Genomic DNA, 141345 nt, shown 5'->3' on the forward strand with positions numbered 1-141345 from the left:
TAGGGGTTTATATAATTTGAAAGCGTGTGTAAGTTCTGAGCATAATGTCTTGCTTGATTCTATTTTCACAAGAATAGAAGTAGAGCAAGCTTTAAAGATGATGGATCCTTATAAGTCACTTGGGCCTGATGGGTTTGGGCCTTGTTTCTTTCAAGAAAATTGGACAGTGGTGGGTGAGAGGATTTCTGGGGCAATGCTTGATTTTTTGAATGGTGGAGTGTTTATGGAGGAGATAATAAGACCAATATAGTGTTGATTTCCAAGGTTGAAAGGCTAGCAATTGTTAGTGATTATAGACCTATAAGCCTATGCAATGTAGTGTGTAAGATTATTGCTAAAGTTTTAGCGAATAGATTAAAACTGGTACTACCTGATGTTATTTCCTTAAACTAGAGTGTCTTTATCCTAGGGAGGTTGATTTTTGACAATATAATTATTGCTTATGAAGCTTTACATACTATGAGGTATCGACTAAAGGGTAAAATGGGTGATATGGCTATGAAATTAGATATGTCAAAGGCTTATGATAGGGTCGAATGGAATTATTTATGCAAAGTTATGGAAAAGATGGGGTTCAGTTTAAAGTGGATAAGTTTGATTGTGAAGTGTGTTCAGTCAGTGCGTTACTCTGTTCTGGTTAATGGCAAGTATAGTGATACCTCTGTTCCTTCTAGAGGGTTGAGACAGGGGGATCCCTTATCCTCGTATCTTTTCTTGTTGTGCGCAGAGGGCCTTTCTTCTATGTTACAGGGTGTTGAAAGTGAAGGGCTTTTAAAGGGGGTGGAGGTTAGTAAGAGGGGTACTTGCATAAGTCATTTGATGTTTGCTGATGATTGTCTTATTTTTTGTAAAGCTGAGCTGAATCAATGGAGGTCGTTGAGAGATATTCTGAATGTATATGAGCTAGTTTTTGGGCAGCAGCTTAATATGGGTAAGACTTCCCTTTTTTTCAGTACTAATCCTCCCAAGCTATTAAGGCTGAGTTGTTAAGAGAAGTGGGGGCGAGGGAATGTGGGAATGCGGAGAGGTATTTGGGATTGCCTGCTATGGTGGGTAGGGGAAAATATTTAGTTTTCAAATCCCTATAAGATGGACTTTCTAAAAGAATTAATTGTTGGAGTAATAAGTTTCTTAATTAGGACTGGTAAGGAAACTCTTATTAAGTCTATTTTACAGGCTATTCCTACATATACTATGTCGGTTTTTATGTTGCCGAAGAGACTTTGTCATGGGCTTTCCTAGTTAATGGCAGGGTTTTGGTAGGGTTTTGGTGGGGTTATTTAGACAATATGAGAAGAGTTCATTGGAGGAAGTGGAGTTCAGTAGGGTTTCCAAAGGAAATGGGAGGGATGGGGTTTCGAAATATGTGGAGTTTTAATCAAGCTGTTGAATCTAAGGTTTCAAGTTTTGTGTAATTATATATCTACACATAGATTTTGATGATAACAAATGAATTCAAAGAATAAAGGAGTCTCAAGTTCAAGTTGTCTACACAATGGAATCAAGCACATCAAGAAAACAAGCATAAGCAAGAAGGAAACAAGTTCATATTAATGTCATAAAGTAATGTTGTATATCTCTTAAAAATTCAAAATTAGGATTAAGGTTCAAAATTAATATTTTATCATAAAGCATTAAAATACATTTTTTAGTGCATGAATATTTTGAAAATTAAATTTGACAATTTTGAAAGATGATTGATTGTCATCTTTCACATGCGCATACCTTGATTAAAGGTTTGAACTTTGAAAATATTCAAAGTAATTGATACTTTTTTGACTTATGCAAAAGGTAGATGTTTTTATTTGAAAAATTTGAAAAGTAAAATGTGCGTCTTTTGTCATATGCAAAAAGTAATTTGAATTTTTTGAAAAGTAGAGCGTGCTCATTTTGTCATATGCTTGAATTTTTTGAAAAGTAAAGTGTGCTTATTTTGTCATATGACAAAAGTAAAATATTAGGTTTGAAATATTTAAAAAATGAATGATGTTGTCTCTTGACAATTGAAAAAGAAGAACCTTTTATTTGAATTTTTTGAAAAAGTGAATGATGTTGTCTTTGACATGTGAATATTTTTAAATTTGAATATGAAGTCTTATATGCCTATAAATAGATCATTTGAGAGTTTCACATTTACAACATCTAGAGCATACAACATTCATTCAAAACTTTCATTCTCTCTTCTCTAAACATTGAGCCTTAATCCTTGTTCATTTTGAGAGAAATATAGTTTACGCTGTATTGTTCTTATTTCACTCATTGATGAGTATTTTCTGATAACCTACCCACTATCAGCTCTTGTATTCGTAAAAGGGTGTGTATAATCTGTGTGTGTAGAAAGTGTTCTACACAGGAAATAGTTGAATCACCACGTGTAAGGTGATTGCAAGTATAAATGGTGTTCTATACGGATCCTTTGTAGCGGTATTGTTCAAAAGTGTAATAGGTTTCTATCTCCACCTGAAAGATGTTGAATAGTGAATTTGGGGATCCTCAATGGGTAGCTTGAGGCGAGGATGTAGGCAGTGAGGTCAAACCTCGTTAACATACTGAGTTTGCTTCTCTCTTACCCTTACTCTTTATATTTATTGTTGTTTCGTATTTTGTTTATATTTTATATTGTATATTTGATTTATAATTTTTTTTAAATACAATTCAATTCACCCCTCCTCTTGTGTTAGTCATCTGGGTAACAATTGGTATCAGAGTTAAGAGCTCTTTATAAAATTAACTATCTTTTGAGTTAAGATCTTATGGTTAACATTGCAGTTTCATTTGGTGAAGGTCAATCTAGCAGTCGGCCTTCACTCTTTTATGGAGACAATTACTCATTCTGGAAAGTTAGAATGAGAATATTCCTTCAAACTTAAGGTCGAGAAATCTGGAAATGTATTGTAAATAGGTCTTATATTCCAACAAAAGTGGTTGATGGAGTAAAGGTCAAAAAGGAAGAAGAAGAGTTTGATCGTGAAGATGATAGACTTTATACTTTGAATTTAACTGCTATGAATTTATTATTTAATGCTCTCAATGGAAATGAGTTTAATAGAATAATGACTTGCGTTACGGCAAAAGAAATTTGGGATAACTTAGAAGTTACTTATGAAGAAATTTCGCAAGTCAAGGAATCAAAAATTTATATTCTTACTCATGAATATGAAATGTTTAAAATGAATGATGATGAATCTATTTCTAGTATGCACACTCGTTTTACTAACATCATAAACAGCTTGACAGCTCTTGGCAAAATTTATTCAAAGGTGGAGATAGTAAGAAAAATTATCAACTCTCTATCAAAACATTGAGAATCAAAAGTGACAGTGACTCTTGAAACTAGAGACCTGAAGAAGATCGAAGTGAATGAATTCATCGGGTCACTTATCACCCATGAGTACACATTGAAAAGAGGAGAAGAAGAAGAAAAGCCAAAGAAGAGCTTGGCACTTAAAGTTGTTCCTCATGAAAGTGAAAGTGATGAAGATGAGGAAAATGATGACAAAGATGAAAAAGTTTGGATGATAACAAGAAAAATTCAGATGTTCTTAAAGAAAAATAAAACTCCTCCGAGGAAATCTTTCAAAAAGTTTTCCAAGAAAGATTCAGGTCAAAATGACACTTTAATTTGTTATAAATGCAATAAACCTAGTCATATCAAATCAGATTGTCCTCTGCTAAAAAAATCGAAATAAGGGCAAAAAAGCAATGAAAGCTACATGAGATGATGATTCAAGTAGTTCAGATAGTGAAACAAGCAATAGAGAATCAGAAAATTTTTGTCTTATGGTTAAAGATGACATTGAGGTAACAAATTTTAATAATATTGAAGATCTTTCAAATGAAAAATTGTAAAATATTTTAGAAGAGATATATGAGGAACTTAAAAAATTGGGTATCAAGTATACTGCTTTGAAAAAGAAAAATTCTTCTTTAACAAATGAAATTGATATTTTAAGAAAAAAAAAAACATCATTTTGAAAGATGAAAATTTTGAGTTGAAGAAGAAGAAAATTGATTTAGAAAATATTGTTGAAAACTTTACCAATGGAAAAAGAAATTTTGAAAAGTTTCTTGGTAATCAAAGATGTGTTTTTGATAAGGCAGGCTTGGGATATATGTCAAACCAAAAATACAGACCTTATAAAAACTTTTTTGAGAAGTCTAATATTCAAAATTTTTTTTCATAAAAATAATTTTGTCAAAAAAAGATACTATTATAATCATTCAAGTTTTTCATATATGTCACATGCTATTTACAATTTTTGTAATAGAAATAGTCATAATTATCATGGTTGTCCTATTAGAAGAAAACATACAATAACTATTAGGGTCATATGGGTACTTAAAAATCTTGTTTGTTCTAATGCTAATAAATAAAGGATCTAAACAACTTAGGTACAAAAAAAAAATCATTTTAATTGTTTTTATATGTATGCATGAAGTCCTCCACAAGCAAAAACAAATGGTTTTTAGATAGTGGATGTTCAAGACACATGACGGGAGACAAAATTAAGTTCTTTGATCTTAAATCTAAAGAAGAATGACAAGTGACATTTGGAGACAACTCTAAAGGGAAGATCGTGAGAATAGGTAAAATTGGTAATGAATCTTCTCTCATAATTGCAGATGTTCTACTTGTTGAAAGTCTAAAATATAATCTTTTGAGTATAAGTTAATTATGTGATAAAAGATTTACAGTTACTTTCAAAATAGATAAGTGCATTATTTTAAATGATCATGATTGTAATATTTGTTTTAATACTTTTAGAAGTAACAATGTTTATACAATCGATTTTGAAGAAATTACCTCACAAAATGCTATTTATTTTTCAGATCAAAATGAAACTAATTGGTTATAGCATAGAAGACTAGGTCATGCCAACATGAAACTTATTTCCAAACTTTTAAAAAATGATTTTGTGAGAGGTTTACCAAAAATAAATTTTCTTAAAGACAAAATTTGTGATGTATGCCAATTTAGTAAACAAACAAAAACTTCTTTTAAAATCAAGAAACATATTTCTACTACTAGACCATTGCAACTGATATACATGGATCTTTTTGAACCAACTAAAGTTGCAAGTTTAGGAGGAAAATATTATGCATTTGTTATTGTTGATGATTTCTCTGGATGTACTTGGGTCATATTTCTTACTCATAAAGATGAGGCACATAATGCCTTTACCAAATTATGCAAGAGAATTCAAAATGAAAAGGACTATACTATTTCAAGTATCTAAAGTGATAGGGGAAAAGAGTTTGTTAATAAAAATATTGAAACATTTTATGATGAAAATGGTTTTGAACATAATTTTTCTGCTCCTCGAACTCCTCAACAAAATGGGGTAGTAAAGAGGAAAAATAAATATCTTCAAGAGATGGCAAGAACAATACTCAATGAAAACAACTTGCCTAGTTATTTTTAGGCCGAAGCGGTAAGTATTGCATGTTATGTTATAAATAGAGTTATGCTAAGGTCTAAGTTAGATAAAACCCCTTATGAGCTTTGGAATGAGAAAAAGTCCAACATTGGTTACTTTCATGTATTTGGATGCAAATGTTTTATTTTGATTGACAGAGATAATTTAAGCAAGTTTGATGCAAAATCTGATGAATGTATCTTTTTCGGGTATTCTACTAATAGTAAAGCTTATAGAGTATTCAATAAGAAGACTTTAACTGTACAAGAATCTATGCATGTAGTATTTGATGAATCTAATTCTCCACTCTCCAATAAATCTATTGATGAAGAAACAGGAGGTATAAATAACACAAAAAGTCTCAATCTTAACAAAGAGAACACAATAGAGGAAGTTCAACATAGAACTATCATGAAAGATCATCAAAATTTAATACAAGATGCAACCAAATAGTGAAAATTTGTGAAAAATCATCCAGTGGAACAAATTTTGGGAGAACATTCACGAGGTGTAAGTACTCGATCATTTCTTAGAAATATTTGTAATCATACTGCTTTTCTATCTCAAATTGAATCCAAAAATATTGATGAACTATTTCTTGATGAATCTTGGATTCTAACTATGCAATAAGAGTTGAATCAATTTAAAAGAAATGATGTTTGGACACTTATTCCTAGACTAAAAAATCATACTATTATTGGAACAAAATGGGTTTTTAGAAATAAGAAAGATGAGTCCGAAATCATTACTAGAAATAAGACTCGACTTGTAACCCAAGGTTTTAATCAAGAAGAATGAATCGATTATGATGAGACATATGCACCAGTCGCAAGATTAAAAGTTATTCGAATGCTACTTGCATATGCTTGTTATAAAGATTTCGAACTTTTTCAAATGAATGTTAAAAGTACTTTCTTAAATGATTTTATAAATGAAGAGATATATGTTGAGCAACTTCCAGATTTTGAAAATCATATTTCCCCAAATCATGTTTTCAAACTCACAAAAGCACTATATGGACTCAAACAAGCTCCTAGAGCTTGGTACGAGAGATTCAATGGTTTCTTGATTGAAAAAGGTTTTTCAAGAGGAAAAATCAACAAAACTTTTTTTATTAAATATGAAAATGATGATATTTTTTTGATTCAGATATATGTTGATGATATAATATTCGGTGCTACTAATGAAAATGTGTGTCAAGTTTTTGCTAAGACTATACAAGAAGAATTTGAGATGAGCATGATGGAAGAACTTACATTCTTTCTCGGACTGCAAATTAAGCAGCAAAAAGTGAGACATTCATCTATCAATCAAAATATATTAAAGAATTACTGAAAAAGTTTGGGATGGAAGGTGTTAAAGAAATTGGAACACCAATGAACCCATCAACTAAACTTGATAAAAATGAATTCGGTAAAGCAGTTGACTCGAAGATATATCGAGGTATGATTGGTAACTTATTACATTTAACAGCCAGTAGACCAGATATTGTGTTTAGTGTGTGCTTATATGCACGCTTTCAATCATCTCCAAAAGAGTCACATTTAATTACATTTAAACGCATTCTTAAATATTTTAGTGGTACAATTAACCTAGGGTTATGGTACCCTAAGCACACATCTTTCGATCTAATCAACTACACAGATGCAGATTATGCTGACTGTAAAATAGATCAAAAAAGCACTAGTGAAGCATGCCATTTCTTAAGTCATGCACTAGTTTCCTAGTTTAGTAAAAAATAAAATTCAGTTGCACTGTCTACTGTTGAGGCAAAATATGTTACTGCGGGTAGTTGTTGTGCTCAAGTTCTCAACATGAAGCAACAACTTGAAAATTTTAAACTCATGTATAATCACGTTCTAATCAAATGTGATAATACAAGTGTTATAAATCTTTCAAAGAACCCAATACAACATTCTAAAACTAAGCATATTGAAATAAGATATCATTTTCTTCGAGATCATGTGCAGAAAGACGATATAGTACTAGAGTTCACAAACACACACAATCAGTTAGCAGATATTTTCACAAAACTTTTACCAGAAGATAGATTATGTATGATCAAAAGAGAAATAGGTATGATGCATGTTATGAATATCTCTTAAAAGATAGACCAGAGTTAATAAAAATACAGAGAGTTTTTTTAAATACTTTTACATAAACTTGAGATTCTTAGCCTCATGTTTGAGACGCTCATTCTCTTCATACAATATCATGTCATTCCTATCCATGGGACCTGGCAAGCGAAATGAAGAATCTAATAGAGATTTCAACTGTTTATTCTTCTGCCGAATGATTCATTCCATTATGTGAGACTCTTGAACAATTCGTTGAAGTACAACAATTTGTTCTTTAAGCTTTTCAACCTCATGGTTTCTGACTTGTAGCCGTTGGAAAAATGTAACAATAGAGGAGGAGTAGCGAGTCTCAAGATTCACCAAATCGTAGATAGCATCGGAATCTGACTTATTAGCCAAATTATTATATTCCTACTGCAACATGGCACCAATGGCAGCTGCAGAAAGGACATGAGGTTGAGGTGCAGAATGCCTCATGGATGGATCTAGAGAAATGTTAGAAGAATGAGCCATTGAGAAAAGAATTGAAGGCTTAAAGCGAGAATGTTGAAGGAATGTAGATGAGTTATAGAGAAGAGAAGAAAACTTGATGCGGATTGAATGAACTTTAAGACTGATTTTATAGAAATAGCATAAAAAACAAGACGAGCTATCATCCAAGTTAAAGAGTAATGTATTTTTTTTACTGATTGGTAAAAGTTATATTTTTTTTAGAAACTCGGAACCCTTAATCTCGTTTGTCAACAACATCAAGCGATTTTTTCAAATCTCCAACTACACTTGTAGGGTCACGGACGGATCTATTTTTTCAACTATCTACAGTTTCTTCTAACACACCGTTTTCTTCAATCCATTTATTTGCTGCGGATCCTTTTTAATGATGCCAAAAAGGGAAGAAGTGTTAGATTAGAACATTAACATTGTTTGAATTGCTAAACTTGTTATATATACTTGGAATTATATTTATACTTTTGCTTGAAAAACTAATGCACATTCTCAGATGAAGCTTAAGTATTAATACAGGTTTCAGGTTCTATCAAGTATTTGTCATCATCAAAAATGGGGAGATTGTTAAACCTAAAGTTTCAAAGTTTGTGTAATTATATATCTACACATGGATTTTAATGATAACAAATAAATTCAAAGAATAAAGGAGTCTCAACTTCAAGTTGTCTACACAATGGAATCAAGCACATCAAGAAAACAAGTATGAGAAAGAAGAGAACAAGTTCACATTAAAGTTATAGAGTAATGTTATAAATCTCTTAAAAATTTGAAATTAAGATTAAGGCTCAAAATTAATATTTTATTATAAAACATTAGAATACATTTTCCACATGCCATAAATATTTTGAAAATTAAATTTGAAAATTTTGAAAGATGATTTATTGTCATCTTTCACACGTGCATGCCTTGATTAAAGGTTTGAATTTTGAAAATATTAAAAATGATTGATTGTCATCTTTCACATGTGCATGTTTTATTTGAATATTTTCAAAAATGATTGATACTTTTTTTGACTTATGCAAAAGGTAGATATTTTTGTTTGAAAATTTTGAAAAGTAAAGTGTGCTCCTTTTGTCATATGGCAAAAGTAATTTGAATTTTTTGAAGTATTTGAAAAATGAATGATGTTATCTCCTGACAATTGAAAAAGAAGAATTTTTTATTTGAATTTTTTGAAAAAGTGAATGATATTGTTTTTGACATGTGAATCTTTTTAAATTTGAATATGAAGTCTTATATGCCTATAAATAGATCATTTGAGAGCTTCACATTTACAACATCCAGAGCATACAACATTCATTCAAAGCTTTCATTCTCTCTTCTCTAAGCATTGAGCCTTAATCCTTGTTCATTTTGAGAGAAATATAGTTTGCGCTGTATTATTCTTATTTCACTCATTGAGGAGTGTTTTTTGATAACCTACGCACTATCAGCTCTTGTATTCGTAAAAGAGTGTGTATAATCCTTGTGTGTGTAGAAAGTGTTCTACACAGGAAATAGTTAAATCACTACGTGTAAGGTGATTGCAAGTGTAGAGGGTGTTCTACACGGATCCTTTGTAGTGGTGTTGTTCAAAGGTGTAATAGGTTTCTATCTCCACTTGAAGGAGGTTGAATAGTGAATTTGGGGATCCTCAAGGGGTAGCTTGAGGCGGGGACGTAGGCAATGAGGCTGAATCCCGTTAACATACTGAGTTTGCTTCTCTCTTACTCTTACTCTTTATATTTATTGTTGTTTCGTATTTTGTTTATATTTAATATTATATATTTGATTTATAATTGTTATTTTTTTAAATACAATTCAATTCACCTCCCTTATATTAGTCATCTGGGCAACACAGGCCATGCTAGCAAAATAGTTTTGGAGACTTGTTATTAATCCTAAAAGCCTTGTTTTTAGGGTGTTGAGTGAGAAGTATTTCAAAGATGGTGATATTTTTAAAGCTAGTAAGGGATTTTCTTCTTCTTTTATTTGGAAGAGTGTATGGGAGGCTAGTAAGTTGGTTAAAGAAGGGGTGAGATGGTGGGTAGGTAATGGTGAGAAGGTTAATATATGGGGAGATGGATGGGTTCCAATCTCAATTACAATGCAGATTCAGTCTCATGTGCGAGTTTTGCCTATAGATGCAAAGGTTAGTGAATTATTACTAGATAATGGTTAGTGGAATCAACGGCTTATTGATTCTATTTTCAGTTTAAAAGAGGCCGAGGTTATCAAGGAGATTCCTATGAGCAGATTTTGATATGAGGATGAATTGATTTGGAGTCAATCTAGGGATGGGAAATTTTCTGTTAAATCTGCATACCATTTTCATTCTCAGTTACATGAGACGATGAGAAGTGGGGGGTCTAATTGCGATATTTGGAAGAAGATTTGGCAGTTAAAATTTCTTAATACTGTTGAAGTATTTATGTGGAAGGCTGTTAGTGAGGTTCTCCCTACAAAAAGGAATCTTTTCAAGAGGCACCTGATTCAAGATGATCGTTGTCCTATTTGTTTGAAAGATGCAAAAACAAACTCTCATGTGTTGTGGGGTTGTGTGGTTGCTCAGGATATATGGGCAGACATGGGCAGTCCTTTATAGAAGTTCAAGTGTATGGAGTTGGATTTTTGCTCCATTTGGGAAGAATTGATCGTGCATTGTGACCGTTCAGTTCTGAATATTATCTCCTGTGTGTTTTGAAGTTTGTGGCTCAGGAGAAATAAGCAGATCTTTAAAGGAGTGTGTGATAGTCCAACTCAATTGTGGCTCGGGGCAAAGAATGAACTTGAGAGTTTTCAGCAAGCTCAAGTTGGAAGTATTAATCCTGTCTTTGGGTCACGGGTGTCTAATGGGGTGGTGAGGTGGGTAAAACCTAAGGTAGGGTGGTACAAACTAAATTGGGATGTAGCTTTTGATGAGAAGCGCAAGAAAATGGGAGGTGGAGTAGTTATACGAAATTGGGAAGGGGATGTTATTGCATCGGTAGGGTGGTTAAGGACCCAAGTTCAGAACTGTCTTCTTGCAAAAATTTTAGCTCTTGAAATGACAATTGTTTTTAGTGGGAAGATTGGATTACAACAGGTTGTTTTTTAGGGTGATGTACTCCAAGTGGTTAGAGACATTCAGAGTCTTGAAGAAATCTAGTCATGGTGTGGGCAAAAAATTGAAGATTTGAAGCTGTCTTTTTCTCTGGGATACAACTCATGTAGTAAATTGCAGTTTATTCCTACAGATGGGAATGGTGCAGTGCATCTTATGGCCAAGCTAGCTTTAGATTTTGATGATAAATATGTATGGTTGGAGGAGGGTCCTTCTTAGATAATGAGTTGTATCGCTAAGGAACACTAAGATGATTTATAAATGCAATAGAAGGATGTTCAATTCAAAAAAAAGAAAAATTACTAAGAGAAGATTGATGGAGGAGGGAGATTAGTTGAACAAATCTAAAGAATCGGTTTGGCAAGTGGGACAAGACATAAAATTCTCATTTTATTTTATCGTTACAATTTTTTTAAATTTTTACATAAAATATAATAAATAATTCAACTTTTTTAAATATCAAAATAATAATAATATTAAAAAATAATATTTTAAACTTTTATTTAAAATTAAAAATTCTCGTCCAACTGTCCAAAAGTTCAGAAGATTAAAATGTCCCGATTGAAACCTAAAGAATCATTCCGTCTAAAAGGCAAATTACTAGAGAATGAAAAGCAGGATAAGAATGAAGATAGAAGTTGGAAAAAGATTTGGCCTTTTTTTTCCCTCAAAGTGAATAAAGGCAAGAAAAGACGATATTCGACGTTATCCTAACCCTTTTTTTTTTGTTTTTGGTTCCCTTCCACAAATATCGGACAAGTGTGGTGGCTAGCTAGTGTTAACCTAATTAGGTCTCTGGAGATAGAGTACAAGATAAGATAAGGCCTTTTTTTTTTTTTTTTTTTAACCACGAAATTAATAGATCAAAAAATCAAATAAATGGAGTACTTTATTACTAGTCAACCTTTATTTAGCTGGGAGGCGTGCCGTATATCAGGATGCGCTATAAGAAAAGTAGGTAATTACGATTAATTTATAATAATAAAAATATTATTAATAATTAAAATTAATTATTAATAATATTTTTATTGTTATAAATTAATTGTAATTATCTATTTTTTTAATAATAACGTAATTATCTATTTTTTTATAATGACGTACGTTATATATATGAGACATAAGACTACGTAAGTTGATGATCCTTTTCGGAGAACTCAACAAATTTTCAAAGGTATGTTCCTAATTAGTATCGTGAACTATAAAAACTGATTTTCGAAGATAGCTAGCTTAAATTTAAATAATTTTTTTATAAGGCATTTAAAATTTTTTCATGAATTAGAAATTTTAACATATGACTTTTCACACGGTGCATGATTTATTTGGAGAATGGACACTGGACAGTACTATAGATTATATATAGAGGAGCTAAATAGAAAAGTAACACACATAGCTTTGTAGTTCAGAACTCATCTATTTTATCTTCAAAATAGTATTTTATTGCATTTGAGAGTAGAGAAAAAAAGATAGAAAGAAAAACATTATGAGACAGGTCGATCGTGAGAGTACATATATAATATTGTCATTAGCTGATTTAAACCTAATTTAATCCCAGTGCGTGTATGGGAGTGTATTGGTTTCCCTAGTCTTTGCATCTCATGAGAAGTCTCTGTTCTCTTGGGTTTCCTCCCTTTTTCTTTCTCCTTCTTGTCGATCTATTCCTTTTTGGGGTTTTGCTTTGAAGCTCTCTCTTTTATCTTTTCTGCTTTGAAGCTCTCTTTCAATTTGCATTGTCATGCCCACTTGGGAATCAAAGGAGAGGGCATCCCATGCATGTTGCCCTAGAAAACCTATGCATGCCGAGCTAATAAGGATCGACTATGCAATGAGAGGGATTAGTATCCAGTACTAAACGAGCCTAGCTAGCTAGCAAACCAAAGCAGCCTCTCAAGAAGTACTTCTGGGTGCTTAACCATCATCAGTGATTCAGTACATGACTTCACGAAACATAAACGAAATCAATGGTTGATATCGATCCATAGATCATGGCATGGTTTGCATCATGTACGTCATTAACTTCACTTCGAATATTGGGAGATATAACGTCCCAAGTTATTAGAGGGTAGCCTTTTAGGTTATTGACTGCATGTCTTTCTCAATTGGGGAGTCCACTGTGCTGCAATATATGCTTATCATTTCTGTCCTCTTTTGGTTGGCGGCCATTTTCATAATACTTTTCTTGAAAGCAATAAAGCCGTGCTTTCTTTTCTGGAATTCATATTTGTTGAATAACAATGCTAGTTATACTATCTCTAAATAGATATATAATTTTTATATATTCATTTTGTAAAAAAAAAAATAAGTTTTACTAAAACTAAAAATATTTTTTATGCTTTTTATGATGGGATTCATTTTTTCGCAAAGGAACTGCGCTAAATTTGTTGTACAAATCATTATTCTTTATTGCAAACTCCTTCCACGTATGCATATATATATATATATAGAAAATATTTTAGACATAAATAAATTATATAAAAGTAAATTTATAAATTGACGTAGCTTGATACAGTACGTTAGATTATAAAATTACTTTTATTATAAAATAAACCTAACATATTTTTTAAAATCAGATTTATTTTTGTATAATATACCTGTCTGTGTATATAGCAATATATATATATATATATATCTAAATCTTGATTAGGGAAGATGGAATAGAGAATTAAAGAATCTCAATATTCATGACTTGTAAAAAGGAAAGAGGAGCCTAGCCATGATCATTCATGTTGGCCAAAGAAGATTTGCCAAAGACATCGAAATGATAACCAAACCTGACAGCTTGTATGGTATCCAACGTGCTAAAAAGCAATTAAGCAGATAATATAGTTAAATTGACTACCTTTTTATGTACCATTATAATTAATTAAATAAATAAAAAGATGTATTATGAAATAGATAGTACAATTTTAAATGTTCAAATTTTGCGTATTTTATTTAAAAAATATATAATTAATTGATGATTTATATATATAAAAAATACACTTTTATAGATGAATCCATTTTTTCTCAAAATAAATATGTGAAATTTGCATCATCTAGAACTCTATATAGAGAAAACGAGAGATAGGAGGGAGGGAGTGAGAAATTGAGAATGCATCCACACGCTCAGTCGGTGTCTGCGCTTTCATCAAATACGCACTTATGATTTATATGATTGGAGCACGTGAAGCGCGTGGAACTTTAATAATTTGTTCGAAAATCAAGTAGATCCAGACTGTAGCAAGCCAAGACAGAATGATCCTGGCCGTCCATGCACTTTACAGATCAGTCCTGATTATTTGCCCTAATTCTTTTGTCTTTTGAACATATCATAATACGCTCTTTTAAGAAAAAAAAAAATTGAAAATTAGTTATTTGATGAGAAAACAACTACTCTCTCATGCTTCCATCTTTTTATTATTTTGGTATTTTTTCGATTAATATCTAATTTTTATAAAAAAAAAAAAGAATTAATTTAAAGATCAATATTGTGTAATACTATATAAATACAGTATAAATAATTGAATAAAACTATAATATATAAGATAATAAAAAAAGTAAGATTATGTAAGAGAAGAATATAGCATATATTAATAAAGGTGATATAATGATCATGTACCTCATTCAACTTTGTATTAATTAATAAAAATCAATATAAAGTAATCCCAGTTGTAGCTTTTTCTTGCGGAAATTTGGGATTAGTGGAACAGTACCTACCATGCCGAAATTCTAAATATTGTATTAATGTTCTTTATATTTTATTTTGTCATTACTAGTCAGACTATGTTTTGTGATATTGTATTATAAGTAATTTTCTATGTCAAGTACTTAAATAAATATTCATGACTTAAATAACAACCATTTAAAATGTGTTATTCGCCACGAGCCTAATCGCCTGATGGCATATAACTCGATTTTCTAAATGAAAAATCTAGACTCGAAACCCCTCACTCTGTATCAAAAAAAAAAAAAAAAAAACGTGTTATTCAGCAATATGAGTAGCCGGGAATCATAAAATCGAACATGAAGAATAGCATCGTACATATTCATGTGAACTAATATAGCTATAAAGTAGAAAAATAATAGTTGATCTTTAAACCTCAAGAAGGATATAATCGTAAGGCCATTTCTATTCAAACTGTTCAAAAGTTAAAAAGAATATATATATATATATATATATATATATATAGCTGTTTTTAACTTGGTTGTGGTAATGAAGCATATCTAGCTAAGTTCATAAGAACCTTTAGTACTTATATTAGATTTTATAGGCACATTTAAATGGAAAGACACTACATATTCACATTGTCGACCAAATTACTTCCCAAATATATATGGCTATGAAATGGAGAAAGTTTCGTAAAAGATGAGATTATTTTCACCATATCTATAACTTTCCCGAAACAAGTAACATGAGAAATTCTGTCCATTTCGAGGCTCGCAATTAATTATGCTGAAGAATTGGGGAAGATCACCATAAAATATATGTTTTTTTTTTCGCAGAATAATATATATATATATATATATATATATATATATATATATATGCTTCTTATCTACAAAGTTTACTCTCCATCATCTCTTTCTCGATAAATGTTAGCATCATATTAACAATAGAGGAAAAAAAAAAAAAAAAAATAGCCCTTGCGCCCGCCAACAACATGCACTCACTACCTCATCCAGTTTTGCTAAGGATTTGCATAGATAATGGAAAACAAAAGAAGATCGAAGAGAAAATGGGAAAGAAATGAAAGGTTAGTGGATTAGGGAGGAAAGGGGGATGACCGAGAAGGATAAAGGATCCCATGTCACTGGCGAGAAGGGACATTCTCATGATCATGAAGAGGTAGGTGGATGAATTGGTTGTAAATGATCATCGAAGGAAGTAGAAAGCACATGAGAGTTGGTGATGCAAAAGCCGAGAAAATGAATATAAAAAACCAAGGAAACAGCCAGTGGGCGGCCCCTAAGGAGGAAGATCAGGACATCCTTTTCCCTGTCCGAGGCCAACAAATATAACACCCCATGTAATCTCATATATATTAGCTACATATAATATATATATATATATATAGTATATATGTACGTGAAATTGGGTTTTGTAAATGATTTCAAGAACATTTCAAAGTGAGTAATTATTTTTAAGATTAATTATAAGACTACATATATGAGCAGTACTACTGCTTTTCTAAAAAATTTATGACAGAAAATTGAAATATAGACGAGTAGAATTGGAGCTTTCGAAGGGGGCAGGTGGCAGTCGCAAGAAAGAAATCATGTTTTGTGATGTATTAAACGGGTAAAGGAAAAACGTGAACAAGGTACAAGTATTGAGTACAAAACCATCCGAATTGACTGTTCAGATCAAAACAAAAGTCACCCTCAGTGTCTTTGGCTTTAACCTCAAGCTGGTCGTAACCGCTTTCACTTCATAGATTTTATCTTTCGACATAAACAATCCGACAAAAATATGTATCATGATTTTCTGTTGAAAATGATGACTGCACTAAACAAAATTATAATATTCCTGAAAGCCGAAAATCAGGGAGATATCCAGTGATGTACGGCTCTGCTTGAAAGAAAGCAGCTAGAAATATATTCTTATATGCACGTAATACCATCATTATCACATGCATTTTGTTGTGGTTTCCACGTATCAGAAGGGAACATTGCTATGGGAAAAAAGAAAAAAGAAAAAACCGAAAGAAAGAAAGAAAAGTAGCAGGTTATAAAACCCACCTGACATGCCCGTTTGGATCTGTCTTTACAACCACAGAAAGAAAGGTGGTGGTGAGTAAACTCTTGGGGTATGTCTAGTCTCTTTCGTGTGTCAAAGGATATTTGTACTCCATTGGAGCTCTCCCTATCTCTCATACATAAAGGGCCTTAAGTTACTTACTGCTGCTTTGCTGCATTTCTTTCATTGTCCTTTCTGCTCCGTCTGTTTTCATTTCTTTAAGAACCACAGGCGCCGAGGTTTAGTTATCTGGCAACTAATGCTCCTCTTCATCTCACAGAGATTGAAAAAGAACTTGAAAATATTATTGCTCATGTTTCTCGGTGTGTTTTGAAAGCAACGAGAATGAAAGAAGATGCTTTCCTGAAAAAAAAAATAAAAAGAAACAAGAATGGTCAAACATGCTATATTAACCCAAAAAGATCAGAATTTTACCCTTTGGCTGTTTTCCATTCTTCCTGTTTTCTTTTTCATTTTCTCACACAAACAAAGCAAATAACAATACTGAACACGAACGAATTAATATCCTCCTATACAATCTCACTCTGCCTGTTCCTTTTTGTCCGTTTGGACCAAATTAGCTAACAAATTACATCTCGCACTCCACATCAATCTAGACAAATCCAAAACCAGTACAAAAAATTTATAAGAAGAAACTTAAAACTCAAAGAACGCTAGAATGAGAACTAGGAGCCACTCTCCTCAGACGATGATTGATTGAATTTTGAAGAACTCGACTCATCGCAATTTAAGCTTCCAACTCTGCAAAACAAAGCCAACAATCTCTAGCTCCTGACCCCATCGCACGGAAGAAAAAGGAAACAAATCAAGCTGTTCTATACACAATATATATATTATTAGAGCAACTGATCAAGTCGTATATTGTGACTGTCACTGAGAACTATTAGGGCCTTCATCTCCACTATCAGTAGCTTGAGGCTGGTGTTGATGATGCTCTAATGGGTGATTTTGATGGCCAGAATTCATATTCAAACTACCCCTAGAATAAGCATTAAGAGCGGCCAACATCCCCAGATTGGACTCTGACACGCCTAGCCCAAGATGCTGAGAGGGCGGCTGCTGCTGCTGCATTAACATGGAACCCAGCTGTAGAGGATTGGCTCTACTTCCTTGGAATTCAAGACTGCCCGGAAGATTGAACCTCGGCAATAAATGCAGTGGTGCTTGCAATGTGTTCCCGCTCGCGGTTGGCGCCGGGGGAAAAGTCCACATATGCGATTCTGAAGGACCAGCCCCAGAAGCGGCGGTAGTGGTGATGGATGGGCCACCGGCACCAGCGGTCACGGGCAGCATCCAGAATGTGCTGCCTGCACCGCTGCTGGGTGCTGGTGCCACTGCCCACATGGCAGTTCCAGGCAGGATATTGGAAGGCCTAAGCAGCCCAGAAGATCCTGCCTGATCCTGTACTTGCGATTTCGGTAATTGTAAGCTACTCTTGAAATGCTTATTCCCTGAAGGTGAATTGCCGTCTCCACCACCTCCACTTTCGCTACCTTGCGGTTGATTATGAACATCTTCCTTGAATAGATCTTCTCTGAAGCGCTTTCTCATATAATTCTCTGTGGAATCTCCGCCACCTCCGCTCTCGACACCACCGCCACTACCGCCGCCTCCGCCACTAGGAAGCGCTTCTGCTATTTGATCTGCTGTCATAAGATGTTGCTGCTGCTGCTGATGAAAACCTAAAAAAGCAGGATGACCGAATCCTTCTTCAAGGTAAGGATGGTGAGCTAGAGCCAAAGCGCTGTGAAAGGAATGAGAAGCAGATTTTGAAGGCGGGGCCGAGAGCGTGGAACCACTGCTGCGAAGCGAGACGTTGAGAGTGGAAAAATTGGCTGGGATGGTACCAGTCCCGGTGGCATCGATGATTGCTGGTTCGGCCTGCTGTAGTAGCCACTCGATGGTCTCGCCGTCGGACTTGTGGCCCAATTCTCTCGTCAGTTGGAAGACCCTGGCAGCGCACGTGGCCGGCATTCGGATGCGGCGGCCTCGGCCATCGACTTTGGTGTGCCGGTCCTTGGTGGATCGCTTTACTGGGGTGGTCGTTGTGGTAGCTGTTGTTGTCGTTGTAGTGGGTACGATTGATAGCTGTTGATTCTGTTGGCTTGGGCTCTTCTTTATGGAGTCAAGGAGGGGTGCGGATCGGGTGGAGGGTTGGGATTCGGATCTGGTAGCGATGGCTAGCGAGGCGTCGACGAGGTGAGGAGGGGCAGTGGAGGAGGAGGGAGAGGAAGAGGTGGAGGCGGAGGACAAAGAAGAGGAAGAAGAGGAAGTGGATGAACCACCGTGGGTGGAGAGGCCAGCTTGGATGGAGATGGAGCCCATGAAGGGTCCTCCCGATCTGCCATCAAAAGGGGCCACAAGGTGGGAATTAGAGGACTGGTTTTGTTGTGGGTGATGATGATGATGGTGTTGGTGTTGCTGATGGTGGCGAGTGGTGGTAGTGTTGCTTTGCTTGTTGCTTTGCAAATCTGTTAGTTCCATTTGGTGGGGGTGGGGTGGGGGTGGGGTTTGAGGGGTCTTCTTTTACTACTGGGTTCAAAGGTGATTGATCAGCCCCATGTCTTGGCTTCTCTGACTCATCCCACTTATGTTATAGAGAGAGAGAGAGAGGGTCTTCAGTTTTGCAGGGTTTGGGCCTTGCTAAGACACAGTTTGTGGGGGTTTCTTTCTTGGTTCGTAATTGACTCTTGTTTTTCCCTGAGCTGCGAGAGAGAGAGAGAGAGAAGGGCAGAGAGGTTTAGCTTTAGATGGATGGACGAGTAGATGGGGGACCTTGGAGAGGAAAAGGTAGCAGAAGACAGAAGCCCACTCGTGGGGTCTCGTAAAAGGAACGTTAAAATTCGCCATTTTGTAACTTTTAAACAAAGGAAAATACTCCACACCCTCGGTAAAAACACAGTAGTAGTTTTGGCTCCGAAAACCCAAGATTGTCCTTCACTATCTTTGACCAAATGGGTCTAAATTCTAAAATGGGGGTCAATGTCGTATTTCAGTGGAATATGATAAGTAGAATAGTTTACCACTCAACCCTCTGATCCCCTCCCCTTCATCCCCCGATCTCACCCTCTTTCATGCAGTGGAGCAACAGTTTTTTCGATTCGGAAATCAATACAGAAGATGGGACTTTCTTCTTCTTTGTTCATCATGATCTGCTGTTGCCATGAAAACCCTAATCCATACGCATGGTGACTCACCTAGAACACTCACCAATGACAATGCTGTCAATGCTAGTTTTTCTTCAGATTGTGGTCATTAGTATTACTGTAGGCTAGATCAACGAAAGAAAAGTAAAAGAAAAAACAGAAAGAAACTAGGTCGAGATAAGGACGTGATTAGGTAGAGAAAGGATTGGTGGTGTCTGCGTTTTGGAGAGCAGTGGGTAAATAGATGAGTCCAGGGCAGCAAGCAGCGAGACAGCGCAGGTATGCATGTATCAGATAATAAAGCATCTAATGCAGTAGGACAGCTCATCCCAACCCAACCCCACACTGTTTTTGTTGTTTCTCTTTTGATTTTCTGATTTTCTTTTCCCTTTCTTTTTCTTTTTCATGTTAAATGTTCTTTTCTTTTTTGGCTGTAGTCAACTTGGGCAAACCCCTGCTTTTCTAACTAGTGAAGACGATGGATTTTGAGATGACCCTATTGACCTTGCTTGGAGATCATTTTAGCAAACTTGGCAATTGAGACGAAATTGTCATGAGATTTACACATGAACTATATATTAAAGAAAAATAATTGATCTACAAATTCTATATTAAATCAAGCATAAATCTATAAAATATAGATTCATTTTTAATAAAACAACATGCTTATATCGATTCGTGCTTATACATGAAATAAATTGTAATAAAAGTTATAAAAGAGTCGTAAATATATCATTATTCATGATTTTAAATCTAACAATACTAATAAAATATAGAAATCTTTCTTGATAATCTATAAAACTTAATCCGCAAAAATAAATTCTTCATTTTATTATAAGTATTCCCGATGTATGTATATATAAGAGTTAGCATATGTTATTATTGGTCAATTTCAATTCAATTATTATTTTTTTACGTACTTTATATAATGTCATGTTAACCCACAAACACCGATACATTAGTCAAACAATCATTAATATCAACCTACTTCACCACACTATCTATGAAATAGTAGTGCATGTCACATATATATCCATCCACTTGGACTATATATACAAAATGTTTATCAAAATCTATAAATTCCGAGCCCTAAAAGTCTACATGATTTAGAGCCTTTTCTTTGAAAAAAAAAAAAATGGAAAGACATGTGGGTTTGAAATTGCCACGTCGATCGATGCCCTTATCAGTGCGGGTATAAAAAAACTTAGATAGTGTCTTAGTCAATTGAATTTATGCTAAATAATATTCTTAGCATAATGACTTGTGGATGCCTTTAACTGTTGAATTGGAAAAAAATTAGATTTTAGTCCAATTATAATTATTTGTCCCCAAAAGAGACTTAGTCCTATCATCATTAGGGTGGCCAATTTGTAAACTTTCGGAAAGCTTGTCCATATATATCATCAATTCCACTTTTCTTTTAATTCAATCCAAGAAAAATATAATCAAAACACTAATCAGCCATGAAGTTCCACATGATGGACCCACTTTCTTATATATTTTCCTAGAAAATTATTTGATTTGAGCAGATAATCATCTCATATAATTAATTATAAAAACTCTAAAATTCACATCTTTATCTATTAGATATTTGAAAATACGTTAATTCAATAATATAACCTTTCACAATAATTAAGAGAATTATATATTTTCAAGTCGACGTATAAAATATATTATTTAAATAATATATTTAATTTAAAACTTTAAAATTTATTTTTTAAAATTAAATTATAACACTTAAAATAACATTTAATAGGAATAAGAAATCAGCAAGGCCAAGCCAAAGCTCCAAACTACTCAATTTAAGAGAGGGGCATAAATGTAGTTGGAGATACAGTTGATGGGTGAATATGTCATTTAGGGCATAATTGCTATATTAATTTCACTGTAGTGCCTGCAGGGCTTTAGCAGTGGTCACAGTGGGAATTGCTGTTCATACATCACAGCCTCTTTGTTTGGTTCTCCACATATAAAGGGATCATTGATGGTGACCTCTCCCATCCCCATTTTTGAGTTTTATTTATTTATTTATTCCTATAAATTTTCCTTCCATCTCTCTCTTTCTATCTTAAATCTTCTTCCACCTAACAAAGTTTATTAAAATTTCGTCACATTCCAAGACGATGGTGTCACTGTCTGTCTGAAACATCCGACCCCACTTTGGCCTACGTCTAAAATAGACCACTTGAATCAAATTATCAAAGATCAAGATTATCTTCAAATAAGCTTGTATTAAGATATTGAAAAATAATCTAAATTTAACTCATTTTATTATTATGAATTTTTTAAATTTTCATATAAATAAAATATATAATTTAATTTTTTAATAATAATAATATTTTATCTAACTTTTATCTAAAATTATTTCATTTTATTTTATTATTTAAATAATTTCTTAATATGTGAATTTTTATATTAAATATTATAGAATTTATAAAAATTAATATATATATTTTTAAGTTATTGAGAATACCTGTAAAATTAAAATTTACCACACGAGGCCATATTTCAGTACGGCTAATCCTCGGTCTTTTAGAACCAAAAAAATAATTAATAAAAGCTGCAGTAAAATGAACAGTTGCGTCGGGATAAGAAAAGCTGCAACTATTTTAGACTTTTCAGTTCTCAAATTCAGTCCCACTAATGATGCTGACGGTAAAAAGTAAGAATTTGATCACTTGTGAGTTAGGGTATTAACCCTAATATTAATGTTATATATATGATCGTAAAATATAAATATTTAAAAATATTTTTTAAAAAATATTTAATTTTATAATATAAATTTTTTTTATATAAATTTTATATTGACTTAATTTTTTTTAAAAAATTAAACAATATTTACACATTACTAAATTAAAGATATCATTTCTGTTAATTATAAATACGATTTCGGCATGGGACTTTCATGCGTCCCAATCGTGCATTGATAATCTCCTCTGCACAACAGCCAAACAGCTGGTATATGTACGGTCCAAATTCAGGGAACTTTATTTTTACTCTCCATCACACGCCATCGTTACGTAAATCTTTGTAAAAAGTTAAACTCCTTAAGAATAAAATGATTTAAATTTTGCTTATCATCATTTATATATATTATATATTATATTTATTTTAATTTTATTTGATTTTATTTTTTTAATTAATTTAATTCTTCTATTCGTTATTTATATACTACATATTTTTTAAAAAAAATTAAAAAATTATATGTGAAACGTATGGTATGAAAATAATACTTAAAAATTTTCTATTAATAATGAGCCAAAGTAAAGTTTATATATTTAAAATTTGTAAAAATTCTTACCCATGGCTAAATACGTAATTAATTAAATATCAAATGCGTAATTAATCTACCTTATTTAATTGAATTGAATTGAGATTGAATAATTTACCTTGTTGAAGTGTACATATCCGTTTTGAAAAAATTTATACAATCTTACTTTCACATATCACACTTTTTTTAATTTTTATTATTATTTTTTATCAAATATTTAATATAAATATAATGAAGAGAAGAATTTAATTAATTTTAAAAAATAAACTCAAAAAAAATTAAAAAAATATAATATATAGAGATTAGAGAAGTTGAGTAGCATGGCTCGGTTGTTTTACTCTTCAATTTTTTTAAAGAAGAGAGATAGCAAAAATTATATTTAAATTAAGGGAAACTTAGAGCACTAGAATGAAAAGTAAAATAAATGAGATTGTCGTGTCATGAAGAGAAGAGGAGATCAAAAGTATTTATTGGATTATAAAATAAAGACAATAATACTATCCTCATGGTTCATGCCATTTCAATATAAAAACAGAATATATCTTATAAAGTAAATAAAAAAGGGATTGACATGACATTGAATTAGACATGTTTACAATCTGTCAAAGACTATAACACAACTGAAAATAAAAGAGTTGTGTTTTCAGTAGTGTACAGTTGCGTTGATTTCTACTTCACTTGGTTGTTAAATCTTAGTCGCATCTGTCCTTTTCAATTCCAATTTTAAATCAGTCGTAATAATCTTCAAGACTCTAATATTCTGATATCATATAACTCAATTTTCTAAATAAAAAATTTTAATTGGAAAGTCTCATCCTCTCTATATAAATAAAATAAAATAAAATCAATCATAATAATTATGCAATCCCGTCCTCTCTATTTATTATTATTATTATTATTATTATTATTATTATTATTAGGTATAAATTTAAAAAAGAAAAACGATAAAACAAACACTATTTTACAAATTTTTAAAATAATTTGTATTAGACTAATGTTTTTTAAAATACCTGTTTTAATTTTGATTTTTACTTGATGTATTTACATTTTTAGAATATAATATTTTATTAATAAGTTTTTATGATAGATTTCGTATTTTTATAAAAACTTTTTAAAAAAATAACTTTTTATAGAATTTATAAAAATTTATACTTTAAGTTCAACTTTAAAAAATATTTAAAAATTCTTCAAAACAATTATATTATCAAACGTATACTGTTTTTGGTTCTCATATTTATTGACCGATCTTGTTTTAAGTTACGTTTAAGTATTGAGATAATATTAGATATTATGTAAATAATAAATAAAATGTAATAAAAAATAATGATAAAATATTAAATAGTAATATAAAATAATAAAAATTAATAATAAAATAATAAATAATAATAAAATTTTTTAAAAATACTTCAACACTCAAAATGGCCCTTAACTTCGTGACAGCAGGTATCGTGTACGCGCGCGCGTTCATTGCCTCCTTTTTCTTGATTCCAGTGGTTGAACCTTATGGCTTATAGCCCAATTGTGGCCCAAAACCGAAGAAGGTGTACGAAGCCTAACCTCTTTATGGGCTTGTACTAAGGTGTGAGCCACTTCAACTGGATCTCGATGAATTATCATGTAAAAGAAGTTTTGTTTTTTGTTTTTCACCGTAATATTTAATTTTAATCCGGTGTGGAAATGAATTTAGCATATCAGAATCCCTAATAAAATCAAATCTTTGCATAGAGAGCTTGTTGGGAAGACCCACCTCTTAGAGAAAATTTGAGAAAGAGAAACATGGAGAATAACTTGCATTTTTGGTCAACATGAGTTAGGAGATCTGTCACATTCTCTCATTTATTGCCCTTCAATTAGAGAGGTGTAGAATAAGCATATTTCTGGTATGAGAAATATAGAGGAAGGAATGTCAATTAAGAACATAGCTATACCACTACTGAGCAAGACATAAATAGGTTTTTACCACTTTCTTCTTAATAGCATGGGTTTTGTGGCAGAGGAGAATTAAAATGATAGCTAAGCAGTATCACCTAGAACCATAACAAGTCATCGAGCATGCTTTTTCTTTATAGCAAGTTCATCAGAGTTTAACTACAGTACCCCCTACAAGAGTGGAGAATATATGCTATTGGAAACCCTACCCTTAGGTTTTCTTAAACTAAATGTGGATGATGCGATGTTTTTTAATCTACATAAAGCAAGTGTTTGGAAAATTTTAAGAGATGAGTATGGAAATGTGGTGATGGTTGTCAATAAAATTGAAAATGAAATCTTTGATCATGAATCTATCGAGCTACTTGCAATGTTTAGAGGTTTACAACTATGTGCTCACTTGGAATTTTCTAACTAATTCTTGAAAGTGATAACTTATTAATGTTGTAGGCTTTACAAGAAAATGAAGTTTCATTTGCATGCCTCGGGAATCTAATGTTTGAAGTGCAAGACCTGTCATATCTCTTTATTGAATACAAGGTTTAACATGTATAAATAAAAGGAAATGAGGTTGTACATTGCCTAACAATATATGTGTGGAGAGTTGAAGATATTGCAATGTGGTGAAATGTTGTCACTGTGTTGCTTCGGCTACGTGGTGGCTGGACAAAGCTTATTTGTAATGGTTTACTATTGATTATGCTAATTGATGATATTATTTTATCAAAAAAAATAAAAAATAAAAAATAATAATGATGATCTAGTGTAGACCCACTTTAAATATTTTAAACTAAAAAAAGACATCTCGTATGTAGCTGGCCGTGGCCCTAGCGAGATGTCGAACCTATCAATTCTCTAGAGTTTGTTTTGTTTTTTTAATTCTTATTATTAAGAATACTTTAGTAAATGTGTATTTTTTAATAAAAAAGTAATGTTATATATAATTTTTTAACGTGTAAGTCTTACATATTTATTTTAAACAAAATAAAAATTACCATTAAAAAGAATTGATTATTGTCTGTATTCTTTTTTTAAATATTATTATTAAGAATAATTTAGTAAATGTGTATTTTTTTAATAAAAGAGTAATACTATATATTATTTTATAGTGAGAAAATTTCACACACTTCTTAAAAAAAATTACCATTAAAAAGAATTAATTATTGTCTGTATTTCAAATTTGACTACTTTTTAAAAAAATAATAATAATAGAATATACAAAACTTTTACCCTTAAAACTGTACCAATAATTTTGTATTGATAAAATTATAGAGATTGATGCTAAATTGAGATATGCGGACTGTGGAGCTAGTTTTAACTGTAGTTTCCAGGTAATTTTTAGGACTGTTCATACGAGTTGGATTTTATCCGGCCTGTGATGGAACCCGAGATAACCGGATTCGGGTTATGGGTTTCGGCCCGGATTTCAAAATCCGGATAAATCCGGTCCGGGTTTCGGATTTAAACCCAAAACGCGGCTACTAAACTCGGTACCCGGGTTTCTTAACTCCTCCAGTGCTTCACTACCCTTGTAATTGCCCTAGCCGCCCCCGAAATCACTCTCATCTCTCTCTCTCTCTCTCTCTCTCTCTCTCTCTCTCTCTCTCTCTCTCTCTCTCTCTCTCTCTCTCTCTCTCTCTCTCTCTGTGTGCTTTACAATGGTTCTGATCGTTGGATGTCATTGAGAAATAGGAAGAAGTGTTATCAAACGATTTCCTGCAATTCTTCCCGGTATGGAATGGGTAAAAAATCAAGCTACAAGTCTCGATCTATACAAAACGCATTGAGTTTTTGTGTTTCTTTTGGTTTCATTGATAGCAGAAAGATCTGCTTTGCTGTCTGCGATGCCGAACAGTAGAAGTGCCGGTGACTAGCAGAGACTTCCGTATGTTTTCTTTATTCTCTCTGTTGGGTTTGTTCTTTCTTAGCCGAAGCCTAAAACTATAAGGTATTTTTTGGGTTAGGTCTGTTTAGTTTGAACAAAGGAAACATATTATCTTACCGTGTTCTGTTTCTGCATTGTTGGTTATAAAAAAATGTCTGTTTGCTCATAAGGGGTCATTGAACTACATGAACTCCCAAGTAAACTCTCTCTCTCTCTCTCTCTGTCTCTCTCTCTCTCTCTCTCTCTCTCTCTCTCTCTCTCTCTCTCTCTCTCTCTCTCTCTCTCTCTCTCTCTCTGTGTAGATTTGTGCCCCCTTCCCAACTTATATATGTGATAATTTCGTTGGAAAATGGGAGGATAATATTTATGGATTACGCATTGGAACTATAGGATTTATTATATGTCCAGGAATGTATGATTGCATATTTTCTGCTCAGATTATGTTTATTTTAAAGACAAATAATCTCAGTTTCATATCAAACTTTCTTTGCTTTTCTTTTCCATATTCATGATTGTGAATTTGCTAAGCATGATCAGAGAAGATGAAGTAGTTTACATTCCAACGTGACCATTTACATCTAGAAAAAAGGTGATTTTTTAGGACTCTATTTGCCAAAAACTTGAATTTTCAGTTTTGTTCGTTTTGATATAATTTATTAATGATGTATATAGAGGGTTCAGTTATTTAGTGTTCTTGATTACATCTTGCTAATTGTTTATGGGCATTTAGTTTATCCATAAATAGATTTCCTAACTCTTCTTAATCTGGAAAATTTACTATGATTCACAATTGATAGCTTGCATGTTTGTCTTCTATTCAGTTTGCTGATGCTGAAGGTTAGAATCATATCTAGATCTTCCCTGCCAGACTCCTGCCAAGGCAGGAGTAATATTGGGTAATGGACCCTCCTGCGTACTTGGGCTAAGCCTTTTGTGCTCTTCATTAGAATCTTTATTACTTATCAAAAACAAAATATTAGGTTATGAACACTTGATTTCAAATTAGTAATTGTTAGTTATTTATCTTGGATTCTACCGTTCATAAACAAAATACCTTAGATTCTTTGTCTTTAAGCTTTATCCATTTTTCATTTAATAGTTTAGAAGACCATTGGTGGCTTTAGTTGATCAATGGCAGATAATGATGTGACTACCAGGCTCATTTATAAATTATAACTTATTTACTCAGATTTCTCATTACATAATTTTACACTCACATGAATATGACTAACTAAATTATTTCTATACTCTTAATGTTATATGTTTTGGATGTGTTTGGATTGCAAAACTCAAGCCTATATGTGATTGTTTGTTAATAGAAATATCAGACTGTTGCACCATATATGACTTGTCAACCAAGATTGGTTATGTATAGAGAACGTGGTATTTTTGGAGCATACTCTCGTAGTATCCACTTCTAGAGACTAGTTTCTTAACATGCTTGTGTAATATGAGCTAATCTGGTAGAAACCCAAACATGTCTTTTTTGTGCAATTATGGTAGATGTAAGCATATAAGCTCCGATTATATCTCAATGGCATCATTTTTATAGACTTCATATCTCATAAAAATGACAATATTCCATTTTTATGTAAGGCTTTGTTTAGAAATAGTGAATTTCTACGATGACATCATTTCCTCTCTCTTTTTTTTTTTTTTTTTTCTATGTAGAAACCAAAACTGATTTTTTTTTTTTTTAGTTTTTAGTTGGATTGCAATAATTCAAGTTTTCTGGGATATTGCATGTACATGGATGACATATGGTTGTTCATTTTGTGTAAGGAAACGGGTAGGAAGTTCTAGCTTTTTGTTAACTGTTTTTGTGGATTATACGACGGGTTAAATTATATGGCTTCAGCACCATTTATTAGCATTGATTGTGAAATGATTTCCTTATCACCAACAGATAAATGTGCTTAGAATTTGGATAGAGAAATTTTAGATTTTCATATTCAAAACTCAAGATCATCATCATAATGAAAGGGGCAAAAAAAGGTATAGGAATTTCAGAGATAATGCTCTTGGTGTTCCTTTCCATGGTTTGTGTTTTTCTATGTTGAAATACATTCTAACTCTTCAGTTTGGGTGGCTGCAGAGAATATACTAGGAATTCAATGTAGCGGTTATCTTCTGTTTGGGTGGCTATAACAAATATACTTGAAGTTTTATTTGGTGTGATTAAATCACATGAAAGACTATGTTATTGATATGTAACTCATATATTGTAATTTTATATTTTGTAATGTAATGTAATATGTAGTGGATTGCATGCATTTTAATTTTTAATTTTTAATTTTTATATATTTTATTATTCTGGACAATGTTATGCTTTTTAATATTACCTCCTAGAAAAATTTTCACAAAATATAGGCTTTAAAAAAAAAAAAGTTTGATTTTCAACACTTTTTTAAAAATTTCTATAATAAATATAGGCTTTTACATAAAGAGAACTATGCTTTTCAACATTATTTTTTCTTAAAAAATCTTTAATATAATATAGGTGTTTATTTAAAAAAAATTATGTTTTTTAAAGCCAGAAAAAAAAACCTGGGTTCAATCCGGAACCCGGAATCTGAGTTTTACAAAACTCAGGTTTATTTGGGTTCCGGCCCGGATCTGACCCTGGTTAATCCGATCCGGGTTCCGGCCCGGATTTCAAATCCGGGTTCTGATTTGGGTATACCCAAGTTCCCGAGTCGGAACCCAGATGAACAACCCTAATAGCTTTTAAGAGCGTTCTTATTAGTTGGCTAAAATTTGAATTATTTGTGTAAAAAAGATTTATATTGAATTGGGCAAATCTAAAACATTTTACATTTTTGCTATAGTTATTAGCTAAATATGGAAGACCACTTTTATTCACCAAAAATTAAAATATTACTTTCTCACTCCTACACTTTCATTTCGCTAATTAAAATATTATTCACTTTTATTTCAAAGGATAAAATAATATTTGAAAATGAAAAATGCTGAATGCAATCGCCTAACGCAAACGGTTGTGCTGATGTGTCAAAAATTGCTATGCAACGTTTTAACTTTAACACTTTTGTCATTTCGTTTTCAAACCACGAAGCTTAGAACCATTTCCCTCTGATTCCCTCTCTCTCTGCTCCTCTCTTGAGTCTGAAAAACAGTAAAGGAAGATTCGTGTAAACAACGCTTCTCTCCTCTCCTTCAATGGCTCTTCTCACCACTACAGTACCCCCCGCAATTTTCACTATGTTTGTAACTCCTTACCACGAAGATGACCCACACGCCCACGAAGATAACCCATACGAAGATGAATCAGTAGAAAATACCCACAAAAATACTCACATGAAGAAGAAGACCAGCTCAGCGGCTGCTTATGACCTCTTGCAAGATGACCCACATGGACTTCATGACCCACGAAAATACCTGCAGAGATCCACTAGAAGATCTCAGTGCCGAAGTAAAAATTGAGAAGAAGACCAAACCATGAAGCTTCTGTGAGAACGAAGACCATGAGTTAGAGAAGTAGACGACGCCACAAAGCTTGATCTGTGAGCATGAAGACCAGTAGAAATTTTTCACACCGACAAGAAGCGGAGGACGAGCTTTGTAAATAGCTTGATTAGCGGGTTTTCTTGTGATGGAAGGGTAAGGGGAGTTCTTTATATTTGGAGATGGCAAATCTAAATTAGAATTATAGAGAACAACAATCTCTACGCCTGCTCTTTTTCAACTAGGTGCTATCTTGATGGTGAGACCACTAGAAATCATGATTTGTTGAGGTAGTTATGCAGAATTTGATGTTGCTTCTTCCATTGCCGCGGATGAATCCCTAAGGCTGAACCTTGACATGTGCATTTGTGTTGTTGTGGTGGACGAGGATCTCGCTTTGGGAGCTAGGAAATTTTAAACTTCTTAGTCAAAAACAAGAGAGATGAAAGTGTAAAAGAAATGAAACTAAGAGAAAAACCAATCGAATAGATGATAGATGAAATTTGTAAAAGAAACTACCCGAAGAGATGATGGACGAAATTGTAAAAGAAATGAAGTTTCTCTTTGACAAGCATGATCTGTTTTGGTTTCTTTTTCCTTATTTCGAGCATTTTGCTTTTTTTTTTTTGTTTTTTGACATGGTGTCAGCCAACTCCTTGCCGCTTGTAGCACTCGACTGTATATAGAAAGATTATTTGAAACTATGTTTTTTTAATATTAATTTAATTCTAATATAATTATTAATATTATTAAATTGATAGAATTATAAACTGTGATAAAAATATTTTTTTAAATATTAATTTAATAATATTTTATTATTATATTGAGAATGGATAGCTAATTTAATGTGGGATTGAATTTAGATAGAATATGAAAATATAAAGAAATGTTGATATTGGCTAAATTTGAAGATAAATTTAGCCAAATCAATGAGAATACTCTAAATAACGAACTGCTAAAGATATGTGATCTTATTGGTATAACTTTCAAATTTCCAAAATAAGGATATTAGATTTGAAAACCCCCTCCTTAAAAAAAAAAAAAAAAAAAAAAAAAAAAAACCTTCATGAACCACTAATAGTTAGACAGCCCGGTCGGGCCGTCTGAATAACGTGATTCGGTCGAGTACGGTTCGACTTCGACCATCCAGTCCATAAAAGCACCAAACAGAGATTAACGGGCATGGATGAATCACCTCAAGCATTTTCCCTCGCGCGCGCTCTCTCTCTCTCTCTCTTCCTCACTACTCGAGGCTGAAACCCTAACCCTAACTATAACTCCGAGAGGCTTCGGTGATTCGCGAAGCTCGTGTTGAATGCATAAACAAAACAAGGGGACAAAGTGATGGACACGCAGTTCACCCACAATCTATATGAACGGCGCTCCATTGTCAAGTCCAAGACCCCTGCCGTTAAGTGGTTCAAGGAGTGGTATGCTTCTTCTTCTTCTTATTTTTGTTTTTGTTTTTTTTATTTTTGAAAGAACTTGTTTAGTTTTAGCTTTTATGTTAATCTTGGTTCTACTTAACTAAAAAAAGAAACTTGGTTATATTGTATCTATAGGGATTAATAACTATTATTATTTTTGTTCCCGTAAAAATGAGTGGAAAAAAAAAAATGAAAATTTTAGATAATTTGACCATGTGCGGTTTTTGGTTTTGATGCTAATGGAAAACTGGCATCGCTTGAGCGTGAATGGATTTTATTATTTGTGATAGGCTGTGATTTTTGTTATTGGGGCGGGGGTTTAAATAACTAGAATGATCCGTTTCTTGGATCAATTATGTTGCTATCTGTTTTCATGAAAATTGAGGACAATATAAATGGGGTTTTAATTTCTGAGATGCTATTCAATGTATTATATGTTTGGTCTCTGAGAATTGGTACAAAGGAAGAACATTTCAGGTGTTATGAAGGAAGGAAACTAATTGGGAATTGACTTGAATTTAGGCTTAAAACTGACTGGAGGTTTTTCTTTTTTCTTGTCCCATGAATACGAAATATTAGTTCATCGGATTTTTATTTCTAAGAGTTTCAATTAACTGCAGTTAAGTCATTCGATTGCATATTGTTTTCTTTTTAAATATTTAACACTTCAAATCTTATGTATCTTTTTTTATTTTATTTTATTTTTTATATAATTAATGAGAATTTTATTACCATGAATAGGCATAGCTCAAGTACACAGGAAGTATACAAGAGGAAATACCTACATAAAGTGACTAAAAAGATTGAAAAAACTAGAATAACTCTAGCACATCATCACCATTCATTACATTAGCCTTAGCGCATAGACATAGAGTTTTAAAGAAAAATTCCCTAATTTTTTCTGTCGATCGTTCTTTGTCTTCAAAACATCTCTCATTCCTTTCTAGCCATAGACACCACATCAAGCATGAAAGAATCATTTTCCAAAATTACCTTATGTATCTTTTGTTTTGGTTTCCAAATTATATGAGCTCTACTTAAGATATACGTGTATATATAAGTTCTGTTTAGACCCAAACTTTGTGAGGTTTTGCAACAATGCTTTCAAATTTTTACGCAAGGTAGAGGTATGTGAGAACCAAAGGGTGATTTGAAGTTTCTTCTTTCTCAATATTTGGGATAACCAACGAGATACTTAAGAATAGATTAGTTTTTGAGATATTTGTGCTCTAGCTGATTGGTTTATGCTATCTACTCCTTCCTTGTGTGGTGTGTGCCAATAATAGACTGGTTTTCTTACAGGGTTCCTCAGGATGTTGTAGTAACTGGTGGGAAGTGCTCTCTCTTGAAATGGGTAACAGGTTTGTCTTACTTGGTTTTTACCTGTCTGACTTTTTTTTTTTTTTAAAGTTATTTTGCAATTATCTTCCAGTAGGAGAATTTTTCAAACACTTATAGTCCATGTTCTTTGAAGGTTTCTGTTTCTTTTCTATGTCTTAAAACTAAACAAGTTTGCACCAGAAGAGTGTGAATCAGCACCCCGATTTGGAATTTCACCTTCAACTTCTGGTGTTGGTGCTTTCTGAAGGGGATGATATTTTTTCCACATTTTTTGTTGAGAATTTATTAGAAGGGGAAACAAGGACAAAGTTATGATATCAGTATATGAAATCAAATTATATAGATCAACACAACAATAAGCTTCCAAGAATTCAGTTCACCTGAAAGTTATTCACCTGATCTGAGCTGGAAGTTGAAGACCGTGCCTACTTGTTTTTGATGTAAGATTTGAGAAGTGAGTAAAATTTGTTGTAGAGATGAGGAAACTTTAGTTGGAATAAAGGATTTAGTCCAAGAAAGGATGTTGGGCATGATCTCAGCTTGTTAGAAGTCTTAATGCTTCACAATTCAAAAGTGATAGATGAAGTATATTTTCTTTCTCTGCTTTTTTTTTTATTTGACGAGGATGTTTTCTAATACGAGTCTTTCACCATTAGGACACTTTCTGTTTACCTCAATAATGCCCTTGTTCATTTTCTTTGATCATCATTAAAAAAATCATTAACAAGATTGTTTGAGTTTGTCTTAATGGTTCTCTTTTTGGTGCATTGCTTAGAGGAAACATGGAAGGCCTTGAAAGAGAAGGCAAAAGAGCCAGAGGCACTGGAGCCAGAACCAGAACCAACAACTGAAGTACTTTTCCTTTGCAGCTATGAAGGTTGTGGCAAGACCTTCATTGATGCTGGTGCTTTGAGGAAGCATTCTCATATACATGGAGAGAGACAATATGTTTGTCACTATGAAGGGTGTGGAAAGGTATAGTGCCCAACGGTTTTCCTATGTTCTGTTTTTTGTTTTTGTATTTTTTAAATTTCTTTTTTTTTTTTTTCTTGATAACAGTTTCGTACTAATTCAACAAAAAATATGGGAAGTGTACATCAGTTCACTGTTTTAAATCTCAACGATATGAGTACTAAAGTTAGATTATGTGTAAACTATGATAAGTTGTGTGATATCTGACCATGTTGGTTTGTGAGGTAAAAGAGAATAAAAATAGTATTTAGGGAATTTCGAGGGTTGTTGCAACTTCAGCTTTTGTGATTTCCATATAGGTCGTGTTTGATGAATAGGAAACCTTTGCAAACTTTAACTCAATTGGGTTTCTGCTTGGGCCAGAGCAGTGCTTTTTCAAAGGTGCTTGAACCCAATATGCCCATTTATTTCTTGTGATGCAATTCTGTGTACTCCCACCATTTTGAAAAAGTAGATAGACACTCCCTATGAGGTAAGTTCTACAAAGAAAAGTTTAAGCTCATGGGAAAGAGAGAGGCATCAATAATGCAATGAGAATTGGGTAATATTTTGAGGTGTAAAAATATGAGAACTTCATGAGACTTTGCTTTCTGGTTTAACCCTGTAGTCAGAAATTGCTATACCACAAGTATATATGGTTGGGTTGTCCAGCAGTGATTTGAGTCTAATTGACATTGCATTTGTCATATATATATATATATATAAACACACACACATATACACATTTTGCTTAGGACAACTTGTGTTCTGATCTCATATTGTCTGACTATTCACCCTCATGCATGACCTTTTTTTTTTTTTTGATAATCAAACGACTGTATTAATAAGAATAGGCATAGCCCAAGTATACAAGATGGTATACAAGAGGTAACACCTATCTAGGAGGGGGAAATGGAAATAAGAAAATCATGAAGATCAAGGCCATTAAAATTAGGGGTGAGCATCGGCCGGTCCGGACCGGCAAAACCGACCGGACCGGACCGAATTGGATCCGGTCCGGTCCGGTCCCATTTTTAAGGGACCGAAAAGATTCGATCCGGTCCCGGTCCGGGCGTTTTTCACCCCGGACCGGACCGAATAGAAATAAAAAAAAATAAATATTATTTATATATATTATTTATATAATAGTTGTATATAATTAAATTATTAATTATATAATTATATATGGTATAAAAAAATATTAATAGTCTAATATAGACTATAGTTATACTAATATAGTTATACTAAATCACTATAACTAATACTTCAACAATAACTATAGTGACCTATACTAATAGTCTACTATTAATACTAATATACTATTATATAATTTATATAGTTATACTAATCACTATAATTAATACTATGTATAGCTATATAGTATATTTATCACTTTAATTAACATAATTTAAATATCACTATACTTATATTTAATGAATATATAAAAATCATTATAGTTAATACTTATATAGTTATACTAAAGCACTGATTTACCATAACTAATATTACTAATATATAGCTATATTAATAGTCTAATACTATTATAATTTATATAGTTATACTAATCATAATAAGTTAATAACTAAATCACTATAAATATAACTATATATATTTAGTATGAATGTATTATTATATTATTTAATATATAACTATAATATATAGTACTAGTATATATTAATATATTATAAGAGTTATAGTATAAATATAATATATAAATTATAATATACTAAATCACCATAATAGTAACTAATACTAATATATAGTTATACTAATAGTCTACTATTATATAATTATACTAATCACTATAATTAAAACTAATATATAGCTATACAATATACTTATATAGTTGTACTAATACTATTAGTCTATTATATACTCTAAAACTCAATTCTAATATAGGCTATATAGTTATAACTAATACTAATATTTATATTAATACTAATGATGTAGAATATAGTTATACTAACTAATTGATTCAACATAACTAATATTACTAATATAATATAGTCAAATTGAATTATTAATAGTCTAATACTAATACAATTATATAGTTATACTAATCATAAATTCATAATGACTAAATCATTATAAGTCTATAACTATATATATTTAGTATCAATGTATTACTATATTCTTTAATGTATAACTATTAACTATAATATATAGTACTAGTATAACCGATCAAAAATATATATATATATATATATAATACTAGTATATATATTAATGTATTAACATATTATAAAAGTTATAGAATAAATTATAATATATCATATATTTGTAAATTTATAATAGTATTAGTATAGTTAGCTTAATATATAATATGTTAGTATTAAATCACTATAACTACATAGAGTATTAGTAATAAGAGTATTACTATTATTTAATATAGTATTACATATAGTATTACTATCATTACATATAGTTATTAGTTATAGTATTAGTACTAGTATAGTTATTAATACTAGTATAGTTATTAGTACTAATAGACTAATAGTATTAGTTATTAGTATTACATATAGTTACATATATAGTTATCACTATTACTATTATTACATATAGTTATTAGTTATAGTATAGTTATTATTACATATATTTATTAGTTATAGTATTATTACTAATAGACTAATAGTATTAGCATATTACTAATATATATATAATACTATATGTATATATATTAAATATATTACAATATAATTACATAAATATTAAAAAAAATGTCATTAGATAAAAAAAAAAAAAAAGGTCAACCTTGGACCGACCGGACCGGTCCTGATGGAGTTCGGTCTGGTCCGGTCCAGGGTGGGAAAACCCTGGACTGAATAGGTCCAGTCCGGTCCACAAAACCTCCCCGGACCGGACCGAACTCACCCCTAATTAAAATCAACAACTTTTTTTTTTGAGAAAAGTAAGAATATATATTCAAAAGAATAGGCAAAATGCCACGTTCAGTACAAAGAACGTCCTACACTACGTAGGATCAAAAGAAGTAAGAAACTCATGTAAATTCTGGCCATTAAAACTAACAGCAATAGCCCAAGTACAGAGAGTTCTAAAAAAGAAGACTTTCAGCTCCTCCCTTGATCTCTCTTTGTCCTCGAATGTCCGCTCATTGCGTTCTTGCCACAGACACCACATAATGCATATCGGGATCATCTTCCAAATTGCCTTAATCTGGGTGTTGCCCCTCAAACCTGTCCAGCTAGCAAGAACCGCCACAACTGATTCCGGCATAACCCAACCCAAGTCTAATCTACAGAAAACCTCGTTCCATAGCCCTCGAGCTACCTCACAGTGTAATAAAAGATGGTCAACAGATTCTCCCCCCTTCTTGCACATACAACACCAATCTGCGATGATCACCCTTCGTTTTCTCAAGTTATCCGTTGTGAGGATCTTGCCCAATGAAGCGGACCACACAAAGAATGCCGCTTTGAGAGGCGCCTTGTGTCTCCAAAGCTTTTTCCAAGGAAACTGTGAGGGTTGCCCTTGTGTTAGAGCCTTATAGAAAACACGGACTGAAAACATACCTTTTCCCGACGGTACCCACCACAACGAATCTAGAAGCTGAGCACTTGGTTTGGTTGAGTACAAAAGGCTGAAAAAGGCTTCAAAAGTATCCACTTCCCAATCTTGGGCAGCCCTGCTAAAACTGATATTCCACTGAATTTGCTCCCCCATCACCACCATGACTTCCGCCACTGATTTTTCTTTGTCGCTTGCAACCAAAAATAGTGTCGGAAATAAAACCTTAAGCGCGCAATTACCACACCAAGTGTCATACCAAAATTTGATCCTGTTCCCCTCTCCTAAAGGAAGCCTCATATAGTGAGAGAAAACCTCCCATCCCTGTCTGATATGTTTCCACAAACCCGCACCATGAGCCCCTCGCACTTCCTTAGAACACCAACCACCCCATAATTCTCCATACTTATTTTCGATCACCAACTTCCAGAGAGCTTCTGGTTCTCTGTGGTATTTCCACAACCACTTTCCAAGAGAGCCTGATTAAAAATTCTCAGCTTTCTAATGCCCAACCCCCCACTTGAGATGGGCTTACAAACCTGTTCCCACCTGACTAGATGAAACTTAAACTCCTCACCTATTCCGCCCCACAAGAAGTCCCGTTGTAGTTTCTCAATTCGAAGTGCCACCCTTGATGGAAGAGGGAACGGGGATAGAAAATATGTTGGGAGGTTAGATAGCGTACTCTTTATAAGCGTAACCCGACCCCCTTTTGATAAGTACATTCTCTTCCAACCTGCTAAACGTCGCTCTACTCTCTCAATCACTGTATCCCATAACGCCACTGCTCTCGAGGGGGCCCCCAACGGAAGGCCTAGATATGTCATGGGGAGTGTAGCAGTCTTACACCCCAAAGTATTCGCCAAGTGTCTTAGACGCTGTACACCACCAACAGGCACCATCTCTGATTTGTCCAGATTCACCTTCAAGCCTGAAGCTACCTCAAAGCACAGTAGGAGTGCCTTCAGAACTCTAACTTGGAGTTGGTTCGCCTCACAGAAAATTAGTGTGTCATCTGCAAACAACAAATGGGAAATGTTAATACTACCCAAAAATCAACAACTTTGGCCCATAAAAGCAAAGTTCTAACAAAAAATAATCTCAGCTCCTCTAGTGTGCACTCCTTGTCCTGAAATGTTTAGTCATTACGCTCCTGCCATACACACCACAGAACACAAATAGGTACTATCTTCCATATAGCTGTAATTTTTGGAAAACTGCCTAGATTTGTCCAACTGGCCAAAAATTGAACCACTTTAGCAGGCATAACCTAGGCTAGCTCTAATCGTTTGAATATATCATCCCATAAAGCTTTGGCAACCTGACAATACAAGAGGAGGTGATCCACAGTCTCGCCACTATTTTTACACATACAACACCAGTTCACTATGATCGCCTTGTGTTTCCGCAAGTTGTCCATCGTCAAGATGTTGCCCAAAAAAGCTGTCCAAGCAAAAAACGCCGCGTCTAATGTGCCTCCAAACTCTCACTCCATACGCATCTTGTACCTCTCTAATGCTCCATCTCCCCCACATACCTCTATATTTACATTCAATCACTGACTTCCATAGAGCGTTCGGTTCTTGATTGTATTGCCACAACCATTTCCCAAGGAGGGCCCGATTGAAGACCCTCAGATTTCTAGTGCCCATTCCATCACAAGAAATTGGGGAATATACCTTATCCCCCTTAACCAGGTAGAATTTGAATTCATCCCCTAGACCACCCCGAAGGAAATCTTGATGAAGTTTCTCAATATGGGCCACCACACTTGCTGGAATTGGGAATATAATGATAAAACATAAGTTGGTAAATTTGACAGAATGCTCTTGATTAATGTGATTCTGCCACCTTTCGACAAGTACAGTCTCTTCGAACCTGTCAATCTACGTTCAATCTTCTCAATTACTGTATCCTAGATTGGTATAGCCTTGGAGGCGGCCCCCAAAGGAAGACTAAGGTAATTCATGGGGAGAGAGGAGACATTACATCCAAGAGTGCGGGCCAACTGCCAGATGTTGCGGATGTTACCAACTAGAACCAACTCAGACTTGGCTAAGTTTACTTTCAAACTAGACACAACCTCAAAATAGAGTAGAAGTGCCCTTAGTGCCCGAATCTGGCTTTGTTTTGCGTCACAAAAAATTAGAGTATCATCTGCGAACAAGCGAGAATTGTTAAGAGAATCACTGACTGGAAATCCAGCCACGTAACCTTTGTTAACCAAGGTCAAGATCATTCTGCTGAGCGCCTCCATGACAATGACAAACAAGAGTGGGGACAAAGGATCCCCCTGTCTTAACTCACGGGAGTTGTTGAAGAAACCCACCGGACTGCCATTCACCGACATCGAGAGCTTCACTTTGATATGCACCATTTGATCCATGAGCGCAATCTCTCCCCAAGCCACACCTCTCAAGCAAGTAAAATAGGAACTCCAAATTAACATGATCATATGTCTTCTCCATATCTAGCTTACACAAGACACTCGAGTTGCCAAATTTGAGTTTACTATCTAAGCATTTGTTGGCAATGAGAACTGAATCCAGAATTTGCCTGCCCCTTACAAATGCGTTTTTGGGTTTCGTAATGATCCACCCCAAAACCTCCTGAAGGTGATTTGCAAGCACTTTGGAAAGAATCTTGTACACCCCATTCACAAAACTAATGGGTCGATAATCCTTCACCTCCAATGCCCCTATCTTCTTAGGAATGAGCACAATGAAAGTGGGGCGTTGAGGCTTTTCTCAAATTTTCTAACCAAGTAGAATTCCTGGAACATCTGCATTAAGTCCCCCTTCACCACATCCTAGCATGATTGAAAAAAATCTCAGAGAAAAGCCATCTGGACCCGATGCTTTGTTTTTGACCATCCTCCTCACCACCACGTGAACCTCCATCTCCTCAAACGGCCTCTCCAGCCAAGAAACATGCGAGTGGTTGATGGACTCAAAGGCTAATCCATCAAGCTTAGGCCTTCAGCCCACCTGTTCGGACAACAAATGTTCAAAGAAACCAGCAATATGTTCTTGAATCACATGGGCTTCTGTGCGGACAACACCATCCATGTTCAACATCTCTATGGTATTAGTTCTCCTATGTGAATTGGCCACTCTATGAAAAACTTCAAGTTTCGGTCACCTTCTTTCAACCACAATGCTCGTGATTTCTGGCGCCAAGAGATCTCCTTCAATAAGGTAACCCTCTCTAATTTTGATATTAATTTAGTCTTCCGGCTTTCTTCCATAGAGAGAACCCGGCCTTCTTGCACCCGCTCTACTTCCTGTAACTCTGCCACCATGGACTTCCTACGTTCAGCTATATCACCAAAGGATTGGGCATTCCAAAGCTTTAAATTTTTTTTCAAAGATTTTAGTTTGCCCGCAAAATGAAACTAGGGGTGCCATGAATCTGGTATAAGGACCACCATTGTTTGACCCTCTCGACAAAACCTTCTGTTTTCAACCACATTTTCAAATTCTAAGTACCGAGTAATATCACCACAATCCAACAAGATAGGAAAGTGATCTGAACAGAGATGAGGAAGTCTCTTTTAGTATAGCTTCGGATAATGAGTTTCCCACTCTGAGGAGACAAAAAATCTGTCCAGTCGAAACCACGTTAAATTGTTGGACCACGTGTATGTTCCTCCCATAAGAGGAATGTCAACCAGGCCTAGCTCGAAGATACACTCCGAGAATTCCATCATTGCTGGTTGCAACCTACTTTCTCCCAATCGTTCACTTGGGAATCTTATAACGTTGAAGTATCCACCAATGCACCATGACAGGTCCCACCAGCCATGCACACCCGCAAACTAGTGCCATAACAGTCTTCTTTCGCTGTCCAAGTTTGGCCCGTAAATACCAGCAAAGGCCCACCTGAAATTATTTCTACACTCTTAAAGGAGCATGCCACTGTGTATTCCCCCATGTACTCCTCAATTTTCTCTACCACCCTTCGGTCCCACGTAACTAATACTCTTCGTGAGGCCCCCACTGATGCAAGGTAAGCCCAATCTACATATGGAAAGCTCCATAAGCTTTGAACAATTCTTCTTGAAATGACTTTCAATTTAGTTTCTTGTAGGCACACAATGTCCACCTTTCAACCACAAAGCCAATTTTTTTTTTTATCCAAAGTCGCTTATTGGCCTCATTAAGCCCTCGAATATTCTAAGATATGATTTTGGGCTTCATAAAGAAAAAGCTGGCCCCTTCCCTTTCAATCTTTCTTTGCTTGAGCTTCCCTCGTAGTTAATAGACCAAGTTAACCTCTTTAGCTCCCTCTTTTTTTTTTAAAAAAAAAAATCCCGATTTCTTAATCTAATCTCGCCCAACTTCGATGGCCGTAAGCAAAGCCATGAATTGCTCCTCAAAACTCGAGCATTCAAGCCCCACACAGTGTTGGATTTTCGACACTTTATATAAAACCCAATCAGAAGCTCGAAGCTGACTGGTAGCAGATAATTTAGGGGTGTGGGCTCCCCCACCATGTCAATCTCATCCCTACTTGCCCCCTGCAACTCCACCGACACTCCCATCTCCCCCTCATCATAGAAGGACCTGCAATCCTCTTGAAGGAAGCCTTGCATTGAAACTAAGGATATGCAATCCTCCTGAGGGCCCTACATCACTACCCCCAACACTTTCAACCTCTGTACACAGCTCGAGCTCTCTTCACTTGTTGAAAATCCATCGCCGGCCTGGGTACCATTTGAAAACCCGCCGTCGGGCGTTGTCTGTCCTGCTATGTTGGAGATCCTACACTTGGCAGTGAGGGAACGTCAGATAACATCCTTGGGGCAGCTGCCATCAACCTCTGTCTACATCTCAACACACAGAGTGCCCCCTTGAGAGCCCTTTGCAAGTGAGGAGACCACCTGAAGATCCATCGTCGGCGTTGTCTGTCCATTTTGTGCTGAAGATCCAACACTCGGTAGTGAGGGAACGTCTGGAACCATTTCTGGTTCCATTGCCTTCAAAGCCTCGACCATCAACTTCACCGTAGTGTCATTAGAGCCTCCGTCAAAGTCTGTCAGAGCCTTCTTCATTGAGGTTGCTTGGTTCCTGCCGGTGGAAGGCCGTGCATCACACAGGTTGGGCTCGGTCCCAGACCCTTTTTTTCTCCACATGGGCTGGGTCCCAAGTGTCTCCTTGCCTCTGTTTTGACCCGTGGGCTGAGGCCTAAAAGGGCGGCCCAATCCTTGTCCAACCTTCAGCTGCCCATCTGCTTGCAGCAGCCCAGCATGTCCAATTGCCTCCAAGCCCAGACCCAAATCATGTTGTACCGTATTAATAAATCTACCTTCTCCTGTAGTTCACTCAGATGGGAATTTACGTCCAAGAGTGATCTGTGCACGCCATCCTCTGCCAGATAAGCATGGTGCCTGCCACCACTTCCTTTCCGTTGTGTACTTGTTGTACCGACTATATGAGGATATTTTCCATTCCCATAGCCGTTGCTGGTTCTTCTTGTGTCTCCTCTCTGAGCTGCCATAGCACCACTATCTCCGCCATTGTTCTGCTCTTGGGACTGCAGTGGTGCCACTGTCTGCACCAAGGCCTCCCTTATGATCGAGTTTTCTGTTGATCCACCACTGCCATTGGCCTCAGAGCTACCCCACCTTTGGGACCCCGCTTATTTCCTCCCTGTTTTACAAACTCCCATAGCGCCTCCACCATCCCCCTCCATCCCTAACCCTCCCTCTCTTCTGGTATAAAAATAAAGCTGCATCTACCACCACCACCATACTCCACTAAAGTTATGTAGCGGCCACAGGCATTGGAACACATCTGCGCAATGAAGCTTTTGTTCCCTTCCCTTGCCATGGTGTAAAAATCCTTTTCGCCCTTCAGACAGTCCTCCATTGTTTTGGCAAGCCACTGCACCATGGTCATCCCTAGCCTCATCTCTTGCACTACCTTGCAGCTACTCTCAGTGATAAACATGGAGCTTCCATCCTTAATCTCGCCGCTAATACCTCCATCCATCGTTGAAAAGTATCTCGAGTGTACGGAGAGAAAAAAAAACACCCAAAAGTCCACTCAAAAAATTTGAAAAGGTCAAAATGCAACTTCTTAAATTACCACTGCAATCATAGGCAAGGTGGTAATTTCCGATTTAAGAGAAGAGTTTCAAGTGTATGCATGATGTTTAATATATATATATAGATTTTTCTTTTAATTTCATTTTTAATATATATATTTTCTTTAAATTTCATTTTGTCTTTTACCATCCCATCATGATTATTTGACAATCTCAAATGTGTATGTGTCACAGAAATTTTTGGATAGTTCAAAATTGAAAAGACACTTTCTCATTCATACTGGTGAAAGAGATTTCATATGTCCTCATGAAGGCTGTGGTAAGGTGATTAACCTGTCTACTGAAATTCTTCTTGTATTATTTGTAGCCTTTTTTTTTTTTTTTTTTTTGGCTTCAAAGTGAAATCTGAACATTATATTACGATAAAGGAGTTGTTGAATTTAAGAGTATGTGGGAGTTAGGAAGGTTGATTCTTTCTCCACTCCTTTGTGTGTATGCGATATGCATGTCTGAGATGAACAAATATGGAGTACTTTCAATGAAAATTGCAGTTTTGGCACCTGAATACTCTTTCTGGTTCAAGTCGAGTGTGAAAACTGGGATGAAATATGATCCTTTTTGCTGAACAAGAACTAATCAGTGGTGAAATAATTAACAGTGCCCTAGTCAACCAAGCAATTTCGTGTTTATTTTTAGCCTGACATCAATGGATCATCATGACTTTGTTATGAAATGCTCTACCCTTTTGAATTGTGACCAGCTCATACTTTTTTTTCTTTGTAGAAGTTATCGAGAATTTTTTTGATAAAAATGAAAGGCAAAGTCCAAGCACGCAGGATGTATATAAAAGAGATGACCAGCTCATACTATATTCATATCTTTGTTTCTGCTTCAGAAAGCTTTCCTTATCCGTGTGCTTGTCTGCTATCATGTGCGTGTGTGCGTGTGTGTGTGTTGTGTCCCCATGCATATATGCACGTGACGTTTGTTCTAAAAGTTTTCTAGCATGAACTGCAGGCATTTTCTCTGGATTTCAACCTAAGGTCACACATGAAAACACATTCACAGGAAAACTATCATATATGCCCATACCCAGATTGTGGAAAGAGATATGCTCATGAGTACAAGCTGAAGAACCACATTGCATCTCATCACGAAAAGGTTGGTTCCACACTTCCACTCCCTCACCACTGCTGTTTCTGACAAATTCTTTGCTCCATTTTGCTATGCAATTGCTTTATCTGATCTTCATATTAAGTAGTTTTTTTAGGGAATCTAAATTATTTTATTGTCAAATAAAAGCCTATGTTTCTTTTCTAAGTCATATATTTACTATTGACTTGAATACTTACTCAACTCAACTTAATTGTGGATCCTCTTTCACTCGTGCATTTATCAGTCTCCATTGCACCATTCTTAAGTGATAGCCTCTTGCCTTAGAACTCGACTGAGCTGGTACGGAACTAATTGTCACTTCTAGGTTTGATAGCTTTGAAAGGGCTACTTTATGGAAGATTTTTGGCTTGGGTTATGTGGTGCATATAGAAGGAAATAAATGATCAGACTTTTGAGAATTGTGAGATTACATATGGTGGCAAGAAAAACCTTTTTCTTCTGGATGTCTGCCATATCATGTTTTTCCATTTCTTGTTATCAGGATCTTCTATTGCTTCTCTTTTTTCTGATTAGGGGTATATCCTGTATACTCCCTATATACCTGGATAACATGTTTCTTGATTATAAATAAAGTTTAACTTACTAATTATAAAATATATATATATATATATATAAAGCTCAACCTACTGTCTTGTGTATATGAAAATAAATAAATTGTGTGGCAAAGTTCTTTTTATCCTTTGCCAATACCATTTTCCCACATGCTTTCTTGCATAAGGGCCATCCTTTGAATTTATCATGAACACTGAAATTTTACAGGCGACATGATTTATAAAAAGGCATTTTCCCATGTTATTTCTTTACAGGAACTGGTACTTGGTTACCAATCTCACCGTTTATTTGCAGGGTGTGACCATGGATGTGGTAAAATACAACCCCCCTTCAGATAAGCAGAACAAACCTCCCAAGCCTTCTTCTGCGGCTTATGGCTCTGCATCATCTGACCGCCCTTATGCTTGTCCTTATGAAGGGTGTGAGAAGGCCTACATCCATGAATACAAGCTTAAACTCCATTTGAGGAAAGAGCACCCTGGCCACATGTCTGATGAGAATGCAGAGAATGCCCTAGGTAATGCTGACAATGAGATGGATGAAGCCAGTGACCAAGATGCCTATGGTGGAAAACATGTAAATGGCAAAAGTCAGAAGCAAAGCAGGCCCAAACCAAACTTGAGGTTGCCGCCTCCAAAAGCCACACAGCGAAAAGGCTTGACTCCATCTGCTATACCTGTGAATGTAATGAAAAAGAGATGGCCTGTCAAAGAAGGAGGATATGTGGAAGAAGATAGTGAAGAAACAGAGGAGGACCGTGAAAATGTTGAGGACGGTTGGAGATATGCAGAAAACGAAGATGACGATGAAGAAACAGATTTTGAAGATTAGATCTTAATCATGGCACCCTGAATGTAATTTAAAATTTTCACCTTTTTCTTAAGCTTTGTTTATTTATTTTTAATTGGCCACGGGTTCTAGACCGCTTGGCAGTGATCAAAAGTGTACTCGGATTCTCGTGGCATCTTTGTTTGCAAGCCGTTAGGCTTAATTTAGGTTCAGTTCCCTGAGGTATAATGGGTATTAAAAAAGGAAAAATATAGTTGCAAATATAACTGTGCACCAATGTGATGTGATTGGTCAAAAAGTAGATTTTATTGAAAACAATGTTAATTTAAATTTTAAGTATGAATAAATTAGTATTGGTACATAGATTACTGCGCGTGACTGTTCTTGTATGTAGCAAAACTTATTAAAAAAAAAAGAGAAAGGCTTTTGCATCCGTTGCTTGTTTTTCTAAATCATTAGAGGTTGTTGGGACTCTCATAAATCTGATTCCAGAGAGGAATGAAAGAATGGTTTGACAACCAACCATTGGGGAAAGCTCATTCATGTCGAGACAACGATCAGGAACTGTTGAAGCTTACCCCTTACTTGCTGGCCATTGCAGATCTGTGACGACCTGAGCACCCATGAAAATAATAATTGTCAGGAGAGGTTTACTCGTGATGATTCAAGACACGAATTTTTTTTTTTTTTTTTTTTTTTCAACAAAGCAGCATGTTATATATAAGGCATAAAAGGACAGCTGTTTAGCAGCAGTAGCACTAGTAGTTATATACAAAAAACAGGAGGATCTTTCCCACTATGAAAATTAAGTAAAGATGGTGGAATAGAGATAAGGGGTATGCTTCCTAACATATTTCTGGTTGCTGCCCACTGCGCAATGGAATGCGCGCATCGATTTGTATTTCGATGTATTTTCCTCGTTTCCCAGTTTTGGAAGGACTTTAGAGCAAGCCTGATGTTTTGGATGATTGGTTGAGCTAACCAGTTTGGGCTGATGCTTGGATCCTTTACTGCCTGCAGTGTGTTTAGAGAATCTCCAGCAATTACAAGTTTTGTAATCCCTTTATCTTTTGCTTCTTGAATTCCTAGAAGTAATGCTGCAGCTTCTCCTTGGTTGGAATTGGATGTCCGAATGCAGTTAGTTACAACAAAGATTGGAGTACCTGCTGCATTTCTACAAATTGCAGCAGTGGTACTACCATGATGTCTATCGGCTACATCAAAGGTTAAGAAGCAATGATCTTGAGGGATGGCTTTCCAATCATGGCTTGAGTTAATCAATTTATTTTCCCACGCATCACAGTGTTCTTTGTGTGTTTTTAAAGTGGATGACACAAAGGTGTGAACATTAGGCTTAAACCCATCATGGACAACTTTATTCCTTAGGTACCAGATACTATCCATTGCAATTAATGCAAAGATCTGAAATTGGTGCTCATCTGGAGGAGGTATTTCTAACTATCCTATGGGGTCAATGATGCATCTAATCCAATGGTCTATGCTATGATTTTCGAAGGCAGAAATGTTTATAGGCCAGGGAGAGTTCCTCCAAAGTATTCTGGTGAAAGTGCAAGTTAGAAACAGATGAGGGATACTTTCTTCTCCAGAGTTACATATGGGACAGTGAAGGTCTTCTTGATTCATAGGGATGAACTTACAAAGGAGGGCACGAATGGAAATGATATTACAGAGGATCTTCCAACAGAAAAATTTAAGCCTGTCCTGGACCTTGAGCTTCCAAATGCTCTTCCAAAGGTTTGTTTGGTGTGAACTTTGGTTTTCATTATTGCTTTGACTCCCCACTATGGCTGCATAAGCCAATTTTATGCTAAATTTTCCTGAGGAATGGTGGATCCAAACAAGCTTATCTTCCTTATTCTGGTAGTTATCCTGGGCTAAAGGTATTTTCAAAATCTCTTCAACAGAAGATTGGTGGAAAAGGGTTTGGAGAAGAATCATATTCCAACTTCTTGGATTTTCCATCATAAGCTCAGAGACTTTCATGTTGGGATCAATTTGGATCGAGTTATCCTTTGGAGTTGGGGTTAAGGGTGGAGTGGTTGGAATCCATTTATCAATCCAAACTTTTGTTTTCACTCCATTATTAATCTGATGACAGATACTTGTCTGCAGCATATCCTTTTGGCTGAGGATTCGTTTCCATGTCCAAGAGTCTGTGGGCTTTTGAAGGGCATTGAGGAAGGAGGTATTCTTTAAGTACTTTCCAGCTAGAATATTGATCCAATTTGAACTATTTCCAAGAACGATTTGCCATCCAATTTTGCAGAGGAAAGCTCTGTTGAAATCAGAGATTAGTCTAATGCCAAGGCCGCCCATTGACTTAGGTTTGCATATAGACTTCCAAGATTTTGGGGTGAGATTATGATTTTTTCCAATAGGAAAACCCCACCAAAATTTCATAAACTCCCTATCAATGCTTCTAGCGATGGTTTTTGGGATTGCAATTGTTGACATGAAATAGGAGGGAATAGAGCTAGCAACTGATCTGATAAGGGTAGTTCTTCCAGCTTGGGACAGTAACTTTGCTTTCCATCCAGCAAGTTTTTGAGAAATCTTCTGTTGAATGTCTTGGAAGTGAATCTTTTTTGAGGCATTGAAGTTTAAAGGAAGGCCAAGATATTTAATGCTGGATGAGGCATTTTTTAAGTCAAAAACACTTTTAATCTCCATTTTTTGTCTGGGTGCAGTGCTATCACTAAGTTTGATGGAGGATTTGTTGATGTTAACCTTTTGCCCTGACCAAAGAGAGTACTTGTCCAGACAGCTTTTAAAACTATTTGCAGTTTGCATATTGGCTCTCCCAAAAAGAATGAGGTCATCAGCGAAAAGGAGATGATAAAGGTGAGTGTTATTTTTGTTAATCGACATGCCTCTTAAATGACCCGAGTTTTCTTTTTTTATGATTAATCTGGAAAGGACTTCAGTGCCCAGGATGAAGAGGAAAGGAGAGAGAGGATCACCTTATCTCAATCCTCTATTTGGTCTGAAATTACCATAAGGATTTCCATTAATGATTACAGAATAAGAAACAGAAGTGATGCACTCTCTAATCCAACTAATCCAAGTTGTATGGAAACCGAGGCAGCTCATGATACTAAAAAGGAAATCCCATTCCATATAATCAAAAGCCTTTTCCATATCAATTTTGATGGCTATAACACCTTTTTTCCCTTTCTTTCTTTTTAGAAAATGGAAGACTTCTTGGGCTATAATGGTATTTTCTTGGATGGTTCTCCCTGGGACAAAAACAGTTTGGTAAGGAGAAATGATCTTTGGGAGAATTCTTTTTAGCCTGTTTGCCAAAATTTTGGCAATAATTTTATAGCAAACATTTGAAAGGCTAATAGGCCTATAGTGATGAACAGTATTAGGATTATTAGTCTTTGGAATTAAGGCTATGTGGGTATGATTCATTTCTTTTAGGAGTTTTCCACTTCTAAAAAAGTTTCGAATGGCTGCATTAAAATCCTCTTTTATGATCTCCCAATAGTGTTTGTAAAACAAACCAGTAAAGCCATCAGGGCCAGGGGCTTTGTTCGAGGGAGTTTGTTTCAAAGTGCTGATGATCTCCTCATCATTTGGAATTTGACATAGTAAGGAATTATCATGATCAGTGAGCTTTTCAGGAAACAAATCCTCAAGATCAGGCTGTATTTGAGAATTATTGGACTTGAAAATGTTCTTAAAATGGTCAACGAAGGTGCTTTGAATGGTGTCCAGATCAGAGGTCCAGTTCTGGGGTCCGAGTTTTATACTCTCAATGGTATTTGCTCGCCTTCTCATCGTGGTGGTGAGGTGAAAAAAATTTGGTTTTAAGATCAGTGGTGGTTAACCATTGAAGTCTTGATTTTTGTCTCTAAAGAATTTCCTCTCTTTTCAGAAGCTCATTTAATTTAGCTTTAAGATCATCTTCCTCAGCCATAGTATGCAGATTTGGGTCAATTGATTGGTTTTCAGAAAGGGAATTGATGGTGTCTTTTATTGAAGTTTGGATGTGACCAAAGTGATGTTTGTTCCATTGATTAAGAGCCTTTTGGACAGTTTTCAGTTTCCTCAGAAAAATGTAACTAGGATTTCCAGTAAATCTAGTGTTCCAAGCATTTTGGATAACCATTTGACTAGTATGATCCCTTATCCAAAACTCTTCAAATTTGAAGCCCTTCTTTTGATATCTTCTCCCAGAGGTATTAAGAAAAATAGGGGAATGATCATAAGCATGGATAGGAAGATGCTTGAGAGTGGTGTTAGGAAAGAGTTGCATCCATGTGTGATTTACAACACCTCTATCAAGAACTTCTCTAATGTGACCAACACCTTTTCGATTGTTGGACCAAGTGAACTTTGGTCCATGAAAGCCTAAGTCCATTAAACCATGTCTATTAAGGTAGGAAATGAGGCCATTCTGTCTAGAAGAGTTTCCAAAAGGTCTCCCTCCTACTTTCTCATTTTGATTGAGAATATCATTAAAATCCCCAATGTCCAGTCTAGGTCCCTCAAAGTTGTCTGCGATAGAGTTTAGCCTATTCCAAAAAATCTGTTTTTTACTATGTTGCGCAGGACAATAAATTAAATTCATAAGCCAGGGGTTGTGAGAGGGGTTCGAATACACAAGCATCGAAATTATATTACAGTGAACAAAGACAGGTTCCAATTCCAGGCCATACATCCACATAGCTAGGAGGCCCCCCCCCCCCCCCAATTATCATTTGCTGGGGCATATACATATTTACAAAAGCCTAATCTATTCACAATATTAGGAATATTAACAGAATTCAAAATGGTCTCCGAGATGAAGACGAGATCAGGTTTATAGTTCCTGACCATTGCCCTTAAACTTCTGTTTGCACGGGGTAGGGCAAGTCCCCTGCAGTTCCAAGCTAGAATTTTCATTTCTGGCTTGGTGGCAGTATCGGCTCTGCCACTGAAGCCCCATTAGAGATGGAAAAAGGTTGGATTGAGAGGGACTGAGATGCTTTACCCGTGCTGGAGTCCGATTTGAAATAGGGTGAGAACCTGGTACGCTTTGATTTTCTCCCGCCTGCTTCATTTCGTTTGTTCTTTGCTGAGTGGAAAAGTTCAGCTAATGATTTCTCTTCCTCACCAAATGTTCTCTCAGTGTTTATCTCGCTCAAGAAAGTTGATTCCCCAGATCCCTCCTGAGTAAAACCTGTCTTTACTGAGTGTTCAACCGAAGATCGCAAATGAAGGGTGTTTATGTCTAGGGCTTGGTTTACCGAAATGTTCTGAAGGTCGATACTAGATGGAAAGCTTCGGTTATGAGGCTGGTTGTCTTCATTTGGGTTGTTGCTGTTTGGCTTGGGCTTTATGGCAAACACTGACCTCCCAGACGGGCTGACTAGTCGTGACAGAGAATGGCTAGTTAGGCTAGAATCTGTTGGGCTTTTAAGATTTTCAAACTGAGCTAAGATCTGATGAAATAGATTCGTTTCCTTGGGCTTTGACTACTCGGACGGTGCTACACTGTTTTTTTAGTTGATGTGGATTAAAGAGGATGGGCTGCTGATTAATGAGGGAGGTGCTTGCTGAGCCATCGGATCTTCTTGGGCAATATGGACATTTGTGATTTCCTTGGCATTTGGGAATTTTAATCCATATTTTGACTGTATCAGAAGCTCTGTGTTTCCTTCAGTGATTGATTCTGACAAAGTTGTCCCCCGGGCTGCTTGGTGTACACGTGTCTACGTGAAAATATCTCCAAGTCCCACGTTCATGTAGTTTTTGTTTCCTGCTACAGTACCTACTACAGTACCTTCTTCTTGCCCATTGCTGAAATCCATTGCAGTGCATTGCCTTTGATTGTATGTTGGGATCATCATCCATGCATTACTAAATGTTTTCATGCTTTCGGTTTCTGTTTGTAACATTTTCTCTTTTCCTTTGCTTGATCTCGGAGGGAAGAATTGCCTGGTTTCATTGACATCCGAGTGGTTATCAACATATAGCGTGTCTGAGTCTCCTTGTTCCACAGGTTGTATTCTTCAGCTTGTACATTCCTCCTGGCATTTTGGCTTTCAGCTCACATCCACGGTCCAAAGTTGGAAACTGTAGTTTGAGTTTGGAGGATAGGGCATGCTTGTTGAATATGTCCTAGGCGCCCATAGCAGTAGCAAAAGTCTGATAATCTTTCGTATTTGAAGCTTACCCAAGTTGCTGGCTTGCGTGTTCGGATTAGTGGAAAACCTTCAAGCAGTGGATTCTCCACATTGATTTCTACTTGCACTCTCATAAATCTTCTGAAGAGAATTCTTGGACTGGTTGTTTTCTCTACTTGTATGAATTTCCCAAGCTTTGTAGCTATTTTCCCAGCATTTTGGTTGGTCATGAACTCTAAGGGAAGTCCATGTATTTGCACCCAGAACACTGATCTCTTCAGGTTTATTTCATTCAAACTCAAACCCAGTGGCCAGTCACGAATCAACATGTGGAAACCTTTTATATTCCATGGCCCTTGTTCTAGCACCCTGATCCTTTCTTGCTCTGTTGCGAAAGTGAATAGGAAAGTATTGACGTCGAGATCTTCTATAGTAATCGTTGGTGCAAAGCTCCATGCTGACTTGATAGTAGCATGCAGTGTATGCTTGTTGAGTGGTTTGGACGAAATAATACGACCTATCAAAACTAGGGCAGAGAGTTGAAGTGCAAGATCATTTTCTGGTTCTAGGTTCAAATCTTGCCAAATACTTCCGAAAGTTTGGGATGCATTTTCAGAGTTGTTAGGAGTTTGATGCTCTTGGTTGCTGGAGAGATTCTTTTTGGACATTTTTGAGATATTCTGAAAGATGAAACGATGGAAGATGGATGAAAGGTAATGGTAGTGAATAAAATGTGGGTATTTAAGACGGGTTCAAGGGATGAAAGATTTCTTTGAAAATCTGGTTAAAGAACTATGATCTGGTTGGGTATAACGGAAAAAAAACTTAGTTAGGACGGGTTTAACTCACTAGGGAGGTGGGGAGAACTCATCTTAGAGCGAGAATTCCAAGACACGTTTATTTATCTTCCATTTTATTTACATTTTTTTCGCATTTTAGATGTAGAATCAAATAACTGTTAGGTAAATAAAAAAAAACATTAACTAATCTTTAATTATTTGATATTACATTATGAATGAGGAAAGAATGATAATTAAAAATAATAATAAATCATATTTTAAATTTCTAATGCTATCATATTTAATCTAAAAAGAAAATACAATGAATGATATTGGCTATAGAGTATAGAGACAAATGCACGGCACAATGTTCACATTCATACTGTTAAATAGTCATCAAAGTGGAGAAGTTTTTCCTTAAATTATCCTATATTAATCCAGATTTTGTCTCAAACATTTGCCCAAAAAATATTTACGCAACAGTAACATGTACATAAAATTTTTGTATTTTTTTTAAGGGTGAGACCCGAGACGCTTACGATTGGGCGGGATCCGGACCCGAAAGATTTTGGTCTGATGAAACGAAAACGGGAACAATAAAATGGCAAAAAAGGCGATTTGGGCTGGAACCGGAAGCGCTTCTGAATCTCACTGAAACCCTAGAGAGAGGGCTTTGAGTGATGGCTCTTCGCCGTGCTTCATCCAGCTTCTTCAATAAGCTCAACCTCCATCTCAATCTAATCCGCCACTCTCTCTACAACAACGTTGCTCGTCGCAGTCTCTCCTCCGGTACTTTTCTTTTTCACAGCTTTCGCATTTTTCTTTCTTTGGCCACCCACTAATTGGTTCCGAGGATACCATTGATATTGACGGATTTAAAAAAAAAAAAATGTGTTTGGTTGCTGAGAAAACGCTGTGGAATTATAGAAACCGAAAGCTTTGGTCTTACTCGCAAAAATTATTTAAGTTTTTATTAGGCAGCTTCTTCTAACAAGAACGAAGTTTGATTTTGTTCTTTTTCGGGAATATGAGAGAAACTACTTTACGGGGCCAAATTGCTGTGTTAATCTCACTTAGGAGGTTGAAATCCGAATTGCTGCTTCATCCTGGGATAATTGAAAAAGAGAGATGGATTTCAATTTTCTTCTTGTTTTGGTCCTTGGCAAATAAAATGCTCTGCTTAAGTGGGCCAAACTGTTGTCTCGGTTTTAGTTTTTTGTCGAAAGCCAGTTGCTATTCCATAGTTCATGCAATGAGGTCTTTTCCTTTGGACATTTTCAAGAGAGGATAATGAGAATTCAACACAATCATGCGAACTAGTGCATCAGGCTCAATTTTGTACCAAGTCTTATTGTTCGTTATTTCACTTTTCATAGATGTGGTTGGAACTCCTCCTTTGCATGATAGCATGATGAACCAGATGTTCCATCTTGACATAAACTCACAAATTGGGAGTTGCATGCCACTTGCTGCCATGCGTATTGGAACAATGATCCATAACATTGAGATGAACCCGGGTCAAGGTGGCAAGCTAGTTCGAGCTGCAGGTACTTCTGCAAAGATCTTGAAAGAGCCAACGTCCAAGTATTGTTTAGTGAGACTGCCTTCAGGTGCTGAGAAGTTGATCAATTCTCGGTGTCGGGCCACAATTGGTCAGGTGTCAAACCCAGGTCACGGAGCTCGGAAGCTCAGGAAAGCTGGGCAGAGCCGATGGCTGGGTATAAGACCAAAAGTTCGGGGAGTGGCCATGAATCCAGTAGATCATCCACACGGTGGAGGTGAGGGTAAGAGCAAGAGTAGTGGGAGTCATGGGAAGTGTTCTCGTACTCCTTGGGGGAAGCCTTCCAAGTCTGGGTACAAAACTGGACCCCTGAAGCGCAGAAAGTAGGCTGCGTCTATTAATTTCTTTTGTTTTGTTGCTCTACTCTGAAATCTAGTTTTGTTTCGTTTTGCCCTTGGGGATTTTTTAGATTGCGTTTGAAGTAGGGTTTTTCTGTGGATTAAGTTGCTTTTTTTGTTCTTTTTCAATTTTGTTTCTGTCAGATAAATGCTACTGCGCTGCCATAAAAGTTTGAAATCATGTCTGTTGTGTAAGGATGAAGACCATTTTTAAGTTGTCTCGCACTTTCTCGATTTGTATATGATTCCATATACAAATCGAAGAAAGTGCGAGAGATAAAAGTGTTTTATTCGTCAAGTTCGAAGAAGAACTTGAGACGGGTTTTTATCCGTGAATATTAGGCTGAGCACAGTAGGGACTATCCAGTAGTGTTCGTCAGCTGTTCAGTTCACATCGGTCCTAGGAACAAAAACGAAACATGAGTAAAGATGTCAAATGATGTAATTGAAGAGTGTTTGATAATTCTTTACGGAATTTTTGTCAAAAGTTTTGCAACTGGCACATAACTATTCTGCCCATTAATTCTACAGTTTGGCTTAAAATGGGAAAAAAGAACTAGCAAACGATATATGGATTTCAAAGTAACATATCTTATTAAATAATTGGAGGCTGCATGCTGTGAAAGCGTTCGGCGTGGAGCCTAAATTGTTATATCTTGATTATGAAGAAAGAGAAAACACGTGTAGAGTGACTGTAATACAAGCTGTGCCATGATTCACAACGTAATTACTAGTGGAACTGAAATAGCTGTTCAAGCGTGAAAGATTAATGTCGCATTGTCATGCATAGACCATTTACAGTATAAAATAAAAGGAGAAGTATATGCTGTCACATTAATTACAGTTATATTTTCAGGGCACACCCATGTAACATCTAGCGCCAGCTTGTAAAGGAAATAAAGAAAAATTAAAAAAAAATTAAATTTGATGTTTAAAGTCGATGTTATGGTGAATAAATAGCGAGAAGAAAGAAAACACAGGAAAGAAAATTAAAAAGGAACTGCTTGAAAGCTTGGAAGGTCATAACTTCAAACGAAAGAAGAAAATAGAACACAGAGAGAGAGATGCCGGGGATCACAGTACGCGTGAACTTTGAATGTGTAGACACTCACAAAAATTGAACTGATCTTAGACGTTATCATGATAATCTTCCAGATTTGGCATTATATCTAGAGGCATTAATTCGTAAGAATTCCGTAATTTGTTTTAAAGAGGAATAAAACTATTAAAAAGTGAGAGACAAACAGTCCCACATTTAAAGGTTTTCTTGTCACGATTTATGATTTTGGCACCGAGTCAAGAAGGAGAGTTAGCGTTTATATCGGGCTTTCGGAACGAACCCAAATTTATTCATTGGTCAAAGATCAATGGGTATGGCCTTGATTTTCATCTTCCTCTTTCTCTTAAGCTCTGTCTCATCTTCTTGTAAGTACCTTTTTCTATGGCTTTTTCTAAACTTGATTCTTCAATCAAGTTTTATTTTTGCATTACTCGATCTTTTGGGGTCAATTTGATTGAAGTGCAGATGGGTATGATTCACTGGACCCTGATGCCAATATAACGATTACATGGGATCTCATGCTGGACAATGGTAACACATATGATGTAAGTTCTTCATTTTGTTTTTAATGGTGTAATCCTATTTTTATTTATCTTTATTCATGCCACTTATCTGACACTCTCTGGGTTTTGATTATTCGAGGGCCATCCTCATCAGAAAAGATCATTGATCTTAATTAGGGCAGACTAACGAAAGATTAGGTGTTTTTCTTTGTACTTGCCACTTGGTACTATTTGCATTCTAAACTAATAAAATTGAACAGCTGATAGCTTAAGGATGCAAAGTCCTAGGATTTTTTATTTTTTATTTTTTTTTAAATCAATAAAAAATAATATGAATTTTTTTTTTTTTAATTCTTTAAGTTCCATTTTTGGCATGAACGTTGTAAATGAGAATACTTGTTTGTCATGACCTTTTCGATCAGTTTCAGAATATTTATGTTTTATATCTCAAAGAAGAAAACGAGAATACTTGTTCGTCTATTTATTTGCTTGGAATGTCTGAAGGAACGAATTCCGACATGCATGTTGTGCTCTTTAAGGTTGAATTCTATCTAATCACTGCATCTCACATCATATTTCCAAGGGCACGCATTGCAATCTTTTACAATTCCGACATGCATGTTGTGATTGGATAAAGTTTGCTGGAGAGAGGAGCGGTGCCTGCATGCATGGCTGCCTCCTATTTAGTACAGTTTATAATATTGATTTTAATAAATACTGTCTCAAAATGTTTCGAAAAAGATAATGATACTCTTCCCTCTTATGCATGTGTATCCTAAACTAAAAATTTTAGCAGTAGTTGCAATATCTACCATCGTTGCATTCAACAAAGTGCACCAACTATTGCAGTATCCTAAACATAATCATGCATTTTGGTTCAGATATTGTCAAATTTTTGTTTGTTCTCCGTATCTGTGTAAATGTTGCAGTTAAGGGTATCACTCTACAACTTCCAACTATTTCGACATGTGGAGCAGCCTGGTTGGAAACTGAGCTGGACATGGAAAGGGGATGAGGCAATATGGGATATGTGGGGAGCAGAGGCAACCAAGCAAGGAAACTGCTCCAGATTTAGGGGTCAATTTCTTCCTCATTGCTGTGATAAGCAGCCAGTGATTGTTGATCTCATGCCAGGAGCACGTTATAACAAGCAGTTTTCCAATTGCTGCAAGGGAGGGTTGCTCTCCTCTATGACACAAAACCCTAGCATGTCTGCTGCCGCCTTTCGGATGAATGTTAATAAAGCTTCTGCAGGCAACATTAATGGAGACAGCAGCTTCATGCCCATGAATTTCAACCTTGGTCTTCCTGGCTATACCTGTGGAGACCCATTTCAGGTTCCACCAACCATGTTCAAAGAGGATGGAAGCCGTCGATGGACACAAGCTCTTGGTTCGTATTTAGGTTCTTTTCTAAAAATATTTGCTGTGCTAAGCCTTTTTTATCTTTGCCTTTGGTGAAAATTATCAGCATGATAACTGGGTTTGGAATCCAATCACCTCAATTCTTACACTTCCCAGTCAGTCACTCCTGCGACCATCTCAAAGTGCGCCTAAAGACACAAAAGAATTTCTGATCTAAATTCTGGGAGGATTTTCAATTCCAAGCCTGTTATACACATCTCATTCGTTGTCAGTATATAACTTGTCATCCACTATCAGTAATTAATTTATTTTTTCAAAGGGAAAACAAGGGAAGATTCAAGCATATATATTGATTAATGAATATGTAGTTTTTTTTCATTGTTTTTTCCTTGAGAAGTAAAATTTGAAATTGCTGTTTACATGATGTGATTGGATCGAATGGTGTAATATTGATTCTTTTACTTTATGTTTTGACATAAGCGTAGAGACGTGGAATGTAACCTGTATATACTCCCAATTTCAAGCATCACCTGCTCCAAAATGTTGTGTTTCCTTCTCTGCATTCTACAACAGTACCATTGTTCCTTGCCCCCAGTGCAGCTGTAATTGCCAAGGATTATCTGGAGGAAAATGTGTAAAGTAAGCCTTATTTGCTCTCTCTCTCTCTCTCTCTCTCTCTCTCTCTGCTTAACAACTAGTAAGAAAATTTGTCAACTCTTGTTCTTTCTCCTTTGTTATCTAGTTGGAGAAATAGGAAGCAGTCCTAAATTGTTTTCCCCCCACTTTTCCAGTTCTAGCAGTCAAAACTTAAAACCATCAATTTGAATCTGAGACATGGATTGTATTCAAAGATAATTTAAAGTTTCTTTTATTCGAGTTGCTTCTAAGCACCTGATAGTCATTCCCATGTCCCCATATGCTACATCTTTTTCTTCCTCGATTTTCAAATTATCTGCTCTTGTTTTTCTTTCCTAAAAATCGCAGGTCTGGCGAAACTCCTTCCTTGTTGGAACAACCACATGCAAATGAAGAAGACCCACAACCTTTGGTGAGGTGCTCTCCCCACATGTGCCCAATACAGGTGCATTGGCATGTGAAAAACAGTTACAGAGAGTATTGGCGAGTCAAGGTCACCATCACAAATCTAAACTTTGTTAAAAACTATTCCATGTGGAACTTGGTGGTGCTCCACCCCAACCTGGGAAATGTCACTCAGGTTTTCAGCTTCAACTACCATCCCCTTAACTCGTATGCATACATAAGTAAGTTCAGATTTATTAATAAGGCAGCCTTTCTGTTCTTTCTGCTCTTTCTTTTATTATTACTTTTTAAAAAAAAATAATAATAATCGGATACCAAAATTAAGCTTGTCAATACATTTAATCAGATGACACCGGAATGTTTTGGGGGATTCAGTATTACAATGACATGTTACAGCAATCGGGACCAAGTGGAAATGTACAAACCGAGATGCTACTGCACAAAGTTCCAAGGATTTTCAGTTTTAGAGAAGGATGGACTTTTCCAAGAAGAATTTCCTTCAATGGTGATGAATGTGTCATGCCCCCTCCAGATCAATACCCTAGACTCCCAAACACAGCTCATACTCGTAGTGCTACACCAACGCTTTCCATACTCTCTTTCTCGTTGTTGTTGTTGCTTATAGTAGTACTCTGAGAAGTCCCGGCTGGCATTCGAGATAACAGCTCAGTTTTGAATACCCAACTCATTTCTAAGTGCTGTAGCTCATAATTTTGAGGGCGCAAAAATGAGATACAAACTGGGTTAAACCTATACAATTCATTAAGCATAACAACAGGACTTTTCCAGCATTACTCGCTGTCCACCTTTTCTAGATCTTATATATTATAGCTTAAAATTTATATTCTTTAAATAAAAAGTTATAGATTCTTTTGTTGCCCTTATTATTATTATTTTTATGATTCCTTTTCGTTTACCAGCTAGACATCTTTAGCAGTAACCAAACATAACTTATTTTTATTCTCTTCCTTCTTACTTCCCAAGCGCAGACTCCATATTGCATTGAAGAAAAGAAAAAATGGAAAATGCATGAGCCAGCCAGGAATGAGATTATAATGTCCGATTGATCGTCAATTCATTTCAAACTAATCATAGATGAGATAACTACTTTTTTATCTTCTCATAAAAAAAAATTAAATCCATATCAATCTACTTTATACATTTCAACTTAAAAAATTAAACTCATCTCAACTAAAAAAAGTTAAAAGGCCCTCAAACTTACTGCTTGATTATTTTTATTTTTATTTTTTTTAATTTTTTACCTAATAGTTAAGAAAGTGAATAGTAGTGAATATGTATTTTTTTTAGTTTTTTTTAATGATTAAGAATGTTAAAAAATGTTGAAAAAAATAAAAGAACAAAAAAGTTTAAATACGGGCACCTTGGTCGACCTGCTAGCAGTATATAAAAATTAAACCCATCTTAATGGAACTCACTAAATATTACTATTTACAACTCAATTCAATCTATCTCAACTTCCAATCGTAGCCATTACGAGTGTTTACACCAACAAGAGTATGATCTGAGCAGCAGCCAACGAGGATATGTTGTTGGGATATCTACCTTTGAGGCATTTATGTGACAGTCTATCCGTTTCTTGCGGATGCCACCTGTTCAAGATACACCTTTTAACAGCCTTATGAAAGAGAACCATTACCAACATTTACTTTCCAAACTTTAAACATCCAACTTAGTACCTTTACTGCACCTGCTTATAGAACCCTCTTTGTAACATACCATCTGTGTTGTATTTTTTGGGGTTGGGGGTTAATGTAAGAATTGACAACCTGGTACATGTGCATTCAAGAAATTAAATTTCTCACCATACCAAAAACAAAACCCAATAATAAACATGGGTTTCATTAAAAACATTTTACAAGTACGCATTATCTTGCCATAACGGGTGTACATCCAAACTGCGCTAAAGATCTCTGCACGGGGTTCAACTCCACAAATGTGGAATTCTCAATGGGCAACAAATGGAGAAAAAACTTCAATGGATTAATGTTCTCTGAAACATACAGATTGACACATCAAATCTGTTTTGAGTTACCACCTCCGATAAGTCACCTGTCAGAAATGAATAATTTTCTGGCTATGACTACCAGGTGCACATGAAGATATCAGGTTAACAGGTTAAAAAAAGGAATGAAACGGCAAGAATCTGGCAGAGAGAGGGCATCAGTTATTTCGCACAGGGGAAATGGCAAATTTGGTCACAGACAGGGCAATGCCTATCGAGGTGGGAAACATACACAGCTCTTGACAGATCACAACCTATATGCGAAGTGGACCCGTTACAGGGTCACGGCCTGAATTGGCTTCCTTGTGTTTCAGAGAGAGGTTGGCTAATTGGGAATCTAGGTCTCTGCTGTTGGTGCGTCGATGGCTAGAAGATGGCTGCTGTTGCTGTTGCTGTAGATGCTGTTGCTGCTGATACAAGGCTCGTAGCCGCCCAATCTCTCTCTCCAATACTTCTTGCTCCACTGAAGATGGCATTACATATTTTAGTCTCTTTCCATCATTACCGGAATGAATGTATGAATGCAAATATTTGATGTCCAGGACACAGCAAATCCGTGATATTCTCAATTCATTTTAGTCTATCAATCTACTTATCAAAAAAAAGAAAAATAGTCTATCAATCTTTTAATCTCCTGGTGGTGTGATTGAAACAATGCTGATATGGTGGTACAAAATTTACCAGCAAATTTCAGAAGATCCGATGCATCCAAAAGGATACCTATGCTCTCAGTATTCATTTTTTTAAGGACTGCTTGTTTTGTGGATCAATTTTAGGAACAGAATCTACCAGCTATGGATTTAGAATGCAACTTATAACCAATAATAGGTAACATAGCATGTCTATCAATAATCTTATTTTAAAAATAAAATTAAAAAATTCATCCAGCGTGGCTATTTATAACTAAGCAAGTATTTAAAACTGATCTATGTAGCCAAGCGATAAATGAGACAGATAAAAAGATGGAATAGCAAAATCTTAATTGTGCTTACAGTATTTGATGACCTGCTCCTGAGCTAGACTTTCTAACCGTTGTTTAAGGGCTTTATTCTCCATGCTCAGAATAAGATTCTGCTGGTTGAGAAATTCAAGTTCAGCTGAAACTTCACACCCGTCTGCCTGTGAAGTACACATGAGATTAACGTCTGAGCTTTTTTTTGTACAGCATAAAGTCAACTTATTTAACACCAAATCAATCTTATGTAGTATTTCAACTTCTGCCATTGCTTGCCTGCAAAGCTTGTATGTTCCTTTCGAGCTCAGCTATGTATTGAAGCTTCCGGACCCGTGAACGTTGAGCGAATTGCCTGCAACAAATAGCATTTCACAAGTAGTGATAAATGAATCCCCTCCAGAACACAGCAACGTTTCCTCTCTTCTACAATTTTATCCTATAATTACCAATCTGAATATAAATACCAGTAGCACAAAAATCATGTAGCTGTATGGACACATCTGAACCAACATAATTGTCATATCTGAGAGAGAGAGAGAGAGAGAGAGAGAGAGAGAGAGAGAGAGAGATTGTCAAAAGATAAAAAACTCAAACCACTACAGACCCTCTAAGAGCCTCATAGGATAAACTAACCTCAAACCTCCCTTTATTAGAAAGCCTTCAACACATTATTTTCACCTCAAAATGGTGAAAGACTTTAGTGTAATAGATCGAAAAAGGTGTCAATTGACTCAGCTCACGAATATAATATTCCACTATCGCGTTTATCATGTTATACATTTTTTTTATCGATAAACAAAAATTTATTAAGCATGAAATAGATGTTTATCACATTATACATTAACAGCAACAACAATAAATAAAATATAAACAACAATTAAAACCGGATACATACTGCTTAGCACGTTTTGTATCCGCCTCGGAAGCAGAAGCCTTAGCATGAGAACCATCCATTCTTTCAGAAAAAGCTTTTGCATCTTGTGAACTGTATTCAACTTGGCCCTGCTTCTCGCTTTCTGTAGATTGAAACCCATCAGCTTCCTGTAGTAAACATGATGATCCTGAACTCTGGCGAATGGTGTTATCCCTGATAGAATGGCTGCTTGGGTTAGTCACAGCATTGTAAGATGGTTCCCATGCCCTATTATTCTGCTTTGTCAAGTTGAAGTCTGCATATAATGAAGCATGCTGCACATCTTTGTGATGATCAAAGTCTTCAGATCCCCAAGAAGGTACAGAAATCAAATTCTTATATTTGTACTTGTCCTGAGCTACACAATCTAAGTTAGAAACATGTGCTGCATCAATGTAAGCAAAGGAATCACTTGATGAGCGCCTATGACCCCCTCTGCGAATAGGTGCTTCTGGTTCATTAAGAAGATCATCAAGCCAAAAAGGTTGCTCCTCTAGGAGCAGGTTCTCGGACGAAGTTCGTTGGTGGTGTACATTTCCCTCTCTAGGCTTCTGAATGGATTTTGATCCAACTGCAGGACTAGGGAAATCAGCATATGGTGGGGAAACACTGGGAAATGGACTTTTAGGAGGAAGTAAAGCATGCTTTCCAGAGCACATAAAATTTTTAATACTTGATGACCCCTTGGAACTTGCCATAGCCTAAGTACCAGACCCTGTCAAATAATATGGCATGAAATGAAAAAAAATAAGAAAAAATATAATAGTTAATGAATACACAAAAAAAAAAAAAAAAAAAAAAAAGAGAGAACAAAAATGCCAAATAAATTTTTGCAAAACCATCTTATTCAATAAAATTGTCTTCAATAAGGATCTTCAACAAACAAGGTACAGTAGAATAACCAAAAGGTCCAAAAAACACTGTCAACACCTCAACATTACATACCATAGTTTTTGATCGGAGCATTACATAACATTGTAAAGTCCCGTAGTTCTCCCAAACCCTTAGCTTCTCTCAAGTGTCCCAGCTAGCTAGGTTATTATTGCCTACTAGTTAGGACTCTTCAAAATGAGGAAACTTATTTAAGAATATGAGAAAAGAACAGAGACATGCACCAGCAATCATGCCTGACCACCATATCTGAGTCTGCATGACACAGCAAGACATTCAAGAAACTGATAAAAAAAAAAAAAAATCATTTACACATGCAGTCTATATGCCACCAGAGTGTCTAAAAACGTTTTGGCAACTACAGATCGAACATGCCAAAAGATCCACTACTCTATTATACAGAATCCAGTACACTCCTAACAAACCACAAGTAGCATTCCAAAAAGCACAGTGCTACCTCACAATAGAGCAAGAGATGATCAACCGTTTCTCAACTTGTCTTACACATGTAGCACCAATCCATGATTGATGCTGTTACGTGCATCTCCCAGGTGCCACACAATGGAGGCCCAGATCGGCCGCCATAGTGGTTCTGCAAGCCACCTTTCTGTTGGCCTGATCTGGGCAACCATATGGCTCTCTAATAGAATGGGAAAACTCTCCCATGTCCCTCCAAATATTTTTCCAAAGGCTGGCCTCATACAAGAAATTTGCCTCAAGAGAACATAGCCCACACCACTCACAACCAACCGCCAAAGTCTCTATTTCAAAAACATACCTTCATAACCATATTCCAATAACGCTTGGTTGAACAGAATAAGGTTTCTAACACTTAATCCTCAGTGATAACATACTTGGACCAATTTACCAAATCAAACCTAAGCTCTTCACTCATATCTCCTCACAAAAAAAAATTCCTCTGTAACCTTTCTAACTGATCATCAATGCCCACTGGAAGAGGAAAAAGCGAACAACAACGATATGTATAAATCCTCAGACACCATGTGCTACTAAATGAAAGATAAAGCCCAAGCTGTCTGTTTGGCAGACAATAAAACAAGAAAAGACGAAAATAAATGTTGGATCCTAAATCCTTAGCTAAAGAAACCAATTGCGCCAGGCTCCATTCAGTCAAGATTTTGCTTTCTTTCTCAGGTCCCAAACAATTAAAAATATAAAGAATATAAAATTTCAGCTTCCTGTCCTTTGTAATATTTCCTTGGCAACCAAACAGAGCACAATTAGAGAAATAGACAATGACACAGCTCCTAAATTTAAAGATTTAGCCAAACGAAAATGTCGCAATGTATGAGATTAAAATTCAAACGAAAGATAATTGGGAACTGATTCAATGGAAACGGAAACGGATTCGGTTCTCGGAAGCATAAAAGGATTCAAGGAATGCGTTTTTTTGTTGTTGTCCCAAATACAAAAGGCCTACCTTTGGAACGAAGAATCGAGATCTCGAATTGAAAATTCAGAAAGGATTGTGGGAATGAAATCGTAGCTAGCTTTCTTTCTCCTAGGGTTTATTTTATGTTTCCCTCCCTGGAAGAATCTCTCTCTCTCTCTCTAGTTTCTCACTCCTGTTGAGGAACTGTGGCCTGCGGGAGGGTTGAATAATAGGCTGGCATCGATAAAATATAGAATGTAAACGAAAGATAATAAAAATTAAAAAGGAAAATATCAAAAATTCACAAATTCGTTCAAACCATAACGTACCTTTTGCCCGCTTTGTAACTGCCTCTTCTTATAATTATAACCCACAAAATACGTTATCAATGTACAAGTCAATCACATTAATTAATATAAAGAATCTGTATTTTAATTTTTTTTTTATATAATTATTCTCCATTTTGCGGTTTGCATTGTTTTTATAAATCAGTTTGTTGATGATTTAACCATTCCAATTATTTTGTTAATAAATTATAAAAAGTAATATTTACAGTCGTAACACAAACAAATGAATGAAGAACTTTTCTTTTCTATTTAGGAGTTGAGATGTGAGAATTGCAATTTGTACCCAAAGAAAGCAGCAAGTTGCAGATTAAAAAAAAAAAAGTGGGATTTTATTAAAAGATGTGGAAAGAGAGAGTGAGAGAGACATAAAGGTGCCATTTGGGACAACCAACCAAGGGCAGATTTGGACAACCAACTCCATGCATAAAGTGAACAAGAAGACAACAAATTCCAGATGTGTATTCTCAAATATGTAGCCCCAAGATCTTCCCCCCACACAACACAATGACTATGACATACATGTTCCAAGCTTCCCACCTAGGAAGGTAAAGAGATTCTTTTATTCTTTACTGAAAATATTTTGCCATCTGAAGAGTTAACTCTAGGGTTTCTCTAGTTAAATTTACCAATTTCTTTCAAATTCTTGGAAAGATGTTTGCAATTATGTAGTGATGAACATGCTGGTTAATTCAAATCATTCTAGCCACTAAGAGTGCCTCCTAGCACCCAAAAGTGAAAAAAGGGGCCTGGCTTTGCAACCATGGCATAGGCCGCAAAGGAGCTTCAGATTTGAAACAAAAGAAACCTGGAAAAAGTCGATCTACTCGTTTGGAACATCAACACTCACTAGAAGAAATCAAATCCACGGATCTAGCAATTCCACTTTCTAGCTTTTACGATCACTTAAACTACTTTAGTATAGAGCTATGCTGTACAGACGACACGGAAGGAAATTGCCAATCAAATCTTAATCACCAGAATTCTAGCATAAAAAATTATCAGCGGTCGGTCATGAATTACTATCCAGTTTGATATGCAAACCTTCCCTTTTGAGAGTCACTTCTCGCCATTAAACCTACAATATAATTTTGTTTATGCTGGCAAAATGTGTAAAAAGTTTGATTTCCAGAAGAAATGCTGGAAGTCATTTTCATGGAATGACACTAAAGCCCAGAAACTGTCAACCATATTGACTATATTCGGACGTCAACGTGAGATGAAATAAATCATATGATCTCTGCCCATAGGATAATGATCATAATCACCTATGTATCCCCAAAATAAGTCCGAAGAAGATTTTACAGCAACCCTTCTCATATACAAAGAAACAAAGTCAAGAGGAAGTTGCATCAGCCACATCAAAGTACCATACCCTTTTAGTTTTTATGCATCCTTGCATGTATAGAAAGAAATTTGATACTGGCTCCCAACTATAGAATGTCACTTGAATGACTTCCTTTAATAGGACCCAGCAATAAGATTGCCAAGATGGTGATGTTCAAATATTAAAAACTTGAGTGAATATGATAGAAGGTGGACTATGAACCGAGCAACTTCTTCCATCTGGCATATCCTAAAACAAGCAGGAATAGCAACAAACAACCAGCTGAAGTGCCTCCAACAAAGAACCCAAATATCCCTTCCACATTGTACAATGGACAAGGGATGTTCATACCAAACAGCCCGGCTATCAAGGTTTCAGCAGCAATGGCAAATGATGCAATGGTCAATGTCAACTGAAGTTGAATAAGTTCATTCCGCTGGTTGTCAAGTTGGATGTTGACATAGTCTTCTGTGTCATCAATATACTCCCGAACCTGCAAACCCAGTATAAAAGATACGGGAGAGACCAATTAAATTTCAAATAGATGATCAATATGGTAAATAAAGTTTTGCTAGACACAAGCTGGCGTGTTAGCAGGCCACTTGTTGTGGGACCCATTACAACTTTAAAAAAGCCAAAACACCAAACATTTTTTAACATAGCTGGCAAGTTAGCTGATGTGGAAAAGCCTTCCACATCAGCGGTGCGTTGGGTGTGTAAAAAATGAGGCTTGTAAATAGATTTTTTCTAATAAATAAGCAAGATTCATGGTTAAATGAATAAAACTCTTTGATAGACCAACATACATCCCATTCTATACTGGCTCCTTAGCAAAACCATACTTGCGCATCCATAGGATAATTTTGTACAAACTGTAAAATAATTACGACATCCTCTCCTGAATAACCTAACTTTTTAAGACATTATAAGAACCCACTACACCATCAAAATAGTCATCACAACCATGACTTTGGGCCTAAGGATTTATCTTTAGTCAGCACAAAACAGTAGAAAAATGAAAAAAGTAGCCCTTTTGATCAAACAAACACATGTTACCATTTTGCCCCAGATAAGAATAAGTTTTGATAATTCATTTTATCATGTTAATGTATAAGAGCTTAGCACAAAGCCCATTAGAATCAATTCCTAGTGTATGGCCATCAAAAGGAGATAAAAAATTTCTATTAACAGATAGGTATCTAACGGGTTAATCTACACTCCCCATTTTTCTCCCCAATCTGAATTGTTTCAAACATGGATTTCCATGTGGTCCCAAAGCTTCTATGTAACGCCCCAATGAAAGGCCCAAACCACATGACCTATACTCTAAAAGGACTAGTCAATGATACAATTGGAATCCCATTGGAACCCTATAAAGAGCAACTTCTCATTCCCAAGCAATGTAGGATCTCATACACCACCTACCCTCAATCTTATCATATGGGAGTATCACAATCTACTCTCTTTAATATGGGAGTATCATATTGGAGTATAGACCATGTGGTTTGGGTCTTCCATTGGGGCGTTACAAATGGTATCAAAGCCTATCCCAACAAAAAAATGTGGAACTTGAGCCATACCACCTACAACAGATAGGCCCGACGAGGACGTCGGGAATTTAAGGGGAGTAGATTGTGATATTCCTATATGATAAGATTGAGGGTAGGTACTATATGAGATCCGACATTGCTTGGGAAATAGAAGTTTTTGCTCTTTATACGGTTCAAATAGGACTCCAATTGTATCATTGACTAGTCCTTTTGGAGTATAAACCATGTGGTTTGGGCCTTCCATTGGGGCGTTACATTCTATTAGCTCCAAATTTTTCCAAGTCAAACTCTCACAAGGTCTGAAATCATTCAAACACCAAAATGGGTATTGCGTAAGTATCAAATGGCAGTGCTACATTACATTTACCTGTCAAATACTAGATCAAATTTGACAAGTGACAAAGCATGTCTTTGATACATTAAGTTTAAAAAAATGACACATACCAGTGCAATGGTCAAAAAGGGAAATACTCACAGACAATATCTTGTTACGAGTTCCATCCAGCTGCATAAAATAAGCTTCAAGCAACATCTCCAGATCCTCTACATCATCATCATTCTGAATGTTGCTAGTCACTAAACTTCCGCTTCTGGTAGAACTAAGTCGACGAAGACGGGGAGAAGCAGTAACTATGCTATTTGAACCCACAGCTCCAAGTAAAGCCTCGGATTGCTGATTCTGGATCCACTTCCTTGTCAGATACAAATGTGCCATATCTTCGTTATCATCTAAAAGATGTTCAATTTCATCCCTTACCTGACATTAGATGGAATGCTCTCCTCATTATAGATGATACGTTACAAAAAAGATGAGAAACAGAAAAAAATCATAAACATCTATAAGGAGATAATACTTATTTCAAATACAAATATTTCTCCTTGCAGTGATAAAATCGACAGAGAGCTAGATAAATACATATATAAAGAAAGAGACATCTAGACAGAGAAAAAAGCAGAGGAGATAACATTTTTTATGATAACTAATCTTTCACTAATAATCTATTCTTGAAAAAAGAATGTAAATCAACAAGAATACCTTTTGAACACGTGCAAGCAGACGGGTAAGATTGCTTTTCAGGCTCCTCACGTGTTCAAGATTCTTGGTGCTAACATTCCTGGCCAGTTCATCCAACACAGGGTAAGCATTTCTCTCAAGGTCTGCCACACTGGAATCCAAATACGTACAGACAACCTCTAATGCAATCTCCAGAACCTGGAACTCGAAAGGAAGCTCACACTGCAAACCTTCGGTGGCTTCTGGAACAGGTAACCATTGTCTGCCTGTAGAAGCACGCATTTCATTTTCTTGTTCGTCTCTATGGCCTGCTGCATGGGATGGGCTTCTATGAGGAAGTTGTTGTCTTAACTGATCCACAAATGGAAGAACCTCCTGACGAAGAGGATCAAGCAACAGCACTTCTTCAGCCATAACTATAGCCTTTATAAACTCTAAATTGACAACCATGGCTTTCTCCCTAGCTGCAAGGAAACATAAGATAATTTAGTTCGTTTTCATCGTCAGAATCACCCACGACAAATGCTAGTAGCAACCAGAAGGCAGAGACTGCTCAAAAATAACTCTGATAACAACTGCAAAAGAGTTTTATCAATTTAGTAAAACAAAATTTTGTTTAAACATCTAAAAAGCAAAGTACGCATTATTGCATCCGAAATTCATATTAAGCAAGAAGATAGATGTTGATGATCAGTAATTGATTAAAGTAAGGTTGGTTCTTGCGTGCATCCGGTAAAACAATTGCATATTTTCATCGAATGCACTGAAACTCATTCATTTCTTTTTTTATAAGAAAAAGGAACGAAGCACAATGAAACTCATTCATTTCAACAAGGATATGTCCTTAACAGATGATAAGAAATGCATCTAACCAAAGCATTCCCACACATGTAAACTAGCCTGCACAGCTGCGTAAAGTTCTATTTGCTGAAGAAAAAAAATGGTAAACAGATCCTTACCAAATCTGCACGCCAAAATTTCCAAGAAGATATTTTTTATAAGTAACGAGACAAAATTTTTTAAAAGGTTAAGTTTTAAACCACACGCTTTCATATCTTTGATGTTACCATATCAATTAAATTTAAGCTAGAGCAATCGTTAAAAAGAATAACCGACAAACAGATTCAAAAACTTCATATTTTATAAAATTTATCATACAAAGAATATTGAAATTACCAAGGATACTTGAGGAATGTGAGAAGACAGGGCCAAGGATCCTCAAATCCCTAGCGGGAATAGCGGCACGCCGAATGATGGCGCTCTTGTCCAACTCAACCAGCTCGGACCGGCCCGAATGGTCGAATCTCATCCACAGCTTCGCTCCCCCAGTCTTCTTCTTCCCCTTCCCTACACCTGATCCTATCAAGTTATTGTTGTTGTTCGGGGGCGATCCGGCTCCTCCGACCGGCGGAGACGGAGACTCCGTAGACCTCTTCAAGCGGCGCCACCCAGTGGTCCGGGGAGATGAGGAGACCTTTTTGCCCATAATTCGTTACACAATACCCTTTTTTTCCTGGGTGATACGAACGAAGATGCAACCGAGGAAGATACCTGCCGCCGGGGGTGGAGGGGCTATCCCCGTCGCTCGCCACCCGGAGAAGCTATCGATTTTCGTGTATAAAAATTCGATTTGGGCCTATGGCTGTGTGGATTGGGCGATCATAAAAATGGTCTGAGTGGCCTGCGTCTCCACTTCCTCCTCTTCTTCTCCCTCTCCTTCTTCTGCCATAAACGCCCACCATAGATTTCTGTTCTCATAATAATAATAATAATAATAATAATAATAATTAGGTAAAGGGCGCATTCGGCCTCCACTGGGAAAGTAATCGAATTTTTCATTCGTTATAATATATCTCATTCGTTTCTTTAACAGGTGTACGTAAGTTATTCGCGCAACGTGTTAGATATAGAATTGATGGAAAATGTACTCTTCATACAGTAGTGCAGTGGCCACCGTTGAGATTTTTTATTATTTATTTTTACCTGATAATTAAGTAATTATTTTTCAATAATATTATATTTTTTAAAAAAATATTTAAAATATAGATAATAAAAAAATACAAAAATAACTTGCAAAAACTCCCAAGCACCCATTTATAGATTGTATAAGTATTATATAAGTGTAGTGTATTATTTTAGAAAAAGAGAGATTTATTATTAAGAATTATTATTTTTATGTAAATCTTATATTTTTATTTTATTTTTTAAATATGCAGTACTTACATATTACATATTTTATGATTATAAATATTATTTCTTAATTTGAATAAAATAAATATTATATTGATAAAATATTAAAACTAGTTTAAAATTTTAAATTACAATAAAAATAAATATTAAATATTAAATTGTAGTATTGATCCAATTTTCCCAAACCCATGATTACTATCGGTTGGAGTTATTTTATTCCGAGTTTACCATTCATATTATTTGAATTATAAGATTTCTTTGGTAAATTTTAAAATTAAATTATATCATATAAATAATTTATTAAATATATTCTACCAATTTGAGAAAAGAGTTTTTATAATAATTCACTAATGAATCTTTTATTTTGAAAAATTATTTATATAATCTTAAGACATGTAATCTTTTTAATAAAAAATTTTAAATTTAATATTCACATAAAAATTATAATATGTTATTTTTTTAATATCAAGTGTACCAGATTTACAGATTTAGTCAATCTTCTATTTTAATGAATATTAATTTAAATTTATTTGTATTGAAACGTGAAATATCTGAGGACATTTTTCTCTTATATAAGTAAGCTGGGCCAACTTCAAAATGCTCCGAAACAGACCCAAAATATCAGAGAGAGCCCTAAAGTAAATAGTCCGACTCGTTTTCATTAGGGCAAAATAAAGCCATCTCTTGCCCCCCTCAGATTGTTATTATGAGAGACGGACGCTGAAACTCTCAATCCCGATCATCTGAAAAGCCCTACAAAGGGCAAAGACTCAATCTTTCACCCTCTCGATTTCTCGGAAGGTATGTTTGCTTTAGTTTACTTTTTCATTCTCACTTTAATCTTGTTGTTGTTGTTGCTCTTCTGCTTCTTCTTCTTTTTCCCTTCCCCTTTTTGGTCGAGTTAATCCACCCTGTGGGCGGCGGACCCCGATGCATGCAAGATACATATGACCAGAAATATGGCATGGAACCGACCAAATAGAGAATCAGATTGTTTTTATTTAGTTTATGTTTGATCTTAACTGGCTGCTTTTTTTTTTTTTTACTTGAATTTTTATTAGATATTCTTAGATAATGCATATTCTTTCCCTGATATTTCATCGATTTGTGTACTTAGTTTTTATGCTTCTAGTTTTGATTGTATTTTTTTATTCAATAGAGACGGCTTCACCTTTTGTCCAATATTGATATGTTCACATGCATATATGCTAGGTGCTAAGAATGCTAGTCTTAAACTTTTTAGGGTCTTTTTTTCAATCCGCAATATTAATCTTCATTGCTCAATGATCCTTGGTAGGATCACGAGTTTCATAATTTTTCCATCGGTTGGATTTTCTAATGGACATGCCTTACACTTTTTGTTGCTCAGTACTTGCCCCCATCAAACTCATGCCTTATGCCACCAATATATTTTCATGTTCTCGTGAAGCTACTAAACTGCTAAAGTATTATTTTCTCTGCACTATAGTAGCTTATGCATCATGTATTTTATGTGCTAAGCGTGAAAAGTTTTGATTGATAAACTTTCTTTCTATTGCAGTTGGAAATTGTTTAAATTCTGATCAAACGGGGTACGGTTCTGAACTGAAGTGTAGCTAGTCCCGCATATTGATATTGGCTTTTTTGACATTCATGGCTGTCTGTACGAAGTTTCGGTTGATTTCATACTCAGAAGAGATCGTAGATGGACAGCCAATCTATGTCTATTCGAATTGCCTTCCTGTCAAGGCTCTAAGGTACGAACCTGCTGGGCATGCTTTCCATGCTGCTGCTCTCAGGCTCCTTGGTTGTGAGGAGAAAGAGGCAGATGGTGATGATCAAAAGGTAGTTGATGATAAGGGCCAGACATATGTGCCATCATCTGATTCATATAGCAGCAAAGGAAAAAAGAAATCTGGTGCTGGAGCGAAGCAACAAGATCACTATGCATTATTGGGTTTGAGCCATTTAAGATATCTTGCCACTGAGGAGCAGATAAGAAAAAGCTACCGTGAGACTGCTCTGAAGCATCATCCTGACAAACAGGCTGCTCTTCTTCTTGCTGAGGAAACAGAGGACGCAAAACAAGCAAAGAAGGATGAAATAGAAAACCATTTTAAGTCCATCCAGGAAGCATATGAGGTGTTAATTGATCCCGTGAGGAGAAGAATATATGACTCGACAGATGAGTTTGATGATGACATTCCCACTGACTGTGCCCCACAGGACTTCTTCAAGGTGTTTGGTCCAGCTTTTTTGAGAAACGGGAGGTGGTCTGTTAACCAGCCAGTCCCATTTTTAGGTGATGAGAATACTCTGTTAAAAGAAGTGGATAGTTTCTATAACTTTTGGTATACCTTTAAAAGTTGGAGAGAATTCCCACATGCTGATGAGTTTGATTTGGAGCAAGCTGAGTCTCGTGACCATAAGCGGTGGATGGAGAGGCAGAATGCAAAACTCACAGAAAAGGCTAGGAAGGAAGAATGTACACGGATACGTATACTTGTTGACAATGCCTATAAAAGAGACCCAAGAATACTGAGGAGAAAGGAAGCGGAGAGAGCTGAGAAGCAGAGGAAAAAGGAGGCTAAGTTTCTTGCAAAGAAGTTGCAGGAGGAAGAAGCTGCTAGGATAGCTGAAGAGGAGAGACGTCAGAAAGAGGAGGAGGAAAGACGAGCTGCAGAAGTGGCTTCACAGCAAAAGAAGGAGAAAGAGAAGGAGAAGAAACTCCTACGCAAAGAAAGGGCTCGTCTTCGAACACTTTCAAGGCCTGTTGTATCACAGCATTTGCTTGATCTTTCTGAGGATGATGTTGAAAGTCTTTGTATGTCACTTGATATCAAGCAGCTAAGGACTTTATGTGACATGATGGAGGGGAAAGAGGGAATAGTGCTTGCAAAAGTTCTCAGAGATGTAGATGGATATAAAAATGATTCTGAGGGTAAGAAAGAACATGGACAAACTCAACAGCAGAATGGTACAGTAGAGTCCAACGGTAATGTCTCATTAAACAGTTTTGAGAAGAAGGAGAAACCTTGGAGCAAAGAAGAAATTGAGCTTTTGAAAAAGGGTATGCAGAAGTATCCCAAAGGAATATCTCGTAGGTGGGAGGTTGTTTCAGAATACATTGGAACAGGTAGATCTGTGGAAGAAATTCTGAAGGCAACCAAAACAGTTCTTCTCCAGAAGCCTGACGCTGCCAAAGCATTTGATTCATTTATTGAGAAGAGAAAACCTGCACCGTCCATTGCATCTCCACTTACAACTAGAGAGGAAATAGAAGGGGTATCGACAAGTCAGGGTTCTGAAAACAGTGCTCTAAAGAACAATAGTTCGGAAGGGTCCTTAACTAGAAGCACAAAGAACCAGAATGCTTCTGATTCAACTGTGGCAAATGGGGTTTCGTCGAGTTCAGAGCAAGATGTGTGGTCTGCTGTACAAGAAAGGGCACTGGTTCAGGCTTTAAAAACTTTCCCAAAGGAAGCCAATCAGCGCTGGGAACGAGTTGCAGCAGCGGTGCCTGGGAAGACTGTGAACCAGTGCAAGAAGAAATTTACATTGCTGAAGGAGAGCTTTAGAAACAAGAAAAATGCAGTATAATTGGTTGGGTTTTGTCTATGAGGGTTCATAAAAATTGAAACGGCGCATGAGGGAAATGTTTTTGGGTACCTATCTCATATTTAGTTCTTCCATGGTAGGCAACATTCAAACTACGCTGTACTTGACATAAATTTCTTCATCAGGTTTCAATCCTGATTTTGTTCCTATGCCATATAGGCTTTATAGTTAATATTTTTTTGAATGGGAGAGTTCAAGATGGCAAGAGTTGTTCCAAATCCTCTTGATCCACCGTTGAAGTTTCTTTTTGTTGACGGAGATCTATTTTTACGCTCTCGTTTTTCAGACCATACTTCATAATAATAGAATATGAATAAGGTGTTGTACCGAGAGAGCAGAGCAGAGCAGGTCTAGTTTTGATATATAATGGAGACGAATAATTTATATGAAAATCAGTTGATGGTTTAGCCTAGGTGTTTTGTGGTGGAAATATGATACTACTGTTTTTTTTTTTTTTTTCTTCTTTTGGCAAGAATGTCCCGTAGACGCTCACTAAGGCTGTGTTTGGTTAGTCTTAAGTAATCTATCATCTCAACATCTATAGTTTAAATTGCTTTTTTGAGGGCGCTATTTTGATCGAAGGTATATCTATTATATCATAGATATATCAAAGATGGTATATCTATTAATAGGAGATGTTTTGAAGATAAAGAATGCTTTTTGGAAGATCTTAGGGATTTTTTCTCGAGTACTTTGGATTTTTTGGCTAAAGGCGGATAATTTTCTGAACCTGTTTTAATTTTCTGGGTTGCTGTCTTTTTGTTTTCTGAAAGTTGTAGGTTTATCATTTGTATGGCTTATGGCTATTTCTTCAATAATATTATTACTTATTAAAAAAAAAAAAGATAGTTGAAGTGGTGGACAGGCTGGTAGCGTTGTTATAGAATAATTTTCAGAACGAAACGTTGAAAACAGTCGTACTAAGACCGACCGCTCTAGGATTGCATCATCTATTTACCCAGCTCGTCAAATCGTCAAAATGAATACATTTTTAGACGGTCTGGTAAATGCAGAAAACAGGCCCTCTTTTCGACTTCAAGCTCTGATTTAATTCGATAATATAACGAGGTGGGGGGGAATAGAGGATACAAATGAATAACAGGCATCTCGACTCTTGAGAGTGCCTACTATCGGTTATAGTTTCACTCTGAATTGGGTGTCAAATACCTAACGAACTGTATTATTTACTTTCTGCAAGTTCATTTAAGCGTTTTAAGTTAAGAAACAAACACGGTAAATAAATAAATAAACAACGAGACATTTTACAGACTTGGAACATAAAATCCAGATATTCATTCAGTGCCAAAATTGATGTCTCCCCATCAATAGTCATCACCCCTGGATATGACCTCTTTACAGGTTGGCCGAAGTAAGATGGTATGCTCGAACTGAGATACATAGCTGCCCTTAACATCACAGAGAGGTGGACCGTGGACATGGCTGCCAAAAACAAGAGGTGAGTATGATTATTTTAAGTATAAGCATGCTACATAACAATAATTTCCTAGTCTATACACATTATTGTGTGGTATAATCATATCTTCATACACAAGCCTCGATATGTTTTGATCATTAATAAAGCTTATCTTACACAAGCGGCCCAACCCTCCTCTCTCCCCCCCAAAAAAAAAAAAAGGCATATACAAGCCAATTGGTGACAAGTACCTGCAGAATGCCAGTGTCACATAAATTCTTCAGCGCCATAAGGTATTTAGTCTCCCCCAGGCGGTCCAAATACCGTCTGCAGAAGGCCAATGTGGAGAAGTTCTTGTTAATTGTAGCCAAGAGTTGCTTTGCCCGGGCCAACCGCAATGGTATATGGACTGCTTCAAAATCTTTCATGTAATGGCTGCATTCTAGATCTTCTCTGACATATCCTTTTCCTGAACATAACAAATGATTAATTGCACTGCAGGCCAGTGTGCACCAACTGCTATCTATTTTCTGTCAGATATCAATCACAACCAAAGTATTACCAGTTGATGCAAAAGTTTCTATTGCGAAAAATTCACCCTCTTCCATTTTTGTCTGCTCCCCTCCTTTCAGGATGGGGACAGATTTCCCAGCATGGATCTGATAGCGCCCAATGCTATGTCCATTCAAGTTTCGGATACTCTTTAACTGCCAACAATTGCCAAAGTCTTACATGTCAACCTATATAACATGTGCTTTACAATGCTGAATCAACAACGAAGATATTTCATTCCAAAAGGTCACTCAATATAAAAGATACACAAGGTGGAACTGGTTGCGTGCCTTGATTAAATATGAGTACACCACTATTTGCAATCCATTACTGGAAGTCTTTATGAGTTTTAGGCCACAAGTAGTGGAGATTCTCCTAGGTACATACGATTTTAAAAAGTTGCAGGCTGTTTGCAAACATTCTTTGAGTTAGTGGCTTGTTGTCTATTTTGCTATCCCCAATAATAAAGGTCCAAAGCTTGGAGAAGGACAAAGAGAAAAGAAGATTCTAGCAAATTATCCATAAATATGGTGCAAGTAAAATAAATATTTATAAACAAACCAATCAAGATACAAAAATCTGACAACTAAAAAACTGTCCACCATTGTTGTACCTTGATACACCTTTCCATTAATTTCAACCTCATATGATTCCATCACCTCTTGAATTGCAGCCCCAACATCACAAAGTCGTACATCAATTCCACATTCCTAAGCAATTAACGACCATCAGTAACACAGTAATCTGTGATGTTGGTATTAATGACTTTCAGAATTAGTAAAGGGCGCATTGCAGTGAGCATATGAAACACAACCCGAAAGAAAAGCCATTTATATGTTATTTATGACATCAAAATAAATTACATAAAGACATGAAAAGAGGAAAAAATAGAAAGACTGGATAGTTTAAACACTTCCATACATCCAACCATTATCAGCAGTAACATCTTATTAGAATTTACTTGGAACAATTTTGGGATGTCAAATTTGAGCTGTCATCATCAGCCTTACTATCCCCTCCCTCTCAGCATCTTAACTTAAACTAAATTACATCTGTTGGCTTCATCTTATATCACAAACAAGTTGAGAACAATCTTAATCAATATCCTTCTTGTCAGTGATAGAAGCTAAATTAATGCAGCAAACATACAAGAATGATCCACAGACCAATTTTCATTTAATAGGGATAACAAACATGAATATAGGAAGCCAGAGAGAAATTTTAATATCATACATCTCCCAGTCATTCGCCAATGGAATTCATCAGTGAACATACAGTACCTTGATACCTGTATTGGTTGCTTCACGAGAAGCTTCAAGAAGCGGATCAAACATAGGATTGAATGCCACTGTAAATGCAGAGTCAACTATATACCCTGCATACTAATCAATAAATCATGACTGATAACAGCAGCCAAGAAAAATTGCAGTAAACTGCACCAAAGGGTATAATTCTACCGACATAGACAAGTTAGACAAACTGAGATAATCAGAGAAGGATGTAGTCGAAGAAGTAGTACCATCAATATGAGTTCCAAAATCCAACTTCATCACATCATCGTAATGAAGCACAGTCTTATCTCCTGTATTTGGGGTCCAATGAGCAGCAACCCTGACAAAGGAAAAGAGCATAGACTACAAATGAAATTCTATGAATAGAATTAAAATCATTAAACTTCTCTCATATATCGGAATTAAAAATGTTTACCAGTTCAGGGAGCATCCAGTAGGGAAAGCAATGCCTGCTTGCAGACCATTTTCAGATATCAGCTTACGGACTGTATTCTCCAATGTCTCACAAAGGTCAGTCATCAACATTCCAGGCTTCAAAATACCTTTGATGTATTTCCGAACCTAATCACAACTTACAACCCTCAACTCAATGCAATTTTTTGAAAAACCGATAAGTGAACCATAATGAAGAATATTAAAAAAAAAAAAACCCATCTTCATTTAGAGAGAGAGCATTTGAAATTATCGAATGTGATTTCTATTTCAATTTTTTTTTAATAAGTAAATTCCATTTCAATTTCTTTTTTTTTTTGTTTTTTTTGTTTTTTTTATTGGCAGTGGATGTCCAGGAACAGCATCCCTAATAATCCCGGGGGTACACAGGCCCTTGGCAACGAGTTTCCCGCAAATGCACCTCGGATGATTCAAAGGAAAACTTCTCCAGTCTGATGGCCCCTAGAGATTATTTGCACTCAAGGGGATATGAACGTTAGACCTGGGGGGAGCATACTTCCAAGCTCAAGGCCTTTACCACTTGAGCCAACCCCTAGGGTTTCATTTCATAAAAATTGATAGAAATATCTACAATTGGACCAGTTACCAGTTCGTTGACTGGTTCATTCCAGTTCGATCCAATTCAAATAAATAGAGGGGTTCAAGGGAACCAAACCAGAAATGAGATCAATTCAAAATTCAATAGCTTGAACCAGTCAGTCTGACACAGTTCCTAAAAGACTGGTTTGTCTATAAATTTCAAGTTTTCTGCGTACTTGGGCTATGCCTATTTATATCATCAATAAAATCCTCTGATAAAAAAATTAAGTTTTCCGGACCTTGACATAATAAATATTTCTTTTTTTCAGTTTGAGCAGAAATGCATGTACATATGATAACAAATTGCTACCTGACGATGAACTTCAGCAGCTCGGCGAACTGAATTGTATAATGGTTTTTCAAGGCGCTCCAATTCCCTCTTCTCTTCAGATGTGGTCCTCCATAGGTTACTGATATACAACCACCAACTTTAAGTACCAATATCTCAGGATTTACAAATGTTTTTTGATGGGTGAAAACATTTGCATTTACAACCGCCAAATATAAATGAAACCAAAAATCATGAAGTAGCAATTTCAGAATATTATGATTGAAAAGCATAGGGTAAAGATGCTTGACAACCCACCATATAAACACATACAAACACATGTATGCATAGAACTCTGAACTAAATGAACAAAAATAAGGTTACTTTCTGTATATTGCCACTACTATGAGCATATTTTTCATCGAATAAAGATAGCCAAACAAAATTAGTTGGCTTACAGCTTAGTAGCAATGAGTAAAGTTAGTAGAAATAACATATACTCACTCGTCTTTGTACTGCTGAATCTCACCCTCAGGAAACTCACCAGAAGGGAAAACAGGAATAGACGGTGGATCAGTTTGCTCTGGCACTTCTTTCTTTTTCCTGTGCATAAAAATAAAGATAAGCAATTTTCAAGTGAATATTCAACCAGTAAGAGAGCAATAAAAGTTAGAATAAGGTCCTCACTTGCTTTTATTTTTCTTCTTCTTTTTCTTTGAAACTTCTGTGAAAAAAAAATAATAATAATGCAGTCAAATGCATATATTAGCTACACATCAACAAATTCCCAGTACAAAAGAATTAAATCACCCTATAAATAAAAAAATACAATTTAGAAAATATTTTGTTCATATGCTCAGTTTCTATTATGGTTTCTATAGGATAATCCAGGTCAACATGAAGGGTTGTGCTAATCAATTACGAGTTAGCTCCATACCTTTTTCTCTTAAATACAAAAGGCATGCTTGCAAATTTGTGTGTACATGCATAACCACACAAATCATATTTGCTCATGCATCATGCTCGCGCATCATTCCGAATACTTTGGAAGTTTGGAAGTGAATATTTAAAATTACACTAAAAAGGGTAAAATAACTTGTTTGTATGAAATTTCTGAAATTGCATATTTCACTTTAAACAAATATCTAGTTTTTCATTATTCTCTCTTATTTTCCAAAAACCATTCAGTACTCCAGGATTAATTCTCCCACCTCTCACATGCATAATGAGCCTGCATTTCGCCAGCGGGACCCACTACAATATGATAGGAGAACATTGTTCCCGTAGCAAAAACTTCCTCATTATTTCCACATTATCCTTTATATAACTTTTTTCTGTATTTATCATCTCCAGTCGAATCAGGAACCCAACGATTGAACCAGTGGCTCAAACGACCCACTCTGTCATCCGGTTCAAAGGCTACTCTAGGATGGGAAGTATGCCGCTGGCAATACAAACAATAACCAAATAAAATCGCGAGCAAAAAACAAGTATAAAAAAGGACTCATCTAACAAGAAATCATCACCTTTCCCGTCGTCATCATCTTTTTTCCCATCATCTTCATGTTTTTTCCCATCACCTTCATCTTTTTCCAATGTCAAAGAAGGTTCAGATGCCTCTTCATGGCCATTCACGGGCTCCGGGGTCCCATTTTCTTCAATTGGGACTTCCGTATTCAATTTTTCCTCCGCCATTGATGAAAACCTGGAGAAAATCACCAACACAATAAAAAAATAGTTTCAGTGAATAAAAAATGACGTAACCTTCCAAGTTTTTCCAATTTAACATGATGAGCTGACTCATCTTCATACCAATCTATTAAATTCCATTCAAAGGCATGATCAATAAATAAAAATCATGATTTCCGTTTTCTATAGAAAAATGAGGGTAGAGCTCGGTTGTGATCGGTGAGATCGGGAGGGGAAGGAGAGAAACTGAAAGACATAAGCAATAAGAGGGAGAGTTGAAATTTGGAACCCTAGGTAGGCCAGAAACCAAGAAATTGTGAAAAGAAGAAGAATTTACCTGTTTGAAAAAAAGTTAAGAGTGAGGATGGAGGAGGAGGAGGCGAGTGTGGAGTGAGAGCTGGGGGTTGTGGCAGGGGGAAGTGGAGATAGCTTGGGAGAGTCGGTGGCGGTGCACTACTCTGAGCTTTTGCTGCAAAACTTCGACCAGTTCGTCAGCTCAAGACGGCTGCGGAAGCGACTAACGTACATGAAAAATTCTAAAATAAGGCGCCACATTACATATCACGTTTTTTTTTTTTTTAAATCAAATATTTAGTATATTAAACAAATATCACGTCAGACGGTCATTCCTTTAGGTATTGTTTGTTCACAAAAAATTTTTATTTTAAATATAAAATTTTTATTTTATCAGGACAAGTTTTTTAAATCTTTATATAAAATATAATAAATAATTCAATTTTTTTCATATTTTTTTAAATTTTAAAATAATAATAATATTAAAATATAATATTTAATTTTAAAATTTAAAATTTTCATATAAAAAATCTCAGTAATAAGCAAAACTTTTTTAAAAACTCTAAACTCAGGCACGAAATCAGGCCTGTCCGCACCGTTTTGAAATAAATAAAACGGTGCATTTAAAAACTTGTGAAATGAGGTGTTCGACTTTTTCAAACAGTACGTTTTACATTTATGTGACTTGATGTCTCTCACAAACACTCTCTTTATGTGACATCATCCCTAACCTCCTTACCAATCCTAAAGTCACAGAAAAGATAAACAGAAGAAAAAATGCATCTACGTTTCGAAGAGTCCTTTAGTGCTTACGAAAAAAAATTTGATTTATTTCTCAAATCAAGTTCGTTGCCAACTTCCCCAGAATCAAGTTCATTGTCGCCTTCCCAGCTGCAGTCTGTCGTCCCCTTCTTCAACCCTATTCTCGTTCCCTTTATCAGCTGGAGTGGGCCTAGTCCTACAAGAGATTCATCTTATTTATGCGAGTTTCATCTGATTTATGCCTACAAAAGACTCATACAGAAAAATCTGACGCTGAGGAAGATAATAAAATTTGTTGAAATTTGCAATGCGTTTCATTTTCTGGAACTTCGTTTCTTTCGCTGGAATGAAAAAATTTCTTCTACTTTTGCAAGTTGAAGAGGGTGAAAATACTAAAGGACCCTGTGGTGGGAGAACCATGGAATGAAAAAGCTGCTTCTTCCACTCTTTTTCCTCCTTTTCTTCTTTATCTTCCTGTTTTATTGTTTTTTAATACGATAGCTGACGTGTTAGTGGAGTTCGCGAGCAGTCACATATTTGTGCCTGTTTCTAGCCCTGCTCTTAATTTTTACAAAAACGTTAGGGTATTATGACCATCCAGATTTGAAAATCCAACAACTATTCGTAAATAATAAATTCAGGAAGAAAGAGTAATTAAAATAAATGGTACCAGTTATTTGGATTTGTCTATCGTTCTCGATTAGCAAACCTATTTTCTTTTTCACTTCATAAAAAGAGGTAGATAATCAATTTCCATATCTCTTTCTGATTGATCTCTCTCTCAAACAAACATTAGGTCATAAATGATAAAACATTACAACTCCAAATCAATAAGTATTAATGGTGCCTCGTGGAAATTTTTGGGAGTAATCACTAATAGGACTATAATAGAACCGAACCGGTCTTTGACTTGTCGAGTTCGGCTCGACTCAAAATACTTGAGTTCAAGCTTGAGATTTTTTTTTAATTTTTTGTTTGAGCTCGAGCTCGAGCTCGTCCCACAAACAAATTCGAATCGAGCCGAGTTCGAGCTTGAATTGTTTTTTTTTAGTAAGATTTAATAATTAAGAAAATAAATAAATAAAATAAAAGAACTAATATTGAATTTATATAACAAGTAAAACCTCTATTAAATTAAAAAATTTATATATAATTAATATCTAACTAGTTAATATTTATCCAAAACAACAATATATTATATGTCTACCTACATATATTATTAATACATACACTTAATATGATAACATATATCTATTTCATATATAATTCACATATACTAGTATATAAAATTATTAAATTTTATAGACTAATTATTATACAAATTATAAAATATACCTATGAAGTATATTCACTATATAGATATAAGTAATTAAATTACATATTATATATTTAGTCATAAAAGTGATATGCTTATATTATTAGCTAATATATATATATAAATGTATATGTATATTGTAACAGCCCACTAGAAATTTAATTGTGAAATTTCTATTAGCTTTAGGAACCTCGTGAAGACCCCATAAGTTTTCACGAATCCATTAATCGTATAGGTTTTAGTCTAACTACATAGTTAGTGTTATTATTTACTATGGTATCCGAAGTGTGTTTTTGATTATTGAAGATAGTTAGAAGTGTCAAAATGTATTATGATTTGTGTCATTAGACTCGGAGGGTTATTTAAGGTCTTATGGCGCAATAACACTTTTTCATATTTTCGGACGAAACGTCTGTTCAAAACTGTAGATATTATTGGATAAAAATATTTAAAAATAATTTTGTGGATATTATTGGATAAAAATATTTTAAGCTAATTTCGTAGATATTATTGGGTAAGAGAGTCCTACACTTAACTCTCATTTCAGGTAAGAGAGTCTCACACTTAACTCTCACTTCGGGTAAGAGAATCATACACTTAACTCTCACTCCATATCTCATCCATATCTCTTCCATATCTCATCCATATCTCTTCCATATCTCATCCATAAGTATCTCCAGCCACCCCTCCCCACGAAATTATCTTCATTTACACTTTCCATTAAAAAAATATCAAACACTCTCTCTCGGACAGATTTTATGAGTTCTTTTGCACGACCATTTCGAAGTTTTTGTAAGTATTTTATCATAAAGTCTCCTTCATATAAGTTGTTCCTTTTTTAGTCTAATTTACGTGGATATCTTATTTGTCTCATTTGAAAATCATTTGGTCAGTCAAATATTATGTAAACTATAAAAAGGTCATTCTGGGAGATAAACTGGAGAATATGTTATAATTTGGAGTTTTTGACCAAGCTAATGGATATATATGAGTCCGAAATTTTTATGGAGTATTGTTAACATGTATATATGACTATTGGTTGAGGATTTTTGCATGATTAAAGGTTTTGATGAAAGATTTTCTTAGATTTAGAAACTTAGAAACTGGAAGAGGAAAAACAGTTTCTGTTTTGAGAAAGTTTAACTCTTTGGTGGTCTAAACCTATTCCAATGACTTTGATAATTTTATTGGAGGATTCTAAGCATCTTATATACATGTTATATTATTATTTTGAAAATATTTGATGTTAGTTTCAAAAATATGAAATTTTATGTAAAGAGATATTCAGATAAACCAAAGTGTGGATGTTTTAGTTAATTTTTAACCATGTGATCTTGAATTAGAAGCTTATATATGTTTTAGAATATCTTTTTAAACTATGTGATGGTTTGGTTTGAAGATCACATATTTATAAGTCATAGATCAAAAGGTTAATCAAAATAAGTTGGAAACAAAAATCAATAGAAATAGCATATGAGAATTTCGGCCTTATGGAGTTTTAATAGTTGTGATTAGTTTTAAATTTTTCTAAATTGATATTTGAATTGAGGATAAAATTTACATGAGGCATGTAAATTTTGGTGACTTTTGGAGTTAATATGCCAAAATCCTTAAGTTATGAGTAAAACGGTCATTTTTCTACATGCAGAGAGTAAAATGGAAATTTTACTCTTTAAGTTAGTATTTTCCATATTTCAATTTATTAGTGATTTAGTGCTAACTTTTAGAATCACTAATTACATTTCCTCGTGTATGTGTACTTTTAACTTACTAGCAGTCTACTGTGTATGTGTGCTAAGTAAAGGAACTACAGTGTATGTATGTGTGTTATCATATATGTCATGTCATGCCAAATTATCACGTAATTGTCTATTGTACAGAATTTATTCTGTTATCAATTTTTATTTGTTATATAATATATTCTGTCATGTATTACTGTACCTTACAAGTACGTCATGCTAAGTATGCCATCTATTATATGTATGTCAAGTCATGTAATATTCACTGTTGCAAGTATGTCATGTTAAATATGTTGTCTATTATATGTTATGCCATGTTACGAAATGTTTCTATCTCAAGTTGGTCATGTATTTCAAGTTATGTTCAAGTCACTTTATGTTACGTCAGGGCTTCAGTCATTTCATATTCCAGTCACGTTTCATCTTGAGTACATTCAGTTTTGTGGGGTCTACAACATCTGTGGCACATGAAGTATGGGGTCACAGCAATTGTGACGTGTAGAATACATGGGGCCACAACAACTGTAGAGTATGTATTTACACGTAAAATACATAGGGCCACAACAACTGTGGAGTATGTATTTAACTGCATTGTGATGTGTAGAATACATGGAGCCACAACAACTGTGGAGTATGTATTTACACGTAGAATACATGTGACCACAACAACTGTGGAGTATGTATTTAACTGCATTGTGATGTGTAGAATACATAGGGTCACAACAACTGAGGAGTATGTATTTACACGTAGAATACATGGGGCCACAACAACTGTGGAGTATGTATTTAATTGCATTGTGATGTGTAGAATACATGGGGCCACAACAACTGTGGAGTATGTATTTACACGTAGAATACATGGGGCCACAACAATTGTGGAGTATATATTTTTCATGTTAAGTCAAGTTTGTGTAGAATACATGGGGTCACAACAACTATGGAGTATATATTTACACGTAGAATACATGGGGCCACAACAACTGTGGAGTATGTATTTTTCATGTTAAGTCAAGTTTCAGAACAAGTTCATGATAAGTCAAGTTTCATATCATGTTCATGTTAAGTCAAGTTTCAGAACAAGTTTATGATAAGTTAAGTTTCATATCATGTTCATGTTAATTCAAGTTTCAGAGCAAATTTATGCTAAGTCAAGTTTCAGATCAAATTCATGTCAAGTCAAGTTCAGTTCACGTTTCAATTTAAGTTATGTCAATTATGCTATGTTATATGCCAAGTTATGCTTTTAATTACTTATGAATTTGATTATGCATTTATGCTTTTACTGTCATCCATGCATTATTAGCTTGTGTGGAAGTTTTTTGTTAACTTACTGAGATTTGTAATCAAATCTCACTTTGGTAATCTCAACTACCATTCCTCCCGAATGGTAGATCTTGTTACAGGACCTGAAGGAGAATTAGGAGCTGATCAATTAGACACAGTTGACTAAGCGACGGTGCGACGTCAATGTTAATATAATAGTTAACGTAAATTACTACTTGTACGATGGAGTTGCATCTCTAGTACTTTTTGGATCATAACCATTTTGGACTAATGTTGTGATCTTAGTTGTTCAATGGATCTTTATGTATGAAGTATGTCTTAAGCATTTGGGATATTTTCAATTTGGTGCATAGTATTGCTAAAGAAAAAAAATTATCCGCTGTGAATATTGTATAATGTTAGATGCATGTTAGGAATATTGCATCTTATATGTCATGAACGGGAGCAGGTAACCTTGTGTTGCATGTCTCGACGCTTCAAATGTCCGTCCGATCCCAAACGGAATTTGGAGGCGTCACATATATATACATAAATATATGCATATATTTATCAATATATGAATGAGTTTTAATCGAGTCAAGCTAACGAGTCAACTCGAGCCTAAACGAGCGAGCCTAAACGAGCCTTAGTCGAGTCGAGTCGAGTTTTGTTGAGTATGTGCCATTTATAAACCAAGCGAATATCTACTTTCACGAAGAAGCTTTTTTTTTACAAGTCGAGTTCGATTAAAGTTTAACCGAACAAATACCAAGCGGGTTACCGAACAGACTGGTTCATTTATAGCCCTAATCACTAATTATTTTTTAACACAAACAAATCATTTACAATTAATACAAAACTACATAAGTTAAACCTCAAAATACAGCAAGAAAGAGATGGAATGATAAGTGGAGAGACTAGTAGTAGTCGTAAAGCTAAGATGCAGATGGAGGGATTGGCTTCACGGCACTTTGAATTCGCTGGAAAGCCGTCCTTACTCTTTCTTTTAAACCTTCGTTTTCACTCTCAGCATCCCCAGTCTGTTTGTCGAGCTCTGCCACATTCCCATCCACGCTAATCACCAGCTTCCCATTTTCTCCGGACTTCACGTCTCCAAAAAGAGATACAAGGAGAGCATAAGTAACCTTTTCCACCTTCTTTTCATTCTCTTCCTCAGTTTTTATTGCCTCTGATTCTACAACTACCTTGGGGATCTCCCGGTTGATGTTTAAAACCAGAGCCACAATGGAGTCTGAAACCATGTCACTCACAGGATCTGATGCCCAATGCAATGAAATGTGTTTCTCAGAATCCTGCTTAACTGTCACCCGATCATGCACTCGCAGTATTGGGATTCCAGACTCCTCATCGGTTGAAGACTCCACACTCTCAAATATCTGCTTGAGCCGGTGATTTAATACACTGAAGGCACCAGCATACGGGATGGTAATTCTCCGAGTAATGTTTGCAGTCGATAGCTGGGAGAAAATATGGAGATCATCAGGTGCCATTATCTGATAAGTAAAACCTTTCTTGACCAGTAAACCACAGACAGTTTCCCCAACTTCTGGTGTCTTTTCACCAAGCCTGCCAATAGTTTTTGCCATTTTCAGAGAGTTGAAGTACATTTCAATAGACTGACAGTTCTTCGGGTTGAAGATTTTGATGTTGCGATCAGCAAACTGGCTTATGAGTTTCTGTTTGAGCCTCCCCATCTCATTAGCTTCTCCATGAACAAGAATTATATTATTAGGCAAGAGCTCTTCCAAGAATGCACTTGTCTGAGCAGAGTCTGCATGGGCAGAGAATGATATGTAATGCACCCGCATGTTGAGAGGAGCGGTGAGTCCATTCATGAGCGTAACCTCCTTGGGCTCATTAATAATTGTCTTAGCGAGTGTCCCTTCAACCACATACCCAGGTATAACACAAGCATTTTTCCTATCAGAGCACCACATATCAAATAGTTGTCGTGACAACCCACTTTGAAGCATACCAGGACTTGCCATCACCACCGATGGGCCAACATCTTTGAAATTCTCAATTCTCTTTATGGGTGATATGTACTTGAATATAAAGGGGTTTGAATTTGCTGCATGTTGGCTGTGTATCCTGTCATTCATTGAATGGATGTATGTTTCATAGACAGTCAAACACCTTTTTGCAAGAGGAGAAGCATAATATATGGGAGTGTTTTGAAGCTCAGGATGGTTTGACCAGTACTCATCAAGAATCAAAAGCAGCTCCTGGGCACGGCCAAGGGCATAAACTGGAATAAGGACACGACCTCCTTCAGAAATAGTTGAATGAATAACATCAGTGAAGCGCTTCTCTCTGACGTTCCGAGGTTGATGTTGTTGGACACCATAAGTGGATTCAATTATGCATACATCAGGGGAGAACTGTGGGGTCTCAGCAGCTCGAAGATGTCTGTCTTCTTCACGTGAATAGTCTCCAGTGTACAGTACTCGAACACCGGCAATATCAACCATAAACATAGCAGCACCCAAGACATGACCAGCAGTATAGCACCAAAATCTAATGCCATTCACCTCTACTGTTTGATGGAAATCGATAACCTGCAATTACTATGTTTCGTTAGAAGATGGATTGGGAGAATAATTAATGTTTTATTGTCCTAAGATAACATAATGTATAAAAATGTTAGGATATAGCCTTGAATATGGATTACATCGAAACTAAAGTAAGAATTAATTCATATATCTAGGCAGCTAACTAATCTGAAGGGTAATGCAAGAGACAAGCTCCAAATGTATAAGCCTTATGCAGGCCCTTTATAAAGTTAAAATAATAATAATAATAAAAAGTGAACCCCACAAAGAAAAAGTAAGCTTTTCACACTTTTTCATGGTGGGGTCCATTTTTTTAAGGCATGCGCAAGACTTGAACATTTTTTTTTATTGGCATCAGGTGTCTAGGAACAGCAAGCCCTCGGCAAGGAGTTTCTCACAACTTCACCTCAGGTAATTCAAGGGAAAAATTCCCCAGTCCAATGGTACCTAGATTGTTTGCACCCAATGGGATTTGAACCTTGAACCTTGGAGGGAGCATACCACCAAGACTAAGGCCTTTACAACTTGAGCCAACCCCTAGAGGTTTTGTATATTTAGGGCTTGTATATATCATTATATAGTTTCTGACTAAATTATATGGCATCATACAATAGAAGATATAGATAAAACTCTCAAGCATTTGATGGCATAGTCTCATATAGACCAAATATGATGCTATAACCTGTTCACGAGAGACCTTCAATATGGAATTAAAGGGTTTGAACTAACAAGATGAAGAATAATAATCCTGGAACCTATATACAAATGGGAGAGAGAACAATAAGCAAACTCCATACTCCAATGTGAATACCTTTTTGTTCAGGGGAATCAACGCAAGACATTTGATAAAATAGAAAGATTAAAAAAACTGAATGTAAAATCTGACTTAATGACCATAAAATTGAAATTTTAAAGAGTTTATATGATCTAGGGTGAGGTGTGCATTGGAAATAACTCTGCAGTCAACCTGAAAATGTAGAATCAATTTTGGAACAATGCAAACCTAGAGCCAATGAGAACTTGAAAATGCATCGATTGAAAAATACAGACCTCAATTTTATCCATGGAGCGGTTGATGTCCTGTTCATTGTACAACATATCTTCATCCGAAACTTTGCTAACTTTAACATAATCAGTCAAAAGCAGCTTGTAGATTGCCTTTGTTGGATAAGTCATGAAAACTCGACCTCTGAAGGTGGTCTGAACAAAGTTCCAATAAATTAGTAGTCAATAGGGAAGAAAATGACAACACACAAATTATGTTAATTCACAAAGCAAGCAAGATACCTTTTCCACAAAATATGGTAGGGATGCAGCATGATCCAAGTGAAAGCTGGAAGCAGAAGCATCACTTTAGTTTAAACAAAGAGGCAAAACTATACATTACATCAACATAGTCGGGGAAAAAAAAAAAAAACTGTACCTTTTTTTTTTTAATAAGCAAAATACAAGTGTTCCTATTGATAAGTCAATGAAGGAAAATTGCAAAGAGAGAAAACCAGTTAAAATATAATGAAGGAACTCTTGGCGAGAATTTTTGGCCCTGTAATTCCTTGACTTCCTAAAGTGGGGGAAAGAAATGAGCACAATTATAAAGGACTGCAATCTCGCTCAACCAAATGGAGTGTTATTAAAAGTTATATTCTTTGCAAATAAAGCATTAAAATAGGAGATGTAACAAAGATGCGCATCTTGTCTAACAAGCATCCACTTAAAGATAAAATTCTAGACTTAATTTATAAAGTTGGAATCCGGAACATAATATAAAAGAGCAACTACAATAAGCATGGCAAGCAAAGGACTTCACAACATTTCATTAAAGCATAAAGTGAAATTTAAAAGGGGGAAAAAAACTCATAAACATACTGAGTGATGAGAAGCACATCAATTGTTGAAGGATCTATCTCATCGAAGTACGGCAAAGCAGCCATGCCTGAAAAAGCAGGATTAATTCCACAATCAAACTACCATCCATGAAAAGTGAGAAAAGGATATAAAATAAGACAACACGTGGAAGAAAAAAACTCTATAAGACTATAAATAACCTTCTAAAAAGTAAGAGTTAATGGTTTTTTAACTAAAAATGAAGAGTACTTCGTTTTTAATGTTCATACCAGTACGGTTTTTCCTTTGTAGGACATGTACACACAAGACCGACCCACTTCATTACCAGCACCTAAAGGAGTTATAATAAGTTGATCGTCTTCTTTAGTCACAGATGAATCGCGTCTCTTGAGAGATTGTTGTGGCTCTGCTGAAGCCATTTTCTTTTCCTTAACAGGAATGTACCACAAGCCCTTTAATCAAACTGCATCATTGACGCTGAAAAAAGTTTAAGTCCCAACTAAAATAATTGTGGAACCGATTCCAACAAACACCAAATATTAACTTCCAGCTGAACGCCTAATTGAAAAGGCAATAAATTCTACCTTTGGCTGCTAAAGATTTCTAAGAAGGTAATTTATTTTATTCAAAAATGAAAAAATAAGTCAACAATCTGAGCCTAACTAAACACCGTTTCTGTGATGGATTGAATTCTTCATAACACCGTAGTCTACAACTCAAAGATTATTATTTTATATTTATTTTATTTTCCTCAGTTTTAACCCCAGTAATGGCTATAGATAAACAGCCAGTAGAAGCTTCTCGCTATTTCGTTTCTTTGCTTCTCTATTTCTCAGCTTTTCATTTCTATTCTTTTTCTTTGGCTTCCCCCCTTTCTTTCCTCACGGTTTCTCCGCAGCATACACAGAGAAAGTGCTATGAAGCTTCTGAATAAGATATCAATAACGTAACACAAATTGAGTTACGAGTTAATCTTAATCCAGAAAAATTTAGACTAATAAATGTTACAAATTCAGCACACAGTCGCACAAAGAGTTAATGCGATGCGATATTGAGAGATTATAGGGGACTAGATATAGAAGAGGGCAGAAAGAAAAGCTTAGCGAGAAAGGGAGAGCTTACATCGTTCAAGATTTCTCAAAAATGCAGAGAGAGGTAGACAGTGCGCTAAACCCTAACGTGAAGTACGATTCCGTCTGTTTTGCGGTTTAACCGAATGCGCTTGAAGTTGTACCGGGTTGAGAGAGAATGGAACCGCTTCAACACAAACCAGGTCCCCATGGGTTGAATTGAATAATTTGTTACTCTTTTTTTCCTGGTTAGCACAGTTCAACCTTTTGTGTGAACTTTCATGTTCATACCGACACAGGATTGCGAAAGGTGAAATGACCAACAATATCCACCAAAGGATGTAGTCGGTGACTTGGGATAGGCAGAACAATCCATGAGTCAATGTAAGATGCTTTTTGTGCATGAATACTTTTCAATCCAATCAACTGCTTCTTTCAACCCACCCATTAGGCACTAGGCAGGTGTAATAAGCACTGTCTCACAGGCGAGCGAAAACAACAGCAGTACCTCTGAAATTATCAGATAAGAGTACGATATTGATTTCTAGATTACGCTACATATTCAACTCACAGCTGAGCCAAAACCCTCCCCAACAAGTGAAAGGAGAACAACGAGAGCAGGATTTGAGATACCTTGGACAAGGCTGCCCGCCCTCATCGGTATCCACATTTACCATTTCCATCCACAAAGTGAACTATACGGTTCCCATTAAAATCAAGAGGTCACGATCAAGGCATGACATGGCAATGTTAAAGGCTCCTCCGGCTAAATATCAGATTTTAAATATGTTCTACAGGTCAAATGTCCAAATTCATTGTTTTTTTATACGAGTAAAAGGAAAATGTCTCACTTGGTCATTTCCAGTTTGTCCCCTCGGTGCATAGGTCCTTGGCTCTCCTTGCCAGTTTCTCTGCTCCCCTTGTGTGAACCTTTGAGGTTCTCCATGCCCCGGGTAACCCTGGCCATAGCCAGAACTTGCACCTGCCCAGAGGGTCCATATGTTTCTTGGCCCTGGTATGCACCCGGTCCTCGCCCATAAGATCCATCCTGTGAAGGACCATAGTTCCTATTCTGATCGCGTTGGGGAAAGTCCCTTTGTTCTTGGGGAGAATAATTTCCCTGCTCCCCTGGGTTGTAATTACTCTGATAGGAAGGAACTGGATCTCCCGTCCCTGACTGCTAATTGACCATTCCTCCTGGGGCATAATTCCTGTTGTTCATGGATATACGATCACCTCTTTCTCCTTGTCTAGGTGGACCATAATTCTGCAGTGGTGGATGGTTTTGTGGAGCACCATAATTCCTTCCATCTCCTGACATCTGGTAGTCATTTGAGGGTTCCCATTGCGGATTTGATGTTGGACCTTGTCCATATCTACGATCACGGTTTCGTCCCGGCCTCCCGTACTGAATTGGGGGGTGGCCTTGGTATAATTGTTCCATTGATGTATTTATCTCCTGATAAGTAAAACACATTAGCCCCAATTGAAAGTTGATTTCCCAACATGAAGGACCAGCTCGTTAATTTCTCAAGTTAAAATATACACCATAAGATAGCATGATGAATTAGCTCACGAGGACGGATACACCAACTACTAGTTCATAATTTATTTACAACTTAATCGTAAAATAATATTATTTTGAAATTCAAATCCAACAAATTGAAACAAAAATAAAAAGAATAATTTTGAAAATAATATTTTATTAGATAATTGTCAAGTAACTAACGGCAAACTACCCATGTGATCTTACTTCAATGATTTTATGGTCAGAAAAAATAATCTATGTTCTTGACTTGAGATAATGTATTATTACGAGGTTCTTAAAAACCATGTGCACAAGTTGCTTTCATTACACATGTTAATTTAATGACCTAATATTTTCATACACACTTTTAAATGTCATGCAAACAGAGACTATTTTTCACATCATAGCCAAAATATAGGGGGAGCACCATTACAGTTGATCTATTTAAAAATTATCTACTCCATACATCGTGCTATTTACACACAATTGATCCAAATCAAGCAAACACTATTACAAATGTGACAACTCAATATAAGCACAATAATTTTATTTTTTCCTTTTAAAGATTCGTCTCTATCTGTCTCACTTTATCTTCCATTTTTCAAAGTTCATACTCGCACTGTAATACATCATTCCATATTTTTCAAATAACATTCTCTCTTGTACGGATGTTCTCTTATAGCAAATGAAATATATCCACCCATCAAAAAATTCACACCTTGCATCTCCCTGCACACAATACGAACTTCCAATTAACATGATAAAGTACACCCTGCAAACAGCAAATCAATATTCAAATATAACAAATATAAAGTTGCTTTACCGTACGATACTTTGAGCAGGCAAAAAATCTCTTTCTAAAATTTTTCTTAGTGTACGACGTCTTTAATGGTGTTTTCAAACCACACAAACAAGTTGGTGATTACAGCACAAAATTATCAACAACACACATGATGATTGGGTTAATGCTATGGGTGATTTTGAAAAACCAAAGACAAGTTTAGACACAAATGTCCTTTTGACAATGATTAATACCTGGCACATATAATAAAAATAATGTGTGCGTGCAAGCAAACTGTGTACTCAGGTCATGCGTGTGCGCAAAACTCACTTCCCTCTATGGCAGTTCAGGGAACTGTAATTTCAATGGGAGCATCACCTGTGACTAAAAGAAGACGTAAGGATTGGATGCTTGAATATGTAGGTCTCAGCTGATCTGGTTACAATTTTCCTCAGGTAGGTATAAACTCGACAGCTATCAACTTATTAGGCCAATGTCAAATGACCCCAAACATACCTACTCAGGTAGGTATAAACTGATCTGGTCGCCCAAGTTTCCCATGCACCATGTCAAATGACTCCAAGCATAGCATACATACACCATGTCAAATGACCCGATCTGGTCACCCAAGTTTCCCATGCACCATGTCAAATGATCCCAAACATAGCGACTTGGCTGCGTGGTGTAAAGGAGTGAACATATGAGAACACCATAAAACAACAGAGAGATCTCAAAAACCAATTAGATACTTCGAAAAATATGCAAATCCAAAAATCAGTGTTGGCTATGCCATAGTTAAAAAGTGAATGATTTGGTGCAGCCCGTGTTTAATGTTTTAGTTTATGAATGAGTGAATGTTGGGTTCTAGTATAGATTTGGTCTAATCTTTTCAATGAGATTGTTGAACCTAACAAATGTCCTGTATTAGAGAGCCGCAAAAAGAGAGCATGTTGTCAAAGACACATTTACTGGTGTGAAAAACTGGATTAATTTGATTATTTTTAAGCAGCTGAAGGAACAAATTCATCCTCTGAAAGCAGCTAAAGTGTGGCTTTTGAAATGTATTCATCAATAGTTTTAAGTCTTCCCCAAGGACATGGCAAGTCGAAATAGGCAGATTAGGAGTGAATTAATATGTGGTCCCTCGAACATAGGAGTTGAGTTTCAATAATCTCTAGAACTTACTAGTTAGAGATGAATTTACAAGGCAAAAGGACACTGTAGTTTGGAAACTATGCAAAGAACCAGACTTGCAGTGTGGTCATGGAGCATAATTTGGAACGTTAAACCCGTGAATTGTATTCAACAACATTGACAACATTGATAAAGCAACAATGCATAGTATTGTATTTAACAACGTGATTTGTAAGTGACAACATTGTTTAAGCAACAATGCAGAGTATTGTATTTATCTAAGAAAAACGTTAAACACGTGAATGCTTATTGCTATTGGGTTTAACTCCCAGTATCTTTAGAACATGATTTCTTGCTGGAGAGAAAAACCAGAACGACAATTATCCTTACCTCGTGAGATGCAGATCTAGATGCAGGACGTGTGCTAGTTTTCCAAATGTCTTTGTTTGTCCTAGAATCACATAGAGATGACTAACCCGACGAGGAAGGAACGCGCAGGTGTTTACACGGGCGAGAAAGGAACATAGGGTAAGCACATCATAATGAGAGAGTTGCAAGGGAAGAAGAGCCTGCACGAAGAGGGAAGGAGAGGAGTGTTCGGGGCAAAAGGGCACTCATTTGGGGCGAGAGACAAGAGCCGATTTTTTTGTCAATGAACCCGGTCTAACACGTAAGGTGCGGTGTAAAATGACTAAACCGGCTAATGAAAAGAATAATTCTTTAATAAATGGTACTAATTATTTTGATTTGTCTATTGTTCTCGGTTAGCAAACCTATTTTCTTTTTCAAAATAAGTCTTCTTTTCAAAAAATACAAAATAAATTCTCTCTTTTTCTTCTTTTTATAAGCAAATAATAGTAAAAAGAAATCAGATAATTTGGTTTTTTTTTTTTTTTTCATAAACTAAATTTAGGCCATAAATGATAAAACATTACAAACTCCAAAATCAATCAGGAATAATGGTGCCTCATGGATAATTTTGGGAGTAATCACTAGCTATTTTTAACACAAATAAATCATTTCCAGTTAACACAAAACTACAGAAGTTAAACCATACAGCAAGAAAGAGATGGAATAACAGGTGGATAGACTAGTAGTAGTCGTAAAGCTAAGACGCAGATAGAGGGATTGGCTTCACGGCACTTTGAATTCGCTGGAAAGCCGTCCTTACTCTTTCTTTTAAACCTTCGTTTTCACTCTCAACGTCCCCAGTCTGTTTGTCAAGCTCTGCCACATTCCCATCCACGCTAATCACCAGCTTCCCATTTTCTCCGGACTTCACGTCTCCAAAAAGAGATACAAGGAGAGCATAAGTAACCTTTTCCACCTTCTTTTCATTCTCTTCCTCAGTTTTTATTGCCTCTGATTCTACAACTACCTTGGGGATCTCCCGGTTGATGTTTAAAACCAGAGCCACAATGGAGTCTGAAACCATGTCACTCACAGGATCTGATGCCCAATGCAATGAAATGTGTTTCTCAGAATCCTGCTTAACTGTCACCCGATCATGCACTCGCAGTATTGGGATTCCAGACTCCTCATCGGTTGAAGACTCCACACTCTCAAATATCTGCTTGAGCCGGTGATTTAATACACTGAAGGCACCAGCATACGGGATGGTAATTCTCTGAGTAATGTTTGCAGTCGATAGCTGGGAGAAAATGTGGAGATCATCAGGTGCCATTATCTGATAAGTAAAACCTTTCTTGACCAGTAAACCACAGACAGTTTCCCCAACTTCTGGTGTCTTTTCACCAAGCCTGCCAATAGTTTTTGCCATTTTCAGAGAGTTGAAGTACATTTCAATAGACTGACAGTTCTTTGGATTGAAGATTTTGATGTTACGATCAGCAAACTGGCTTATGAGTTTCTGTTTGAGCCTCCCCATCTCATTAGCTTCCCCATGAACAAGGATTATGTTATTAGGCAAGAGCTCTTCCAAGAATGCACTTGTCTGAGCAGAGTCTGCATGGGCAGAGAATGATATGTAATGGACCTGCATGTTGAGAGGAGCGGTGAGTCCATTCATGAGTGTAACCTCCTTGGGTTCATTAATAATGGTCTTAGCGAGTGTCCCTTCAACCACATACCCAGGTATAACACAAGCATTTTTCCTATCAGAGCACCACATGTCAAATAGTTGTCGTGACAACCCACTTTGAAGCCCACCAGGACTTGCCATCACCACCGATGGGCCAACATCTTTGAAATTCTCAATGCTCTTTATGGGTGATATGTACTTGAATATAAAGGGGTTTGACTTTGCTGCATGTTGGCTGCGTATCCTGTCATTCATTGAATGGATGTATGTCTCATAGACAGTCAAACACCTTTTTGCAAGAGGAGAAGCATAATATATGGGAATGTTTTGAAGCTCAGGATGGTTTGACCAGTACTCATCAAGAATCAAAAGCAGCTCCTGGGCACGGCCAAGGGCAAAAACTGGAATAAGAACACGACCTCCTTCAGAAATAGTTGAATGAATAACATCAGTGAAGCGCTTCTCTCTGACGTTCCGAGGTTGATGTTGTTGGACACCATAAGTGGATTCAATTATGCATACATCAGGAGAGAACTGTGGGGTCTCAGCAGCTCGAAGATGTCTGTCTTCTTCACGTGAATAGTCTCCAGTGTAGAGTACTCGAACACCGGCAATATCAACCATAAACATAGCAGCACCCAAGACATGACCAGCAGTATAGCACCAAAATCTAATGCCATTCACTTCTACTGTTTGATGGAAATCGATAACCTGCAATTACTATGTTCTGTTAGAAGATGGATTGGGAGAACAATTAATGTTTTATCGGCTTAAGATAACATAATGTATAAAAATGTTAGGATAAAGCCTTGAATATGGATTATATCAAAAATAAAGAATTAATTCATATATCTAGTCAGCCAACTAATCTGAAGAGTAATGCTAGAAACTAGGGGTGGCAATTTGTTACACAACCCGTTAACCCAACACAAACACGACACGATAATAGTGGGTTAGGGTTTATTCTTAATGGGTTTGGGTCAAAACCGGTTGACCCGTTAAGACACGATTACTTAACGGGTTGATAACGGGTCAACACGTTTTGACCCGTTATAACCCATTATGACCCGTTAAGAAACTTAAAATTACAATTATACCCTTCTACCCAAAAGTAAAATTATTAGAGTTTTAATTTCGATATTTTTATTGTTTAGATTGTAATTTTAGACTTATAGTTAGTTTTATAATTTTTATAAATATTGTGATTTTAACATTTATAGAAAATTATGTTAAATTTAATTAAGTCAAACATGTTAATTTCAGGTCTATTCAATTCATTTATATAAACAATTTGAAACGGGTCGTATTGTGTCATGTAAACCTATTTAGTAATATTCATTAATGGGTCAAAACGGGTTGACACAACACGACACGACACGTTATGTTAGTGGGTCGTGTTAGGGTTTGAGATTTTGACACGATAAGCTTAACGGGTCGGGTTAGGGTTTACCTATATAGTATAATATACATGCTTTGACACGACACGAACACGACCCGTTAACACGATTTGACACCCCTACTAGAAACAAGCTCCAACTGTATAAGTCTTGTGCAGGCCTCTTATAAAATTAAAATAATAATAATAATAACAATTAAAGTGAACCTCACAAAGAAAAAGTAAAATTTTCACACTTTTTCATGGTGGGGTCCATTTTTTCATAAACGGCATGCGCAAGGCTTATACATTTTTTTTATTGGCACCGGGTGTCCAGGAACAGCAAGCCCTCGGCAAGAAGTTTCTCACAACTGCACATCAGGTAATTTAAGGAAAAAATCCCCCAATCCAATGGCCCCTAAAGAATGTTTGCACCCAGTGGAATTCGAACCTTGTACCTTGGAGGGAGCATACCACCAAGACCAAGGCCTTTACCACTTAAGTCAACCCCTTTTTTATTACATATATCAATAGGAGTAACCAAGTACACTAGACGTATTCAAGAAAACACATAGCCCATACTAAAAAACCCCTAATGACCCAAAAACCCCATGAAAACTACCCAAAATACACCAAGCCCGAGTTTAAATGGAACACACCTCCCCAACAGCAGCCCCTTGTTTTCTTGTTAAACTAATCATCTACCCGAAAATCCCACTAAAAGAATGTCCGAAAATCCTCTTCAAAATGCCATCCCTTTAGTCTTCCCTCGACTTGAGTTACCTCCCTTAGCATCATAGTTGATTGCCCATGAAAGACGCTTTAACTCCATGCTTTTCTTAAAATGTGATTTGGTTTTAAGCGTGTGGCTGCCTCAATTGCAGTGAGGATTGCTTTAAATTGGTCTTCATATTCTCCATGTGAAAGCCCCAGGATTTGCTGAAACCCATTAATTTTATTCAAAACCCAATCCGATGGAGAACCCACAAAACCCAAACCTAGGGTTTTGTGCATTTAGGGTTTGTATATGTCATTATACAATTTCTGAATAAATTATATGGCATTATATAATAGAACATATAGACAAAACTCTCAAGCATTTGATGGCATAGTCCCATATAGAACAAATACGATGCTATGACTTGTTCATGAGAGACCTTCAATATGGAATTACAGGGTTTGAACTAACAAGATGAAGAATAATAATCTTGAAACCTATATACAAATGAGAGAGAGAAGTACATTAAGCAAACTCCATACTCCAATGTGAATACCTTTTTGTTCAAGGAAATCAACGCAAGACACTTGATAGAATAAAAAGATTAAAAAAATAAAATGTAAAACCTGACTTAATGACCATAAGATTGAAATTTCAAAAGTTCATATGATGGTGAGGTGTGCATTGGAAATAACTTTGCAGTCAACCTGAAATTATAGAACCAATTTAGGAACATTGCAAACCTAGAGCCAATGAGAACTTGAAAATGCATTGATTGAAAAATACAGACCTCAATTTTATCCATGGAGCGATTGATGTCCTGTTCATTGTACAACATATCTTCAACCGAAACTTTGCTAACTTTAACATAATCAGTCAAAAGCAGCTTGTAGATTGCCTTTGTTGGATAAGTCATGAAAACTCGACCTCTGAAGGTGGTCTGAACAAAGTTCCAATAAATTAGCTTCAGCAGGGAGAAAAATGACAACACACAACTTATGTTAATTCACGAAGTAAGCAAGATACCTTTTCCAAAAAATATGGTAGGGATGCAGCATGATCCAAGTGAAAGCTGGAAGCAGAAGCATCATTTTAGGTTAAAGAAAGAGGCAAAAATATACATTACATCAACATTGTTGGAAAAAAAAATACAACTGTTCCTATTGATAAGTCAATGAAAGAAAATTACAGGAAAAGAAAACCAGTTAAAATATAATGAAGGAACTCTTGGAGAGAATTTTTGGCCCTGTGATTCCTTGACTCCCTAAAGTGGGGGAAAGAAAGGAGCACACTTATAAAGTACCGCAATCTCACTCAACCAAATAGAGTGGTATTAAAAGTTATATTCTTTGCAAATATAGCATTACAATAGAAGATGTAACAAAGATGCGCATCTTGTCTTACAAGCATCCACTTAAAGATAAAAAAAAGTCCAGACTCATTTTATAAAGTTCGAATCTGGAACATAATATAAAAGAGCAACTACAATAAGCAGGGCAAGCAAAGGATTTCACAACATTTCATTAAAGCATAAAGTTAAATTTAAAAGGAAAAAATAAAAGAAAATAACAGATAAACATACTGAGTGATGAGAAGGACATCAATTGTTGAAGGATCTATCTCATCGAAGTACGGCAAAGCAGCCATGCCCGAATAAGCAGGATGAATTCCACAATCAAACTACCATCCATGAAAAGTGACAAAAAGGATATAAAATAAGACAACACATGGAAGAGAAAAACTCTATAAATAACCTTCTAGTAAATTGTTTTTTAATTGAAAATGAAGAGTACTACGTTTTTAATGTTCATACCAGTACGGTTTTTCCTTTGTAGGACATGTACACACAAGACCGACCCACTTCATTACCAGCACCTAAAGGAGTTATAATAAGTTGGTCGTCTTCTCTAGTCACAGATGAATCACGTCTCTTGAGAGATTGTTGTGCCCCTGCTGAAGCCATTCTCTTTTCCTTAACAGGAATGTACCACAAGCCCTTCAATCAAACTGCATCATCGATCACTGAAAAAAGTTTAAGTCCCAACTAAAATAATTGTGGAACCGATTCCAACAAACACCAAATATCAACTTCCCGCTGATCACCTAATTGAAAAGGCAATAAATTCTACCTTTGGCTGCTAAAGATTTCTAAGAAGGTAATTTATTTTATTCAAAAATGAAAAAATAAGTCAACAATTTGAGCCTAACTAAACACCGTTTCTGAGATGAATCGAATTCTTCACAACACCCTAGTCTACAACTCAAAGATTATCGTTTTATATTTATTTTATTTTCCTCAGTTATAACCCTAGTAGACGCTTCTCGCTATTTCGTTTCTTTGCTTCTCTATTTCTCAGTATTTCATTTCTATTCTTTTTCTTTGCCTCCCCCCCCCCCCCCCCCCCCCTTTCTCCTTTTTTTTCCCCACGGTTTCTCCGCAGCATACACAGGGAAAGTGCTATAAAGCTTCTGAATAAGATATCAGTAACGCAAAACACATTGAGTTACGAGTTAATCTTAATCCAGAAAAATTTAGACTACTAAATGTAATAAATTCAGCACACACTCGCACAAAGAGTTAATGCGATGCGATATTGAGAGATTATAAGGGACTAGATTTAGGAGAGTGCAGAATGAAAAGCTTCGAGAGAAAGGGAGAGCTTACATTATTCAAGATTTCTCAAAAATGCTCAGAGAGTAGACAGTTCGCTAAACCCTAACGTGAAGTACGATTCTGTCTGTCTTGCGGTTTAACCTAACTGAATGCGTTTGATATTGTGCCGGGTAGGGAGAGTGTGGAACCGCTTCAACACAAACCGGGTCCCCATGGATTGAATTGAACAATTTGTTAGGACTGATTTGTTAATATAAAACTAAATTATTTCAAATCGTCTCATATAATTATTATAATTTTTTAATATTTTTATATAAAATATAATAAATAATTAAATTTTTTTAAATTTTAAAATAAAATTAATATTAAAAAATTATATTATAATAATATTTTATTTAACTTTTAACAAAACATATCATCTTATCTTATATGAATTGTATAATCAAATGAAACCTTAATCTCTTCATTTTTCATTTCAAGGACGGTATTATTTTTATTTGTATTTCTTTTTTTAAGGTTAGACACTTTTGTAAAAGAAAATTGAGTACATTGTTAAAAAAAAAAAAATTATGTAGATCTCAAATTTATTATTTTTTTAAAAGAATGGTACAATGCTTATTCACATAAAAAATTTCAAAACTGCTTTGGAGCAATCCAACTGTTTTTAAGGAATTACCAGCCATCAATTGTAATCCACTACATCAACAATTTCACATAATTAACATGAGGATCGTCACATTCACGTACACCCCCAGTAGAACGCCCTTGTCAAAACTAATCTCTTATTCAGAAACTTTGTGCATCAGTCGAAGACTCAGCGCCACCATCTCTGTCGCACCCAGGCCCACCATCTATATGCAAGAACCATCTTCGTCGCGCCTAGCATCTTCGTCTCCCACCATCCGCCCACCATTTCTACGACAACAAGGTGCTGAATGATTCAGTTGATGTAGATCTTGTTTGTTTTTTACCTTGTTTTGGACCAATCTAGAAAGAGAATTTTAACTACTACTTTGGTGGCTTATAGGGTGGTTGTGGTACCTTTAGAGGTGCTATATATGAGCATGTGTGATCAGTTCTTGAAGATGGCCGTAGGGTTAAAGTTGAGGAGTAATAGAAAAGGCCTACAAGTTCATTGGTTTAGATTATTTATTTGGGTGTTTATTTGGGTTTAAAAAATGAGGAGATGCCCCAAAATTAGAGGTTATTTTCATGGACATGAAGATTTTTCTGCCATGTGTTTGAATTTGATGTTTGGATTTTTTAATTTGAGGAATTGGAGATATATTGGTGCATGGATTTGTTGGGTTCTGCATCTCTTCCTTTTTATCCTTCTGTTTAATTTGTGTAGAATTTTTTGTTGTGTTTCTATTTTGTGACTTTTGATAAGTTGGTGACAAATCATTTCATGTTTGAGTGACTGCAGATTTTCCTTCATTTGTTCCCTCTTTTGGACAAATCTAAGAAAAGAATTTTAGTTGATGCTTTGTTGGCTTATAAGAGTATTCACATCTTATTTTTTATAAAATTTTCTATAATTGAGTTAAAAAGTAAATTTTCTAAATTTTTTTTCTAAATTTTACTCATATTTCAAAAATCTGGTATATCTCATTCCCTATCCTTTATCTATTCTATTAAAATAATATTTCTCTATTCTTTTTTTATTATTTTTTTCTCTCACTCCTATTTATAAACTTAACTACTTAATATTTTTTTCATATGTTTTGAACTATTACTCTAGTGAATATTTTAAACAAAAATTTAAATTATTTATTTGTGGATATGATAATATTTTTAAAATTAATTTTTTTTATATTTTGGTATTTAATTAAATTATTTTTAAAATTATTATTTAAAATTATAATAAATATGAGTATGAGAATAAGTGTAGATGATTGAAAAAATATTTATTTTATATATTAGAATAAAATATTGATAAAAAGTAATTCAGGTGATGAACAGTGATTTTCCATATTTTCTTTAAAATAGGAATTCGGATATGGGGAATATTTTAATAAAAATTTTATAATAAATCTCAAATTATGAAAAATTCGGTATTTTGAGATATCTGACGTGAATGCTGGTGCTTGTGCTACCTTTTGAGGTGGTTGATAAGTTGTTGAAGGTGGTTTAAGGGGAGTTGAGGAGGAACATAAAAGAATTTCTGTCGCAGGTACTGTTCATTGGTTTGGCATGTTTCTTCAAGGGGCTGCAAAGGAGATGGCTCATATGAGGGTCTGCATTGAGCTATCTCCTACAATGCAGCCACATTCGTTTTTCAATGGACTGCCTACATAGTGATCGCTTATTGGTGGGCTGCTTTTTAGTATAGGACAGACATAGCGGTTATGAGTTTTACTATAAAAATTTAAATATCATTTCTCTTTATAATAACTTAATGGTGTATTAAAATTTTTTTAACCAAACTATTATTACTATACTATTATAACTAAATGCTATACGTTCAAATGCCAAATAATTTTGCTTGAATAATATTGTGGAACTTAAAGTCATGTTTTATTTTATTACATGATTTATATTAAGAGTTATGTTATTTAAATGTGATTGAAAGTGCTAAATTTATAAAAGAGTAATATTATATATTATATTCTCATATTACTTTTATCCCGTATTGTAAAATATGATATTTTTATAACTGTTGAAACATATTTTAATTTTTAAATAAAGTTAGAAATTGATGAATAATGTTACATCATCACAATGGGATGAAAATGGTATGTAAAATTTTTAAATAAACAATTGTTTTTAGGCTAATGATTAAATAATCTTAACATAATGGGCTCAAATATGGTATTTTAATAAACTAGGAAAATAAATAATTTAGGGAGAAAACATCAGTCTGTTATAACCTTCATCTTTTATTTACGGGATAAATTTTTAAAATAAAATGAAAAATGCAAGGGGGCCCATGTTGAAATAAAGAAAACTCAAAATAAGAAATGAACGACCACAGTGGGAGTCGAACCCACGACCTTCTGATCCGAAGTCAGACGCGCTAATCCACTGCGCTATGCGGTCGATTTGTTAGTTGTACACAACAGTTATTACTTATTTTATTTAATCTCTCCCTTCAGCACAATTATCCATTCGGGGAATTTGAGAATGGATGGTTGAGACTTGAGCGTAAAATTCCTATTTTTCTTTTTTTTTTTGTTAAATGAACAATTGGTATAGGGATCATCTTAAATTAATAAAAAGGTCAAAAATCGTAATTAGAATTAATAGAGACTTGAATCACCCACAAAATGATTTGAAAGAGAAACAGAGGAGGATAATGATATTCATTGAGCATGGGAATAGAGAAGAAACGGGCAACGGAGTAAAAAGTAACAGAAACGAGATCCAAGAGCATAGGCAGTAGTTGAAAGCAATGAAAGCTGGAAACGAAAGGATGGGATAGAAGAAAAGGGCAGAGTATGGTAGAAACGCCTGAACATTATTTGCTATTTGCTACACAGCAAAATCAGTTTGTTAGTAAATTAACTCAAAAGGCGCGGCGTTACCAGGTTTATTATTACTACACCATTCAAGAAAAATTAATGCATTTTGTAACATGCCCTCTACAAATAATCGAGTTAAAAAGCCTTAAAACAACTGTCTTTTGTGCCCCATACACCAAAAAATGCATTGGTGAATCTACATAGGGGCAATCAGACTGGCATTGGGCTCCACACACCAAAAGTTTAAAAAAATGATCAAACAAACTAGTCCCATCTTAATTAACCTACAGAACTTGGTAGAACCAGAAACCACATCTTTACTAACCCACAGAACTTGGTATAACCAGAAATCAAAGATACAGCTTCATAGAAGAAAGTTGCAAGTTCCAACTTCACAAGTTAACAAACAAAAAGCTTGCAGACTATTATCGGAAAATCTCAAAAGGCCTTATATTTGATGTCCTTGCTAGTGAGAGTGTAGAAAAGAGATGTAACTACGTTACATGGCTTCTCTTCCAATAGCCGTTTGAAATGTGTTATCAATATCTCCCCTGCAGAAAGCAATAACCACATGTCATCTATATTTGCCAGAGCATGCATACATATGTCATCTAAATTGTCCAGAGCATGCACACGCCACACAAACACGGTGGTGATTGAGAAATTAGTGAGCACGTGATATTGGAGCTTTAAGCAAGTTAAAATATTTAGGGTGAAGATCACCCACGGATAACTGAGATTCACCAACCAAGTGGTGATTGAAGAACATGATTACATTCACTTCGACAATTAAAGGATATTAGATATTTCCCAAATAAAGAATCTAACAAAAAACACATGCAACGCTATTCCATTCCATTCCAGCTTTGGGATGAAGACGCTGGACAAGTCACTTTATAAATACTGGGATATCTCCTTAATTTGGAGATAACAGGATTTGTTTCTAAAGACTTCTGATAGTTCACAATCAAGTTGTCCAACAGGAACGTACAACTTTTTGTGTGAACTGTTTAGGAGGTAAATTCATGTTCATACCAACACAGGATTGGGAAAGGTAAAATGACCAACAATATCCACCAAAGGACGGAGTCGGTGACTAGGGGTAGGCAGAAGAGGGAGGTAAACACTTTCCAAACTTTTGGACTTCAAAATCAAAATCTTTATTTCTTACAAGATGCTTTTTTGTGCATGAATACTTTCAATCCAATGAACTGCTTCTTTCAATCCACCCATTAGACAGGTGTAAGTAGCAGTGCCTCACAGGCAAGCTAAAACAACAGTACCTCTGAAATGATCAAATAAGAGTACGATATTGATTTCTAGCTTACGCTACATATTCACCTCACAGCTGAGCCAAAACCCTCCCCAACGAGGAGAACAACAAGAGCAGGATTTGAGATGCCTTGGACAAGGCTGCCCTCATTGGTATCCACATTTACCATTTCCATCCACAAAGTGAACTATACGGTTCTCATTAAAATCAAAAGGTCATGATGAAAGCATGACATGGCAATGTTAAAGTCTCCTCCGGCTAAATATCAGATTTTAAAGATGTTCCTACAGGTCAAAGGTCCAAATTAATTTTTTTTTTTTTTTTATATAAGTAAACGTTCAGATTAGTTGCTAAAAGGAAAATGTCTCACTTGGTCATTTCCAGTTGGTCCCCTCGGTGCATAGGTCCTTGGCTCTCCTTGCCAGTTTCTCTGCTCCTCTTGTGAGAACCTTTGAGCTTCTCCATGCCCTGGGTAACCCTGGCCATTGCCAGAACTTGCACCCTGCCCAGAAGGTCCATATGTTTCTTGGCCCTGATATCCACCTGGTCCTCGCCCATAAGATCCATCCTGTGAAGGACCATAGTTCCTATTAGCTCCAACAAAATTCCCCTGTCCAGGAGGTCCATAATGACTCTGATCGCGTTGGGGGAAGTCCCTTTGTTCTTGGGGAGAATAATTTCCCTGCCCACTTGGGTTGTAATTACTCTGATAGGAAGGAACTGGATCTCCCCGCCCTGACTGGTAATTGCCCATTCCTCCTGGGGCATAATTCCTGTTGTTCATGGGTATATGATCGCCTCTTTCTCCTTGTCTAGGTGGACCATAATTCTGCTGTGGTGGATGGTTTTGTGGAGCACCATAATTCCTTCCATCTCCTGACATCTGGTAGTCATTTGACGGTTTCCATTGCTGATTTGATGGTGGACCTTGTCCATATCTACGATCACGATTTCGTCCCGGCCTCCCGTACTGAATTGGGGGTGGCCTTGGTATAATTGTTCCATTAATGTATTTATCTCCTGATAAGTAAAACACATTAGTCCCAATTGATTTCCCAACATGGAAGGACCAGTTCGTTAATTTCTCAAGTTAAAATATACACCATAAGATAACATGATGAATTAGCTCACGAGGACGGATACACCAACTACTAGTTCATAATTTATTTACAACTTCATCATAAAATAATATTATTTTCAAATTCAAATCCAACAAATTAAAACAAAAGTAAAAAGAACAATTTTGAAAACTACTATTTTATTAGATAGTTGTCAAGTAACTAGCTGTAAACTAGCGGTCAGTTTATCATTTCTCTTAGCTCGCAATCTGCAATAACTCTCTGAATAAAGAAAGCATCTGTGAGAGAAAAAAACAACCTCCATACTCCTTGTTTACTGGATCAATGTAAGAATCTGGCAGCACGAAAATGACTCCAGGTAAACCTATTTAAAACAAATTGGAAAGTCAGCATCAGTACCAAATACCAGTTCTATTTGGGATACCAACAGAAACAGTTACCGTGAAACTTGTTGGACTCTTCTTCCGTCATCACAGCCTGAAAGCCTGAATATGTTGTCGTGCTACAGGCATACATTTTCTTTTTCGCTTCTTCCAAACTGAATCCATAACATAAGAATAGCAATGGGAATAAGAATAATAACAAGTACCACGAAATCAGTATGGTCACCCGAATACTAAGCTCCGTTCTTTTAGTATTTTATTTTCCTATCATCTCAGGAACCAAACAGATCATAAATGACAAGCAGCATAGCTATAAAATTATTTTGTTATTGACACCAGGTGTCCAGAATAAAGCCTGGACATCCCAAAAGTGGACAGGCTCACGACAACAACTTTCTCGCAAGTGTACCTCAGATAATTCAAAGGAAAATTATTCTCCCAATCCGAAGCTTGGACATAAAAATTTTTCAAAGGTTAGATTTTTTCTCAAAAAAGTATCTCTCTCCTTTCTTTTTCTTAGCTTTTTTTTTCTCGATCGTCTCAGGAACCAATCAAAGTAATACACGAGTAGCAGCTTAGCCATTCAACAAAAACAAAAGAGAGTAAAATATAATTTCTTCCACTTCATACCATTTAATGTGAAACCAGCACAAGGCTAAGAAAATCATTCAGCACCTTACCTTCCGAACACTTCGCTGACAAAACGTAACAAACTCAAAGACCATAGATATCTCTCTCATTACATTCTTTCCCTGTCCCTGAACTTTCTCAGACGCCAAATAGGGGAAGAAAATGAAGTGGATCCTTTACAATTATTTATTTGCATAAAGTGTCATTTAAATCTTATAAAAACCCCAATTACCATATCACCAGACAAAGTGGATTAAACAAACAAAGGAATAACTCAAAACAGAGAATTTACTCCTTGGGAACCTCGATTTTAAGTTCAAACTTCCAAGCGATTCATTTGACAGAAATTTTCTAAAAACAGAGAGATGCGCGTGTGGTTGTGCTTGAGAGTGTTTGTGTCTGGCAGAGAGAGAGAGAGAGAGAGAGAGAGAGAGAGTTGCCTAATGTTGAGGCCCTTGGCACAGGTTTCCTCGTAGGTCTGCACCATTTGCTCGGGTGTGGGCTTGGGGTCCTTCGGAAAATCCATAACGATAAGCCAGTGGTTGTAGTCGCAACCTTCGAACAGTATCGTATCAGGCCCGATTTCCTCGTTGCTGTTGCTATTGTATGTTGAGCGGGCCGAGGAGAGCACGAAGGTCGTCGATTTGAACGGCCGGGATTGAAATAGAAGAGTGAAGGGCCTTGATGACCTGAAAGTGCTGCCCTGGAGAAGTGGAGACTGTAAAGCAGGAGTAGAGATTGCAGGAACTGAAGAAACTTCATAGAGACTGCGGTTGAGGGTGGATAGAGAGGTTAGGGTTCGACGCAGGCGGAAAGAATACAGCGCCATTGCTGCTGGTGTTGGTAACGCTAGCTCGAAGCGTGAGAGAGGAATACGCTCCCGAGGGCTTTGGGGGCTTTGGGGAGGTTTCTTAGAGAAATGGAAATAGAGTGTCGACTGTAGAGGGCCGAAGTATGCATTATATAGTTGTACGATCTGGGCTGAGATTGTCCTCTTCGGGTAATGTACAGCTTGCGCTACCCAAAACCTAAAGGAAAATCTTGTATTTATTAAAAATTTTACTATACAAAATTTTTAAATTCTATAATATAATCACTGTTAATTTATTTTTGATTGGTGATATATGATTCTAAAAAACCTATAAAATTAAAAAAAAAAATGGATTGCAACCATGAAAATAGAAAAATAAATAAATAAAGGTCGAGATTTTGTATAGATATCAATCCAAGTTGTTCCCCTAACCGATCAACAAGACCATGCCCACATTTGATTCAACGGGTGTGGTGCCATCCAAAACCATATGGCAATCTTAAATGAAATTACTAGATTGACGACTACCAAATTCGAATTGTTTATCAAATCCCCTTATGAATCTAAGATTGCTTTCTCAACTTTATCATAATTTTAATTACTGATCATAGTGTAGAGAAGTTAATAAAAGATATATTCCAAATGGATTATGCGTACAAAGTTTAAAACTCTAACAATGTAAGATCAATCCTTGGAAAGAAACTCCCCACGATTAATGAAGATAATCTCATGGTGATTAGAGGATGTGTGTCTACAACAATTCCTTCATGTAAACTTGAATACGCTCGTGTTTCTATTTCATCTATTTGGGTTGGACTTCTGATATATTTTAATTCACAAAAGACTAGTGATTGGAGACATACTGCGTGAGTTTGATGGGTCCTCGACCATAATATGGTTAGTTAGGAGCGTGGCAATCCAAGCTTTTCATGTTGCTAACCAACAAGACCATGCCCACATTTGATTCCATTGCACTATTAAGAAAAAGAAAAAGAAGAAGAAGAATAAGAGAATTTATAACAAGTTATTTTTTATTAGAATGAATATTTATGACTATAATAGACTCATTGTAATAGTAAATAATAATTTTAACTAGTTGAACTATTCGCAGAGAATGGTGTCCATCATCATGTGATGGCATCGTGGCTCAAAGACTTGTTGACATGTGGCGTCATCCAAAGCCATATGGCAATGTTAAATGAAATTATTAGATTGGTGACTATCAAATCCGAAATGTTTATCAAGCCCTCTCCGATTGCTTTCTCGGCTTTATCATAGTTGTAATTACTAATCATAATGTGTAGAAGTTAACAAAAGATATATCCTGAGTGGATGATGTGTGCATAGTTTTAATCTCTAACAACGCAAGATCAATCTTTGGAAAGAAACTCCCCATGATTAATGAAGATAATCTCATTATGATTAGAGAATGTGTGTCTACAACAATTCTTTCATGTAAACTTGAATACCCACATGTTTTTATTTCATATATTTGGGGTTAGACTTCTGATATATTTTAATTCGCAAAAGACTAGTGATTAGAGCCATACCGCGCGAGTTGGATGGGTCCTCGACTATTATATAGTTAGTTAGGAGTGTAGCAATCCAAGTTGTTCCTATAGCTAACCAACAAGACCATGCCCACATTTGATTCTATTGTACTGTAATAAAAATAAGCATTATGACGAGTTATTTGTGACTATAATGAATATTTGTGGCGATAATAAACTTATTTTGATAAAAATAGTAATTTTAACATAAAATAACTAGTTGAATTATCAACAGCGAATGGTGTCCATCGTAATGTGATTATATCGTGACTCAATGGCTTGTTGCCTTCTGGCATCATCCAAAACCATATGGCAATATTAAATGAAATTATTAGATTACCGACTACCAAATCCGGAACTTTTATCAAGCCCTCTCTGATTGCTTTCCCAAATTTATCATAATTGTAGTTGCTAATCATGATGTAAGAGTATTCTTATCGGATTATGCATTTCTAAAATATATTATACTTTTTGGTTATTAGATATAAAACACACTTGCAATGGATTATCTATTAACAAAATTTATAGCTTTTAGCTACAGTATTGGTAAAGAAAAGATCAAATTTGGTCAACATCGTATAAGGAGTAAATCTTATTTTATTATTATTTTATAACACTATCTCTCTTCTCTCTATCTATATCTACAAACTTCCATAAGTTTTTTTTAAATTAAATAGTAAGATGTGATAAAATAAAATAAACTAAGAATTAATAATTAAAATATTCAATATTTTTTAAATTATTAATTACTCATTACTATATAATAAATAAATAGATATCCAATATGGAGATTTAATGTGAATAGTTAAAGTTAAATTTATCTTATATTATTTTATTGTTATATAATAAAAAAAATAACTATTCCAATGTGAAGACATATACAAATAAAATAGTTAAAATTTAAATTTATCTTACCTTTATCAAAATTGTTATTTACATATGTATAATCTATTAACAATACTATAAAGAAGTTAATAAAAGATGCAATTGGAGTTGATGATGTGTGCATAGTTTTAAGCTCTAAAAATGAAAGATCGATCCTTGGAGAGAAACTCTCCCCATGATTAATAAAGATAGTCTCAAGATGATTAAAGAATGTGTGTGTTTAAAATAATGATTGGAAAATGATAATATACCTCATGAGTTTGTCTCCTCAATTTGGCTGTTTCTGTATTTATTTATTTTTAACTTAATAATTAAGGAAATCATTTTTAATATATTAGTATATTTTTTTAATTTTTAAAGATATTTAAAAATGTTTAAAAAATATAAAAATAAATAAAATCTGCAATTTGCACTGATGGGCGGCAGCCGGCAGACTAGCGGCACCCATAATTATTTCATGTAAACTTGAATATCCGTGTATTTCAATTTCATTTTTTTAGTTGACTCTTATATTTTAATTCGGAAGAGAGTAGTGATTAGAGACCTACTGCATGAGTTGGACTTGGATGGGCCCTCGACCATAATATAGTCAGCCAGGAGAACATGGCCCTTTACTGGTGTCGTAATGGGCTTCCCCATTAAATTATTATCCCCTGCAAAGCAATAATCAATATCCCCATTCATATGGGCCATCAGGTACACCCACCCGACCAGCCTCCTACACAACGACCTTGTAGTTTGTGGACTTAACAAAAAGGGTAAAACAGGACCCATGGGCCATCATACAGAAATTAAAATGAAGTATTAATTGAACATCCACTGGCATTAATTTTCTGCTTGTTTGGTTTCGAAAATCTACGTATGGCTGGTACGTACATACGTATATATTCACGATAGATGGATATTAATACTTCATATATATATCCATCCTTCAAATTCTTCAATATTCCCTACTGTTTAAATAATAATAATAATGTATCTTGTGACGGAGGGAATGTGGCATGTGGGATAGAGTTTCGGCTGAATTAAGGGTCCACACTGTATATTTAGTTTGAAAGTAGATGCATCCCTCCACTACCATTCCAATCTCTTAACTCAGACTAGCTATGAGTTTCAAAAAAAAAAAAAAACTCAGACTAGCTATAGGGCCCATCCGTATGTTTGACTGACTTTAACATATTAATATATTATAGAAAAGTCTAGTTGTAAGTATATTTGTGCATTAATATGTACACCAATTTATTATAATTGGTCAAAAAGTAGATTTTATTAAAAACAATGCTAATTTAACTTTTAACTATGAAAAAATCAATATTAATACGCAGATTAGTACGCGACTTTGTTTGTACATAACAAAACTCATATATTATATACGGTCGTCTAAGGCTCCGGTCCTGCGCGCCTGCCTACCTACGCCTTCCTTACGGATTGGTTCGAATCTCTAGAATAGGAGATGTCCATATCTAAATAAATATTATCTCATCTCATCTTAACTTATTTTATTTTTTAAAATATTATTTAAATAAAAATATTTTAAATTAATCATTATAATTTTTTTAAACTTTTAAATAAAAAATAAAAATAATTTAATTTTTTCAAATCTCAAAATAAAAAATATATTATGATAATATTTTAATTTTATAATATTTTTATTCAACTTTTTTTTCTCTCTCATTTTTTAAAACTTAAATTATACTTACCAACTAACTTATTATTATTCACAAAATTTTCATCTCATCTCATCCTTCAAGCATTCCCTTAGACTACCTCTTCATATGCAGCTAGTATTATGTTGAATGAATATAGAAATACAATATATATTGACATTAGGGTTTCGTTTGTTTATGTAGATGAGATTAAAGTTAAAAATTGAATAAAATATTTTTAAAATATAAATTTTAATATTATTTTTATTTTAGAATTAAAAAAAGTTAAATTGTTTGTTATATTTTGTATGAGATTTTGTGAAAATTATAATAATTAAATGAGACGAGATGATATGTTTGTAAAAATAGACTAAGCCTAATTAATTAGGACATGATCCGAATTTATCTATTTTGGTCCGCAAATTTACCCATTGGAGTTTGGATATACCCATAATTATTCAAGGACGAGGACGATAATAAGTTATAACATTCAATGATATTATACCTCCCTTATTCAAGCAGGGGAAGATCAAATGATATATAGAGTCAAAAGAAAGAGACAGGGAGATGGACACAATAGATGAACTTTTTTTTGGTTGTTGGCCAGCGGTGTTTGTAAGTGTTAAACTCTAGTTGCAAATTAAGGACCAGTGAAGATTTAGAGATAAGATGAGATGGTTTTATATGGAAGATAAAATTTAAATAAAATATTATTAAAATATTATTTTTTAAGATTTAAAAAAATTAAATTAATTATTATATTTTATGTAAAAATTTAAAAAAATTATAATAATCAGATGAGATGAAAAGTTTTTTAAATAATTCAAACGGGGTGTAGCCCTTTCTTTATTCATATCTATAATTGAGCCTAGAGAAATTTATAGTCTCCAATTACAGGTGATTTTTTGCTAAAAAGTGCAGTATATGGGTATGAATCGATCCTAGGCAAAAGGCCTTTGGTTATAGCAATCCAAGTTGTCCCCGTAGCTCACTCCGAATATGTCACAGTATCTTTTATAGAACCCAATCCTGTCAGCCACACGAGCATCGGTACCACGCCCACATTCGAGCCCGCCATTGATTATGTTGGTGATGACACCGTAACCTGGAACTCGACCAGCTGACCTGTCTGCGGCAGACGGTGTCCATTTCCCAATGATAACATCGTGGCTGGATGGTTTGTTTCCCTGTGCGGTCATCCAAAACCATACGGCTGTCTTGAACGATATGGTCGGGTCTGTGGCTACCAAATCCGGATTATTTAAGAGATTAGATCCAATGGCGTTACCTGCTGGTCCATAATTGTAGTTGCTGAAAAATTCAATGAAAAATCCAAATCAGGATCAAATTAAGTCTTTGATTCACGAACCATGGCTAGAAACAAAGAGTGGACAACAATATTAGTCCTTGAATATCGATATTCCTTACTTAAATTCAGAGAGACTTACTGGGTGAGTTGAATGGGTCCCCGGCCATAGTATTGTTTGCCCGGAGCGCATGGCCAAGCTGCACTGGGCGTACAATAGTCTGCCCTGTTGATCTCTGTAATAAAGCAATATCCCCATGCATATGGTCCATCTGGTGCACTTGGCCACCCTCCTACGTACGTACACGTACAAAAGTATTATATATCTTTTTTTTTTTTTTTTTTTTTTTTTTTTTTTTTTTTTTATGAACAGCAATATTGATCTATTTTCCAAACACTTGAACGTACAGATCAGTTCTGTGCTCAAAGCTAACCAAACCAACCTGTGGTCTCGTGAGAGGTTTGAGCCAAGAAAGCAGCAATCTCCCTTTTACGGGTGTTAACATCACCAGTTGTGCCAAAGCCATTGAAAGATCGTGCAGCAGCGATGAAAGCATTGTAAGTGTAGAACCCGTTACTTTTGCATCTCCCGTCGTTCCTATATTTGAGCAGTTGGTCAAAAAGAGATGAGCTTATGATTCTGCTAACATCGCCACCGGGGGTTGGATTTGGGGTAGGGTTTCCACCAGAACATTGGCTCTGGCAGCCAGTTCCACAATACTCAGTTGTGCTGCCACAATACCCATATTGGCTGCAACATAGCCTATTCGAACACACAGCACCCCCGGCCTGTCTCCCACATTGTTGTGCCGAGGCTTCGAGCAAGAAAGCGAAAAGGAGAATCAAAGAACAAAGCTTCATTTTCAGTTTTAATCCCATATATGGGGCGATATGCAGGGTTTGTGGAAGAGAATGGTGAGTATTTGTGTATTATATAGGGCCATTTAATGGTTTTTTTCCTCGACTATTGTGGTCAAGATGGGTTAGCTGAGCCTGACTTCGTCACCATCAATAGCCATGTACGGGTTTATCCTCCGTTTTGTGGTGGGAAATATATGGGGTCAATAAATGTTGAGACGACTTTCAGTCTTGACTCTTACCTTAGCTTGCGTGCATTTGGGGCTGAACTAATTTTTTTTCATACACTGCGGATTCCATTTTGTTGCGGAAGAAATGGAGAAATTACCATTTTCAGGACCATTTGCTCGTGTGTGGGCTTGGTTCTTTCAGGAAGTCCATAACAATTAGCCAGTTGTTATCGTATCAGGCCCCATATTCTTCGATGCTCTTGTAACTCGTTCATGTTGTATGTTGAACGGACCGCGCGAGGAGATCGAGCACGAAGATCGTTGACAGAAACGGCTGGGAATGAAAGATGAGAGTGCAGGGGCGCGATGACCTGAAAATGATGCCCCGGAGAAGTGGAGTTCACTGTAACGCCGGAGTGGAGATTGAAGAGCAGAGAGAGAGGGGTTAAGGCGGTTTGACAGGGGCTGAGAGAGTACAACGCCATTGCTGCTGGTGAGGGCGGTACCTTGGAGCTCTAGAGAGGGCTTTGGGCCCTTGGGGAGGTTAATTTCGAGAGAAAAATGGAGGAGTGAACGAGGGCTGAAGTGTGCATCATATAGCTGTTCGATTTGGGCTGAGATTGTAAAGCAACATCCCCTGCATGCATATGAGCCATCTGGTACACACGGCCACTCTTCACAATCGTCAAAATTACTTAACAAATTCAATCGTTATTTTTCAATTAAATGATTTTGTCATGATAACCACTCATCGCAACATATTTGAAGTGTCTCACGGGCAAGTGTTAATTACGTAGTACTGAATCTACTGATATTTATATATATATATATATATATATATCAAAATTTAATTTAGGATTGTAAACAGTAAATATTACATTAAAAAATAACAAATATATATATATATATATATGATGTGTTGCTTTTGTCAATCATGGATTTAGCTAGCTAGCTTTTTTAGAATTTCTATTAATTTGAACTGTTGAACTAATTATAGGAGGGCATACAATAGATCAAGAGATAATATATACTTGAGACGAGTAGTCGTACGTACATACAATATTGATAATTATCTAATGAATTTTTTTTACAATATTATATTTTTTAGTCAATATATTATAAGTTAACCTCATTTTTTTTATAGGTTAAATGACGGTATCCCAAATTAACCCATACTTTATATCTCTATCTCTTTTCTATCAACCACTGCATGATTAGTAGTAAAAGCAAAACATTAAGGTTATACAAAATTAAACTAGATTATCTCATATCATATAATCATTATAATTTTATCAAATTTCTACACAAAATATAATAAACAATTCAATATTTTCAAATTTTAAAACAAAACTAATATTAAAAAATTATATTATAATAATATTTTATTCAACTTTTAACAAAATATCTTATCTCATTTTATCTGAACTGCATTATCAAATGAGGGGTAATAAAAGAAATACAGAAATTAAAGCTTCGATAACGTATCACTTGATGATATATTATTATTAATATTCAATATTAATTTATATTAAGAAAGTTGAATGCATGGCGGCATGACATCCTATGATTAACAATAAGATGAAAATTTAATAATTTTCTTACAGTAATTATATATAGCTGTCTTCAGGTCTGCCATTGGAAGCCTTATAATTAACCTCTTCCCCTGCCGGATTGATCCTGTATGCATCTTCATATATGCAGCGATCGGTACTTGAATATTTAGCACATGGATATATATACAGCACGTGCATTAATCAGACGTTGACAAGGACAACTGATCTTGTATGCATCTTCATAAATATGCAGCAGCAATTTTAAGTACTTTAAAATTGTTATTATAATAATGATAGGCTCATTATCTTTTACTATCTTTTTACAATTTTTTTTATATATTTTTTAATTTAATTTAATTTAATTTCTTTAATAATTAAAGAAATGATTATTAATAAAATTATATATTTTTAAAATTTTTTAATGATTAAAGATGTTAAAAAAATATTTAAAATAAAATATTAATAAAAATAAAAATGTTATATATAGTAAAATAGTAACATGGTTGTAAGAAGGCTGTAACACTTGTTATTAACTTACTATCACGTCACATTCGTCACAGGCTTGGAACACGACCTGCTGACGTGTCTGCTGTAGAAGGTACCAATTTTCCAATGATAACGTCGTGGCTGGATGGCTTTGTTTCCCGGCACTGTCATCTAAAACCATATTCGCTGGCCATATATAGTACTGTTTGCCTGGAGCCCATGGCCATATATAGTACTTTTCAGTTTTAATCCCATATATGGGGCGATATGCAGGGTTTGTGGAAGAGAATGGTGAGTATTTGTGTATTATATAGGGCCATTTAATGGATTTTTTCCTCGACTATTATGGTCAAGATGGGTTAGCTGAGCCTGACTTCGTCACCATCAATAGCCATGAACGGGTTTATCCTCCGTTTTGTGGTGGCAAATGTATGGGGTCAATAAATGACGAGACTTTTAGTCTTGACTCTTACCTTAGCTTGCTTGCATTTGGGGCTGAACTAATTTTTTTCATACACTGCGGATTCCATTTTGTTGCGGAAGAAATGGGTAAATTACCATTTTCAGGATCTCAAACTAATTTCAAGTGTGCATAAAAAACCGATGGTAATTACATCTATGTTATTCTTTCATTTTTATGTCCAATTTTTACCGCAATGTATTTAAAGAGTCAAACTTCTAAGCGATTAATTTGGAGAGAGAGAGAGAGAGAGAGAGAGAGAGAGAGAGAGAGAGAGAGAGAGAGAGAGAGAGGCCTGATGTTGAGGCCCTTAGCAGTTAGCAGAGGCTTCCTCGTATGTCTGGACCATTTGCTCGTGTGTGGGCTTGGTTCCCATAACAATTAGCCAGTGGTTATCGTATCAGGCCCCATATTCCTAGATGCTGTTGTAACTCGTTCATGTTGTATGTTGAACGGACCGAGAAAAGCAAGAAGATCGTCGACATAAATGGCCGGGAATAAAAGATGAGAGTGAAGGCCGGCGATGGCTTGAAAATGATGCCCCGGAGAAGTGGGGACTGCAAAGCCGGAGTGGAGATTGAAGGGATTGAAGGAAATTATGAGAAAGAGCGCTGAAGGGCAGAGAGAGAGGTTATGGCTGTTACTGCTGGTGATGGCGGTACCTTGGAGCTCTAGAGAGGGGGTAACTAGTAAGCCTTGAGGGCTTTGCTGGGAAGGACGTTAATTTCGAGAGAAAAATGGAGTGAACGAGGGCTGAAGTGTGCATCATATATTTGTAGGATTTGGGCTGAGATTGGGGAAAAAAGAAAAACTCTACTTACAGTCGCCTGCTACAAACGGCGCACTGATGTAGCAAAAATATTATACGCACCGTTTCATTTTTATCTTCGTAGAATCCATTTCCCATTTCTCCCTTGTTCCATTCCTCTCTGCTCCTTTCTCGAAAACTGCCCATTCTCCCCCACCTCCATTTGTTTCGATTTCACCCTTCCTCCTCAAAATCAATTTCCTCCATTTCCCTCCCCATTCTCCCCCACTTCCATCCCTTGAAGATCAGCTCCCTCCCTCAAGGTTGCCCCCCCCCCCCCTTTTTTCCTCCCTTCGAATCGTTCTCTCCCCGGCCAGCTCCCTTCAAAAACCAGAAAGTGAGAAATGACTCTACGGCCTTCATCTTCAAGAAGCAGGACTCGGGCTCGGCAGAGTTCCACGCGAACTCAGCCCGGGTGAAGTCAGTGTTTAGCTTGATCCTCTGGCAACGACTTTTGGTCAAGTATATAGATTTGGAGCTAGATCGAGTTCTGAAGAAAGAGAAGGTTGAAGGGGAGAGAGAGATAGTGATGGAGAAATAGTCCGCGACGTAGATGGTGAGGGAGTGAGAGAAGATGGGTTTTGGACGAGGTGAGTGTGAGATAGGAGGGAGAGCTGCAGAGTTGGGTTTAACCTTGCATTTGTTTCTCAAAACATTCACTTTAAGAATTAGAAAGTTTAAAGGCAATAGAGAGAGAGCATAAAGTCTTCAGGCGAACGTGCAGAGGCTGAAGCATACAAGGCGAGGTTGTTTGTCGTGCTCGCAAATTTAAGGCTGGTGATTCTACTCTCGAGGAACTTGCAATTGCAACTGAGGTCCAAGGCTCATACATGCCCACAGTACGCGAGAAGCCATCTATTGAACTAGTGAAGATTACTGAAGAGATGAAGTCATTCAGGGCATATGACAAACTCCGCATTGAGAGGACAAACACGCGACATGTCGGTGCAAGAATAAAGAGAGCTACAGAGGCTGAAAAGAAGAGAGAAGAAATAGTTGGTTTGATACCATCAAGCAGCCTTTGGAACTACTATTGTTGAGAGGTTTTCTGCATTTTAAGTTTTATACATTTATCTGGACTCGATTAGAACCTTTTATTCTAAATTTTGTATGGTCTATTGAATTCATGAATTTTCATGGCGTGATTATAATTTATGTCAACCTCAATTTGATAATTGATCTTGCTTCTTCCCTTCAAAAATAAAAAAATAAAAATAAAAATGAGAGAGAGAGAGAGAGAGAGAGAGAGAGAGAGAGAGAGAGAGAGAGAGAGAGAGAGAGAGAGCGTAGAGATTGATCAGAGGAAATGGGTGCGAATCATGGGAAGTTTTGGTTTGTTTTTCTTTGAGCAACTTGGACTTTCTTTTATTTTCTTCTCAGCAAACTTGGACTTTGAATTTTGGGTAGATGAGTATTCTGAACTTGATGGGGGGAATTTGGAAGTTTTGCTTAAGACCAAAGCATCCACGACGCCACAAAGTTTCCTGGGAGATCGAAATCCACTTGCAGACCATATCATCACGAAGCTTCTATGAGCACGAAGACGATGTTGCAGACCAGAGTACCAACAAGAAGCGGAAATCCAGCACTATTTTATTTATTTCTGCCTCTATTTTTTTTTCTTGCCACGTCAGTCGTCGACTCCGCGGCGACTCTATGAGACGACTGTACGTAGCAGCTTTGGGGAAAAAATTACTTAACAAATTCAATTATTATTTTTAAATTAAATGATTTTGTTATAACAAATCATCGCAACATATTTGAAGTCGGGCAAGTGTGATTACGCTCAGATATATATCAAAATTCAGGAGTAATAACATCATTTTGTAAACAGTAAATATTACATTAAAAAATAACAAATATGATGCAGTGTTGCTTTTGTCAATAATTAATCATGGATTTAGCTAGCTTTTTTAGAATTTCCATTAATTTGAACTGTACGTTGAACTTGGGAGGGCCATAAAATAGATCAATATTATATTACATATAATAAATACCCGAGACGAGGAGTCGTAAGTACGTATAATATTTATGATTATAAAATATAAATATTATAAGTTAACCTCATTTATCTTTTTTATAGGGTATCACTTGATGATAGATTATTAAAATTCAATATTTATATTAAGAAAGTTTAATGCATGGCATGACATCCTATAAGAACAAGCTAGATGAATCCTATAGAGCTGTCTTCAGGTCTGCCATTGGAAGCCTTATAATTAACCTCTTCCCCGGACGGATTGATCCTGTATGCATCTTCATATATGCAGCAATCGGTACTTGAATATTTAGCACATGGATATATATACAGCACGTACATTATTCAGACGTTGACAAGGACAACTGATCTGTATGCATCTTCATAATACATGCAGCAATTGGTTGAATAGCACATGGATATATAGCAAATTTATCACGTTGACAAGGACATCCAAAATCGATCGACAAGGACAACCGAAATTAACACGACATGAAAAAATATAAACACACAATATTTTTCATAATACACTGGTCATCCGAGATTAGCCATTCTGATATTCATATATATATATATATATATATATATACTAGATGGGAGTAACGTGCAAAACACGTTTGTCTAATTTTATGAAATGATTATTTGTAAAAAATAATATATATTTTATAAAAATTATTGATGTCACTTAATTATTTTAGGCATATTGGAGAAAATAAAAAAATTAGTTCAAAGTATCATATAATCCAATACATGTTTATAACATCTATAATTTTAACAAAGATGTATACAAAAAATTTAATAAAAGTCTAACACAAACGGTAGTTCAAAATATGTGTCGTTTGATGTTTGTATTATAATTCATCAATTTATGTCATCCTATAGACAATCAATAGAGACAACATTAAAATTCTTATTTTGCTGTTGGTTGAGTCGATCAGGGACAACATAAAGTTAAAACATAATCTTTTTAGAAAATTTGTGGTATAATATTTTCTATATATAGCATATATATAAATCATAAAATATATTTTGAAATTGTTGGCCGAATTTACTCTTTCTTGATTAGCTCAAGGATCACGGCCTTTGTCACGTGCCTATCATAGCAAGCCCACGTATGGAATATGACTTAGTGGAAGCTACGTCCTACTACCATGGGGAAAAAAAAACACTTTGATTAAACACACTTGTATTATATATTATATGAGATTTTTAAATTTGTAATACTCAATAATCTGAGTTAATGAAACGTATAATACACGTATATTATACTTAGGGATTCACGTCTTATGCACCTAATATACGTGTATATGTTAAGGAGAAAGAGAAAAATATAATAACTAATCTTTAATTACTTATTATTATATAAACTATTAAGTATTATAATTATTGAGATTAATAAATCATATAACAACATTGAATGCTATCTCTCTCAACATTTATATCTTCATTTTATGTGTCAAACCGTTAAAACAAACGGTGTTAACTTTAACGAAAAAACAAGAAAAACCGTTAAAACAAGATTTTCCATTTCATACACACTTTTTATATATAGAAGATATATCCATCCCTTTTAACGATAAATAAATATATATATATATATATATTTATATATATATATATATATATATATATATATAGTAGTCATGAATCTTTTGTATCTATTTTGTTTTTTTTTTTTTCTCAAAAAAGAGTAATGATAACTCTAATTTTATTCATAATCTTCACTTTTGGCAGAAGAATACTTTTTACATTAAAAGCCTTTATTCATATATGTAATTTAGGAGCTTTCTCATTAGACGTACAAGAAAACGAACCTGCAATTACATTATATGGTTTGTTAAATATTTTACAGGCATGTGGCCGGATAGCACCGAAGGCAAAAGAAAGTTGATTATAGCAATCCAAGTTGTCACCATAGGCGCTCATTCCAAATTTGTCACAGAAATTCGTAAAGAACCCGATCCTATTAGCCACTCTGTCATCGAAACCATGCCCGCATTCGAGCCCACCGTTGATTATGTTGGTGATGACACCGTAGCCTGGAAATCGACGTGCGGATATGTCCGCAGGAGAAGGTTCCCATTTTCCGATTATAACATCGTGGCTGGATGGCTTGTTTCCTTGCGGCGTCATCCAAAACCATATGGCTGTCTTGAATGATAGGATCGGGTCTGTGGCTACCAGATCCGAATTATTTAGGAGATCATATCCAAGGGCTTCACCTGCTTGCCCATAATTGTAGTTCCTGAAAATTTCAATAAAAATCCAAATCAGGATATATATCAAATTAATCTATATCATGATTGGCATTTGTGAAACTAGGCCTTTTTATGAGGCTAACTAGCTGCATATATGCAGTGTGATGCCGATCGAGAAGCAGAGAACTAATTAACATGTCATCGATCAGTCATGGAGCATCTTTGTTTAGATTCAGAGAGATATACCAAGTGAGTTGAATGGGTCCACGGCCATAATATTGTTTGCCTTGAACGCATGGCCATTCTGCACTGGGCTGACAATAGTCGAGTTTGTTTCTTTCCGTAATAAAGCAATATCCCCATGCAAATGGACCACCTGGTGCAGTTGCCCACCCTCCTACGTACACAAAAAGTCGTCATGTTATCATTTGGTGTTAGATTTTAGGAAGATTATGATCATACGTACGTAAACATATATACATGATGATTAACAGCAGATGTGTGCAAATTAGCTAAACACAATAGCCAACCTGTGGTTTCATGAGAGGTTTGACCCAAGAAAGCAGCAATCTCCCTTTTACGCGTATCAACATCACCAGTGGTGCCAAAGCCAGGAAAAGACCGTGCAGCAGCAAGGAAAGCATCATAACTGTAGAACCCATTACTTTCGCATCTGGGACCATTCCTATATGGGAGCAGTTTGTCGAAAAGAGATGAGCTGATGATGCTGCTAACATCGTCGCCACTGGGTGTAGGGCTTGGGGGTGGGGGTGGGGTTGGGACGATGGGAGATGGAGGAGGAGGAGGAGGAGGAGAAGGGCATTGGCTCTGACAGCCAGGTCCAGAGTGGTCAGCCGTGTTGCCACACCACCCCCATTGGCTACAACATAGCCCATTCGGACATAGAGCGCCCCCAGCTTGCATTCCGCATTGTTCTGCTGAGGTTGATCCAGCAAGCATGAAAGCGAAAAAGAGAATCCATGAAACAAGCTAGGTTCATTTTTATCTTTGAAGGTATATTTGAGGCGATCGATATACTGCATGTTTTGTGCAAGAGAATGGTGGGGTTTATATAAGGTAGAAGTACCAGTACTGAGCTACTGGATTTTTACCTCGATTCTCATCATCTGGTCATGTATAGGAGCACTAATTAATCGATTTTTCCTCGTTTATCATGCGGTCAAGATGGGTTGGCTGATCAGCTTAACTTCATCGTCCCCAAAGCTTGCGGGGTCGAGGGGCCCCACCTTCCCCCGGGTTGAAGAAAAAATTTCACTCGGTGGTGGATGATTCTGATAATTTCATCCCTATGAATCATAGTCGAGACCCATATACGTTTGAATTCCTGTTACATGATCTTTGAAGTGGAAAACACAAAAATGGCACAACAATAATTTAAATTAATGGTGTTCATATAAAATAAGTTTTAAAATAGTTGTACTACTTTACAAAAAAATATAGTTTTTTTTTTCCTAAATTGAAACGTTATAGAAGTGGAGCAAAATTTCTCTAATCAATATATAAAAATGACAAATATCCGTTAATATAATTTTTTTTTTAAATGTACGTACTGCTCAAAAAACATCGTGGCAAAGCATGCACTTACTAACACAAATACGAAATTACAAGATAATAACAACAAATGACATATCGGTCATTTCCCACAAGACAAAGAAAAATTATCACATGAGGTATTTGTTAAAGGAAAATACTAGTTCCACATAAATTTTCCACCGAAAATTTCTACTGAAATGTTTTTAATTTTTACTTTTTAATTTTTTTTACTTAACTATTAAGTAATTGTTTTTACATGAATATATGATTTTTTTATTTTTTTAAATATTTAAATAGTTTAAAAAAATGGTGAAAGAAAAAATGAAAAAAAAAAAAAAAACTTTACACTAATCGTTAGATTTTTTCGGTGAAAAATTGCTGTGTATGTAGCACGGTCCGTTAAAAATGAATATTTGTATAAGTAATTTTAATGATATAATATTTTATACGTAATGAGTTGAAAGTATCACAACATATATCTATATATATATTTTAAGAATATCTAATAATCTTTCAAATATAACCCTGGTTGTCTCTTGATTTTTTTATAGTCTCCAATTAAATGAGAAATAATATTTGTAGTGAGAGTATTTAAATATTTTATATATAATATTTTTTTTTTAAATAAGTAAATATAAATTTATATAAAAAATTAATTTTTTAATAATACACTTAATTCTTTTTTAAAAAAAATATAATCACAATTATATATAGTATTACTTGACCTAAATAGGCATGATCTCTTCTTAATCGATTGCTAGCTAGCTAGCATGACTGTTAGCTAGAAATCGTTATTCACGTTGATAATTGATCGAGTCTAGCCCTTCAAATTTATTCCTCGGATATATCCAAAAAATACAAAGTTATTCGATTAGGATTGAATTTTACGGCACCTTACTTAATCAAGGGACGAGAGAGAGAGAGAGGGAGAGTCAGAAAACTCTTCTTTCTATTTTTTTAAACCTTTCGGTGGTAGGTGGCGTTCTCAATTCACAACTTCCACGGGTTAAGAATAGAAATGATATATATTATTTTAAAATATATAAATCTTTTATAATCTATTTAAAAATAATAGATAAATAGTAAAATTTATTTTTTAAAAGAAAACGTACGAAATTTAAATACTTCAAACCTGTGTCTAGCTTTAGTATCATGTCACATTCCTCACGGGCTTGAAACTAGGGGTGCTACCCGCACCATACGGTGCGGGGTAGGCCCGCCCCCCGCCCCCGCATGGGGTGGATGGAAAAAATTTTCCCTGTCCCCCACCCCTGGTGTGCGGGGGTGGGGTACCCCGTCCCGCATGACGGAGTACGGGGTGGGGGGGCAATCCGTCCGGCCCCCCGCACTCCCCTTCTGGGCCGAAAATGGTCCAGAAGTAATTTTTAGGCCATTTTGGGTCCAGAAATCTCAGCAATGGGCTAAAATGGTCCACAAGTATGTATTTTTGGCCTAAAAATACCTTGTAGGTCATTTTCATTTTTCAGCCCATAAAATTATAAGTAAAAAAGAAAAAAAAAATTTAAAACCCAGATTAAAAGAAAAAAAAAGTATTATGTCTAAGAGTCTAATACGTAATAAACTAATAATAATAACTAAGTTATTACAAAATTGAAAGGCTAAACAATTACAAAATTACAAACATAAAAGTGTCCAAACGACATTGTATCAACATTACAAATTATTGAATACAAAATTTGAACAAATAATTAAAAATTGATCATTCTAAAGAGGTTTGTCAGCTGTGGCTTGTCTTTGAGTCAAGGGGTGTGACAGTTGGGGCTAGGGGTGAATTCGGTCCGGTCCGGTCGGTCCGCAGGGGGATTTGTGGACCGGACCGGACCAATTCGGTCCACGGTTTTCCCACCCTGGACCGGACCGAAATGCACTAAGGACCGGTCCAGTCGGTCCCTTTCGGGGGGGTCCGGTCCGGTCGGTCCGTCGATCCAGATATGGACCATGTGGCCCATGGGCCCAATTGGCCCAACAGTGAAATCACATTAATATTTTATCTAATTTTAATTTAAAAAATACCTAAAAATAAAAGATTTGAATACAAAATAAAATTAAGCATCAAAAAAAAATTATTTATATAAAATAAATTTGAATAAAAGATTTTGCAAGGAAAAAAAAATAAAGAAAATTGAAAAAGACACATAAATTACAAAAAATCCATGACTTAATGTCTAAATTAATGACTTGCAAAGAACCTATGATTTCATTAAAACTTAAAGAGCACCACTTTTACATCCAAAAATAAAAAATCCAACAATTCATGTCAAATCCTCACATACAAGCAATATTTTATATTAAATGAAATTTAATACATCTAATTCTATGCCAAGTTGCCAACTAAAGATCCATATTTCAAAATAAAAGGAAAAAAGTTGAAAAGTACATCTAATTCTTAACTAAACATCCAACTAAACATGCCAACTAAACATCCAAAAGTCCAAATAAAAGGAAAAAAAAATAAGAAACCAAAAAAAGTTAAGCAAAGGATAGGAAAAAATATTACAATTTACAATCCATGCATCTAGGCTTCTAGCCATAATAACTAATAAAGTGATATTACGAATTACAAGTCACTAAATAATAACTAATACAAATATGAAATAGTTTAAGATATGATCTCTAAACGGCAAACACTTGATCCCGTCAAAGCTTTCATCACCAAACGAAATGCTGCCAAATAGAACACAAAAATTTAATGAAAGACAATACAAAAGTAAAACTAAATTGGACAAGTCACAATTGAAGAAAATAATCTGAAATTTTACAAAGAAAACAATTTAAGTTCTCACCTCATGAATTTGCATTAGATGTAGACATTGTATTTGACGCCTCCATAGAATTTTCACCCTCTTGAGCAAGTGCTATACAATAAAGGAACAAAAAAAAAAAACAATTTATATAAATTTTCACTACATATATAAATCATAAAAGTTATAAAATGAAGTAAATAATAAACACACCCATTTCCAACTGCCTCTCAAAATCTTCCACATCATCCATTATAGTCCTAAGGCTGATTGGAGTAGATGAAGAACGAAGCCAATTTTGTGTACAAATGAGGCCCTCAACCATCATCGGAGATAAACTACTTCGGAAAGGATCAAGAACACGACCCGCTGTGCTAAAGCAAGATTCAGAGGCAACTGTAGAGACTGGTATTGCAAGTACATCGCGTGCAATTTTTGAAAGCACACGATATCTAAATGAGTTAACCTTCCACCAAACTAGAATGTCAAAACTTGCACTGTCTGTCTCACACTTTTCATCTAGGTATCTATCAACCTCTGACTTACTTTCAAGAGAGTCCTCCGACTGCAATAGTTGCTGAAATATGGCCATTCTCTGTGCACGAACATCCACGTCTGTACTTGCGCCATCTTCACCAGTAAGATTTACATCTTCACGTGATAAACTTCTAGGCTGCTGTTGTTGTTGTAAAGAGTTGCTCACATCTTCATTTGCAAGATATGCCTCATACATGCGGGTTAAAGTATTCTTCACTGAACAACTCAAATCAACTGCTTTTGTGGGATCATGGGCATACATCACTTCCAACTCAAAATCAAGATATCGCATCTTGTACCGAGGATCAAGAAGAATCCCAACAAACAACAACATATTCATATTATCCAAGTTGCCCCAATATTTGTTAAATTTTTTCTTCATATTTGTGGCCATTAATCCCACCACAAGGTTTTGATTTTGACACTCCATATCAATTGCACCGGATATTGTAGCTAACTCCAGAAAAAAAGAGTTGCAAGTTGCATACAGACCCTCCGAAAAGCGTAAAGTTGCATCATGAAATAGTTTAAGAAACTTTACAAACAACCTTACCTTTTCCCAATCAATATTATTGGGAGGCCCCAACTTCCTGGACGTTCTCCTATTCATAACTTGCTCTACATCTTCCTCATCATCATCGTCATCATCTCCAATACTAGTAAGGAAAGCCGAATCTTCTTCTTCCAACTGTTCAAACGCTCTTCGAAATTTTATTGCTCTCTCTAACATAAGATAGGTGGAGTTCCACCTAGTCGGTACATCTAAGCAAATGTCACTTTTGCACGTAATTTCTTCCAACTGTATACATTTGCCAAACATACTCCACCTTTGAGGTGAGGACTTCACATATTTTACAACACCTCTCACCTTCGCAATAGACTCATCAAATTCCCTCAACCCCTCACAAACTATTAAGTTTAAGATGTGGGCACAGCATCGAACATGCAAAAATTCATGTTCCAAAATAGTATCCTTCCTATACTTGGTCTTTTTCTTCAAATAAGAAACTGCACCATTATTAGAACTTGCATTATCAAGTGTGATAGCAAGATATTTTGGTCGCCCCCAATCATGCAAACACATCTCAATGGCCTTACCAAGTGTATCCCCTTTGTGATTCTCAACCAAACAAAAAGAAAGAATTCTCTTGTGTAGATTCCAATCATCATCAATAAAGTGTGCAGTAAGACACATATAATTCAGATTTTGCACGGATGTCCATGTATCCGTAGTGAGGGAAATTCGTTGCCCTTGAAGAGCACTTCTCAACTTATTTTTTTCCCTCGTGTACACACTAAAACAATCTTTTGCAACCGTAACACGGGATGGAATCGTTACCCACTTAGGGCAAACAGTAAGCATAAACTTCTTAAAACCCTCTCCCTCAACAAACCTAAAGGGCAACTCATCAAGAATTATCATCTCTGCTAAGCTTTGTCTACAAGCATCAACACTAAATGCTATAGACACAAGTTCTCCACTATCACTTCCTCCAACCGCCTTCCAAGCTAGGGTAGTTTGAGACTTATCCGTCCTATTAAAAGGACATTTCTTACACTGTTTTTCAATATGATATTTCATGGACTTTGTACCGTTGGTCTTCGTATCACATGCATACGAAGCAGTACAATAATTACACTTAGCCCTAGGTTTACTTGGATCACCGTTTGGTATTCTAGTAAAATGATCCCAAACCATTGACCTATGTCTACCACTTACATTGGGTGCGGGTGGAGGTAGGGCTGTACCACTTTGTGTAGGCATACTTGACTCTACATCATCTGTAGTAGAATCTTGAATCTGGTCCATCTACAAAATGCACTAAAAGTCAGTAAATAAACTTGCTAAATAAACTTAGCAAACTTAGGGAAATAGCAAATTTTGCTAAATAAACTAAGCAAACTGCTCTCAAAGCCGTGTGGTTAACTTGTCCAATCAAGCAAGATAAAAAAGAGTTGGTACTGTTCTGATAAAGTAAATTAAAGGTTTAATTAATATATGGTCCAAGCTAGCAGGGGCTATTACTTAGCTAGGTCACGAACGTAGTTAAGGAGTTGGTACTACTACTGCTGTATGTAGGCCAAAGACTCTGACCGGCTTCTAAAGTTTTGTACTAGTTGCTCATATATTTTGGAACAACAATATATATGGATTCAAATTTGGCATAATTTCTACAAAATCAGCAAGTTATAGGTACTAAAAAATAAGAATATTAAGCCCCAAAATTCAAATAGGGTAATACTCTCATCTCGCCAAAGAATATTATATTATTAAAAGCATTTATTTAACTGTCAATTTTTTATAATATGACATTCTGTTTTAAGGTGAGAGTACCATGTCTATACTCTGGAACTACATAGAAATTATTCCAAAGATATGCCTCAACTCAACCTTATCGTCATCATGTTGGCCTACTTTTTCGCCAAAGATAGAGAAAGCTGCTTTACATTCTGCATCTTTTTCTTCTTTTCCGTTCAATTATTAATATACATGCAAGTAAAATTTGTTGAACCAGAAAGATAAGTAATATGCACACAACTCTTTGGTATTATTTGATTCAAGGTCGTCTTTCAATGCAAGGAGCACAACTGTACACGAAACTATGCATAGTACATGAACAAGCTATTGCCAGCAGCACAAGCAATTAAGTTTGTCGTTGGATGCCATGCCATATGTAGCAGCTTGGAGCTTAAGTTAGAAGAAAATTCATTAGCACTCGAGGCCAATTATCCAAGGCCAATTAATTTGGACTAATTAATATATGGTCCAAATTCTGTAATAACAAATAAGCCATTACAAGGGTTTCTATAGTACCCTTTTTTTCCAAAATTGGCCTTGGATGATCTAAATATTTGTGATTGCCAAGAATTAGGCATATATCCTTAGAATGTGGTGTTTTTTAAAAAGCTTGATCTTTAGGTATTAAACAGGAGAAAAAAAATAACCTAAAAATATCAATCAAAGATAATAAATTCAAGATGATTCTCAAATAATTTATGAATTGATCACTTCAACAAACACACACTGGAAGAAAATATTAAATTAATTTATTGACACACGCACTCAATAAATAAATTTGAATCTGGTCCTAAATTTGCAATGTGTCTTGATTTGCAATGTGTCATCTACGGTGCTACCATTAATTTAATTTAATATAACTAAGCAAATCACAGCTTTATATCTCAACATGAAGAAAAGGACAAGATTTCAAAAAAAAAAATAAAAAACAAAAAAACATGAATCATGTAGTAAAATACGGTAAATACCTAATCTAATTACCTAACCAAAAAATCAAACTACATTTGGAAATTAGAGGTATTTATTACCTTTAGAGGGAACTGGGAGGGTGCGAATCACCGTTTGGAGGGGCTAGACCGGCTGGTTTGCCAGAACTGGAAAGGTGCACACTGCCCCGGAAGGTGTAGGGTGCGACAGGAGGGGCTGTGACGGAAAGCTAATGGGTCTGTTAAACGGCGCCGTTTAGGGTGGAAGGGGGCGAAGGTCTGCGATGGAAGGGGGCGAATGGGTCGGCCGAGCTGAGAGGTTAGGGTAGCGATGAGCTGAGGGAATTACCGAATTGGGAATCGGGAGCTGAGAGGGGGATTGGGAATTGGGAATGGAATCGATGAGCTGAGGGGGGAAGAAGGCTTTGCCTTCCGTTTAGGGATAAAACGGCGCCGTTGGGGGTTAAATTTAACTCCAAACGGCGTTGTTTAATAGACCGGCTGGGTTTAAATTTTAAAACTGAGTTGCATGAAACGGCGCCGTTTCATGCAACCCGGTTTTAATCCTTGGTCTCCACTGGACCTAAACGGCGCCGTTTAGGTCCAAATTTACATTAAACGGCGCCCTAGGTTACTATAATGCCTATTGCCTAATTTTTTCTTTTAAATTCTTTTATCTTCTTGTTATTTAAATGCAAAAATATTTAAATTAATATAATTAAAGTTAAGTAAACTAATTGATGTAATAATGTGGATTATTTCATTAACTCAAAAAATAATTAATTAAACTTATATTAATATATTAATTACTATTTTATTACTAACTTAGAGATATAGACTTATAGTATGTCAATGAATTAGTGAGCTATATTAAACTTATAGATGCAAATTTTTTTATATGATCATGAATCATGATTCATAGATGTAGATGTTAATAAACTATAATTAGTTAATGGTGAATTGGTGATAGGTTAGTTAATTGATATCATATATTAGTTCATTAAAATTTACATTAATTGTTTTATATTTAGTTATAAGTTACAACTTAGGTATTTTACAAAACATTTATCTACTAACTTTAATTAGATCATAGATGTAGTGTAGTCTTGTTACTTGTATATGTTAATAATTAATAGTAACATAGTTAATGGTGAATTGGTGATAGGTTACTTAATTGATATCATATATTAGTTAATTAAAATTTATCATTGATTTATATTTACAAAGTTACAAGTTACAACTTAGGTATAACTTGTTTATCTAATAACTTTAATCAGATCATAGATAATAGTTATATTAGTAATTAGTTAATTCACCTACTAATTAGTTAATGGTGAATTTAATCAATTGATACTAAGTATTAATAACTAATTGACATTAGTTAATTACTAGAACATTAATTTAAATTTAAAGTTTTATATTGTTAAACTTAATGGTAATATTTTAGATGAAAATTGCATAATTAATTATACAATTATTATATAAAATAATATATATAATATATTTAAAAATCACATTTTTCTATTCAGTCCGGTCCGGTCCGGTCCAAAAAAGGTATGGACCGGGACCGGGACCGAAACCGAAATTTTAAGCTCTCTTGGACCGAGACCGACCGGCTCTAAGGCCGGTTCGGTTCGGTCCGGACCGAAACAGTCAGTCCGGTCGGTTTTCCCGGTTCGGACTGACCGGCTTTCACCCCTAGTTGGGGCGGCCCGGGCTTGAGCACATTTTTATGTTGCAGAGGTGCTAGACGTTTCATGTGTTACTACAAAAATTAATATTAAAATTAATAACAATAAAATGGAAATGAATATAAAAAAATTAAAATAATAAAATAAAAAATAATTACCAGGTGGTCCAAATCCAAACTGATCACCACCCTCATCGGTCTCCTTAAAATCTAAAACATCCGGAACATGAATACCCTTTCCTATCGTCCAACTCTGTGTGCATATCAATGCCTCTACAGTTGTAGGAGACAATGAACTACGGAAAGGATCCAATATACGACCTCAGGTACTAAAGGTTGACTCTGAGGCAACGGTGCTGATAGGGATGGCCAAAATACAGCAGGCAATCTCAGAAATGATGGGATATTTCTTTGAGGCATTCTTCCACCATCCTAATCTATCGAAATGATCATCATCATCTTGGATCATATCCGCTGACAAATAGTTGTCTAACTCAGAAACAACCTCCGTAGATTGATGGACTAGTGTGGGATTCTGTGCGAGGGTCTTAGTCCACGGCATTCTGCGCTTCTTTGTAGGAGGCCCGGTCACGGTGTCTGTAGAAGGCGTTGGGGTCGGTGTATGTGTCTTCGATGTAGTACCACCCTTAATTGCCATAAACTCGACATACAATTTTTTCAGGGTATCTCGGGCCAATTCACCAATAATGTCAGTCCATACCTGATCGTGAACAAGTCCCAACCCATATAACAAGTCTGAAACTTTCAGACGGGGATCAAGAATAACAGCCACATATAAGAAAATATTCATTCTAGTCAAATCTCCCCAATACTTGTCATATTTTAGCATCATGGTCACTGCCATCCCCCTCATCCTTTCATTGGAACCCCGATGCATATCTTCTAATTCTTCTTTTATCCTACATATTTGTTGACAAAACCCATGGGATTTAAGGTACAAAGAACCAGATATATTCAACGTGACATCATAAAATAATCCAAGAAAATCAACGAAAGTAGAAACTACCACCCAATCATCATCATTAGGCTTTCGTGATCCCCCGTGCTCATCAAAGTATTTGACATATTGGATGTCTTCATTACCCAATAATTGAAAGGCTGCCTTATATTCCTGGGCCGCCTCCAACATCAAGAAGGTTGAGTTCCATCTGGTAGGAACATCAGTACAAAGACCCTTCTTCGATGTTATGCCCGCAGCCTTTGCAGCAACTTTGAATTTCTCCAATCTAGAAGGAGAAGACCTCGCCCATTTCACAGCCATTCTAACTCGTGCAACCGAGTCATTAACATCTTTCAACCCCTCAGTCACAATTAAATTTAAAATATGTGCAGCACATCTAACATGCGAGTATTCACCACCCAAGAATGTCTTATTTGCATCTTTAAGATAATTCTTTAGAATCCCAATGCGACATCATTAGACGACGCATTATCAACTGACACAGACAAAACCTTTTCCAACCCCCACTCCTTTATTGCGGCCTCCAATGCCTTCCCAATCGTCTCACCCTTATGATTAGTTATTTGACAAAATTTAATAATCTTTTTGTTCAGAACCCAATCAGCATCAACAAAATGCACAGTCAACGACATGTAATTCATATTTTGGATAGAAGTCCAAGTATCGGTAGTGAGGCAAACTACCAAACCCGCGAGTTGGCCCATCAAAACATCTTTATCACGAAGGTACATCTTCTTAATATCCTTTGCCACAGTGTGACGAGAAGGAAGTACAAATCTGGGTTCCAACTCTTGGACAAATTCTTGGAACCCTTTACCCTCCACAAACTGAAAAGGCAGCTCGTCCATGATAATCATACGAACTAACTTCCTTCTATACTCATCGGGGTTATACTTCGTATACCCCTTCAATGTTGGCCCCCCGGCCCCACTACTCCCATCCGCCATTTTAAAATCTAGTCTAGATTGGTCATTCTCTACTAAGGATTTTAAAATTGGACTCTTCTTGCATTATTCCTCTAGATGGACCTTCAGCTGGGATGTACCATGTTTCCTATAGTGACATCCATACATTTTTCCACAGTGATTACATTTAGCTTGTGGGTTGTTGGGGTCCCCACCCTCTAATTTGGTAAAGTGTTGCCAAACTATAGATACAGGTTTCTTGCCTTGTGTGGGCTTCGGAGTAGGGCAAGGTGTACTCGTTATAGGGGTAGGAGTAGGGTTAGTTTCTGGGGTAGGGGTGTTGGCTGGGGAAGGCGAGCTATCACTGAAATCCGAAGACATTCCTGATTCTCCAACAAAAAAAAAAAAAAATTCAAAGTGCAATCCAACACAATCAGCAAAAACTACATACAAAACTATTATTGATGTATTAAGTACTTTTTATATATAATGATGATAATTGAAATGCTACACTATAATAAGTTTTTACACCTCATATAAGCAATTCCAAATAATTTGATTAGGAAGAGTCGAAGAGAGATGCTTCATATTTTTAATAGGCATTATTTTAATAGGCCACTTTAATAGGCATTATTTTCTTCTCTCTTTTCTCTTTTTTATCCTTTTTTAAGTTTTGGCAAGTGTAGGGGTTAATTTCGTGTCATTTATATATAGGCCAAGGTAATTTAGGTTAATCATGTGTATGTTATATATATCATGTGGAGTCATGAGTATAAAACTTTCCCACAGTACATATGATAATTTTATTCAATCATTTAAAAATACTCAGACTTTCTCAATTCGTAATTGGAAATGATATGTACTTAAATGATTGAATAAATGATATGTACTTAAATGATTGAATATGTACTTAAATGATTGAATAAAAGAAATTATCATAATTTTAATCACCCAAAAATTATCATTGTCTTCATCACCCAATGATATCATTCAATTAAATGATATGTACTTAAATGATTGAATAAAAGAAATTATGAATGAAGGCCATTATTGATTTTATATAATTTTCAAATTGATTTTTTTTTTAATTTTAATTATCTAATAGTTATAATTTTTTAAAACTTTTAAATAAAACAAAAAAAAAATGATAATATGCTTCATAGTTTTGTTCTCTCATTTTTACTTTTCATATATTTAATTTTTTAAAATTATTTTCTTAATAGTTACTGAAATTAATATTAGTATATTGGTATATTTTTTAATTTTTTAAAATCTTGAAAGATGTTTAAAAAATATGAAAAAGAAAAAAGATCAAAAAGTGCAAATTACACTTGGACCTAGTTTGAATTGGAAGATGAGATGAGATGGGGTACGCCTAGCGATTGTATGGTTGCATAGTAACTGGGTCTAAAACATAATTCAATTTTTTTAAATTTTTAAATAAAAATTATATTTTAACAATATTTTAATTTTATAATATATTTATTTAAAATTTTCTCTCTCTCTCTCTTCTCAAATTCATAAAATATTTTAACTCAAACTATTTTACTTTTATTTACGAACTTTTTCATTAATATTCAGAAACCATCTCAATTTAGTATCTAAATCAAAGCTAAGAAGGGAAAGAAACTTGTAAGTTCGAAAATTACCAATTGATATATGCATACATTATTTAAATAATATTTTTTTGAATTAGCGTGTTAACACGCGAACAAATAATTGACGTGAGCCAAAAACTTAATTTCATACTTTCAAGAGCAAAAACCCTAGCCAAGAAAAGAAAGATGCCAAAAACCCTAATAAATCTTAGTGTTACATGATGATTATTATCTCAAACAAGTTTCACAACTCCATAAATTTATATATATGTATATAAATAATTTCTTTCTTAATTAATTGGTAGGTCTTTTTCTTATTCTTTACAATTTTTGTATTCAATAATTTTGTAAACAAAATTTGCAAGTTGAAAGTAGGGGTGGGCACTGGGAAATTAATGAGTTTAGGGTTTCGGATTGGGGTTTCAATGATTGAAACCCCTAAAAAAAATTAGGGTTTCGGATTAGAACCCTAATTTAATTTAGGGTCCCAATCCGAAATCCTAACCCCTAAATTGATTTAGGGGTTAGGGTTTCAATAAAATTTACAACAAAAATGGGCAATCCGAAACATCCAAAATGCTTGAAATCCGAAACAATCACACAATGTCACAAACAATGAATCCACAACACACAATTCACAAATCTCATCCTCTATCTCTGATTCAACTCCATCCTTCCTCCAATCTCCGATCAAAACTCAAAATATATATATATAATTTAACGGAGAAAAATTAAGAAAATCAATGACCGGAGGAGAAAATTATACATACCGTGTGTAACAACCCGCTAGAAAATTTAATTTAAGGAATTTCTATTGGAAACCCCGTGAAAACTCTATAAGTTAGCTTATTGTAATATCCGCTCCTTTCTTCTTCTTCTTTATGAGCTTCGATCTACGTATTGAAACTTATTCTACGTACTGTATCTCGATGGCGTGTTCTAAAAACTATCTTGCGGATTTCAAAATAAAATAGATATTTTAATGCTTACGAATATTTTAAATATTATGAAAATATCTATAGAATATATTTTCAGTATTATTAGATAAGTATGTTTTAATGTAGCACAATTATAATATTTTAATGAGCTCTGAAAATATTATAATTGTGGATAATATCTTATATTAAATATTTTAGTTGTTTTAAAATATTAAGAGGTTTAACCTTACGTTAAAAACTCTTATTTAAATTAAATGGTTTTATCCTCTTTGAGTGATTAATGATATATTATCAATTTAGATAATGATGAAGAAATATTATTTTATAAACTTCAGTTTATAAAATAATATTCTATCTTAATTTCTCTTAGTGTTTTATTAAAGTGTTTATTTTAAATAAAATACTTACGCGTTTTCAAATCAGTGTTTAAACTCATCGTTAGATCATTTTGAGGATCCCGAAGTGTAGGACTGAGATTAAATACCCAGGCTCCTATTCTTTTCCCTTCACTTTTTCCTTTTTCCTATTTTCTTTTCTTTTCTTTTCTTCTTCTTCTTTCTCTTTTCTCTCTCCTCTCTTTCCTCTTCATGGCCGACGTACATGTTGGTTCCTCCATGTCCATTCGGTCCAAGCTTCCAACCGGCGCCACCTCCGGCCGCCGTGCCTCACCTCCCACACCGGCGTGATCCTCCCTCACCGGCGACCTCCACTGCACCGGTGGTGTACTTTACCGACCATCGAGTCTCTCTCTATCTCCCTTCAAAGAAATGGGTCTTCAACCTTTTTTCACCTCTTTGGACCACCATACACGGCCGAAACGGCCACCAAGCACCACCAATGGAACCACCATGTCAAGAGCTTCCTCCCCATGTCCTTCTTTTCCCCTAACTCTCACTTTTTCTCCGATGGGTCTTCACACACACACGTTCGGTTGCACCGCCGTGCACCACCGTACACGGCCACCCATGGTGTTTCACCACCACCACCTTGTTCCTCTCATCACCATGAACTTCCCCAAGAAATTTCATGGCCAACGGAGCTATGTGGAGCTCTCACTCTCCCTCACTCTCCAAGGCTGAAAATGGCTTCAAACGGCCGATCTGCCGCCGTCAGCCACCGTATGGCCACCACCTCGCCACCACAGCTTCACCACATGTTCCTCTACCTTTCCCTAGCTTCCCATGAAGTTCTATGGCTTTCATCCACCTCAAGCGAACACCTAGCATTTCGTATTTACTGTTCACAGCATGATGCCGACGTGCTCCGCCACCTTTGACCACCACGAGGCCACCATGATCCTTCCAAGGCCACGCCTAGCTTTTCTCAAGCTCAAACTACCACTTTACGTGGTGGACAGCCACCGTACGCGGTGTTACCGCCACGTACGCTCCTCCGACGCATAACCGTGACGAGCAGCGAGCGACGCACGGGTTAACCCGTTGATGGTATAACCCTCTATCTCTAATTATTTACGTTTAAAATAGTTGATTGATTGGATCGTAGAATGCGTAATTAATAATTGTGGAATTCGCTGCGTAGTTGTGAAGCGAAATGTAGTTGTGAAGTGTTGGGCTTGAACTATAGTATTGTGGATTGTACCATGAAGTGTGGATATGAGATGGATGCCGTAGTTGTGATATGGCATGATGTGTGAAGAGAGTATGCGTGGAGCGTATTCTGTGTAGTGCAGAGACGCGTCGTGTGACGTGTGCTGTAGTGATGTGTGGCGTAGAAGGAAGGGAGTATACGTGGAGTGTACTCCGTGTTGTATGGCGATGCACCGTGTGATGTGCATCGTGATGGTATAAACCTCTATCTATAGTTATTAACGTTTAAAGTAATTGATTGGTTGGAAACTTTTAGAGTTAGTATGCAAAATCCTTAAGTTATGGGTAAAAATGTCATTTTCCCACATGTAGAGAGTAAAATAAAAATTTTACTCTTTAAGTTAGTATTTTCCGTATTTCAAATTATTAGTGATTTAGTTCTAACTTTTAGAATCACTAATTACAGTTCCTCGTGATCGCACTTGAAGTTTTATAAGAAACGCGGAGATCGAGGTAAGTTAGCTTTTAACTTACTAGCAGTCTACTGTGTATGTGTGCTAAGTAAAGGAACTACAGTATATGTATATGTGTTATTATATATGTCATGCCATGTTAAGTTATCACGTAATTGTCTGTTATACAGAATTTATTCTGTCATCAGTTTTTATCTGTTACATAATATATTCTGTCATGTATTATTGTACGGTACAAGTACGTCATGCTAAGTATGCCATCTATTACATGTATGTCAAGTCATGTAATATTCATTGTTGCAAGTATGTCATGTTAAATATGTTGTTTATTATATGTTATGCCATGTTACGAAATGTTTCTCTCTCAAGTTGGTCATGTATTTCAAGTTATGTTCAAGTCAACTTTATGTAGAATACATGGGGCCACAACAACTGTGGAGTATGTATTTAACTGCATTGAGTTTGTGTAGAATACATGGGGCCACAACAACTGTGGAGTATGTATTTACACGTAGAATACATGGGGCCACAACAACTGTGGAGTATGTATTTTTCATGTTAAGTCAAGTTTATGTAGAATACATGGGGCCACAACAACTGTGGAGTATGTATTTACACGTAGAATACATGGGGCCACAACAACTGTGGAGTATGTATTTTTCATGTTAAGTCAAGTTTATGTAGAATACATGGGGCCACAACAACTGTGGAGTATGTATTTTTAATGTTAAGTCAAGTTTGTGTAGAATACATGGGACCACAACAACTGTGGAGTATGTATTTACACGTAGAATACATGGGGCCACAATAACTGTGGAGTATGTATTTTTCATGTTAATTCAAGTTTCAGAGCAAGTTCATGCTAAGTCAAGTTCAGTTCATGATTCAATTTAAGCTATGTCAATTATGCTATGTTGTACGCTAAGTTATGCTTTAATTACTTATGAATTTGATTATGCATTTATGCTTTTACTGTCATACATGCATCATTAGTCTGTATGG

At 35.5% G+C, this 141345-nt stretch overlaps 12 protein-coding genes, 1 non-coding gene and 1 pseudogene across 27 annotated transcripts; 4 read left to right on the top strand and 10 right to left on the bottom strand.

Annotated features, from left to right (window-relative positions):
• Positions 1–16617: 16617 nt before the first annotated feature.
• Positions 16618–19863, bottom strand: LOC122313592 (transcription factor TCP8-like). Its single transcript, XM_043128733.1, has one exon. The coding sequence runs from the start codon at positions 19300–19302 to the stop codon at positions 17689–17691; it is 1614 nt and encodes a 537-aa protein (XP_042984667.1). The 5' UTR covers positions 19303–19863; the 3' UTR covers positions 16618–17688.
• Positions 19864–31668: 11805 nt separating this feature from the next.
• LOC122313699 (zinc finger transcription factor YY1-like) lies at positions 31669–46583 on the top strand. Of its 3 annotated transcripts, none has more exons than XM_043128882.1 (6): positions 31669–31941; positions 33241–33299; positions 34055–34254; positions 44038–44127; positions 44809–44964; positions 45826–46583. In XM_043128882.1, exons 1-6 carry the CDS (start codon positions 31856–31858, stop codon positions 46360–46362), a joined length of 1128 nt encoding a protein of 375 aa, XP_042984816.1. In that variant the 5' UTR covers positions 31669–31855; the 3' UTR covers positions 46363–46583. The 3 variants fall into 3 exon arrangements, with proteins under 3 accessions (XP_042984816.1, XP_042984818.1, XP_042984817.1); XM_043128883.1 differs by having other exon boundaries at positions 31670–31941; positions 44821–44964; XM_043128884.1 differs by lacking the exon at positions 44038–44127 and having other exon boundaries at positions 44821–44964.
• Positions 46584–53802: 7219 nt separating this feature from the next.
• LOC122314170 (60S ribosomal protein L2, mitochondrial) lies at positions 53803–55313 on the top strand. The gene is made up of 2 exons (XM_043129585.1): positions 53803–54022; positions 54610–55313. The coding sequence occupies exons 1-2, from the start codon at positions 53914–53916 to the stop codon at positions 55119–55121; spliced, it is 621 nt and encodes a 206-aa protein (XP_042985519.1). The 5' UTR covers positions 53803–53913; the 3' UTR covers positions 55122–55313.
• Positions 55314–55460: 147 nt separating this feature from the next.
• Positions 55461–59953, top strand: LOC122314169 (COBRA-like protein 6). Of its 2 annotated transcripts, none has more exons than XM_043129583.1 (6): positions 55461–56557; positions 56658–56737; positions 57625–58087; positions 58545–58698; positions 59044–59321; positions 59447–59953. In XM_043129583.1, the coding sequence occupies exons 1-6, from the start codon at positions 56500–56502 to the stop codon at positions 59734–59736; spliced, it is 1323 nt and encodes a 440-aa protein (XP_042985517.1). In that variant the 5' UTR covers positions 55461–56499; the 3' UTR covers positions 59737–59953. The 2 variants fall into 2 exon arrangements, with proteins under 2 accessions (XP_042985517.1, XP_042985518.1); XM_043129584.1 differs by having other exon boundaries at positions 57673–58087.
• Positions 59954–60895: 942 nt separating this feature from the next.
• On the bottom strand, positions 60896–65573 carry LOC122313195 (uncharacterized protein At4g06598-like). Of its 2 annotated transcripts, XM_043127974.1 has the most exons (6): positions 65324–65573; positions 63937–64137; positions 62974–63706; positions 62355–62430; positions 62116–62242; positions 60896–61586 (listed from the first exon to the last, which is right to left on the bottom strand). In XM_043127974.1, exons 3-6 carry the CDS (start codon positions 63687–63689, stop codon positions 61378–61380), a joined length of 1128 nt encoding a protein of 375 aa, XP_042983908.1. In that variant the 5' UTR covers positions 63690–63706; positions 63937–64137; positions 65324–65573; the 3' UTR covers positions 60896–61377. The 2 variants fall into 2 exon arrangements, with proteins under 2 accessions (XP_042983908.1, XP_042983907.1); XM_043127973.1 differs by lacking the exon at positions 63937–64137 and having other exon boundaries at positions 65324–65571.
• A 1293-nt stretch (positions 65574–66866) lies between these two features.
• LOC122313194 (magnesium transporter MRS2-4) lies at positions 66867–71286 on the bottom strand. Its single transcript, XM_043127972.1, has 4 exons — positions 70688–71286; positions 69533–69975; positions 68972–69253; positions 66867–67439 (listed from the first exon to the last, which is right to left on the bottom strand). The coding sequence occupies exons 1-4, from the start codon at positions 70995–70997 to the stop codon at positions 67161–67163; spliced, it is 1314 nt and encodes a 437-aa protein (XP_042983906.1). The 5' UTR covers positions 70998–71286; the 3' UTR covers positions 66867–67160.
• Positions 71287–72305: 1019 nt separating this feature from the next.
• LOC122313196 (dnaJ homolog subfamily C member 2-like) lies at positions 72306–75516 on the top strand. The gene is made up of 2 exons (XM_043127975.1): positions 72306–72502; positions 73242–75516. The coding sequence occupies exon 2, from the start codon at positions 73334–73336 to the stop codon at positions 75278–75280; it is 1947 nt and encodes a 648-aa protein (XP_042983909.1). The 5' UTR covers positions 72306–72502; positions 73242–73333; the 3' UTR covers positions 75281–75516.
• A 934-nt stretch (positions 75517–76450) lies between these two features.
• LOC122313197 lies at positions 76451–82095 on the bottom strand (annotated as a pseudogene).
• Positions 82096–87695: 5600 nt separating this feature from the next.
• LOC122313399 (cleavage and polyadenylation specificity factor subunit 3-I-like) lies at positions 87696–93516 on the bottom strand. 8 transcript variants are annotated; one of them, XM_043128363.1, is made up of 6 exons: positions 93258–93516; positions 91606–91799; positions 91358–91455; positions 90779–90824; positions 90542–90691; positions 87696–89497 (listed from the first exon to the last, which is right to left on the bottom strand). In XM_043128363.1, the coding sequence occupies exons 2-6, from the start codon at positions 91753–91755 to the stop codon at positions 87854–87856; spliced, it is 2088 nt and encodes a 695-aa protein (XP_042984297.1). In that variant the 5' UTR covers positions 91756–91799; positions 93258–93516; the 3' UTR covers positions 87696–87853. The 8 variants fall into 8 exon arrangements, with proteins under 8 accessions (XP_042984297.1, XP_042984296.1, XP_042984295.1 ...); XM_043128362.1 differs by having other exon boundaries at positions 91606–91813; positions 92459–93516; XM_043128361.1 differs by having other exon boundaries at positions 92459–93515.
• LOC122313402 lies at positions 93116–96481 on the bottom strand. The gene is made up of 4 exons (XM_043128370.1): positions 96240–96481; positions 94970–95390; positions 94653–94706; positions 93116–93865 (listed from the first exon to the last, which is right to left on the bottom strand). Exons 2-4 carry the CDS (start codon positions 94976–94978, stop codon positions 93587–93589), a joined length of 342 nt encoding a protein of 113 aa, XP_042984304.1. The 5' UTR covers positions 94979–95390; positions 96240–96481; the 3' UTR covers positions 93116–93586.
• A 345-nt stretch (positions 96482–96826) lies between these two features.
• On the bottom strand, positions 96827–102808 carry LOC122313398 (cleavage and polyadenylation specificity factor subunit 3-I-like). Of its 4 annotated transcripts, none has more exons than XM_043128358.1 (6): positions 102649–102808; positions 101797–101990; positions 101566–101663; positions 101010–101055; positions 100774–100923; positions 96827–98601 (listed from the first exon to the last, which is right to left on the bottom strand). In XM_043128358.1, exons 2-6 carry the CDS (start codon positions 101944–101946, stop codon positions 96958–96960), a joined length of 2088 nt encoding a protein of 695 aa, XP_042984292.1. In that variant the 5' UTR covers positions 101947–101990; positions 102649–102808; the 3' UTR covers positions 96827–96957. The 4 variants fall into 4 exon arrangements, with proteins under 4 accessions (XP_042984292.1, XP_042984291.1, XP_042984294.1 ...); XM_043128357.1 differs by having other exon boundaries at positions 101797–102005; positions 102649–102807; XM_043128360.1 differs by having other exon boundaries at positions 101797–101993; positions 102653–102801.
• Positions 102809–105562: 2754 nt separating this feature from the next.
• Positions 105563–105636, bottom strand: TRNAR-UCG. Its single transcript has one exon. It is a non-coding gene; the product is annotated as a tRNA-Arg (tRNA).
• Positions 105637–106374: 738 nt separating this feature from the next.
• On the bottom strand, positions 106375–110362 carry LOC122313401 (DAG protein, chloroplastic). Its single transcript, XM_043128369.1, has 5 exons — positions 109864–110362; positions 108851–108948; positions 108709–108774; positions 107702–108351; positions 106375–106609 (listed from the first exon to the last, which is right to left on the bottom strand). The coding sequence occupies exons 1-5, from the start codon at positions 110250–110252 to the stop codon at positions 106598–106600; spliced, it is 1215 nt and encodes a 404-aa protein (XP_042984303.1). The 5' UTR covers positions 110253–110362; the 3' UTR covers positions 106375–106597.
• Positions 110363–115134: 4772 nt separating this feature from the next.
• Positions 115135–116542, bottom strand: LOC122312884 (endochitinase-like). Its single transcript, XM_043127554.1, has 3 exons — positions 116065–116542; positions 115764–115914; positions 115135–115626 (listed from the first exon to the last, which is right to left on the bottom strand). The coding sequence occupies exons 1-3, from the start codon at positions 116498–116500 to the stop codon at positions 115257–115259; spliced, it is 957 nt and encodes a 318-aa protein (XP_042983488.1). The 5' UTR covers positions 116501–116542; the 3' UTR covers positions 115135–115256.
• Between the last annotated feature and the right edge of the window lie 24803 nt (positions 116543–141345).

The sequence above is a fragment of the Carya illinoinensis genome, chromosome 6, assembly GCF_018687715.1.
Source record: "Carya illinoinensis cultivar Pawnee chromosome 6, C.illinoinensisPawnee_v1, whole genome shotgun sequence".
NCBI lineage: Eukaryota > Viridiplantae > Streptophyta > Magnoliopsida > Fagales > Juglandaceae > Carya > Carya illinoinensis.

Excerpts from the sequence above, each read along its gene's own strand:
- LOC122313592 (XM_043128733.1), bottom strand. The coding sequence starts at position 19,302 with ATGGAACTAACAGATTTGCAAAGCAACAAGCAAAGCAACACTACCACC.
- LOC122313699 (XM_043128882.1), top strand. The coding sequence starts at position 31,856 with ATGGACACGCAGTTCACCCACAATCTATATGAACGGCGCTCCATTGTC. Across the intron at positions 31,942-33,240 it reads GTTAAGTGGTTCAAGGAGTG|GGTTCCTCAGGATGTTGTAG; the intron begins GTATGCTTCTTC and ends GTTTTCTTACAG. Across the intron at positions 34,255-44,037 it reads ACTATGAAGGGTGTGGAAAG|AAATTTTTGGATAGTTCAAA; the intron begins GTATAGTGCCCA and ends TATGTGTCACAG.
- LOC122314170 (XM_043129585.1), top strand. The coding sequence starts at position 53,914 with ATGGCTCTTCGCCGTGCTTCATCCAGCTTCTTCAATAAGCTCAACCTC. Across the intron at positions 54,023-54,609 it reads TCGTCGCAGTCTCTCCTCCG|ATGTGGTTGGAACTCCTCCT; the intron begins GTACTTTTCTTT and ends CACTTTTCATAG.
- LOC122314169 (XM_043129583.1), top strand. The coding sequence starts at position 56,500 with ATGGGTATGGCCTTGATTTTCATCTTCCTCTTTCTCTTAAGCTCTGTC. Across the intron at positions 56,738-57,624 it reads ACAATGGTAACACATATGAT|TTAAGGGTATCACTCTACAA; the intron begins GTAAGTTCTTCA and ends TAAATGTTGCAG. Across the intron at positions 59,322-59,446 it reads TAACTCGTATGCATACATAA|ATGACACCGGAATGTTTTGG; the intron begins GTAAGTTCAGAT and ends ACATTTAATCAG.
- LOC122313195 (XM_043127974.1), bottom strand. The coding sequence starts at position 63,689 with ATGGCAAGTTCCAAGGGGTCATCAAGTATTAAAAATTTTATGTGCTCT. Across the intron at positions 62,431-62,973 it reads GATACAAAACGTGCTAAGCA|GCAATTCGCTCAACGTTCAC; the intron begins GTATGTATCCGG and ends TATTTGTTGCAG. Across the intron at positions 61,587-62,115 it reads GGAGCAGGTCATCAAATACT|TGGAGCAAGAAGTATTGGAG; the intron begins GTAAGCACAATT and ends TGCCATCTTCAG.
- LOC122313194 (XM_043127972.1), bottom strand. The coding sequence starts at position 70,997 with ATGGGCAAAAAGGTCTCCTCATCTCCCCGGACCACTGGGTGGCGCCGC. Across the intron at positions 69,976-70,687 it reads ACATTCCTCAAGTATCCTTG|CTAGGGAGAAAGCCATGGTT; the intron begins GTAATTTCAATA and ends GTTTCCTTGCAG. Across the intron at positions 69,254-69,532 it reads TGCTTGCACGTGTTCAAAAG|GTAAGGGATGAAATTGAACA; the intron begins GTATTCTTGTTG and ends ATCTAATGTCAG.
- LOC122313196 (XM_043127975.1), top strand. The coding sequence starts at position 73,334 with ATGGCTGTCTGTACGAAGTTTCGGTTGATTTCATACTCAGAAGAGATC.
- LOC122313399 (XM_043128363.1), bottom strand. The coding sequence starts at position 91,755 with ATGGCTTCAGCAGAGCCACAACAATCTCTCAAGAGACGCGATTCATCT. Across the intron at positions 91,456-91,605 it reads ACAAAGGAAAAACCGTACTG|TTTGATTGTGGAATTAATCC; the intron begins GTATGAACATTA and ends CATGGATGGTAG. Across the intron at positions 89,498-90,541 it reads GCTCCATGGATAAAATTGAG|GTTATCGATTTCCATCAAAC; the intron begins GTCTGTATTTTT and ends TAGTAATTGCAG.
- LOC122313402 (XM_043128370.1), bottom strand. Across the intron at positions 93,866-94,652 it reads TGTGTGCAGGGAGATGCAAG|GAGATAAATACATCAATGGA; the intron begins GTGTGAATTTTT and ends TTTACTTATCAG.
- LOC122313398 (XM_043128358.1), bottom strand. The coding sequence starts at position 101,946 with ATGGCTTCAGCAGGGGCACAACAATCTCTCAAGAGACGTGATTCATCT. Across the intron at positions 101,664-101,796 it reads ACAAAGGAAAAACCGTACTG|TTTGATTGTGGAATTCATCC; the intron begins GTATGAACATTA and ends CATGGATGGTAG. Across the intron at positions 98,602-100,773 it reads GCTCCATGGATAAAATTGAG|GTTATCGATTTCCATCAAAC; the intron begins GTCTGTATTTTT and ends TAGTAATTGCAG.
- LOC122313401 (XM_043128369.1), bottom strand. The coding sequence starts at position 110,252 with ATGGCGCTGTATTCTTTCCGCCTGCGTCGAACCCTAACCTCTCTATCC. Across the intron at positions 108,775-108,850 it reads AGAGTCCAACAAGTTTCACG|GTTTACCTGGAGTCATTTTC; the intron begins GTAACTGTTTCT and ends TGTTTTAAATAG. Across the intron at positions 108,352-108,708 it reads AGTAAACAAGGAGTATGGAG|GAGATAAATACATTAATGGA; the intron begins GTTGTTTTTTTC and ends TTTACTTATCAG.
- LOC122312884 (XM_043127554.1), bottom strand. The coding sequence starts at position 116,500 with ATGGGATTAAAACTGAAAATGAAGCTTTGTTCTTTGATTCTCCTTTTC. Across the intron at positions 115,915-116,064 it reads AACCTCTCACGAGACCACAG|GAGGGTGGCCAAGTGCACCA; the intron begins GTTGGTTTGGTT and ends GTACGTACGTAG. Across the intron at positions 115,627-115,763 it reads GGACCCATTCAACTCACCCA|CAACTACAATTATGGACCAG; the intron begins GTAAGTCTCTCT and ends TGAATTTTTCAG.